Source organism: Salmo trutta, chromosome 18 (assembly GCF_901001165.1).
Source record: "Salmo trutta chromosome 18, fSalTru1.1, whole genome shotgun sequence".
Lineage (NCBI taxonomy): Eukaryota > Metazoa > Chordata > Actinopteri > Salmoniformes > Salmonidae > Salmo > Salmo trutta.
The window spans coordinates 34,497,165-34,615,814 of NC_042974.1; the positions used below are offsets into that span (position 1 = coordinate 34,497,165).

The window sequence follows — 118,650 nt, forward strand, 5'->3', positions numbered from 1 at the left end:
GATACAAACCCCCCAAAAATCTATTTTAATTTCAGATTATAAGGCAACAAAATAGGAAAAATGCCAAGGGGGGTGAATTCTTTCGCAAGCCACTGTATACCTACGTGGGTGATTGAAAGATGTACTGGGGTCCACACTCCAGTCCAGTTGGTAGTGGTAATGCACCTTAAAGTTGGTTGCCAACTGGCATATAAAGTCCAAAGAATAATAAGAAGCCTGCAGGAAGAGACATTACTAGAAAAAACTTTTACCCTTTTAATTGAGTAGATGACATTGTGCATTTCATTTAAAATAACATACCAATGTTTATATCCAAGGACAAATTAGCTAGCAACAGCAAGCTAGCTAGCAAAATTGCCATGAATGTTTAATGCTTTTCGACCTGTCCCCAAATGAATATAGTTGGTTCAGAGTTTGTTTTGATCTTTCAACCTGCATGTCCTGATCGCGTCTGGTGTGTGTGGACAAAATCAACTTGCATGCGATGGCGCATGCGGACGTATGTGTGCGAGCCATCTGGTCAGCATGTAAGAAATTTCCACACTTGGATTGTTCAACATTTGCCCATTATTCTTTCAAAAATTCTTCAAGCTCTGTCAGATTGGCTGTTGATCTCTAGCTAGCTAGCTTTACATACTGTATAGCTAGCTAAGTGATTTCAATATCATCAGCTAGCTAACTTCATATTAGCTAGTTATCTTTATGTATTTATCGTTGTAACTCTAAATGTGTTTGAAGCTAGCTAGCTAACAGCCATGGAAGAGGGTGAAAGGAATAGCTAGCAGTTCCAGCAGAGAAGGGACAGTAGGTTACTCTGAATTGGGCAGGGACTTTTGTGGGTGGACATTATGAAAAGATTCTCCTGTTCCAGTCCCTAGTGAGATACTGAGGACAGTGAGATATAGCTACATAATATTCAGTGCTGTCTAATTTGAGTATAATGCAGCCTATTTCTTTGTGATGCTTTCTGTCCTCAGATACAGAGTTGTGAAACCCTGTCTGCAGATGAAGAGTTCCCAATGAATGTCCTAAGAGAATAAGGGTACATCCTTGTATACCATGGGTTATATGTGTACCTAGGTTAGCAAATTCTGTAAACAAAAATACTGTCACGTCCTGACCAGTAAAATAGGTTGTTTGTTATTGGAGTTTGGTCAGGGCGTGGCAGGGGGTGTTTGTTTAGAGTGTTTCGGGGTATGTTGGGCAATGTTCTTTGTTAGTCTATTTCTATGTTAGTTCTAGTATGTCTATTTCTATGTGGTGTTTATTGGGTTGACCTTCAATTGGAAGCAGCTGCTCCTCGTTGCTTCTAATTGAAGGTCCTATTTAAGAGGGGTGTTTTTTCTATGGGATTGGTGGGTAGTTATTTCCTGTTTTGTGTTCGTGCACCTGACGGGACTGTTTAGTGTCGTTTGTTGTTTTTGTATATGTGTTTCTTTTGTTTTCCTTCTTTAATAAAATAAGAAGATGAGTTCACATGTTCCCGCTGCGTTTTGGTCCAATCCCTACGACACCCGTGACAGAACTACCCACCACCAATGGACCAAGCAGCGGAGGAAGGAGCAGCAGCAGAGCTTTAAGGAGTTTTGGACTTGGGAGCAGATACCAGTGGGAGAAGGACCATGGAGGAAGGCTGGAGAGGACAGAGAATGCTATGCTGGGACACGGCTAGCAAGGAAACCTGAGAGGCACCCCCAATATTTTTTTTGGGGGGGGGGGCACACGGGTAGTTTGGCTGGGCCAAGGTTGAGCCCTAAGCCAACTCCCCGTGCTTATTATGGGGAGCGTGTGGAGTGGAGAGCACCGGTGTATGCGGAAGTGCGCACAATCTCGCCCATGCGCACGCACAGTCCGGTGCGAGCAATCCCAGCCCCTCGCAAGTGCCAAGCTAGAGTGCGCATTCAGCCTGGAAGGAGGATGCCTGCGCAGCACATCTGGCCACCAGTGCGCCTCCTAGGCCCAGGCTACCCTACGCCTGCTCTACGCACGGCAGCCATCAGGCCTATGCACAGCCCAGTTCGCCCTGTGCCAGCACTCCGCTCGTGCAGGGCTACTATTACCATCCAGCCAAGACGGGTTGTGCAGGAGGTGCGCTCCAGACCTCCAGTGCCTACTCATGGCCCGGTGTATCCAGTTCCTGCTCCTCGCACTAGCCCTGAGGTGCGTGTCTCTAGTCTGGCGCCTCCAAAGCCAGCACCAGGCCTCCAGTGTGTCAGTCCAGTCCAGTACGTTCGGTTCCCGCTCCTCGCACTAGCCTTGGGGTGCTTGTCTCCAGTCTGGTACATCCAGTACCAGCCCCATGCACCAGGCCTCCAGTGCGTCAGCCCAGTCCAGAGCTTCCGACGACAGTGCCCCGTCCAGAGTGTCCGGCAACAGTTCCCCGTCCAGAGTGTCCGGCAACAGTGCCCCGTCCAGTGTCCGGAAACAGTGCCCCGTCCAGAGTGTCCGGCAACAGTGCCCCGTCCAGAGTGTCCGGCAACAGTACCTCCAGTATTTACTTCAGTATTCCATAGTAACATCTGACAAAAATATCTAAAGACACTGACGCAGCAAACTTTGCAAGTTAATACTTGTGTCATTCTCAAAACTTTTGGCCACGACTGTATTTGGCTAAGGTGTATGTAAACGTTTGACTTCAACTGTATATACCACTATTTCATAAATAAAAAATTCAAAACAAAACGTGTTTAACTTGGGTCAAATGTTTCGGGTAGTCTTCCACAAGCTTCCCACAATAAATTGGGTGAATTTTGCCCCATTCCTCCTAACAGAGCTTGTGTAACTGAGTCAGGTTTGTAGGCCTCCTTGCTCACACACGCTTTTTCAGTTCTGCCAACAAATTTTCTATGGGATTGAGGTCAAGGCTTTGATGGCCACTCCAATACCTTGACTTTGTTGTCCTTAAGCCATTTTGCCACAACTTTGGAAGTATGCTTGGTATTGATGTCCATTTGGAAGACCCATTTGCGACCAGGCTTTAACTTCCTGACTGATGTCTTGAGATTATGCTTCAATATATCCACATAATTTTCTTACCTCATGATGCCATCTATTTTGTGAAGTGCACCAGTCCCTCCTGCAGCAAAGCACCCCCACAACATGATGCTGCCACCCCCATGCTTCACGGTAGGGATGGTGTTCTTCAGCTTGCAAGCCTTCCCCTTTTTCCTCTAAACATAACGATGGTCATTATGGCCAAACAGTTTTATTTTTGTTTCATCAGACCAGAGGACATTTGTCCAAAAAGCACGATCTTTGTCCCCATGTGCAGTTGTAAACCGTAGTCGGACTTCTTTATGGTGGTTTTGGAGCAGTGGCTTCTCCCTTGCTGAGCGGCCTTTCAGGTTATGTCGATATAGGGCTCATTTTACTGTGGATATAGGTACTTTTGTACCTGTTTCCTCCAGCATTTTCACAAGGTCCTTTGCTGTTGTTCTGGGATTGATTTGCACTTTTCGCACCAAAGTACGTTCATCTCTAGGAGACAGAATGCGTCTCCTTCCTGAGAGGTATGACGGCTGCGTGTACAGATGAACATGGTACCTTCAGGCGTTTGGAAATTGCTCCCAAGGATGAACCAGACTTGTGGAGGTCTACAATTTATTTTCTGAGGACTTGGCGGATTTCTTTTGATTTACCCATGATGTCAAGCAACGAGGCACTTTGTTTTAAGGTTGGCCTTGAAATACATCCACAGGTACACCTCCAATGGACTCAAATGATCTAAAGCCATGACATAATTTTCTGGAATTTTCCAAGCTGTTTAAAGGCACAATCAACTTAGTGTACAGTATGTAAACTTCTGACCAACTGGAATTGTGATACAGTAAATTATAAGTGAAATAACCTGTCTGTAAACAATTGTTGGAAAAATTACTTGTGTCATACACAAAGTAGATGTCCTAACAGACTTGCCAAAACTATAGTTTATTAACAAGACATTTGTTGAGTGGTTGAAAAATTAGTTTTATTCAAATCAAACCAAATCAAATGTATTTATAAAGCCCTTCTTACATCAGCTGATATCTCAAAGTGCTGTACAGAAACCCAGCCTAAAACCCCAAACAGCAAGCAATGCAGGTGTAGAAGCACGGTGGCCAGGAAAAACTCCATATAAAGGCCAGAACCTAGGAAGAAACGTAGAGAGGAACCAGGCTATGAGGGGTGGCCAGTCCTCTTCTGGCTGTGCCGGGTGGAGATTATAACAGAACATGGCCAAGATGTTCAAATGTTCATAGATGACCAGCAGGGTCAAATAATAATAATCACAGAGGTTGTCGAGGGTGCAACAGGTTAGCACCTCAGCAATAAATGTCAGTTGACTTTTCATAGCCGATCATTCAGAGTATCTCTACCGCTCCTGCTGTCTCTAGAGAGTTGAAAACAGCAGGTCTGGGACAGGTAGCACGTCCGGTGAACAGGTCAGGGTTCCACAGCCGTAGGCAGAACAGTTGAAACTGGAGAAGCAGCACGGCCAGGTTGACTGGGGACAGCAATGAGTCATCAGGCCAGGTAGTCCTGAGGCATGGTCCTAGGGCTCAGGTCCTCCTCCGAGAGAAAGAAAGAATTAGGGAGAGCATACTTAAATTCACACAGGACACCGGATAAGACAGGAGAAATACTCCAGATATAACAGACTGACCCTAGCCCCCGACACATAAACTACTGCAGCATAAATACTGAAGGCTGAGACAGGAGGGGTCGGGAGACACTGTGGCCCCGTCCGACGATACCCCCGGACAGGGCCAAACAAGCAGGATATAACCCCACCCACTTTGCCAAAGCACAGCCCCCACACCACTATAAGGATATCTTCAACCACCAATTTACCATCCTGAGACAAGGCCGAGTATAACCCACAAAGATCTCCGCCACGGCACAACCCAAGGGGGGGGGGCACCAACTCAGACAGGACGATCACGTCAGTGACTCAACCCACTCAAGTGACGCACCCCTCCTAGGGACGGCATGGAAGAGCACCAGTAAGCCAGTGACTCAGCCCCTGTAATAGGGTTAGAGGCAGAGAATCCCAGTAGAGAGAGGGGAACCGGCCAGGCAGAGACAGCAAAGGCGGTTCGTTGCTCCAGTGCCTTTCTGTTCACCTTCACACTCCTGGACCAGACTACACTCAATCATAGGACCTACTGAAGAGATGAGTCTTCAGTAAAGACTTAAAGGTTGAGACCGAGTCTGCGTCTCTCACATGGGTAGGCAGACCATTCCATAAAAATGGAGCTCTATAGGAGAAAGCCCTGCCTCAAGCTGTTTGCTTAGAAATTCTAGGGACAGTTAGGAGGCCTGCGTCTTGTGACTATTGCGTACGTGTAGGTATGTATGGCAGGACATACATAATGACTCCAACCTAAGTGTATGTAAACTTCCGACTGGATTACTTGGTGGTGCACTTATTATTATTATTACAATTTTGCATCATCATTTTTTTTTTTTGTATCACAAAATGTAAGGGGACTGAACACATATTACCGCGGCTTGCACGAACAAAATGTGCTAACACCATGATACCGAAGAAGAAGAACAGAAGGTCCAACCTACTTTTCTTCCAAGGAGGGCTGAAGCTGAGCAGTGCTCTGCATTATGCGCTCGCGAATCCGCTATCCTCCATCTGTTCAGTGTGTTGTTTACAGTTTTTCTTGCTCTGCAAAAATAACCGGCGACTGGAAGCTAGCAACTTGCGTTGATTGTATGGATGTAGTGGATCTGAGCGCTCCAATACGCGCATTGATACGTTAAACGTTACTTGACAAACATGGAAGTTTATTTTGGCCTACATTGTCTTTACAGGGAGATTTGCGCTTTGATAGATTGACCTGCTGAAACTTTCTTTTTGACAATAAGAGGAGCCCCCACATTACTCATTTTCTGCCAACTGGATTACAGGATTGTGTGATCATTTTAGAAGTTGAAGATGCAGGTCCGAACGGTCCTTGAAGTGAAAGTTATGGATGTGCAGAAGAGGCGGAATCCCTCTAAACATTACGTGAGTACTCTATTTGTCTCTGCCAGTGCCAGACACTTGGCTTGTGCTTCATGATCATAAACAATGCATTGAAGTTTTGCTGAGCTATTACTGTCAATACACGTTTATTATTTTATTATACTTTTGTGGTCATTCTTATGTCAATAAGTAAGAACCTCAGTTATCCATATTGTAGAATTAATGCACTGGGACAAGTGGGAACAATGCTAGTCTCTATGGAGGAAAATAAATTAGTCCACCAGGTCCAATAGGATTAATTAAGCAGAGTTAATTAATTAAGCAGAGAGAGGATCAATGTAACCAGTACTCCCTGAGGTCCCTAAACCCAGTGCAAATCCTTCCCCCTGGAGTGTCACATTAGGAGATGCTGCTAGCCTGGGAAGTCCAGTGAGGAAAACATACAACAAATCTCATTGTCTATGAGCTAAGCAACTGAAAAATGCTTATCCTGTTTTATAGAGAGGAAAGAAGCAAACCTTTGTCTTTTGTGTCCAAGGTTCCAGTGTGACTTCCTTGCATGGGCAAGAGAGGGACACTGGACACAAGAACTGGGAGAGCCCTTGGAAACTACAGTATTACCGCTGAACTTGGCGATAGGTCCAAAAATAAATGTTTTTAAAATGACAAAATTATCTATACTATATATGAATCATATAGGACATTGACAAGTATTGACAACCCCTTGTTTCACTTGCCTTGGACAAAGTCCTTTGTCCTTTGGCTTTTAGCTACTAAGAAGAAGTAAAACAGTATCCACATACCCTAGCTTTAATGGTGGGTGTTTTTGCTTAATATCCTGCCATCATGGAGATATTTTGTAGAATCTGACCTCTAACAAAGTCTTGAGAATTTGCTAGTTATGCAGATATTATGCGGACTTGCATGCAGAGTGATGTGGATATGGTCAGATACCATGTTGGATTTTATTGCAAGTTTGCAACCCATTATTATTTTAAAGGAATGTGATTTTTTTAAAAATTATTATTATTTTTTACAAATGTAGGATCTTAATTTGAACACCCTGTTCCAGGAAAACTTTCCTGAAATGCAGGGAATGTAAAACATGTAGTGTATTTCAGGTTTAAAAAGGCATCTGCAGTTTGGAATTTCCACTTTGAAATTTCGGACTTCATTTTCCCTTATGAAAAATGTGTCTATTATTCACATTTTCTGTTGCTGCAGTATTATTTTCCTACTGTATCAAACTGGCTCAAATTAAAATCCTACATCTGTATTGTACATTCAGCAGTACTATGTTGGGTCCAAGACACTGCCATAATAAATATACTAAATGGATGTCATTCAAACAAATGAGGTGTCTGAACTGACATTACCATTTACTGCACAGCTCAAAAGGTACTCTCTATGCATTCTCGTAGACATTCTCAAAGGGTACTGTATTTACCACACTTTAAGGCACTGTTTTCTAAACACATTATCCAAGGTCATGCCGTCAGCACTCAATTAATTGCACAGGAACTTGTTCCTCCCTGCAACACATTATTTCTGTAGTGAACTATGATGTAAAATCAAGACCTGATTTCACGTAGGACACTTACATTTTTACAGATTGTAGCCATGTGTAACAACACTCAAAACTCACATGCAAATGCAGAATAGCATATGTTTCTGCAGTAGAAGAAAGGGTGTGCCCAAGTGTTTGTGGCACATAGTGAGTGCCAGGGAAAGCTCCCACTCTAGCCATATAGTTATAGCCCCCTGTGGAATTTATGCCATGGCTGTAGACTAGAGTCTGACAAAACAAGATTGTAAAATACTCGGAAATGTAACCTAACTAGCTAGAGTTACTATCAAAGTAAGAGCCAATGAAGTGTAAATATTGGATTATTTCCTTGAGTTGTTTGAATTTCAAACCCAGAATAAAGTGGCAAATGATTCAAACCTGTTGACACCCTTTATGACCCCGGCCTAATGAGTTAACTTGACCTCTACTGACCTCTTGAAGTTTAGTCTGAAGGGAATGCTCTATGTAAGTTTGGGGACAGTCAAAACTAAATGATATTATGTGTCTTTGATGAATGGGACTTTGTTGTTAATAAGTCTTCCTTGTGTGTTTTCTTCCGTAGGTGTACCTCATCAATGTCACATACTCTGACTCCACCTCTCATGTCATCTACAGGAGATACAGCAAATTCTTTGATCTCCAGGTAAGTTTCACCATAGAACAATGATGTAGAACCATTCCCCAGTATCTGTTTGATCATGCACTCAATCATCTTAAACTTGTAGTAAGGTGAACAGTGAATCTGTATGCTATAACATCTCACACAGCAATTTTTCTTACCATGCATACATTTCCTCACTCACCTTTTCCCAACCCTGTCCATGGAGGTTCAATGGATTTCCTATCAAACTGACCTGCTGCCCTCAAATGTATGATAATACTTATGATATATTGCAATATGTTGCAAAAAACATTGCTATGAGGTTCTCTATGAGATGAGACCAACATAAATGTTTCTGTGATGGCCATCTGGTGCTCAATGGGGAGTCAAACCTCAATGCTCCCAGTGTTATTTCCCACAAAATTATGTTTCAATCAGGGGAAGCCCCAACTGAATGGTCCCATTAAAGACCACTGGTTCCTGACGGAAGTAGGGAAAATCCCATTGCACATCTGTCATACGTCCTGCAAACTAGTGGTGAGAGAGGAAAAAATGACCTCAGGCTGAGAGAATGGCTGTGGGGTGAAGTTGCCTCTTAATTGATTGGAGGGACATCAATGCCCTCGAGGGAAACTTATTGGGCTGTTGATCCCAAACATTCCAACTGAAACCCATAAAGACACATAAGGAGAGCCTACCACAGATCTGAACAGGGTGGGCTCTCCTGTCTCTTTAATGGTAGGAAGAAAATGTGCTGTATGTGCATAAATTGGCATCAAGTCTCTGTGAAACCCTGTCTGATACTCTCTCATTACACTTTACATTTTTATTGCATTGCATTTCACAGTTGGAAGAGGCTTTTATCCTTTTTATTTTACTAGGCAAATTCAAATTTTTATTTTCAATGATGGCCTAGGAACAGTGGGTTAACTGCCTTGTTCAGGGGCAGAACAACAGATTTTTTTACCTTGTCAGCTCGGGGATTTGATCTTTCAACCTTTCAGTTACTAGTCCAACGCGCTAACCACTAGGCTACCTGCCACAGCAGTTAGTGCTACCTGCTGCCTCAAAAGCGAGGTAGATAGGTCAGACAACCACATTATGGCCAGTAAAACCTTATGTCCAGCCAGACTGTATTACAGGTCTCATGACTGTGATGAAGGCAGCAGAGGAAACCCTTTGTTCCAGGGGGCCTTGGTAATTGCCAGGAAAATCCTGCTATCCTGCTCTGTTTGATGGAAACATAGCATCTCCCCTGTCTCTGTCTTTGTAAATATTAGTCTTGTCCAGAGATCGCTGCTGTCTCTGGCTCACTGTCTGTGCTAATCAGTGAGGAGCAACGGTCAACAGCTGTCCACACAAGGAATGGGTGGAGATACTGCCTTTTACAAGTCCCTTATAGGTCTTTGAACATAGTCATACTGTATGGTCCGTTAATCAGTTATGGTGTTGTTTAGCCCTCATATTGAATGCACTGACTGAAAGTATATGATGCAGATGTATATTTTATCATTGTGGGACCAGGTACAGCAAGAAGGGCAGACTCATTGGATGATCCACGAAATGGATTCTCCACTTGTATCTCACAACCACAATTATAACATTACATTTAACAGGGTTAGTTATCTTTACTAACAACTCCAAATCCTCATCTGAACAATGTTTTGTGTTTTTCCGGAACCAGTTAAGTTTAAAGCTTGACTCTATTGTAGCCCAATTTGAGAATGATACATTCACACAGGCTTGGTATTTCATATTTTATTAGGATCCCCATTAGCTGACGCAATAGCAGCTGCTACTCTTGCTGGTGTGCTTTATAGATCTGTAGTGGAAAACACTGAACACTGATGGAGTGATTGAGTCTCCTGGAAGTCATTCTTCCAGGCCAGTGACATTTGCAACCTCCATGGGGGTATAGTATCCAGCTGAGGAGACGGCATGCCCAATCTCAACATGTACTGGGTGGAATGAAGGGGAAGTCATGATCAGGAATGAGGGAAGGCCACTGGGGAGTGAAATGACCACCAAAGATGATGAAAGAGAGAGATAAGGGTGGCCAAACCCTCCCCTAACCCAGGCGACACTGGGCCAATTGTGCTATGGGATTCCTGGTCACGGCCGGTTGTAACATTATGACATTTTATTGTACTTATTTAGGGCTGCTAATGCTGTAGAAATCTAGCAATAGTTAGTGTACATGATCCACTCCTTAATTCCTCTCTATTCTATGAAATCTTCTAATGGCTCATCTGATCACTCTTCAATTCTTGTAGAAAGTAGAAACAAACCCTGTCTGTTTGAGTTAGTGTTTGTGCCATGGTGCCAACAGACACCAACAGTTCATTTGAAGCTCAGCTCTGTTCTCTGTCCTTTAAGCTCAATCACACTGTTCAGTTAGATGCTTGCAGGGAATAGGAACATGCTTTGCACTCTCTGGCTCGCCAAGGGATCATAATATACTTTATTAAGAAATAATTACATCTCAGCTCAATACTTTGTGGATGGTGTGTAGAGAGTTGTAACGTGAAGCCGCACTTTTTCATGAAGCCGCACTTTTTCATTTTTATGAAATTGCCTGTCATAGTTTGTCTGTTTTGAAGATGCAGTAGCTCTTGACAGCTAGCTGTGTAGTATTGTTAGCCAGTGTTTACTAGCTTAGCTAGTAATTTGTCTTTAAGATGAAGTATGGTGATGGTTTACGTACACTTACTCCTAATGTTGCCAAACTCTCTAGCACACTCATCAGAGCTCTTTACTGCTCCTCGGGGATGCAATCATAAATCACTAGAAACCATTTTTCAAATCAGGTTGACTCTTCCCTCATCTTTTGCTGAGGTTAAAACACATAATAAGTCATCACATTTCTCACCAGTTCCTGAAATTTAGCTCAATAAAGGCTTTAGGTGTAAAATGATGCTGAGCATTCCTACAACATCATTTCAGGTGTGTGGCTGAGGGAAATGGTTTGACCCACACATTTTGAGCTACGCAGAAATGATCCTGAGTCAAACAGACATTCTACCCTAAATAATCTTCCCCGCTCCACACCCTTGGATCACAGAAGACATAACACAGAGATCATGACATTCCACTGGGGGATTGTGGCATATGCAAGTTGGCCCGCTTTCCCTTTGCTCTCCACTTGGATGGAAACTCCTCTACAGGTCCCATAGTCACCTTATTTTTGGGTTGTGGCATTGGAGCAGAATCAGATCATCTCCTCTGTCTGCACTGGAATTTGTCTGCTGCCCTAGTTTCCTCCCGGCATACTCTAAGCTAGGCTCTGTCGTGACGTTGTATTAGTTAATGTGACGACTGTTGCTCATCGAATGATTAACGGTTTATAATTACGTGATTAAATGAATTAAGCAATGAATCAAGCAATTATTAACTCATTAACCTGGGGCACCATGGGAACATTGTTTTGATTGAGTTTCTATTTCCCAAATTAACTCAAAGGATATCAGAATATCGATTACAACAGTCGCTAAATTAATCAGTTTCCTCTACAGTCTCATTATCTGAAGGTCGTATAATCCGGGAATCTGCACGGACCCGGGCTTTACCACTGAATTTACCACACCAATCTTAGTTGATTATTTATTTACTAGCAAGCAAAAATGATGATAAAAATGCACATACACAAAACACAGTCTAGCTATTGATTAGGACTTAGTACAACGGGCCAACACACTCTGGCGCTTGTTACCCAAAATGGGGATTTTAAAGAGAGAAAGAAAGGAAGTACACGAGAGAAATATACATTTGGGTTCATTTGTCAGCCATGCTTATTTAAAATTAGCCTTGCCCCGAACTGCCGCTCTTATGGGTCAGAATATAATGATGTAATTACGTGTTGTAGTTCTCAGGTGGGACGCTCCGCGTGGGTCGTTTAGGCTTCTAAATGCCGCAGTTCTCCGGCGCAACTCTCTGGTTGTCCTCACGATGTCAGTGTCCTTCTTGGCTAAGTGGTCTGATCCTCACCCTTGATCTGAAAGGGGTCTTCTGAGGACAGACAGCTCTGTAGCTCAGAGCTCACAGCTTCGGCTCGAATGGTGTCGATACCACGATTCAATCGAGAGTGGAGGCTGGGTGGTTCGGCTTGAATTCACCCGCTTAGACACAGCTACTCGTCCGTAGCTCGTGTAGAAAAATATTTCTTTGTCTTCAACCTTGTGTTTCGTTTTGGGGTTCGTCGACTTTGTTAGACCTTCGCTGCAGCTTGGGGTCAATAGTCTCCAATGTTAATTCTCCACTCTCCTGTCTTATACCCTCGGGTCAGAAGTGGGCGTAACAGCCTTTAGGGCGATTCTCTGGGCGGACCAAGTACAGGGGGCAAGGCTTAGATTTGGCTAAAAATCTGATTTTAGACACTAACTTCACATTTCATCTTTATCAAAACATTCTGTTTGATTTGGATATTTTCCAAACAGCGTACAATGTATAAACATCAGGCATATACTGGGAAAACTCTTAAAGGTACAATGTTTTCATAATAACGTCATCTCTTAACCTTTAAAAACCAATACAAAAGTTACATACATTTTAATATTCCACTTTTCGTCATAACCACCATTGTGGCTGACGGAAACCATTGTTCCAAAGTTCCTTTATTGCATGTTTAAGGTTCTGAGGCCAGTTCTCCATTGTTAGGACAAAGGAATTTCTCTGTATTCTGGGCATGAGGTGTCATAAAACCCCCACATCTTCAGACCCCTAGATCTCTCCTCCTCTGTTGGGGGTTTGGGAGATAATCTGTAGGGTGGTGGTCTCCTGTATCCTGACCTGATCAGGACAGTCATGACAGTCCCCCTCTGGTAGGTTCAACTTGGAATGATTCTGCATGTTGCAACCCACCATAAGAATGACCATCGGATGTCCTGGTCTGTGGATCATCAGAGCAGCCCCCCCCCCTTTAGTGGTTCCCCCTGGTAGGCTTTCCGCAAGCTGTGGATCACCACCAGAATGGGTCAAGGAGGTCTGGCAGTGGCTCTGTGTTCCGGCCCGTCGTCCGGTTATCCCGGTTAGTGGACCTAGGCAGTAACTTGGCAGACGTTAATAACGCACAACACTCAGGCAATACATCATTACATTTCCTCCCCAAAGGAGCGGTGTCTTGGCTCTAAGGCTTCCTAAGTGTCAAAGGTAATGAAACGAAAAATTGGAATAAAACATAACAGTATACAAAATATGTCTACCACACCTTAATCATCTAATATGGACTATGTTCTATATATGTCCAAAGCCTTGGCTAAATAGCTCTATCATGGCATTGTCTCTAATGTCATGTCTAGGTTGATCCTACTTGCAGGTGGGTAGTTAAGGCACTTGGAAAAACTTGGCCCCTGAAGGCCAAGCTTACATTAGGGACATTACTGGGCTGACCTAGCGAGTTCGGGAGAGGAGGCTGGGACTGGGCCCTGTAAGAGGGTTTCCGGATCCATTGCCACCTTTCCAAAAATCGGGATCGCTTCCGTCCCACGGGTGATCCTAGTATAAGACCTCATTAGGTCTTCCATTGCACGTGTGCGCCTGTGTACGTAGTAGGTGCACACGCCAAGGGAAATGAGACCAAGGATCATGGTAACAGTCAGGATACTGTCCGGCACCGTCCAAGAGCGGGCGACAGACCAATCTTTTGGTCTGTAGTCAGTCGGGTCGACTAACAGTGCCTCATCCAGTACGCTAAGATCGACAGTCATGGGTCCCTCGTACTGGATTTGGTATTGAATGGCTTGTGGTAACTCAAGGGAACGTTTAGCAAAAGCGTCCGGCATTTCAATCTCTGTGTCTATCCGGTCGTCGGGAATGTGGTATAGTGCGAGGTCGTCTACGTGAATAATCGCCCCCTCTGGTACCGTAACAAAAACAGTCTGGTTGGGGAGGTTTAACTGGGTGATGGAGTCATGGCGTTCGTAAGTCATAGTGGCGGACGCGAACGGTGTGTTGACCAACCATCGGTTCCCTACCACCTCCACTTGTGTGGTGGTGGCCCCATCCCTGGCTGTTAGTTTGGCTCTACAGCGTTCTTCGCTGGTGATAGCTTTAATACCACAAAGACGCTCAGTGTTATCCCTGACAAATGGTTTGCTAGGACAAAGGTAGTGGACATCTTTGGTTAGAGTACACATTAGCAGGTTAGGGGTGAGATAGAAATCTGGGTTGTTTTCCTGGTAAGCTACAACTGGGGGCGTGGCAATCTTTACGTGGGTACTGTCGCGCCAAAATCCTACATTGAGAACCGTTTTCAATCTATAGATATTCTCCAGTTCAACAACCGGCAGCGTCAGTAGAAAACCCACTTCATTACGATCAACATCAACGTGTATTGGGATGGCCGACCCCAGACTATAGGCCAAATGTGATTGTAACGGCCTTAGTGTGGTTGAAGTAGCTGTGGTCAATATGTCGTGCACCATTGAGAGGGGCACTAGATATGAGGGGATTCTATTCATGGCCAAGTGGTCCATAGAAGAGCTAACTTCACGGAGAAAATCCTCCAGTAACAATCGAACCAATTGGACATGGGCATAGTCATGGTTCATGACCTCTGCTAGCTTTCCTACAGACAGGATAGTTTGGTTCAGGAGAGTAGCGTGTGTGTTGACCACCAGAATAGTGTCCTGGAGAGACTTTCCCACATGTTGCAACCTAAGGGCCTGTGCCTTCATCTGCTGCTGGATAAGTGGCATCTCTTCAGTAATCTCCCTAACATTCCTCTTGACTGTGGCTAGACTGACTGCGTTGACGGCAGTGGTACCTAGGGCAAATAGTGACCCTACGGCTGCCCCTATCGATAGTAGCGCCCCGACGAATCGTTTTTCTCGCCTGGGCTCAGCTAGTTCTGACTGGGTTACTGTGAACTTTTGGAGTTGGGCCAACATATGGGCAGTGTCTAGCTGGGCGTGCTTAATTGCCTGGCTGGTCCAGTCAGCCCCGGCCCAACTCAAATGCGCCGCAGGTGGAATGTGTTGGCGGTACACATTCTCTGCATCTAGGCGGACATATACCCTCTGCGTGTGTACTCTGCAGTTAGTTATGAGGAGTCCTGGATCGTCGCGGAGAACGATTCCCGTAGGGGGTCCGTTCGTGATTACGTCTGCTGGGTTGGTTTTGACCAGGGCGCAGAGTGTCAGGATCATCCAAAGGAACTCCATCCTACAGAAACGCATAATCAGAGATTGTTGGATTATTTCAGTTATTTGTATTCGTAAACAAAAATTGTTTTGACAACTATTTTTCTGTTTTTCTTATTTTTAATCAGTACAGCGCAGGACGATATCACTAGTGACAACAGATGTATATCTGGTAGCTGGGAAGAGAATAAAAGATATTAGGTGCAACGTACTGGTCTCCTGGAAGGGATCAGCTGAGGGTACTTAAGAATTTTCTTAGTACCTCTGGGTTTTTTCTAGGGTTTTTATCTATTCGGTGCTGGCTAGCACCCCTTCTATTCCCATGGGGGGAGTGTACAACTTGATTTGGTTCCGGTGGACCCACTTTAATGTGGCGGTTTGTCGACCTTTGCTGATTTTGATCTGGTAAGCTACAGGTGATAGCTTCACCACAATCTCGTGTGGCCCCGTCCAGTGGGGCAGGAACTTTGTTGCGACGCCCGCGGGTTTGGTGTATATGTAGTACCACACCTTATCTCCGACCTCGAACACCTGGTGTGAGGCTTTTTTGTCGTAATAGGTCTTGTCACCTTCTGCACTTCTTTCCAATTGTCCTTGAGCGTACGCAAAGGTAGTCTGGAGATGGTTCCGCAAGTCGGTCACGTATTGATGAGCCGTGTAGGCGGTGGCTGCGGCGACATCTCCCGGTTGGTACAGGAGATGCAGTGGAAGGGTCATTTGCCGGCCCGTCATCATCTCAAAGGGTGTCATTCCCGTAGACCTGTTGCGTGTGGCTCTGATTGCCATCAGTACCAATGGGAGTTTGAGGTCCCAATCTTTGTGGTTGGCTGCCACATATTTCCTCAAGATTCTGACAATTGATTGGTTGCTCCTTTCTACCCCCCCCGAGCTCCTAGGGTGGTACGCGATGTGGAGTTTAGCTTTGACTCCCAGGAGCTTCCACAGTTCGGTCATTACAGCTGCCGAAAAGTGGGTTCCTCTGTCGCTGTCCACGGTTTCTCCTGGCAGGCCGAAACGACTGAAAACGTGGTTTAGCAAAAGAACGGCAGTGGTTTCCGCTGTGTCATTGGTCGCCGGCAGGCACTCCACCCACTTTGTGAATGCGCAAGTCACTGTGAGGAGGTACTTGTTGCCTCTGGCAGACCTGGCAACTGGGCCGACCCAGTCGATCTGGATCGAGCTCCAGGGGTAAGACACACCCTTGCGTTGCAGGGGTGCTCTGTGAAGTGGCTTGGTGGGTTGAAACTGGCAGCAAACTAGACACCCCCTCACGTATCGTGCCACGTCTTGTTCCATGTGAGGCCAGTGGGCCACCTGTCGCAATGTTTCGCATGTAGCCTTGACCCCCCTATGGCCTCCACATGGCTCGTCGTGGGCATGAGCTATCATTATCCCCCTCTGTGTTTTAGGAACCACCCACCTTCGAGCGGTGTCGGTTTCTGAAACATACACCAATAGGTCATCTACAAGTGTGAGGTGCTGTTTAGTTGCGTACAGCGAACGCAAGTCGTGTGAACCTGCCAAAGCCAGTTCGGACACTGGGTGGTTGACAGGATCCGACAGGAATGCCATCAAAGTGGCGAGGGACTCATCTTGGTGTTGCATTGCTACCAGGTCGCCATTCATGAATGAATGCGTTAGCAACACATTATGTTTGTGCGACGACGTTTTCCGTGGTGCTACATGGCTACGCGTTACCGCAGACACCATAGCTTCCTCAGTGGGTTTTTCGTCTCGAGCAGCAAACACCCAAGGGGTGCCGTGAATTGCACCAGATTTCGCCATGCTGTCAGCATGGTCGTTGCCAAGTTTGTCACGACCAGGTGATTTGGAGTGTCCCTTGACTTTCTTCCAATACACCTGTATGTCGTGTTTGGTGATGAGATCATCACAAGCTAGAATGAGCTCTTTGTTTTTCACCTCTTTACCACTTGAAGTGGTCATGTGCTTTTGTTTCCAAAATGGCAAGTGGCATAAGAAGGTGAGTCTCGCGTAGTTTGAGTCGGTGCAGATCGCCAGTTCTGCCAATTCGTGTTTCACCGCTGTTTGCAGGGTGATCAGCACGCCAGCCACTTCTGCAAACTGGCTGGTCTTGTTGCCAAGCTGAAATTGAAGTGGTTTGCACGGAATGTCGTTGTGCCATACCAATCCCACCCCAGCTTGCAAGTGGTCTAGATGGCGGTAAGAACAGCCATCTACAAATGCCATCGGCATGTCGAGACACACGTTCTCTTCGAAATAGTGATGGTTCGAAGGCAATGGCGGAGCGATGTCACGCGGGGTTGGTCCGGAGTCGGTTTCATCGTCACCACAGTGTTGACACACCGCCAAAGCACTGCCCAAAGGCAGGTTCTTTGCTTTTGCGTAGTTGATTACTACATCATGGCTCTGCAGCGTCATGAGCCAAGCCGCTATCCTGCTGTTGTGTACAGCACCCTCACGGATTCGTTGGCTTTTCAGAAAAGTCACAGGCTGGTGACATGTTTCTATGATCACCTTTTGTCCGCCGACATAACTGGTGAAGTGTTTGATCGCCCAGACTGTCGACAGCAGCGCTTTTTCGCAGTCTGAGTATTTGTGTTCGGCGGGGTTGAGTGTTTTGCTCGCGTAAGCAACCACACGTTTGTCTTGGTCGTATTTTTGGTACAACCCAGCGCTAAGGCAGTGCTCTGAGAAACCGACTTCCAAAAAGAATGTCTTGTCTTTGTTGGGGTATACCAGGCAGGGTGCCTCGCAAAGCAGGTTTTTCAAGGAAGCCACCGCTTCGTTGTGAGTGACATCCCAAACGAATGGGGTGTCTTTCTGAAGAAGGTGAGTCAACGGTTTTGACAAGTCGGCGTAGTTTTCGATGAATTGACGGGAGTAATTACATACTCCCAAGAAGCTGCGCACCTCGTGAAGGTTTGTAGGTGTTTTGATGTTGCGGACTGCTTGGATTCGGTTAGACTGTGGCAGGATGCCCTCGGCACCCACCAGAAGCCCAACGTAGTTTACCTTGGTCCTGCACCATTGCCCTTTCATGATGGCCAACTTAGCCCCTGCAGTCCCAAGTTGGGTGAGAACGTGGTCCATTTCATTGAGGTGATGTGACCAAGTCTCACTTCTCATGAGAACGTCGTCCACGTAAATTATCGTCCCCCTAGAGGCTGCGTCTGGCATCGCCTTGTGCAGGAAGATGTTGAACTCTGAGGGGGAGTTCGCATACCCGAATGGGCAACGATTGAACGTGAAGAGCTTGTTCGAGAAAGAGAAAGCCAACTTGTGTTGGTCACGCGGGTCGACTGTCATGGTCCAGAAACCATTTGCCACGTCGACGGTGGAGAAGTACTTGGCGTTTGCCACCTTTGGCAACTCTTGGTCGAGCTGTGTCATTGGCCAACGAGACAACGGAACCAGTTTGTTGAGTTGTCTATAGTCAATGGTAAGACGCCATTTACCCGTTGGTTTCAGAACGGGCCACACGGGAGCGCTGTACGTACTGTTACATTCCCTGATTATCCGTTTAGCTAATAAGGAATCGATAATCTCTTGTACTGCTGCGTATGCTGCGAGCGGGATTTTGTATTGTCTAACGAACGTAGGAGTTGCTCCGGGTGGCGTAGGAATACGCACCACATGGATACCCGTAACCCCGCAATCCAGCGAGTCTGTCGACCAGATCTCACTGTGTTTGTTAAACAATTCTCTCAACTGATGGCGTTCAGTGTCATTGACAAGAGCATCAGCCTCCGACAGTAGTTGTATTACCTGTGCATGGAAACCAGGATATGGTTCGGCGACATTGTACAGGTCTTCATCGGGTGGTGACGGCATGTCACCTTTGGAAGTGTCATCGGTTGTTTTCTCACAAGAGTGTACTTCGCATGCAGGAGGAGACGCAATATCATCCTCCGTGACGATGGAGTATATTAACAGGTTGCTGTCAGGATCGGCATCCAGCCGGAATGCCGATGTGTCGTCCAGTGGCAATACGGGAGTTAGTGCTATTGCTTTTGACTGACAAGTAAACAGCGTACCTCCCTCGCCATCTAGGTCTAGGGAGGACGGAAGAGGCCCAATCACAGGAACAACTAGTTCAAAATCATGGAAGGCGTAATCGATCAATGTTCCTAGCTGAGTGTGCCGAGGAATGGAAATATCCGCTTGAGTCAGATTTTGTACCAGGAGGTAAGTGGATCTAGCGGTTAGTTCCAACAGTGGGTTGCCATTGATAGTTAGCCCCAAGTCGAATAGTTTTGGAGAGGGTTGGAAGAAAGCAGTGGTGCCTTCCATCCGGTATCCGGGCGCCAGGTTCAGTCTTACAGAAACCTCTGTGGTTCTTGCCGGTATCAACATGGCGGACTCAGTTATCGTCTTGCAAGCTTCAGGAATAGTCTGCCCGGAAGCCATTCGCACCGGGTCGAAAGACAAGGCATGTTGGTTTGGCTGCGCCAAAGACCAAAGAACTTGGTGTATGGTATCAAGTTTAACACCCAATCTTACCAAAATGTCCGCTCCCACATAGACTGTATGTGGGAGGTCCGCGACAACCAGTAGGTAGTGGGATAATTCCTTGGTTCCAATGCGGATCGATAGCGCACACACCCTTATTGCGGTGAGTGTTGTCTGGGGAGTCGTTCCCAGTGGAAATCTAAACGTTTTCTGCACAAGGGGATGGCAGTTAGCCGTTTTCGAAATTTCGTTGAACATTTCCAAACTGATTGCTGATTTTTCTGACCAGGTGGCCAGCCTGGTATCCTCAGCCATAGTGCCGTTTAGGCACACGCCCCCTATCAGAGGAGGGCGGTAAGTGTCGGCTGGTGAATCACCCAAGCCGCACAAGAAAACCACATGTTCGGTTAAGTTCCGAGTCGAACTCACATTGTCCTTTGCCACAAATGGCGGGCTCATGGCCAAGTTCACAGGGTTTGCGTCAGATGCTGACATCGGACCCTCGTCGTTGCACAATGTAAGGCAGGTAGCCTTGGAAGAATGCGGCGAAGTCAACGGAGTAGGCATAGGTATTTGTGACCAGATTTGATTGGTTTTCCAATCCATTAGTGGTACCAAACGGTCAATTAAATCACTCCCAATCAGCATTCGTTCGATTTCGATGCTAGTCACATACACGGGGTGTATCAGTGACACGCTTTCGAAGTTGAGTTTAAGTAGGAGACGTTTGGTTAGGGGCGAGGTAGCTTGAGTGAAACCTCGAAGATTCGTATCGCAATGTTCCGTTTTCAACCAACGTTTTGTTGGGTCCACTGCCCTTTTTAGTTCATCCAGCAAGGTTTCGGATATGAGGGAAATTGTTGAACCCGAATCTATCAGAGCGTGACAGGTCACACAGTCCTCCAGGACTGTTCTAAGGTATGGCCTGTTCGAGTTGGTTTTTCTCGTCATATCTCCAACAAAATGGAGTGGGTTGGGAGAACGGAGCGGTTTGTAATCTGCGTCGATTTCCAAGACAGATAAGTTACCTACGTGACCCAGTGGGTCCTCTATCGGAATGGTAGAGGAATCATCTGTGACAAAGCTGCTTATCTCGTGCATCTCCGCCTCCGTGTCCAAGTCTGTAGACAAAACCTGCGGGCTTGTGTCTAGAACGGGCGGTACCTGGACAGGGATTCGAGTGGGGGCGGGGGTAATGGAAATGTTTGCGTCCTCTTGAATTGCATGAATTTCGGCGGACTCGGTTTCCAACGATTTTACGCCTAGTCATGAGGATTTATCCTTGTCCTCTTTCTCAAATTTCTTACGATGCAGTACATCTTTTAATCAGAGCTTCTATATCATTTCGGTTAGCGTTTAAATCATTGTTGAACACTTTGTTGCCCTTGTTACGCTTATTACCCTTGTGTCCTGACCCTTTGTGAGAGTTAGGCGGAGGGGCATGTCGGTTAGGTTGATCTCTACGGGACCTGTTAGATTGGGGACGTTCATCGTAGCTATTGTTACGGCGGTGGTTGTCGGGGTGGTGGTTACTTGGTAGCCACCCCCTTTGATCGTCCTCTTTTACAGCATATGTCCCTGATGCAGCCCCTTCTAATTCGAGTGATGGTTCCCGCCTAAGCTCGAAAGTCGAGGTGTCCGGGCTCTTAGCCCGGCTTGCTTTTGATGCTTCAAAAGCGGTGCTTGCCAGCTCTCGGAGCGTCGAGATTGGCAACCCGACGTGGGCAGTAGGGCCCAAGTAGTTAATGAAGTTGGGAGACATGTTTGACAGAAAAAGTTGTTTGAACGGCAATAGGTCTTCCATTCCTGTTTCAGTGAGCATGCCAAAGTAAGCTGAACGAAGCCGGTGATAGTAGGCTTGTGGGTGTTCATTTCGAGCTTGTCTGATATTGTTAGCCAACGAACTATCGTGTTTGCGAGTCGCAGAACCACTGAATTCTATTTTCAAAACCGTGGCAAGTTTAGCATAGTCGTTTTGCACGTGTTGCTCTTGTAGACGGATGAACCTTGTCACGTGTCTGTTGGACGTTCGCTTCAAAAGATAGAGCCTGTCTGCATTCGTAGCGTTTGGGTAGCCATCCAAGGCGTCCTCTATGTCGGCTAAGAATGTCTCAGTGTCGTTTGGCTTTCCCGGAACGGGGTCGAAGAGGCGGAAGTTTTTGACGATTTTGTCAAGGCGATCCCCGCCAAGTGCGCGGGGAGCATCTGCACTCTCCCGTGGAGAATTGTCGGCCGAGAGGCCAAGAGGAAAAGTCAAGCTGTGGTTGTGTTGGAGAGGAGGCCCCAATTCACTGTGGGCCGAATGGCCAAGAGAAAGAGGCTGAAATCTCCTGTCATCTACATTCCCTCGTTCTCTTAGCTCCGGATGTGAGCTAGGTTGCTTGGTTTGGTTGTCCCGCGATAGCGCGTGACTGTTCTGGAGTTCCTCCAGATGATACCTAAGGGTGGTGTTATGCTGCATCGCAGAGTCCACCTGGGAGTTGAGGGTGTTTATTTTCGACACGTAGGTGTCGCCCTTTTTTCGCTCGGCCTCATACTTATCTGTCATGGTTTGCAGGGAGAGGTCGCGAGTGTGGAGTGAGAGATCCAGTGATGCGATGTCCTCCTTTTGTTTAGAGGTCACATTTTCCAACTTTCTCACCTGGTCTTTCTCATCCTTCATTAAATCAGCGACTTCAATGAGTTCTGCTGTTTTGTCCTCCAACTTGGTCATTGTGTTCATTAACTGATCGTCTTTGGTCTGCAGCTTTTGGAATAGAGCATTATTGCTTTGAGTGGTTTCATTCACAACCGTTTGTAGGGCATCAATTTGCTCGCCCCGTTTTCTAACTAGCTCTTCCGATTCATCTAGTTTCGCGTGGACTTCATCGTATTTAGTTTTGGCTAAACCGAGTTGTTCTTTTAGAATACGGACTTGGTCAAGAGTTTGTTCGCGTTCTTTGTTATAAGTGTTAGACAGATCTTCCAATTTATCTGTTCTCACACACAGTTCCTCAGCTAGCAGTAGCTTATCTTTTTCGGCTTTCGATGCCAGCTCCCTGGTTCTCTCCACCTGTACCTTGAACTCCCCAGCTTCCTGCTCGTGCCTCTGCTGGGCACTGAGGTACTGGTGCACTGTCCATCTCTGCTGGTGGGCATAGTTGAGGGCTAAACTGGAGAGAACCTTCACAAGGCCTCCGCCTGATGGTCTATTTTGAAGAGCATCTGTCGCAATGTCTGCATTTTTCTCGCTTATGGCATTGAAATCTAACATTTTCAGCCCCTCGGCATAGTTAGGATTTGCATCGTTGCTGAGGTCCGTGATCAATCTTTCCGTGGGTGAAGGTCCACTGATTAGAGGGGAAATGGGTGGAAACCCATCTGATGGATTGCTCATTATTATGATTGTCAGTTATTTCAATTTACGTAATGTTTGGGGTTTTTAGTTGGAGGCTGCAAACACGATTTAACTCAGTTTGTAAACGTCAATGAATCATCAAGACTGGGTCAGTAATGTGAGTTGGTTATTACTGAACTTGCCAAAACAGGTTTAATTGATTAAATCGATTTTAATGATAAATCTAACCTGTATCGGCTATTTGGGAATTTTAATTTTAATTCACCTGAAAGAGTTGCTATCTCTAAGTTAACGTTGAAAAGTTTAACTATGTCTCATTGGTTAGTACACATTAGTTTGCGTATTATTCCAATAACCAACCTGGACGGTAGTGTAGCAATTTAATGTGTATTAAATTGAACGAGACAATGATATCCAATCAGTTGAGACTGGTTAGATATCGTACAGCATAACCTGAATTATTTAAAAATAATTACTGGTGATTCTTCACCACCGGAGGTCACTGTTAACACAAGCTAAAATCGACAGGGTACCAGTGAAAATAGAATTTTACAATACTGTTAAAAAGTCTACCTAAACACCATTAAGCTGGTAAAACAGCTTTAATCTATTAATCAATTTGAATGATTAGTCAACCCCGTATAGCTAAAGGAATTAGCTTTAATTAACCTGAAGTAATTGCTATATCTAAGTTAACATTGAAAAGTTTAACTATGTCTCATTGGTTAGAACACATTAGTTTGCGTATTATTCCAATAACCAACCTGGACGGTAGTGTAGCAATTTAATGTATATTAAATTGAACGAGACAATGATATCCAATCAGTTGAGACCGGTTAGATATCGTACAGCATAACCTGAATTATTTAAAAATAATTACTGGTGATTCTTCACCACCGGAGGTCACTGTTAACACAAGCTAAAATCGACAGGGTATCAGTGAAAATAGAATTTTACAAAACTGTTAAAAAGTCTACCTAAACACCATTAAGCTGGTAAAACAGCTTTAATCTATTAATCAATTTGAATGATTAGTCAACCCCGTATAGGCTAAAGGAATTAGCTTTAATTAACCTGAAATAGTTGCTATATCTAAGTTAACGTGGAACAGTTGAACCATGTCTCATTGGTTATGGCACATTCGTGTGTGTATTATTCCCATAACCAACCTGGAGAGGTAGTGTATCAATTTAATGTATGTATAAAATTGAACAAGACAATGATATCTAATCAGTTAAGACTGGTTTGATATCCTACAGCGTAACCTGACTTATTTCACGAAAAATGACTGGCGATTCTTCGCCAGAGGTTACGGATAGCCCAAGCTGAGGTCACACAGGATTCCCGTCTAACGCGGGAATTCACTATGAACAAAGAAGAAAACAAAAATGGCGGCTCCCCTTTGTTAGCTTAGCATCTGGCGCAATGCTTAGCTTTCCTTGCGCGGGGTTTCCCCCTCGCAGCACAAGGGATGTTCCCTCCAACAAGGGAACGGGTTTACTTGGTGACGTCTCACGTTCAACCCTTAACCTCTCCCCGTTACCCAACGCGAGAGGTAGAGAGATAATAACTTCGCTTCGGTCAAACGAATATATCTACTCTAATTTCCGTAATGGCTGGCTCATATGTCCTCTGCTCTAGGAATTACTTATGACCGAGTCAGATCACTCCTGAAAGCGATCGACAGAAATAACACTACGTTAGGCCCAACTAGTATTATTTCTCAGAATGCCTGCATCGGCTGGTACATATGCCCTAGCTCGTAGCATTCAGTAGACCCCCTTCACACTGGCTTTGGTCAGATATACAACAGGGGTCGTTCTCTACCGACCAGTATCTGGGTCAAATGGAACGACACACACACACTTCTCTCCCGCACTAGTCCTGCCTATAGCTATTAATGGAATGTATATATATTGCTACACAATTGATATGGAATAACACAACAGTGCGGCCTAGTCCTATCTTAGATTCCTCACAGGGGGCGCCATATGTCGTGACGTTGTATTAGTTAATGTGACGACTGTTGCTCATCGAATGATTAACGGTTTATAATTACGTGATTAAATGAATTAAGCAATGAATCAAGCAATTATTAACTCATTAACCTGGGGCACCATGGGAACATTGTTTTGATTGAGTTTCTATTTCCCAAATTAACTCAAAGGATATCAGAATATCGATTACAACAGTCGCTAAATTAATCAGTTTCCTCTACAGTCTCATTATCTGAAGGTCGTATAATCCGGGAATCTGCACGGACCCGGGCTTTACCACTGAATTTACCACACCAATCTTAGTTGATTATTTATTTACTAGCAAGCAAAAATGATGATAAAAATGCACATACACAAAACACAGTCTAGCTATTGATTAGGACTTAGTACAACGGGCCAACACACTCTGGCGCTTGTTACCCAAAATGGGGATTTTAAAGAGAGAGAAAGAAAGGAAGTACACGAGAGAAATATACATTTGGGTTCATTTGTCAGCCATGCTTATTTAAAATTAGCCTTGCCCCGAACTGCCGCTCTTATGGGTCAGAATATAATGATGTAATTACGTGTTGTAGTTCTCAGGTGGGACGCTCCGCGTGGGTCGTTTAGGCTTCTAAATGCCGCAGTTCTCCGGCGCAACTCTCTGGTTGTCCTCACGATGTCAGTGTCCTTCTTGGCTAAGTGGTCTGATCCTCACCCTTGATCTGAAAGGGGTCTTCTGAGGACAGACAGCTCTGTAGCTCAGAGCTCACAGCTTCGGCTCGAATGGTGTCGATACCACGATTCAATCGAGAGTGGAGGCTGGGTGGTTCGGCTTGAATTCACCCGCTTAGACACAGCTACTCGTCCGTAGCTCGTGTAGAAAAATATTTCTTTGTCTTCAACCTTGTGTTTCGTTTTGGGGTTCGTCGACTTTGTTAGACCTTCGCTGCAGCTTGGGGTCAATAGTCTCCAATGTTAATTCTCCACTCTCCTGTCTTATACCCTCGGGTCAGAAGTGGGCGTAACAGCCTTTAGGGCGATTCTCTGGGCGGACCAAGTACAGGGGGCAAGGCTTAGATTTGGCTAAAAATCTGATTTTAGACACTAACTTCACATTTCATCTTTATCAAAACATTCTGTTTGATTTGGATATTTTCCAAACAGCGTACAATGTATAAACATCAGGCATATACTGGGAAAACTCTTAAAGGTACAATGTTTTCATAATAACGTCATCTCTTAACCTTTAAAAACCAATACAAAAGTTACATACATTTTAATATTCCACTTTTCGTCATAACCACCATTGTGGCTGACGGAAACCATTGTTCCAAAGTTCCTTTATTGCATGTTTAAGGTTCTGAGGCCAGTTCTCCATTGTTAGGACAAAGGAATTTCTCTGTATTCTGGGCATGAGGTGTCATAAAACCCCCACATCTTCAGACCCCTAGATCTCTCCTCCTCTGTTGGGGGTTTGGGAGATAATCTGTAGGGTGGTGGTCTCCTGTATCCTGACCTGATCAGGACAGTCATGACAGCTCCATAACAAGTTTCTTCACTTTTTAAAACTTCTATCCAGAATCCCAAGAGCTTTGAGGTCATTTTGAGTGTGAAAGTAGCCTACTAATCATGAAACCTTGATAAAAGTTCAGTACAGGCTCACATCTGAGTTAAGCAACGGAAGGCAGGATTAGGGCTGTTGTGGTGGCTGTTAGGGCTGTTGTGGTTACCACCACACCGGCGGTCACGAGTCATGAACGCAGTCAAATTCCGTTTAGTAACGGTAATTAGGCTTCTCGGTAATTAGGCTTCTCCAATTTCGTTTAGTAACGGTAATTAGGCTTCTCCAAGTTCTGATGTTGCTGATGGTCATTAGTAGCCTACCAAACTTGCTAACTGCTGGTACTCAGTACTCTATTGTCCCTCGAATCACTCTGACATCAATGCAAATGTATTTCGAAAATCTAATCAAACACTTCATGATAGCCCATGAGCTCATTTCTCGCAACATTTCAATAGGCTTTGCAAATGCACAAGAAAACAAAGTGACGGCCTCTACTAAAAAGATGATAATAAGCTTTCCCTCATTGTACAAGAACAATATCAATAACTATATCAGTGATTGACGAGGTAGATATATGCATACAATCAAGGGTAAAGTGGCTGAGCAGCAGGATAAAAAAAAATTATGTTGCAGCAACGTATTAGGAGAGAGTCAACTTGAGTAGAGGCACTGCAGATAGTGCTGATGACTGGTCCGTCCGAACCACGCATTAACAAAGGAACCTATATTCGGAGAGCCTGTTTCTGTCCTGCCCTTGACTTTGGTGCAGGGCATGTGATGTCCATAGCCTCTTCGTCGCAAAACTCCCTGATCTTCTTAAAAATATGCATTTGTCTAGCTGTGTCCAGTCCAGGTGGTGCTTGTACAGGCAGACCATCTATGGGAGGAAGGATGTCAGCGTTGTGCAGCAGCTGAAACCTGGTCTTGACAGTCCGAACACTCCTTGGCAACAACACCAGTCTGCAGAGCATCGAAACTGTAAAACAGGGAATAACAACAAAAAATCAGAAGACATTACAACCCTGCACAACATCAATTCACCTCCCGAGTTTTGATCAGACAAATAACCTCATGTAATGCAATGAAAATAATTCTTCACCTGAAGTGCTGGTACTGCTTGATCTGTGGTAGCGGCCTGAAGTACGGAGTCAGGTGTTGTTGCCAGCCATAGCTTTCCACCAGCACCGTAGCATCCTCCAGTCCAACCAGCTGTGGGATGTTGACCCCCATTCACGGTGCTGCCCTTCACAACACCAGCAATCTCAGACAAAGTATTCACTCTCGTCTTTCTGAAGCGCTGCATGATGAGGCCGAAGCACCAGTCGGGTGCAAACTTGGTGTGGCCTGTGATCAGGGAGTGAAGGTCCAGATTTTGGTGGAGCTTGTGCATAGTCCTCCTGGCACAATACCAGAGCACAAACTTGTCCATGTTTTGGCCACTGCAGTTATCACAATTTAGGTCCACACGTGTTTCCCCAACTCCGTAGTTGGTGAAGAAATGGTGCATGTAGTTGATGACTCTGCTGCTGCCTATGCTTGCTTAGGCCAGCTCTCTTTTTGATGGGAGGTACTAGACCATTCTCCTTGTATGACTGGCAGAGGAGAGTCAGGCGTGTTCTACTGGTGCTGAAAGACAAATTACAGATACAAATATTTTAGCATTATTATACAATAGATGCAAAATGGCATTCTGAGATAACAACACTACACACACTTCACACATGTAATCTTAGATAGCTAGCCAGCCATCTAACGTCAGCTGGCTAGCTAACAGCAAACTTTAACTAGCAATACAAACCGATTGTCATAGCTATCTTATGTTAACCAAATAGGTTCAATATTAGCTAGCTAACATTAGGCTATAACTAGCAATGCGAAAAGGCATTCTGAGAAAACATCACTAACATTGCACAATTCATAAACTTAAATGTAACAGCAATCTTTAACTTGGTATTTTGTTTAGACATGTCACGTTAACGTTATCTAGCTAAAAAAGGAAATATAATCCCAATCCATAGATTAGCATTACTAGCAATACTAACCGATTGTCATAGCTAAAGTTGTCAATGTTAACATTAGCTAGCAAGCCATCAAACTCCCACTGGCTAGCTAACAGCAAGCCTTAACTTGCATGAAAACAACTTTCTGACAAAATTAGAAATGTATAATATCTGAAACTGTAGCTAGATTCTTACCCGCATATTTGGATGAAAGCTTCACGGCAGTCTGCAACCCCTTTCATTAAATAAGACGTTCTTCATCGTTTCCGTTTAGTTTGCACAGCTTGTTTGGCCCGTTGTGTTCTACTGATTTCAAAACTCGGCCAATTTCTTCCGTGACAACAACACTGTTGATTGCCGTTTTTTCCCCATCACCGTCATCAGAAGACTCTACAATGTCTTAAAATGTTTTTACCTAAATCAGGGATTTCCTCATCGTCTGATTCATTTTCAGAGTCAAAGAGAGTCAGCATGGCATGATCGTCCTCCAGAAAGTAGTCCATCACAACTTTTTCCCACTGACCTTTGTAGATATCGCCTGATATATTCAGGACAGCAATGTTATTGTGCGCAGTAGCAACATATTTGCAGTTCTCCATGGCTAACATTATGTCTTTAGAAACAACTGCAGTAGAAAGGATAATCTACGCATAACGAGCAGCTCATCTTATAGACACAAGATGCTACACCGCAGAACAATCTGAAACGCATCTCTCGGCATGTCCAGCCTATTCATTATCTCAGCCAATCATGCTAGGGTTGCAAAGGGTCAGAAGGTTTCCGGTAAATTTTCTGAATTTGTACGGAAATTTTCCATGGTAATTTGGGGAATTTTGCTTAAATTCATTAAAAAAATATATCTTATAACAGTGAACCTTTTTTGTGGGATACACATAAGGCAATTCTAGGTCTTGTGGCATGTTTTGGTTAAACTATCCCCAATTCAGTGGAATTGCAACCCTCTGCATGCACAGTGCATTCTTCCATCACATGTACAGCTGATTCTCAAGATCTTGCACACTAATGAGATGCTATTGAGCCCACACTACTACACTGTCTAAGTTTTGATTACAATACTGGGTGGGGTGAATATATTTTATATGACATACATGCTTTTTTGTTAACTAGTAAATAGTAGCCTACAGCAAATTGTGTTTAAATCATTTCTAACTTGTTAACAATTTCTGCTAGTTAGATTTTGCTACCATGTGGGTTTTAGCTTGCTTGAGCCTGCTAACTGAGGAGTGTTAATTCACCTGTTTCCATACATGTTTCATTTTAAAACGTTTATCTTACAAAGGAGTTGTTTAATCTAACTGCTTAACTAAACTCAGCAAAAAAAGAAACGTCCCTTTTTCAGGATCCCGTCTTTCAAATTCGTAAAAATCCAAATAACTTCACAGATCTTCATTGTAAAGGGTTTAAACATTGAACCATAAACAATTAATGAACATGCACATGTGGAATGGTCGTTAAGACACTAATAGCTTACAGATGGTAAGACACCAAAGAGGCCTTTCTACTGACTCTGAAAAACACCAAAAGAACAATGGCCAGGGTCCCTGCTCATCTGGGTGAATGTGCCTTAGGCATGCTGCCAGGAGGGATGAGAACTGCAGATGTGGCCAGGGCAATAAATTGCAATGTCCGTACTGTGATACGCTTAAGACAGCGCTACAGGGAGACAGGACGGACAGCTGATCAACCTAGCAGTGGAAGACCACATGTAACACCTACACAGGATTGGTACATCCGAACATCACACCTGCGGGACAGGTACAGGATGGCAACAACTGCCTGAGTTACACCAGGAACACACAATCCCTCCATCAGTGCTCAGACTGTCTGCAATAGGCTGGACTCAGGGCTTGTAGGCCTGTTGTAAGTCAGGTCATCACCAGACATCACCGGCAACAACGTCGCCTATTGGCCAAAACCTGCCGTGGATGGACCAGACAGGTCTGGCACAAAGTGCTCTTCACTGACGAGTCGCGGTTTTGTCTCACCAGGGGTGATGGTCGGATTCGCGTTTATCGTCGAAGGAATGAGCGTTACACCGAGGCATGTACTCTGGAGCGGGATCGATTTGGAGGTGGAGGGCCCATCATGGTCTGGGGCGGTGTGTCAAAGCATCGTTGGACTGAGCTTGTTGTCATTGCAGGCAATCTCAACGCTGTGCGTTACAGGGAAGACATCCTCCTCCCTCATGTGGTACCCTTCCTGCAGGCTCATCCTGACATGACCCTCCAGCATGACAATGCCACCAGACATACTGCTCGTTCTGTGCGTGATTTCCTGCAAGACAGGAATGTCAGTGTTCTGCCATGGCCAGCGAAGAGCCCAGATCTCAATCTTGTTGAGCACGTCTGGGACCTGTTGGATTAGAGGGTGAAGGCTAGCCCCCCCCCCCCCCAGAAATGTCTGGGAACCTGCAGGTGCCTTGGTGCAAGAGTGGGGTAACATCTCACAGCAAGACTTGGCAAATCTGGTGCGGTCCATGAGGAGGAGATGCACTGCAGTACTTAATGCAGTTGGTGGCCACACCAGATACTGACTGTTACTTTTGATTTTGACCCCCCCCCCCTTGTTCAGGGACACATTATTCCATTTCTGTTAGTCACATGTCTGTGGAACTTGTTCAGTTTATGTCTCAGTTGTTGAATCTTGTTATGTTCATACAAATATTTACACATGTTAAGTTTGCTGAAAATGAACGCAGCTGACAGTGAGAGGACATTTCTTTCTTTGCTGAGTTTATTTATCTGTACATGGAATTGTATTATTTTTTTTCTACTCATTTTTTTTCTCATCTTTAAAGGAAAATGCCACGGGCACTATCTGACGTGTGGAGACATTTCACTGCAGCTAATTTAGAAAGAAAAGCTGTGTACATTTCCAAATACTTTGCGAAATCAAATGTGAAGAATGCAACAAAGATGTAGAATCATCTGGCCAAGTACATAAAGTTCCCTCAGCGCTCACAACAAGCAACCTCTGACAGAAGTCCCTCTACTTCTACTTGAGGTGAAAATTATGAATCAGACACCTTGTCGATAGCAACAGCTCATGGTCCTCCTGGAATTAGATTTTTTTTTGATTCAATGGAGGAACGTAGTCTGAGAAATGCTCAAGCTGTGTATGCAACTGGTTCACCTCTGATGCTCACAGGCAATGTGTATTGGAAGGGATTTCTGATTTTTCTTTGCCCAGCATACACCCCTACAACCAGACATGCTTTATCTACTCATTTGCTGGATGCAGAGTTCAACAGAGTTCAAGTGAAGGTCAAGCAAATCATAGAGAAAGCAGACTGTATTGCAGTCATCTCTGATGGGTGGTCGAATGTTTGTGGGCAAGGAATAATTAACTACATCATCTCCACCCCTCAACCAGTATTCTACAAGAGTACAGACACAAGGAACAACAGACACATTGGTCTCTACATTGCAGATGAGATGAAGGCAGTCATCAATGACCTTGGAACACAGAAGGTATTTGCGCTGGTGACAGACAATGCTGCGAACATGAAGGCTGCTTGGTCTAAAGTGGAAGAGTCCTTCCCTCACATCACACCCACTGGCTGTTCTGCTCATGCATTGATTTTGCTCCTCAAGGACATCATAGCACTGAAAACAATGGATATACTCTACAAGAGAGCCAAGGAAATGGTTAGGTATGTGAAGGAGCAGCGTAGATGTTAGACTCTAAGTATGCTGGCAAGAGCATCCTGTCTGGTGCAGAGATTAACAAGGCCTATGGTGTCAACACTACCGTGTCTCGCCACCCTGGCCTGGATGAGGGCAAGGTTCTTGGCAGTCTGGCGAAGTACACTTCCAAGCAAGAGCTTTGGGATGGAGATGCAATATGGCAGTCTTGCCAACATAACTTATCAGCCACCTGGTGAAATGGATGTTGTGGATCTGAGGCTCTTTCCCCTATTGCCTCCATCATCCTGCAAATCCCACCAACATCAGCCATCTCAGAGTGCAACTGGTCCTTGTTTGGGAAGACACACCAAAGCACGCAACAGGCTGACTAATACAAGAGTTGAAAAATTGGTGGCCATCTGGGCAAACAACGAGCCATCCTCAACAAGCCTGACAACGAGCCATCCTCAACAAGGTTGGAAAGTGACAGTGAAGATGAGGCCTTAGTCTGATGTTTAAGAGGTGGACATTGAGGAGGTCCAGGGAGAAGACATGGAAGCCTGAGAGGAAGACAACCAAAGCTTTAGTTTATAGATTATCATTTTACTTCGGCAATGTAATTTACAAAATAGCCTCCAACACTCTACTCAGCTAATTGGATGTAGTCTATCACAGTGCCATCTGTTTTGTCACCAAAGCCCCATATACTACCCACCATTGCGACCTGTACGCTCTCATTGGCTGGCCCTCGCTTCATATTCGTAGCCAAACCCACTGGCTCCACGTCATCTATAAGTCTTTGTTAGGTAAAACCCTGCCTTATCTCAGCTCACTGGTCACCATAGCAGCACCCACCCATAGCACGCGCTCCAGCAGCTATATTTCACTGGTCATCCCCAAAGCCAACTCCTCCTTTGGCTGCCTTTCCTTCCAGTTCTCTGCTACCAATGACTGGAACTAATTGCAAAAATCACTGAAGCTGGAGTCTTATATCTCCCTCACAAGTAGCAAAACTTTTGTAGTTCTCGATGGCTAATGTTTTATCTTTCAAAAATGGTGCGGTAGAAAGGAATGTCAACACATACTGAACAGCTCACATTATAGACAGAAGCGTGCTTAATGGTCGGCCAATCCAAACTCATCTCCCGGCATGTCCAGCCCATACATTATCTCAGCCGATCATGGCTAGTGGGAAGGTTCCTGTATTTTTCCATGGCTGAATCAACTAGTAATTTAACAATTGTATTCGTATTTATGGATAACAAGTTTGTTATTAAGGCACATTGAAGTTCACATTTTCCAGATATATTTTCTTCCAAAAAACGTATTTTGATAAAAATGAAGTTTATGTTCAAATGCTTCTCCTGTGAAGTAGTGATGTGCGGCATAAGCCTAGTCACTTACGTTGGACCCTGATATGGCTATGCATAAGGACAACTCAGTGAATGATATTTTTTCTTCTGAAATAGACTACATTTTCTTAATATCATGTTTCTTTAGACCTGTCTAAAATAAATAATGGATTTATTGTGATGGTGTAGACTATATTAAATTGATTTATTAGACTTTATTAAAATGTTGATGTTCCAAAGGTCTGCATCAGTGGCTTGTAAGCTATGAGTGGAAGCCAGGAGATGCTAAATGTATTTATGTTAATTAACAGTCAATTACCATGAGACCGGCAGTTAATTGCTTGACAATCACTGGCTCACAAAATTTCATGACCGCCACAGCCCTAGCACCCGGATCTGCCCGAAATCAGAAATATCTTCCTTCATTAGTAAATCCATTAGATCCTCTCTGTCTGTCACTCGCTCCCTGCGCGCTGCTCGCTCTGCATGCACTCTGCTCATGGCGGCTCTGGGTCTTCAAGTATCCATAGCATCAGCTCCACTTGAGCTGCTCAATGACGAGACATGAGAGAGCAGTTAGCTGTTAGCTCCTTTTCATCACTCTAAACTCAAAGGAACGTTATTATTTTCTGTGAAGTAATCTCTCTCCCCGCCCTAACCCGATGTATAATGTCGGTCTCTGGTCAGGTAGCAGAGCTCTACCTCAAAGGATAAGAATGAGCGCATTCCCCTTTCCAAGGAGGGGGAAATACAAAGGTCCAAAAGAGATTTAAAGTTTCAGCAACAGCAGTAGAGAAAGAGAAACAAAAAAACTTCAGCTGGAAACTCTCTCATGACCTGATGAAGATCCAATTCTGATCTAAATTTTGCATTTTTTGTGCATCTGATTAAATCACTGTGGGAGCATACCAGTTGCGGACATTGTTTTTTTCTTTAACCCTCTCAAACAACCAAACCAGATATAATGGCTCTGCCCATATTAGCCTGGGACTGTTTATGCACCTGGTTCCTTTGGTCCACTTTGGCCTTGGCCCAGTCCTCTGGCCTAGATACGCATGTGATTTTGGGCTTACTGTTCACAGCATCAGTCCCTCTCCAGAGCATATCTTGAACAAGGCAGGGCAGGCCCACATCTGGAGCTGAGCAGGCTTGTTACTGTAGGACTCCAATGTACATTGGTTAACTTTAGCACACTGCAATGATTTATTAGACTAGGAAACTCGAAAGTCGGTGAGCGGGACGCAAGCAGATACACACTTGACACTTAGGGATGTCCATGTTCGCACACTTACCAATTAATGCGCTCATGTATTCATGCACACGACATGCCAGATGCGGTTATGAACACAGACACAAACAGTACCAGTCAAAAGTTAGGACACACCTGCTCATTCAAGGGTTTTGCTTTATTTTTACTATTTTCCACATTGTAGAATAATAGTGAAGACATCTAAACTATGAAATAATACATATGGAATCATGTAGTAACCAAAAAAGTGTTAAACAAATCAAAATATATTTTATATTTGAGATTATTCAAAGTAGCCATCCTTTGCCTTGATGACAGCTTTGCAAACTCTTGGCATTCTCTCAACCAGCTTCACCTGGAATGCTTTTCCAACCATCTTGAAGGAGTTCCCACATATGCTTAGCATTTGTTGGCTGCTTTTCCTTCACTCTGTGGTCCAACTCATCCCAAACCATCTCAATTGGGTTGAGGTTGGGTGATTGTGGAGGCCAGGTCATCTGATGGAGCACTCCATCACTCCCCTTCTTGGTAAAATAGCACTTACACAACCTGGAGGTTTGTTGGGTCATTGTCCTGTTGAAAAATAAATGATAGTCCCACTAAGCGCAGACCAGATGGGATGGCGTATCGCTGCAGAATTCTGTTGTAGCCATGCTGGTTAAGTGTGCCTTGAATTCTAAATAAATCACAGACAGTGTCACAAGCAAAGCACCATCACACCTCCTCCTCCATGCTTCACGGTGGGAACCACACATGCAGAGATCATCCATTCACCTACTCTGCGTCTCAGAAAGACTAGGCGGTTGGAACCAAAAATCTCAAATTTGGACAGATTTCCACCGTTCTAATGTCCATTGCTCGTGTTTCTTGGCCCAAGCCAAGTCTCTTCTTCTTATTGGTGTCCTTTAGTAGTGGTTTCTTTGCAGCAATCCGACCATGAAGGCCTGATTCACTCAGTCTCCTCTGAACAGTTGATGTTGAGATGTGTCTGTTCACTCTGTGACGCATTTATTTGGGCTTCAATTTCTGAGATTTCTGGTAACTAATGAATTTATCCTCTGCAGCAGACTATTCTACTGTGTAGAAAATAGTAAAATTAAGAAAAACCCTTGAATGAGTAGGTATGTCCAAACTTTTGACTCGTACTGTACGTACACACACACCCAAATACATGTAAGCAAACTTGCAGGCAACCACGCATGTACAGCAGAATGATTGTTTTTGTGATCTTGTCATAAAATATCACTTGATACAGAATGCCCACTGGGCACAGTCAATTCAACGTCTATTCAATTTCATTGAAATGACGTGGGAACAACATTGATTCAACCAGTGTGTATCCATTGGGTGGCCTCTCCTAAATGCACACCTGTTGCCCTAACTCAATTATAATATTGGGTTACTCCATTTTACTCAGTTAAACGACTCAATGATCATGGTTCGAGGACTGTCTCTGAGACTAGGTTTAACATGTCTAGAACTCTTTATGCGATTAGGCTACCTATACTAATAGACACAGATTCAGAGGACTGTTGTGAGTGACATAAGAGATCAAAGTGGGCCTGTGTCTGGTGACTGGTACTTAGTAGCTCTTCAGAGTCTATGTATATACAGCCCACATTTGTAGTAATTTAATTGGGAGGTTGTCTGTAAGAGGTCATGACCACCAAGTGCTTCTCTTTCCAATGATCTCATCTACATTCCTCCACTTTGAGCTCCCTTGGCTTTGTCTGTCACATAACTATGTTATATACTTTATTACCACCAGTAATCGATTTAAATTTGAAATAACATTGACCATACCAAAAAATAAATAACATAGCACGTAGGACTGTATTCATTCAAACTGTTATCGAGTGGTTTGCCACAAGTGTCCATCCTTTAGTTTTAGAAGACAATCGTTAAGATATCCATTGCGTTCTCTTTATTTTCAGATGCAGATCCTGGACAAGTTCCCAGTGGAGGGAGGGCAGAAGGACCCCAAAAAGAGAATAATTCCCTTCTTACCAGGTGAGCATGCTGACAAAAACTGGTTTAATCAACGTTGTTTCCACGTCATTTCAACCCAAAAAAAATGTATGTGATGACGTTTAATCAATGTGAAAAACTGATTCGATTTGCAAAAAGTCATCAACGTAGTGGTCTTTTTTTCTTTCAAATTTGAACCTAAATCCAATGACGTGGTGTTTTTGTTGTTGATTTCACATTGAATTCACGTTAGTAGAAAACTCAAACAAATGTAAATCAAAACTAGATGTTGAACAGCAGCATTTTAGAGGTGGGGGTTTGACACCACATTGAAACAAAATGCAATGAAACGCAAGAACACACAGAAAGGACTTGCTTCTCTATCATTTGGAATAGATATTGGTCTGTTCTAACTTAGCACATTTCTAGTTTTTCCACTGTTCCAGCTGGCTGAATAAGGCTGTGGTGTGCTTGTAGTATGGCAGTAGGAGGCTAATCTGATAACTTCAGCATGCCCCAGAGGAGTGAAGAGTGCCATTGTCATAGAGCTGCACAGCACTCAAACGTCTGGATAGTATTGTTTACACCACCCTGTAAAACCTAGCCAGGGAGTGGGCTCTATGCACTTACTCACTCTAAAATAAACAGTCATGAGAGACAGAAAGACAGACACACTCACACATATTTTACATTTGTCTTTTTCATGAAATCTTGTCTTGAGTACTGCATACTATTTAGAATAGGCCTACTACATAATATGTCAGACTGTTTCTTAAAAAGTCCACTGCCGAATGCCTGGGTCTGGGCTAGTGTCATGCCACCTGGTGGTACTTTTAGAAACAGCACATTCAATGACACCTCAAAGTTCTATATCTCTTTTAAAGGTAAACTCTTATTTCGGCGAAGTCAAGTCAGAGACGTGGCTGTGAAAAGGTTGAAGCATCTTAATGACTACTGCAGAGTAAGAACCAAGTATCTTGTTTTTGTCTTTGCAGTAAATGATGTACTGTTTGCTGCTTTAAAGACCAACTGCTCTTTAACTCTTCCCACCTGTGAACACACACATGAGACACCCACGTCAAACCACACCCTGAAACCAACCCAGGTTTGAATTCAGCATTTCCCAATTAACCAAATCTTGAATTGAGGCCAAATCAGGAAGTGCAGTCACCCTTCAATGAACGGCAAGAAGTCTTTCTATTACTTATAGCCTACTAAGTAGCCACATCTCACACGGTCCAGTCATTTCTTTAATAAATTGTTTCGTTTGAATGTCTTTGGAGCATGTTTTCTCCACCAGCAGCATCCACAGGAAAGTCTAGCTCTATCTGCTCTTACAGTATGTAATTTCCTTATATAGTGGGTTTATATAGAAAACCGGAGAAATAGACGTAAGAGATCGTCTATAGGGGCACGCAGTTCAAACACAGGATGCGTAGAACGGAATGATTCAGCATGTGAGAAGGAGAAATGAACACAGCTGGCCACCTGACCTCATTTGTTTCAGGCTTTTTGGGATCTGGGACACTTGGTGGCTAGCCAAGTGTGGCAGTAATCACGCTTTTTTTATTGTGGAAAAACCGAAACCTGCCGTGTGAGCTGTGAATGCAGAGCCTTGTGACAGAAAATGCTGAGTCTGAAAGAGTAAAGTTCTAAAATGTAATTATCAGATTTAAACCAAATATAAAGACTGAATGTCCCTAATTCAGTATCATATGCATCTATTCATTGTGTATGCAAATAGTTTATTTCTAAAGTACTTTTCAAAGCAGACACAGTTGTAGTCCTGTCAGAGAGGGTTCTGGTAGCTATAGTCCTCCATCTGTTTTCCTCTGTCTTATCCCTGCTCCGGGCTCTGATCCCTGTTCCTTTCCCTTCTCGTCTTCCATACCTCCCCTTCATCCTCTGAGCCGCTGAGTAACAGGGCCTTACTGTAAACCAGGGTTCCCCAACTGGTGGTTTGCGGGCCGAATTTGGCCTGTGGGTGATTTTTATTTTCCTCCAGGTTTTCTGAGCAAAATAAATAAATAACTAAATATATATATATTTTATGAAATGTAATTGTTGGACATAAAAGACTAAAAACACCATAAAAAGTTATTTTAATTTTGGAAATCTGTTCCAAAGTATTCCCATGCATAATAGAGAGATATACACATATGTGATCATATTGAAATGTAAGCAAGGTTTGAAATTATTATATTTTAGTCAAATATTATACCTGTTTGGGCTTCTTGCGGTCAATTTGCAGTCTACAAATAATTTGTAATTATGTTTCGGGCCCCCTGACCATACTCTCAAGAAATAATCGTCCCTCGGTTGAATCTAGTTGATGATCTGGTGTAAACTGTGCTATCCTCATCTGTACTATACACGAACACACACACACACACATTCCTTTTGTGATGTAGTGGAAGGCTTCCACATATGGAGTCAGTCAATTGATGAAATTCAGGGTAAATGTGACCAGATTAGCTGATAGTTATCTTGATGATGTGTTATGAAGTCTTGTCATTGTGAATAATCATTATACTATTTCACAATTATAATATTTTCCATCACTCTCCTTCTCGCACTCCTTCCCTCTCTCCTTCTAGGCTGTGATGAGGCTCCCTAACCAGATCTCGCAGAGTGAGGAGGTGCTGAGGTTCTTTGAAACCAAGGCTGAGGACATCAACCCTCCTAAAGAGTGAGTTTAATTTACCTGGCTATCTCTCCCTACAGTAGTCACTGAATAATAACACATATCTCACATATTGTCAGGTTTTAAAGGGCGTCTATTTCTCACTTTCTTGCTTTTTACCAGGTTCTTCATGTTGTACTTTTCAGTTGTACTTTAAGGTATCAAACACTGCCCCCAAGTACAACAATAAACATGTTTATTTTAGGTTAATATGATAATACAAAGCATATGTTTTATTTGCGCATGTATGTGCATGTGTCAGAGCACTGGCAGCTGGTGCAGACGTCTCTCACCCACACTGACATGTATTGATCTCCAAGTGACCTCATGTCACATAGATGATGGATGGTCAACCAGGCTCTGGGCTTTTATTAATGATGATACATGGGAGGTGACACCTGATCCCAGCGCAGTGCTTATTGTTCAATGGTATTATGAGAGGGTGGTTAAGTTCAGGTCAGACAAGGCATTACTATAATTAATTTATCATCCTCAGATTTATACCAGTAGGGTTTGGTATTTGATGTCAATGGACATTTGATAAGTGGAAACTTACATCTGCATTTAGTAATTTTTTTCTCTGTAGATTTGGCCATGTGTTGTAGGTTATTGTCCTGCTGAAAAGTGAATTCCTCTCCCAGTGTCAAGTGTAAAGCATACTGAAGCAGGTTTTTGTCTTGGATTTTGCCTGTGCTTAGCTCCATCCCATTTCTTTTTATCATTAAAACGTCCCACTCTTTGCCTATGTCAAGCATACCATGATGCAGCCACCACCATGCTTGAAAATAAGGAGACCCTCACTGGGCACAGATGTCAATTCAACGTCTATTCCACATTGGTTCAACATAATTTCATTGATTCAACCAGTGTGTGCCCAGTGGGCAGTTAAACATTGATGTGTTGTGTTGGATTTTCCCCGAAAGTCTATTCCTTTGGTGTGTTTTTAAGCAGTATTACATTAGTGCCTTGTTGCACACAGGATTCATGTTTTGGAATATTTGATTCTGTATATTTGTATTCTTCTTTTCACTATGTCATTTAGGTAAGTCATTATTGTGGAGTCATTTCAATGTTGATCCATCCTCAGTTTTATCCCTTTACAGCCATTCAATTCTGAAGCTGTTTTAAAATCCCCTTCCTTCATGTCCTGCAGCTCAGTTCAGAAGGACGATTGTATCTTTGTTGTGTCTGGGTGTTTTACTATAACATCCACAGGATGATTATTAACTTGACCATGCTTAAAGAAATATTAAATGTCTGATTTGCGAGAGGTACGAAGATTCTTGACTAAATGTAGCGGCTAAATTGTCCAATATAATTGTCCCAATACAATTTCCATTTTAATCCTTTAGCCACAATGGAGAGTGGTGAAATGTTAGTCTTGACGCATACAAATCCAATGTCCAGAGTTTTGATTCAATTAGAAAAATAGTAATACATTTATTTGTCGTTCTTCTGGATACAAAAATGAATTCTGATCATTAAACTAAAGAAACAAACAGCATGGTCTGGTACGGTCAAAAGACTTCATTGAAATTGAAAACTGGATTGTTTTGAAAGATGCGTAACCAAGGAACAAAGGACTCACGCGGTCTCAAGACTACAGCGTAGAAAAGACACACTTTGGTATGTAAAGTAGCCTAACAAGTGCACACACTTTTTGATGGATTAATGGTTACATTTAAGTGTATGGCTACATTCATCATGCATACAAAGTAATGGAAAGTTTTCTATTGGAGTGACTTATTTGGACAATGGATTGAATGCATAGAATCCGATTTCCAATCTCCGCTGCCTAATTCTTTGAATTGTGAATATGAATTATATAGTGGCACTGTTAAAAGGAGCGCAGCGCACCGGAGCGCTTATTAATCCATGTTCATAGTTGCATATTGAAATATAGGCATTATTCTGATAGCCTATTGAGGGAAGATGGTGGAAGAGAATTCTACCACTGCAGATGGTGCTAGTGGAGGCGCCTTTATCATAAAAGGACTTGAAAGGAGAAAGTTTCCCAAATGCGCAAATCCAGAAGGGGTAAACTGGGAAAGCTGACTCACAAATTGGACATAGGGTTACTGATCTGATGACTGACCATAAATATTTAAGTTGTAACTAAGAAATGTTGAATGGATTCAAATAATTTATTGATTCCTATCATCATATGATACCTGAGGATGAAATAAAAAATGATATGTTGAATTGGTATGAACCCAAATGGCAGCATATTAAGACAGTTCTTGTTACTGTGTCCCAATGGATCTCAGGTGCAGCCCCAGCACCAGAGAAACCTGATGAATGCATTGATGAGAAAGATGATCTTAAAACCTGTTGAGGCCACGGGTTAGCAATGAACCCTGAGACGGGATTGCTAGCAAGGCTGGAAATTCAAAACATCAAAAATCTAATAATTTCAATTTCTCAAACAATCAACTATTTTACACCATTTAAAAGATAAACATCTCCTTAATCTAACCACATTGTTCGATTTTCAAAGAGGCTTTACGGCAAAAGCATAAAGTTAGATTATGTTAGGACAGTACATAGCCACAAAAGTACAAACATCCATTTTCAATTCAAGGTCAGGCGTCACCAAAAGCAGAAACCAGCTAAAATTATGCACCAACCTTTGACAATCTCCATCAGATGACACTCCTAGGACATTATGTTATACAATACATGCATTTTTTGTTCCATCAAGTTCATATTTATATCCAAAAACCGCATTTTACAGTAGCGGTGAAATTCTGATTTTTTTCTTCTCTGAAATGCTTCCGGTGAACAACGTTACAATTTTCAAAATTACTATTCGAAAACATTGGTAAATTATAATATTGTCATTCAAATAATTATAGTTTAACATTTCGTAAATGATACTGTCTTGCCAGATTTCAAAATAACTTTACTGGGAAATCACAAGTTGCAATAAACCAGGTGCTGTGCTAAGAACAATAAGCTAGCCTAATTAGCTTAGCATCATCTTGTAACCATGTAATATCAATAATACTATTGTCAATAATCCATTACCTTTGATTATCTTCATCCATTGGCAGTTCCAGGAATTCCAGGTCCACAACAAATGTGGTTTCTTTTGACAAAGTTCATAATTGATGTCCAAATAACTCCAAGTTGTTCCATGTTGTTAGCGCTTCGGTGGCTACTAAAAAGTAGCGCGGGGGGGTGTGTGAAGTCACGGCAAAAAGTTAAAAAAGTTACAAAAATAATCTATTTATGTTTGTTCAAACATGTCAAACGTTGTTTAGCATCAATCTTTAGAGCCATTTTTAACGTGAAACATCAGTCATGTTTCAACCCGACTTCACCTGTGTCTAGAAAAACGTTTTTTAAAAATGTCTCGTGTCTCATGATTGCGCAGGTGCAGGCCATAATGGAAGTGACGACATCCCACGGACGTCAACTTCAATGCATTCTAATTTGCTCCCTGTTAATCATGGAAGCTTCAAACAACTTTATAAAGATCGCTGACATCTAGTGGAATCCGTAGGAGTTGCGAACTGAATCCTTTCTCACTATGGTATCTAATAAACAATGACACTAAATAGTACAGCCACAAAATTCTCATTTTTTTAAATCTATTTTTCTCAGGTTTTTGCCTGCAATATGAGTTTTGTTATACTTACAGACACCATTCAAACTGTTTTAGAAAATTCAGAGTGTTTTCTATCCGAATGTGTTAATAATATGCATATCCTAGCTTCTGAGTTGGTGTAGGAGGCAGTTAAAAATGGGCACGTATTTTTTTCAAAATTCTCAATACTGCCACCGTGGCCCGTAGAGGTTAAACCTACTGACAGTGTGTCCCAATCCTCCAGCCGCAGGTCTAACAGGAGTTCACGCTCAGGTATATCCTCCACATCCTCAGCCTGCATCCGACCAGAGACTGAAAGAGCAGCATTAATAATAAAGGCTGCTGCTCTGAAGTTCAAACACCATTTAGAGGATAAGGAGGAAGAATTAAACCAACAAAAGATGGAACTGAGAAAAAAAGAAGGGAGACTAGAGCTGCAAACTGAAATAGCAAGAAAGAAAAGCCAACTCAACAACAATAGATAGCATGAATGACTGCTTTGAGCGAATGGCAGAGAGATACAGGATCTTAGACCTTGCATTTCACACAGGGCAGAGGGGCACATCTGCCAGACATGTACCAAGTGTGCGTCCCAAAGAAGGACCCCAATTCATTGAGCACATTGACATTCAAACAGCCCAGGCTCACAGTGTTTCAGCTCAATCAGAACAGTCAGGACACAGTGTGATTCAGACAGCAGCTCATGGAGAGCACACTTCTGCACAAGACTCTAACCCAAGTCTGCAGGCCTATACAGTACAAGGCCCATCTGTGCTGACCAACTCACAGAGGGCCACGGGGAGAACAGGCAAGACTTTCCAATTCACAGGACGGTGCTCAGGACATTTCACAGGAAAAAATTGAAAAAATAAAGGAAAAAATAGAAAACCCTCTCATCACCATTCTCCAAACCTCCAGACGAGCTTCAATGCCATACAACTCTCCTTTCGTGGCCTCCAACTGCTCTTAAATGAAAGTAAAACTAAATGCATGCTATTCAACCGATCGCTGCCCGCACCTGCCCGCCCGACTAGCATCACTATTCTGGACAGTTCTGACTTAGATATGTGGACAACTACAAATACCTAGGTGTCTGGTTAGACTGTAAACTCAACTTCCAGACTGATATTAAGCATCTCCAATCCAAAATTAAATCTAGAATCGGCTTCCTATTTCGCAACAAAGCATCCTTCACTCATGCTGCCAAACATACACTCGTAAAACGTACTATTCTACCGATCCTTGACTTCGGCGATGTCATTTATAAAATAGCCTCCAACACTCTACTCAGCAAATTGGATGCAGTCTATCACAGTGCCATCCGTTTTGTCACCAAAGCCCCATATAGTACTACCCACCACTGTGACCTGTATGCTCTCTTGTTGGCTGGCCCTCGCTTCATACTCATCGCCAAACCCACTGGCTCCAGGTCATCTATAAGTCTTTGCTAGGTAAAGCCCCGCCTTATCTCAGCTCACTGGTCACCATAGCAGCACGCGCTCCAGCAGGTATATTTCACTGGTCACCCCCAAAGCCTAGTCCTCCTTTGGCTGCCAAGGACCTTTTCTTCCAGTTCTCTGCTGCCAATGACTGGAACGAATTGCAAAAATCACTGAAGCTGGAGAATCATATCTCCCTTACTAACTTCAAGCATCAGCTGTCAGAGCAGCTCACAGATCACTGCACCTGTACATAGCCCATCTGCAAATAGCCCATCCAACTACCTCATCTCCGTATTGTTATTTATTTTTATTATTTTTGCTCATTTGCACCCCCATATCTCTACTTGCACATTCATCTTCTGCACACCCTATCACTCCAGTGTTTAATTGCTAAATTGTAATTACTTCGCCACTACGGCCTATTTATTGCCTTACCTCCCTAATCTTACCTCATTTGCACACACTGTATATACATTTTTTCCCTATTGTGTTATTGACTGTACGTTTGTTTATTCCATGTGTAACTCTGTGTTGTTGTTTGTGTCGCACTGCTTTGCTTTATCTTGGCCAGGTCGCAGTTGTAAATAAGAACTTGTTCTCAACTGGCCTACCTGGTTAAATAAAGGTGAAATAAAAAAAATATAATCATTTAAAAAAAGACAGAATGAAGTTACTGCTATGTTAGTAAAACAGCAACATCATTCCTTTCTGCCACCCAGAGACATAGAATGTATTTCAATCATACTTTGTAACGCAACAAAATGTGAACAAATTCAAAGGGTGCCCACTGTATTTGTTGTAGTCATATGCTAATTTCTAAGACTGAAAGCATCTGGACAATTGCAATTGCCTTCCCTCCACTGACCTCTATTGGTTTAGTAACCTTACTGCACCACCCAAGCAGTATACAGAAACCAGAAATACAGGAGCGTTACTACCACAAGAGGGAGCCACCTAATATGTTTCTGAACAAGGGTTTTACATTAACACAATACATTGAATGACGCACAGAACATACAATATGTCAGAGTTTGAATAAATGTAGGCCAAAAAGCAGATATGCTGACTTCTGACATTGAGCTAACAAACTCATCTAACCATAGTACTATACTGAAGAAAAATATAAATGCAACATGTAAAGTGTTCGTCCCATGTTTCATGAGCTGAAACAAAAGATCTTCCATACACATAAAAAGCTTATTTCTCTCAAATTTTGCGCACAAATTTGTTTACATCCTTGTTAGTGAGCATTTCTCTTTTGCCAAGATAATCCATCCATCTGACAGGTGTGGCCTATCAAGAAGCCGATGAAACAGCATGATCATTACACAGGTGCGCCTTGTACTGGGGACAATAAAAGGACACTAAAATGTGCGGTTTTGTCACACAACACAATGCCACAGATGTCTCAAGTTGAGGGAGTGTGCAATTGGCATGCTGACTATAGGAATATCCACCAGAGCTATTGCCAGAGAATTGAGTCTTAATTTCTCTACCATAAGCCTCCTCCAATGTTGTTTTAGAGAATTTGGCAGTACATCCAACCAGCCTGACAATCGCAGACCACGTGCAACCACGCCAGCCCAGGACCTTCACATCTGGCTTCTTCACCTGTGGGATCATCTGAGACCAGCCACCCGGACAGCTGATGAAACTGAGGAGTATTTCTGTCTGTAAAAAAGGCCATTTGTGGGGACAAACTCATTCTGATTGGCTGGGCCTGGCTCCCCAGTGAGTAGGCCTGGCTCCCAAGTGGGTGGTTCTATGCCCTCCCAGGCCCACCATGGCTGCTCCCCTGCCCAGTCTTTGGAAATCGATAGACTAGGGCCTAATGAATTTATTCCAATTGACTGATTTCAGTAAAATAGTTGAAATTCTTGCATGTTGAGTGTTTATTTTTGTTCAGTGTATTTACCTTCACTGACATGGATTCAGTAACTCCATTGTCAAGGGCAGAGTTCCCCAATAGGTGGCCCGCGGGTGATTTATTTGCCCCCCACAAGTTTTCTGAGCAAAAATAAATAAATACAATTTATTGTTAGAAATCAGCTCAAATTGATTTCATGTAGGAAATCCGTTCCCAAATATTTCCATGGATAATTAAAGATGCTTTTGTGATCGTACCCCAATTTAAACAAAGTTTGAAATTATTCTATTTGTGTCAAATACTATATCTTTTTGTGATTCTTGCGGTCAATTTGAGGAGTACAAATGATTTATAACTATCTTCCGACCATTCGCTCAAGGAAAAATAGGCCCACGGCTGAATGTAACTGGGGACCCCTTGTCTAGGGGCTTTTGCTTAATTGGAAATGAAGGTGTCATTGACTCTATACCTCACTGACTCTGTAATGCATACGTGTCTTCACTTATCATCCCCCTCCTCCCTCAACCGCACACACTGCATGATTCTGTGGGTAGGTCAACTCTCCATTGATTATAATGACTCCAATTACTTTTGACCTCGAACCAGGGGTTACGCATGCAGGGGGCAGACTACGGTTACGGACAGCAGTATTTGTTTAGCATATACCTCGAGTGGACTCAGTCTCTTGGCTGAAACCCAACTGGCTGAAAACTGTGTGCAAAAGACTAATATCTCACACATTCCATGTCTAATGGGCCCACCAACAAAGAATGAGCTACAGTCAGATACAAACAGCTGGTTATTCTCAGCTCAGGATGGACCCATACAGATTCAGATTTAATGATATATTTAAAACCCCCACCCATACATTGAATGTTTGTGTGTGTGAGAGTGTGCATGAGGGAGAGAGTGGGTGTGAGAACAATTGTTTTGAGCTAGTGTATGTGTGCGTGTGCGTGTGTGTGTGTGTGTGTGTGTGTATGTACTGTATGTCCATGCCCTTTCCAGTCAGCAAAAGGTTCACTTCACTGCAGAAAGCACTATCACATTGTCTTAACATGTTAATAGTGTTTGGACATATTTCTCCCCTCACCTTCCCCACATCTATTCGATTTTACTGTTGGTGGGAGTGTGTTGAGCCAGAGAGTATGCACACATTCCTCTCCTGGGAAGTGTATTATTCCAGCTCTGAGGCACGGGTTACTCACAAGCCTGGCCGATCCAGCATCCCCCGGTCCCCCCACCCCAACTTTCTACCCCCAAAGCTCCCCAGCCCTTCTACCCCACCCTCAGACCTCCATGGTAATGCGTTTCATATGCCACTACGGCCCAGAACCATAAACAGCTAGCTCCTGAGGCCAGCAGCCCAACCATCCAACAAAACAGCTCTATTCTCCTGAGTGGCCCTCAGGAAAGAATTGGCTGAAGTGGTGTAGTGATTCTTGATGTGTACAGTATGTTAGGGAGAGGGGTTGCGTTTAAGATAGGTGTACAACTGGAACTTATACTGTAGCTGCATACTGTAACCTTAACTACATCAACTACCTCAACATACATATTATGAATCAACTATAAATTAGCTACTTATTAGTACTTGGCTAGTTCCATTTCAGTAAAATGTGTCCTCTTTAGGTCACTAAGTCAGGATAAACTTTAATAAAGTGTTCCAAAAAGCTATTGTTCATTTGTGATACAGTACAAGTTGTCTTGCTTAGAATGTTTGTGTGTTGTTTTTTTGCAACACAAACCTACTATGTCGGCTGGGAATCAAAACGAGCAGCATATACGATTATTTCATCTCTCACCCTTGAAAATCTAAAGTTATAACATGTTTACAGTAGGAGTGTTATAGTTGTTATTCAGTAATGTACAGGCATCTCATCTGGATCTAATGTTTAGAATATGCATGCATGTATGTAGATTCCATGTAACAGTTAGTGGCAATTTGTAACTTTTTGGGCAACCTGACCAAATTCACATAGAAATGTGAGCTATAGATTTAGGTAGATCTGTTGTTCTATGTATGCTATTTCTATGATTCCCGTTCTTAAGTTTTGTTTTTGTGTCTTTTACTTTCAGTTTTGTACACCAGCTTCAAAACAGCTGAAACAACAATATTTTGGGTTATGGAAAATACACTATATTTCACAGAGGTTTAGATGGTACAATGATTATCTACACTATAATAGCTTATTTTGTAATAGACTGAAATTAGGCAAACTATTCAAGTTTTAGCAACCAGGAAATGGCGGAGCAATTTCTGCATTGTGCAACTTTAAATGAAAGTGTCTTTTCAACTGATTGTGTTGTTATTTCAAAATTACGTAAGATTTAATGAGTGCCAAGGTAACTATTTACATGTCTCTTAAGGCACCATATAAAATATGACTCTGCCTAGTTGTGTGTTTCAGAAAATTCCTCTGAATATTCAGGACTCCCGAGTGGTGCAGTGGTCTAATGCACTGCATCGCAGTGCTAGAGGAGTCACTACAGACCCTGGTTCAATTCCAGGCTGTATCACAACCGACTGTGTTTGGGAGTCTCAGGGAGGTGCACAATTGGTCAAGCGTTGTTAGGGTTTGGACGGGGTAGGCCGTCATTGTAAAGAAGATTTTTTTCTTAACTGACTTGCCTAGTTAAATGATAAATACAAAATATTGAGAGATACCCCAGCAGGTACATTTGGTTCCTTGGAAGTTGTGGTAATGTACGTTTTCGGTTTCACATTGGTTCTTAGAACGAGGCCATACGTTTCCTTACTGGTAAAACTGAAGGTTTTTTAAACGTTCTGAGAACAGAAGTGAACATTTTGCCTGTTCTGGGAACGTACATTTTTAGATTGCAGGCAGGTCTGAGAATGTTTTACTATGGACCTTGAATGTTTTCCTGGGAGGCTAAATGAACATTCTGAGATCGGACAGCGTAGGTTATTTGAGAACATGTTTCAATAACTCATCATTTTGTTTAACTGTTTTGAAATCCAAGCACAGATATGACACATGGAAATTCATTTGCTTAGGCATTAATCATGCAAACATATTTATTTTTTCTTGTGGCACAGCATCAGTGAGGTTTGAACCTATGATTTTCTGTTCTTTATCTATGAAATTAGTCCACTGCGCCACCAGGATGGAGCTAGCATACCATGTTTTTTTTAACTGTCCATTTTAGTCTATTCAAACACCCTGTTTCAAAGGAAACGAGCACCCATTAAGATCAGGCGTGTCCATTTCATTGCAGTGTTCTCTGTCACTGACACACGCACATTGCACACACAAACACATGCCCAACATTCACCAATAAACATACGCAAATCAAAAACCACTCATTTTCTCTCACTCTTTCTTACACATACTGTACACACAGCAATCTCCCTCTATCTTTTCCCCTCATTCTCCCTCTCTCTCTGGCATGCTCTGTGTGGGGTGCCTGTCTGTGTGTGCATTCTTAATGAGGGTTAGGCTGGTAGCTGGTAGGGTACAGAGTCCTGTGTGGGACAACATGCTCCTGCTTTGACCTCGCTCCCTGTCACACACTTACCATGACTCTGGTGTTGCTTCTTTTTCAGGGACTATGGGGGATCCACCAAACACAACTCAGGTAAGACAAGTCACCTCCCAGCTAGCACATAATGTTCTGAGAACCATCCCATCTAGCACATACTGTTCTGAGAACCATATGTTTCTTAGAGCTTGGTGAGAGCATGTTTGTGCTATGGTTATTTTGCATGCAACCTTCCCACAAGGTTCTGTGAATGGTTCAGGACACCCAGCACATAACGTTCTGAGAACCGTATGTTTCTTAGGTGGGAATTTCAGTACTTCAGCATAACGTTTCCTCATGGTTCTATTTAAAGTCATTTTCTCAACATTTTCTGAGAAATTTAAGAAACCACATTTTTATGTGCGAATTTCAGTACTTCAGTATAACATTTTCTGGAGGTTTCCTCATGGATTTAAAGTCATGTTCTCAGAACATAAAGAAAACTTTCCATAAAACCACAAGAAACCATTAGTAACGTTCAAAGAATGTTCTAAGAATGTTACTTAAAAACAGCATCAATAAAACTCTCTCTATCCTCTATCTCAGGGGTTCCTAAACATTTTTTGGCCCACAACCCCATTTTGATATTAAAGACAAATTAAGACTCCAACATGTAAAAACAATTATGTAATCAACGGCCGATGTTTATGAGGCTATGAACGTCTATTACAAATCATTCTCACAGGACTTTGAAAGTATTTAAATCTGAAGGAAGTATGGTTTGAAATGAAATGCATCTGAAACTTATTGGTAAATTCAGAAAATCATCAGGCAATAATATTGTATGATCTTCTGTGTAGAAAATAACTATTTCTTGTCCACTCTGTTCTAATGAGTCCTGCGTGGCTTGTGGGCATTTTAGAGGAACACGTATTGTACGTGTTCCTGAGAGTCTTATCTATCATTGATGGAGTCGTAATATTTTGTAGCACAAATGGTTCCAAGGATAGAGCCACATTTGTAGTAAGAAAACAGAAACCACTGTTTATTGTAACCAAATCTAGCTGCTACCGAAGGTTATTGACGTAACCCCGGTTCTATGAACCAAGCACATTTTTTTCAGAGATTCTCTAACACCATTTTCAAATAATTTGTTTGGGAAACCCTGCTCCATCTTGTTAAGTGTGTTCTGGTATGTTGGCCACACCCACTAATTGGCCTCACCTGATCTTAATGAGTGCTTGTTCCTTTGAAAGGGGGTGTGTTTGAATAGACAAAAATTAAAGCTTTGTACAGAGCCTTGAAAAAGTGTTCATCTCCATTGGACATACACAAAATAGTTTAAATTGGTGAAGTGAAATGGAAAAAATAAGTTGTTTCAAAACATCCTTTAAAATAAAATACGGAAAAGTGGTGCATGAATATGTATTCACCCCCTTTGCTATGAAGCCCCTAAACAAGATCTGGTGCAACCAATTACCTTCAGAAGTCACATAATTAGTTAATTAAAGTCCACTTGTGTGCAATCTAAGTGTCACATGATCTGACACATGATCTCAGTATATATACACCTGTTCTGAAAGACCCCAGAGTCTGCAAAACCACTAAGCAAGGGGCACCACCAAGCAAGCGGCACCATGAAGACCAAGGAGCTCTCCAAACAGGTCAGGGACAAAGTTGTGGAGAAGTACAGATTAGGGTTGGGTTATAAAAAAATATTAGAAACTTTGAACATCCCACGGAGCACCATTAAATCCATTATTAAAAATGGAAAGAATATGGCATCACAACAAACCTGCCAAGAGAGGGCCGCCCACCAAAACTCACGGACCAGGCAAGGAGGGCATTAATCAGAGAGGCAACAAAGAAACCAAAGATAACCCTGAAGGAGCTGCAAAGCTCCACAGTGAAGATTAGACTATCTGTCCATAGGTCCACTTTAAACCGTACACTCCACAGAGTTGGGCTTTATGGAAGAGTGGCCAGAAAAAAGCCATTGCTTAAATAGAACAATAAGCACACACGTTTCATGTTCACCAAAAGGCATGTGGGAGACTCCCCAAACATATGGAAGAAGGTACTCTGGTCAGATGAGACTAAAATTGAGCTTTTTGGCCATCAAGGAAAATTACATTTTTGGCATAAACCCAACACCTCACTTCACCCCAAGAACACCATCCCCACAGTGAAGCATGGTGGTGGCAGCATCATGCTGTGGGGATGTTTTTCATTGGCAGGGACTGGGAAACTGGTCAGGATTAAAGGAATGATGGATGGCACTAAATACAGGGAAATTATTGATGGGAAACCTGTTTCAGTCTTCAAGAGATTTGAGACTGGGATGGAGATTCACCTTCCAGCCGGTCAATGACCCTAAGCATACTGCTAAAGCAACACTCAAATGGTTTAAGAGGAAAGATTTAAATGTATTGAAATGGCCTAATCAAAGCCCAGACCTCAATGCAATTGAGAATCTTGGTATGACTTAAAGATTGCTGTTCACCAGCAGAACCCATCCAACGTGGAGCTGGAGCAGTTTTGCCTTGAAGAATGCGCAAAAATCCCAGTGGCTAGATGTGCAAAGCTTATAGAGACATACCCTAAGAAACTTGCAGCTGTAATTGCTGCAAAAGGTGGCTCTACAAAGTATTGACTTTGGGGGGGGGGGGGGGGGGGGGGGGGGTGAATAGTTATGCACCATCAAGTTCATTTTTTTGTCTTGTTTCTTGTTTGTTTCACAATAAAACCTATTTTGCATCTTTAAAGTGGTAGGCATGTTGTGTAAATCAAATGATACAAACCTCCCCAAAAAATATATTTCAATTCCAGGTTGTAAGGCAACAAAATAGGAAAAATGCCAAGGGGGGTGAATACTTTCACAAGCCACTATTTGAGTTTAAAAAAAAGACATGACATGCTAGCTCCACCCGGTGGCACGGTGGACTACTTCCATGGATTGAGAACATAAGATCATATGTTTGAATGTCACTGATGCTGTGCCACAATTAAAAAGAAATGTGTTTGCATGACTAATGCTTGTCTGTGCTTGGAGTTAAAAACAGTTAACCTAAATTAGCAGTGTTATTAAAAGTGTTATTGAAACATGTTCTCAGTACGTTATTTAATTACCTTCAAATAACCTAGCATTTCCATTTTCAGAACATTAAACCTCCCAGGCAGGGCCAGACTAGTGCATTTGGGGCGCCGTGGCACCAACTTAATTGTGGGGGGGAGAATTCAGATGACTTACTGCATTTTAACACGTTTTGCCATGGTGCAGAGAGAAAAAGTTGCAGTTTTATAATGCTATTCTACAAATTTTGTCATGAAGAAAGTTTTTGTTGTTGTTGCAGTTAAAAGATGATTTCCTGGAATTCTACACATTTTGCTGTCATCTGCTATCTGAGGGCCCCCTGACCAAATCAGGAAACTTGTAGCTTCGTTTACCAGAACCAATGGGACACCAAAAATGTACGTTCCCACAATTTCCAAGGAACCAAATGTGCTAGCTGGGCTAATTTCACTCTATATATCTCTCTATATTGAACAGCATTAAATATAGAGGTGCATATATTCTGCTCTGTTGCATTGCAAGGTGTCCTGTTTGTAATATTTGTTGTCAGTGGTAGTATGTTCTATTTCGATTAAGTTATTACAGTATTGTATTACTTTGGTTGGTTATCGAGTTAGCTGCAACAGGTCATGTAGCCTATGTGATGATGTATGTAAGTCCATTATTGAAATTAGTCTGGTAGGTGCGTGTGTCTGTGTCTTGTATCTCTGTTGGCAGCATGGCAGCATGTGTGTAGGCATATACTGTATGTCTTTGTACCAAATAGGCAGACAGTAGTAAAGCATTTCTTGGGAGTCCATAGCCTTTCCACCGACAGTTAAACAAAGCTCTATAATGTCATAAGTGTATAACAAGACCAACTCAGCTCACGATAACATATCAAGTCTCTGCTTAAGACACACAGCCAAATCATACATGGCTCATTGTGATGAAAGGGTTAAGCAAACAGCATTGGGTGGGATGGAGCACCTGTTTGTACAGCTATGCTGTGTATTGGCTGTGCCTGGGTTGGGTGCTGGCTGTTGAGGCAGTGAGTGGGCTCAGTGCATGGGGATATGGGCGTGGGTGGGGTTATACAGAGGATTCAGAGGGTCTGGGGAAGCAGCTGTGCATCTGCGGTATGACCGTGTGTCTGTTAGCAGCTGTGCATCTGCAGTATGACCGTGTGTGTGTGTGTGTGTGTGTGTGTGTGTGTGTGTGTGTGTGTGTGTGTGTGTGTGTGTGTGTGTGTGTGTGTGTGTGTGTGTGTGTGTGTACTTGAGTCTTCAGAATTCTAGACTCTTGATACCAGGTGACAAAATGGGAGGTTAAATTATTCAGTGATTCATGAAGCTGCCATGGATTTGACACAAACATTCTGTGAAAAAGTACTTTACACATACAGTAGACCTAGAGTATTATGCAGTAAATAGTACAGCTGAATTTCTCATTCTTCTCTCTGATAGGAAAACACACTTGAAGTTGCCACGAAATGAAACGAGACTCCAACCTAATTTCATTCTATACTCTATGGTATTGTGCCTTTACGTATCAGTGAATTCCATTGACATGATGAAATGGAAAGCTTGCCTTATTTCAGGTGTGTGTCTCTGTCGTAGCCAACATTCAGACCGTGCTACATATTGCATTTCTTCCAGGCTGGAATAATAAGTTATTCACAGTTGTAAACGTTGCCGTTCCGATACATTTTAAATGGTTACAGTAGACGAACAATGATGAATTAATGAATGGGTCCCATTTTATTGTCCCTTGTAAACAACTTTAGATTAAGATTGATAGCCTTGGAGGAAAAGTGTCATCTCTCAAGATGCTAATATTTTGCCAACCAAGTCTAGTCAAAGCTTCTACATCTTAGTCTTAATAGACAGCTCAGTGACCATATCTCCTTTTGAAATCTTCCTCCGGCACACCAGGTCACGGGGTTAACTGTGCTGAGATATTGGTATTACTTTATTAAACCAGGACAGCGGAGCGAGTGTGCGAGTCTGTGGTGAACTTGTGCTGTAGCTGCAGTTTATGGTCCACATAATTACATGATGTTGGTCTCCCCTAAGAGTTTACTGAAACTGTACCCTAACAGGAAAATGTTGCCCCAGGCCTCCAAACTGCTGGCAGTTAGTGCGTGGTTTAGCCAGACTGGTTACCACTGTTTACCTGGCATGGACATGCTGCAGAAATCACAGGCTATCTTATACTCTGACGTAGACAATCAGTCATTCATAGCATCGTCATTATTCTCTCGCTCTCTCTCTCCCTCTCTCTCTCTTTCTCTCTCTTTTTTTCTCTCTCTCAGTGGCTTGTCATCCCCTCACCCACCCGCCAGCTATCTTGAATGTCTTTCTTCAATGTCAGTTTATCCAGGGTTCGAAAGTTTCAAGTTCTGTTATTTATTATGAACTGGTGAATTTTCTCAGAGGTAAACCACTGGGTCCCTGATTAGGACCAAAAAAGAATTTACTCCATTGATTATGATGTTAAGATAAAGAATAGATGTCCCTGAAAACCACTGTTCAGTTACGAATATATTACTTGCCCAATGATTTGCTCCTTCATGTGGTTTCAGTAAGGTTTTGGCTTGTATCTCAGTAATTGTTCTCCAACTGTGACCTCCCCTACAATCAAATAAAATGCAAATGTTTTTGTCACATGCGCTGAATACAACAGGTGTAGTAGACCTTACTGTGAAATGGTTACTTACAAACCCTTAACCAACAATGCAGAGGTTTTTTTTTAAGTACAAAAAATTTGCTCAACTAAAGAAAAAATAGTAACACAATAAAATACCAATAATGAGACTATATACAAGGAGTGCTGGTGCCGAGTCAGTATGCAAGGGTACAAGTAAGTCAAGAGCCCTATTTTGAGTCCACTTCATTCTTTAGATCTGTGGCTCTATATGGGTCAAAACAGGACATACCTTACTAGTTGTTCATGTATATCTTAACTCTTTACAGTGTCTAGCCTTGCCTATTATTGCTCTCTACACTAACTTGATATAGAGCAGCATACAGCTGTTTGTCTGTGAGCAGCTTTACTGTGTTACTTAGGATAACAGGACTGAGTGGAGAGAGAGATAGAGTATGAGAGGCAGAGCGAGAGTCAGAGAGAGTGAGTAAGGGAGAGAGAGTCGAAGTCAGAGAGAGAGAGACGGGAGAGAGAAGGAGAGTAAGGGAGCGAGACACAGAAAGAGAGAGAGTGGGAAAGAGTGTCGGAGTGCTTGGAGGCACTGTGCATGTGAAAAGCAGATGGAGAGGAGGTTTACGTGGCAAGTGGAAACCATTTCAGTGTTTCGCATGGACCGGGGGAGTGTGTGCACAGCCGAGCTGACTTTATTGAAGCTGTGGGGCTCAGGGGCATATAGAGAGAAATTGTGTGTGTGTGTGTGTGTGTGTGTGGGGGGGGGGGGGTATCGGGTCTGTGTGTGGAGGGTCAAGGGGCGCACAGAGGTAATGGGCTAGCTATTCGTGAGATTTTAGTCTGAATGTAGTTGAATGTGTGCTTCTTTACCACTTAAACAACTGTGGACTGTTTCAGCAGTCACACTACCCTTGCTTGATAAACAGCCATTGAATACTGAGCTCTTTGACTGATCCTGCTTCCCAGATACTGGGCTTTTATTCACATGCTGCAAGGGCAACAGCACCTGAAAGATTTCATTAACTCAGTCTCACTTGAGTGTAACTGCCATTTTATAATAGCATTTTCTAGGGTTAGACAATGCGAGGCATACATTTGCACCATTCTTACATTTTTTTTATAAAGATATTGTATGGATATTTGGCTAAACTAACTCTATAATACATACAGCAGTAGCAGAATTGCATTATAAACTGACTAGTCTCTTAAACCACAAAGTCAGTGTGTGCACTGACAGCTTCAGTTACTTTTTGCAGAAGTTGATAACTCCATCAGGAGTTCTACTCAGGGGTCAGCGTAAAGCCAAGCCTCCCAGTTTCTGACAGTGACAATTTGTCACCTTGGCCTCCGACATGGAACCAACCCCTCCTAACCCCGCAGCAGACAGCTAGCTGGAACACAAAAGCAATCGAGTCTTCGTCTCATAATAACCAGTGTATGCCAGAAAATATGATAGGAAACCAACAGACACTAAATAAGGAAAAGGGACTGGCTGATGAGTTTCAATGCTGAACAGCTGTTGAGTGTCAACTCAGCTAACAATTCTAGGGAGAATTTTTGCACCGTTACATGTAATGTTCCCCTAATGTTTGAGTGTCCAGTTTTTCGTTAGAATGTTCTCTTAACTATGTAAGTTAGCAAAAACCTTCTGGGAACCTTTTTAGCATGTTTTGGTGTTTAAAGTTAATGTCAAGCAGAACATTCACTATATATATATGTATGTGGACACATCTTCAAATTAGTGGATTCGGCCACACCGTTGCTGACAGGTGTATAAAATCGAGCTCACAGCCATGCGATCTCCATAGACAAACATTGGCAGTAGAATGGCCTCACAGAAGAGCTAAGTGACATTCAACATGGCACTATCATAGGATGCCACCTTTCCAACAGAATATCTGCCCTGCTACAGCTGCCCCGGTTAACTGTAAGTGCTGTTATTGTGAAGTGGAAACGTCTAGGAGCAGCCACGAAGTGGTATGCCACACAAGCTCACAGAACAGGACCGCCGAGTGCTGAAGCGCGTAGTGCATAGAAATCGTCTGTCCTCGGTTGCAAAACTCACTACAGAGTTGCAAACTGCCTCTGGAAGCAACCTCAGCACAAGAACTGTTCGTCGGGAGCTTCATGATATGGGTTTCCATGGCCGAGCAGCCACACACAAGCCTAAGATCACCATGCGCAATGCCAAGTGTCGGCTGGAGTGAGGTGAAGCTCACCGCTATTGGACTCTGGAGCAGCGGAAACGCAATGGAAAAATCTGGGTTTGGCGGATGCCAGGAGAACACTACCTGCCCCAATGCATAGTGCCAACTGTAAAGTTTGGTGGAGGAGGATTAATGGTCTGGGGTTGTTTTTCATGATTCTGGCTAGGCCCCTTTGTTCCAGTGAAGGGAAATCTTAACGCTACAGCATACAATGACATTCTATACGATTCTGTCATTCCAACTTTGTGTCAACAGTTTGGGGATTTAAAAAAATTTTCTTATTTAACCTTTATTTAACTAAGCAAGTCAGTTAAGAACAAATTCTTATTTACAATGACGGCCTCCCAAAAGGCAAAAGGCCTCCTGCGGGGATGGGGTAGGGGATTAGAAATTGAATTTAGAAAAATAAATATTGGACAAAACACACATCAAGACAAGAGAGACAGGGAAGGCCCTTTCTTGTTTCAGCATGACAATGCCCAAGGCACAAAGTGAGGTCCATACAGAAACAATAATGCCTATGATTTTGGAATGAGATGTTCGACGAGCAGTGTATCTAGAGCTTATCTAGAATGTGGTTACAATATTATTAAGGGGTCCTGGGTGCCGCAGTGGTCAAGACGCCACTACAGCCTGGCTCCTGGTCACAACCGTCCGTGACCGGGAGCCCTCCGACTAACCATCAAACAGGCAAAGCATCAATACAGGACTAAGATTGTGTAATGGTCTGGGTGTAGCTGGTGCAGAGGAGTCAGGCGCAGGACAGCAGAGATGAGTAATAAAAGTAACTTTACTCAAAAATCACCAAATACATGTAGATATACCAAGCCCACACAAACGGACCAAAATACATAAAACAAACACGCACAAAAACCATGGGGAAAACAGAGGGTTAAATAAAAAACATGTAATTGGGGAATTGAAACCAGGTGTGTTAAACAAAAACAAAACAAATGGAAAATGAAAAGTGGATTGGCGATGGCTAGAAGGCCGGTGACGTCGACCACCGAACGCCGCCCGAACAAGGAGAGGGACCGACTTCGGCGGAAGTCGTGACAGTAACCCCCCCCCCCCCCGACGCGTGGCTCCAGCAGTGCGTCGACACCGACCTCGGGGACGACCCGGAGGACGAGGTGCAGGGCGATCCGGATAGAGACGGTAGAAATCCCGCAACAATGAAGGGTCCAAAACGTCCTCCACCGGCACCCAGCATCTCTCCTCCGGACCGTACCCCTCCCACTCCATGAGGTACTGAAGGCCCCTCGCCCGACGCCTCGAGTCCAGTATGGCTCGAACATCATACGCCGGGGCCCCCTCGAAATCCAGAGGGGGCGGAGGAACCTGTCCAGCTCCCACACCACCGGTGCCACCAGGCAAGAGGCCGGAAGTATGGGAGTGTGATCCATGGACCACTCCTCTGTGTCATACATCCGGGACAGTGCGTCAGCCTTAGCGTTCTGGGAACCTGGTCTGTAGGACAAGGTGAAAACGAAATGGGGAAAAGAGCATGGCCCACCTTGCCTGGCGAGGGATCAGTCTCCTCGCCGCCCGGATGCACTCCAGATTGTGGTGGTCAGTCCAGATGAGAAAAGGGTGTTTAGCCCCCTCAAGCCAATGTCTCCACGCCTTCAGAGCCTTGACAACAGCCAACAGTTCCCGGTCCCCCACATCATAGTTTCGCTCCGCCGGGCTGAGCCTCTTCGAAAAGAAAGCACAGGGGTGGAGCTTTGGTGGCGTACCCGAGCGCTGAGAGAGCACGGCTCCTATCCCAGCCTCAGACGTGTCCACCTCCACTATGAACGCCAAAGAGGGATCCGGATGAGTCAGCACGGGAGCCGAAGTAAACAGAGCCTTCAGGTGACCAAAAGCCCAGTCGCACCGGTCCCCCCTTCAGCAGTGAGGTAATGGGAGCCGCTACCTGACCAAAGCCCCGGATAAACCTCCGGTAGTAGTTGGCAAACCCTAGAAACCGCTGCACTTCCTTTACCGTGGTGGGAGTCGGCCAATTACGCACGGCTGAAATGCGGTCACTCTCCATCTCCACCCCTGAAGTGGAAATGCGGTACCCTAGGAAGGAGACGGACTGTTGGAAGAACAGACATTTCTCAGCCTTGACGTACAGGTCATGCTCCAACAGTTGACCAAGCACCCTGCGCACCAGGGACACATGCTCTGCGCATGTAGCCGAGTATATCAGAATGTCGTCGATATACACCACTACACCCTGCCCGTGCAGGGCTTTCTCATCTACAAATGCCTGGAAGACTGACGGAGCATTCATCAACCCGTACGGCATGACGAGGTACTTATAGAGCCCAGAGGTGGTACTAAATGCCGTCTTCCACTCGTCCCCCTCCCGGATACGCACCAGGTTGTAAGCTCTCCTGAGATCCAGTTTTGTGAAGAAGCGCGCCCTGTGCATTGACTCTATCGCACTGGCTATGAGAGGCAGCGGGTAGCTGTACCTCACAGTGATTTGGTTGATACCCCGATAGTCAAAAAACTGCCCAAAAGCGACGGGTGAACTCCGCGTACTGGTCCAACACTGCTTCTCCTTCCCCCCATACGGCATTGGCCCACTCCAGGGCTTTCCCTGAGAGACAGGAGACGAGGGCGGACATGCTCTCACGTCCTGAAGGAACCAGGTGGACGGTCGTCAGGTAGAGTTCCAGCTGGAGTAGGAACCCCTGGCATCCGGCAGCTGTCCCATCATACTCCCTTGGGAGCACGAGCCGAATCCCACTGTGACTTGCTGAAGGAGGGGTGAACGGTGGTGGTTGTTGTAGTGGTGCCGGTGGAGGCGCTGGCAGAACTCCTCCTCTCTCCCATCGGTCCATTGTCTGCAGCATGCGAACGTGGCGGTGCCGAGATGTTGCAACATGGTCGCATGCTGCTGGACGCACTCCTTGACATCGAAAGGGGGGTTGTCTGCTCCCGCTGACTCCATTTTCTGGTGCATGTTTCTGTAATGGTCTGGGTGTAGCTGGTGCAGAGGAGTCTGGCAGCAGAGATGAGTAATAAATGTAACTTTACTCAAAAATCACCAAATACATGTATATATACCAAGCCCACACAAACGGACCGAAATACATAAAACAAACACGCACAAAAAACATGGGGAAAACAGAGGGTTAAATAAAGAATATGTAATATTCTTGTTCGGGCGGCTTGTTCGGGCGGCTTTCGGCGGTCGACGTCACCGGCTTTCTAGCCTCCACCGATCTACATTTCTTTTTCCATTTGTTTTGTCTGTATTGTACACACCTGGTTCCCATTTCGTTTTAGTTATTTCCCTATATAACCCTCTGGAGCCATCATGGTTTTGTGCGTGTTTATTGTTGTCAGTTGTCTCGTTTATGTGATTCTGTATTTTCGTTCTCCTTGTTGGAGGATTATTTTTGAGTAAAGTTACTATTATTACTCATCTCTGTGTCCTGCGCCTGACTCCGTCTTACCCACATCACCTAGACTCTGACAATTGAAACCAGGTGTGTAAAACAAAGACAAAACAAATGGAAAATGAAAAGTGGATCGGCGATGGCTAGAAGGCCGGTGACGTCGACCGCCAAACTCCGCCCGAACAAGGAGAGGGACCGACTTCGGCGGAAATCGTGACAGATCGATACAGGACTGCCCTCTCCCACCTGGACAAAAGGAACACCTATGTGAGAATGCTATTCATTGACTACAGCTCACTACGAGGCAACCTCTCCCTCAACGTGATCAAGACAATGGAGATGATACAGGAAAAGGAGGACTGAGCCTGCCCCCATTCTCATCGACAGGGCTGTGGTGGAGCAGGTTGGAGCTTCAAGTTCCTTGGGCGTCCACATCACCAACAAACTAACATGGTCCAAGCACACCAAGACAGTCGTGAAGAGGGCACAACAAAACCTATTCCCCCTCAGCAGCCTGAAAAGATTTGGCATGGGTCCTCAGATCCCTCAAAAGGTTCTACAGCTGCACCATTGAGAGCATCCTGACTGGTTACATCACTGCTTGGTATGGCAACTGCTTGGCCTCCGACAGCAAGGCACTACAGAGGGTAGTGCATACGGCCCAGTACATCACTGGGGCCAAGCTTCCAGCCATCCAGGACCTCTATACCAGGCAGTGTCAGAGGAAGGCCCTAAAAATTGTCAAAGACTCCAGCCAGCCTAGTCATAGACTGTTCTCTCTGTTACCGCAAGGCAAGCGGTACCGGAGCGCCAAGTCTAGGTACAAGAGGCTTCTAAACCGCTTCTACCCCCCGGCCATAAGACTCCTGAACATCTAATCAAATGGCTACCCAGACTATTTGCATTGCTCCCGCCCCCCACCTCTTTTACGCTGATGCTACTCTCTGTTATTATCTATGCATAGTCACTTTAATAACTACCTACATGTACATATTACCTTGACTAACCGGTGCCCCCGCATATTGACTCTGTACCGGTACCCCCTGTATATAGCCTCTCTATTGTTATTTTACTCCTGGTCTTTAATTATTTGTTACTTTTATTTCATTTTTTAAAACTGCATTGTTGGTTAAGGGCTTGTACGTAACCATTTCACTGTCAGGTCTACACCTGTTGTATTTGGCGCATGTGACAAATACAATTTCTATCAACATGTTAAATGTGCAACCAGAGGGAAAAGAATTCTAGATCACCTGTACTCCCCACACAGAGACGCATACAAAGCTCTCCCTCGCCCTCCATTTGGTAAATCCGACCACAACTCTATCCTCCTGATTCCTGCTTACAAGCAAAAATTTAAGCAGGAAGCACCAGTGGCTCGGTCTGAAAGAAGTGGTCAGATGAAGCAGATGCTAAACTACAGGACTGTTTTGCTATCACAGACTGGAACATGTTCCGGGATTCTTCCGATGGCATTGAGGAGTACACCACATCAGTCACTGGCTTTATCAATACGTGCATCGAGGACGTCGTTCCCACAGTGACTGTACGTACATACCTGTTACGTGAATTAAGTTATCAATGTTCTTAAACCGAACTTCAATTAAACTACTCAGTCTGCCCCCCAGAGGGTGTAAGATTCTGGTTGAATGAAGCAGACGGAGAGCCAGCTTACAATTGGTCAGAATGTTTATTTACGAGAGCTCTAAAATCCATACAATGTACAAAGCCTTTTATATTAACACACACACACCCAAATGAACTCGCATCAGTAGAGAACTCCACCCCGCTTTAGGCGGCTGTATTTTTCCACAGTACACATACATTCATTATCAAACCTTGCCACCTGTCTTCTAATCTCCTGCCAACTAAGCCGTTCCCAGGCCATTGTTTCTCTCCCTAACTTAGGGAGGCCTCTTCTCCTGTTCCTTTCCCAAGGTCGTCTTATCAACTCTGTCCTGCTCATTTTGAAGTGGTAACAGTGTCTTAGTCTTAAACAGTCTACTCACACACAGTATTGGATTATAGTTCTGAACATATTATTATAGCCTTATAATTGCTAATACATTTCAACAGGTTATATGGTTTCTGAGTGAAATCATTTAGTCAAACCTTTAATCATATAATTTCCATTACAATACCCCATCCAGAAGCCATGGATTACAGGCAACATTCGCACTGAGCTAAAGGGTAGAGCTGCCGCTTTCAAGGTGCGGGACTCTAACCCAGAAGCTTACAAGAAATCCCGCTATGACCTGCGACGAACAATCAAACAAGCAAAGCATCAATAAAGGGCTACGATTGAATCATACTACACCGGCTCCGACGCTTGTCTTATGTGGCAGGGCTTGCAAACTATTACAGACTACAAAGGGAAGCACAGCCACGAGTTGCCCAGTGACACGAGCCTACCAGACGAGCTAAATCACTTCAATGCTCGCTTCGAGGCAAGCAACACTGAGGCATGCATGCGAGCATCAGCTGTTCCAGACGACTGGGTGATCATGCTCTCTGTAGCCGACGTGAGTAAGACCTTTAAACAGGTCAACATACACAAGGCTGCGGGGCCAGACGGATTACCAGGACGTGTGCTCTGGGCATGTGCTGACCAACTGACAGGTGTCTTCACTGACATTTTCAACTTGTCCCTGATTGAGTCTGTAATACCAACATGTTTCAAGCAGACCACCATAGTCCCTGTGCCCAAGAACACAAAGGCAACCTGCCTAAATGACTGCAGACTCGTAGCACTCACATCCGTAGCCATGAAGTGCTTTGAAAGGTTGGTAATGGCGCACATCATCACCATTATCCCAGAAACCCTAGACCAACTCCAATTTGCATACCGCCCCAACAGATCCACAGATGATGCAATCTCTATTGCATTCCACACTGCCCTTTCCCACCTGGACAAAATGAACACTTATGTGAGAATGCTATTCATTGACTACAGCTCAACGTTCAACACCATAGTACCCTCAAAGCTCATCACGAAGCTAAGGAACCTGGGACTAAACACCTCCCTCTGCAACTGGATCCTGGACTTCCTGACAGGCCGCCCCAGGTGGTGAGGGTAGGTAGCAACACATCTGCCACGCTGATCCTCAACACTGGAGCTCCCCAGGGGTGCGTGCTTAGTCTCCTTCTGTACTCCCTGTTCACCCACGACTGCATGACCGGGCATGACTCCAACGCCATCATTAAGTTTGCAGACGACACAACAGTGGTAGGCCTGATCACCGACAACGACGAGACAGCCTATAGGGAGGAGGTCAGAGACCTGGCCGGGTGGTGCCAGAATTACAACCTATCCCTCAACGTAACCAAGACTAAGGAGATGATTGTGGACTACAGGAAAAGGAGGACCGAGCATGCCCCCATTCTCATCAACGGGGCTGTAGTGGAGCAGGTTGAGAGCTTCAAGTTCCTTGGTGTCCACATCAACAACAAACTAGAATGGTCCAAACACACCAAGACAGTTGTGAAGAGGGTACGACAAAGCCTATTCCCCCTCAGGAAACAATTTCTTTTGGCATGGGTCCTGAGATCCTCAAAAGGTTCTACAGCTGCAACATTGAGAGCATTCTGACTGGTTGCATCACTGCCTGATATGGCAATTGCTCGGCCTCCGACCGCAAGGCACTACAGAGGGTAGTGCGTACGGCCCAGTACATCACTGGGGCTAAGCTGCCTGCCATCCAGGACCTCTACACCAGGCGGTGTCAGAGGAAGGCCCTAAAAATTGTCAAAGACCCCAGCCAACCCAGTTATAGACTGTTCTCTCTACTACCGCGTGGCAAACGGTACCGGAGTGCCAAGTCTAGGACAAAAAGGCTTCTCAACAGTTTTTACCCCCAAGCCATAAGACTCCTGAACAGGTAATGAAATGGCTACCCCGACTATTTGCATTTTGTCCCGCCACCCGCCACCCACCACCCGCCAACCCCTCTTTTATGCTGCTGCTACTCTCTGTTTATCATATATGTATAGTTACTTTAACTATACGTTAATGTACATACTACCTCAATTGGGCCGACCAACCAGTGCTCCCGCACATTGGCTAACCAGGCTATCTGCATTGTGTCCCGCCACCCGCCACCCACCACCCGCCAACCCCTCTTTTATGCTACTGATACTCTCTGTTCATCATATTTGCATAGTCACTTTAACCATATCTACATGTACATACTACCTCAATCAGCCTGACTAACCAGTGTCTGTATGTAGCCTCACTAATTTTATAGCCTCACTACTGTATATAGCCGCGCTACTGTTATTTTTCACTGTCTTTTTACTGTTGTTTTATTTCTTTACTTACCTATTGTTCACCTAATACCTTTTTTGCACTATTGGTTAGAGCCTGTAAGTAAGCATTTCACTGTAAGGTTGTATTCGGCGCACGTGACAAATAAACTTTGATTTGAAATTGTATTTTATTTGCTGGCAGATTAGCAGTCAAAATGCTTTATATGCTGAAGCATACAATCCAGAGTGGGTTCCTGGCAGGCTGATCAGATTCAATAGCAGCCTCAGAGGCTGATAAATCAGGATGCTGCCTTGAAGGCTGTCTGCAATGAGTAAGCTGGTTCATATGTAAGGCTCCTTAAAGACAGCTTTCAATGCAGGATGGTGGAATCCCTCAATGGTGCTGCCCATGCTAAAACAACCTTTGGGCCACTAGAGGCCTCTATTGTTCTCTATGGTTGTTACCCCACTTAACCTCTTCCTTGTGGAAATGCTCCCATTTATGTTTTGTTAATCGAGGAGAAAGATAACATTTTAGTAAAATGCAAAGGCGGCATTGATCTCTTTGTCCAGAAACACTACATCAAACATGAACCAGGCCAACAGCACCAGTAATGAATGCCCTAACTACTGTCCCAATAAGGTACATCTCTAGGGCAGTGGTCACCAACTTTTTCTGAGTCAAGATCCCTTTCGCAGTCAAAAAGCAAGCCAAGATCTACCACTCATATTTTTTTGGATCATGACTTACAAAATGTAAATTAACCTAATCATTTTTTTTGTTTGTGCAGTAGGCCTAGTACATTATCACATCATATTGGCTATAATGCCTGGCCTGCCAATTATGTTCTTCTCAGACCATATTATATTTCAAAACTTGAGCTTTGATTACAAATGACATCAGTTGGTGTAGCACTTGCAAGGCACAGGTGAGCATTCATTTTCAAATAATTTGCTTTTTTATTTTACTGGACTGATGGTAACTGCATCAGATGATCATGGTGCTTTCAAGACAACTGGGAATGCTGAAAAAAGCTATGTCAAATCATGATGTCAGTGATCTTCAGTTCGGAAAGTCAAAGGTCTAGAAAGATGCCAGAGTTTCTGATTTGGAATTCTGAGTTGGATGACCGTTCAGGTTGTTCCTATGACCTGAGATAGCTAAATATTCCTCGATATTAAAAGAGACAAGACAAGCTGCTAATAATAATACAAATGCTGGGCTATCTATACACTTGGCTACTCATTCATTGCAGCTGCAGCGCGAATAGAAGTAGGGAGAAGTGTGTTTTATGTTTTGTAATAGTGTTGAATAAGAACAGGGTTGATAGTGCTGAATAAACAATTAAACATGAACTTACAGCTCTTTGCTGTATTCTTTGACAGTCTCTCTGTGGTCATGGTTTTAAAAGTTATTCAATCTTACGTAGGCTAGTATCAAACTTTGCTGTGGCCGGTGTCATGGAAGCTTTGTATGCATGGTGATTTGAGCTTTCCGATTGGCCAGCGCAGTATGCGCACTCGATTTAGCCACAGATCTACTGGTCAGCCGGGTAAGCAGAGTTTGTCTTTTCAGACAATGGTTCAAAATGGGAATACTTTGCTTACCCGGTGCTCTGGGCTTCTGAATAAAGTGCACCTACCGCAACAGCACAACAGGAATTTTAAAAAAGGAGCGCAAGCCTTTTATCACATCCGTTATCATTGGCTTTTCTACATAAATGTTTGGTGATTGACTAGGAATGCCATGAAGATTGACCACGGTCGACCAGTTGGTGACCACTGCTCTAGGGCATGTGCTTATTGGGCCATTATAATTAGACCCTGTCCAGAAGAAACCATAAAACCTCCTCCCTAGGCACTTGTGAAGATCTGAAACAACTTGATAGGTTTAAGCAATAGGGTGAATGCACTTTGAAGTAAATCTCAGCTCTGTTAAAAATGCACTCAAGAAAATATTTTATTGATCCAAGAAAATATTTTATTGATCAAAGTGGTTCGGGACTAAAATAGGTTAATATGCCCCATCCAACATTAGACAACTACACAGAAAGCCCTTCAATTAATGAAATAAGTAAATAAAATCATTAAATAAGAATAGTCAGATTAATTGATACCTGTCATGGACATGGTGGCATAGCAGGAAGAATGGCGTTGCATGAACCTAGAGGTCGTCGTGAGTTCAAATCCCAGGTGAGGAAATGTTACATAATAAATATTGAACATGCACAATGTAATCATGTTAACAGAGTGTACAAAACATTATGAACATCTGCTCTTTCCATGACATAGACTGACCAGGTAAAAGCTATGATACCTTATTTATGTCACCTGTTAAATCCACTTCAGTCAGTGTAGATCAGGGATTTCCAAACCTGTCCCTGGAGAGCTACCGTCCTGTAGGTTTTTCTCTCCTACCCTAATCTAGCACTCCTGATTCTAATAATTAGCTGGTTGATAAACTGAATCAGGTTAGTTAGAACCGGTTAGTTAGAGCTCTCCAGGAACAGGGTTGGAGACGACAGGTTAAAGAAGGATTTTTTAGCCTTGAGACAATTGAGACATGGATTGTGTATGTGTGCCATTCAGAGGATCAATGGGCAAGACAAAATATTTAAATGTTTTTGAACGAGGTATGTTAGTAGGTGCCAGGTCCACCGGTTTGAGTGTGTCAAGAACTGCAACGCTGCTGGGTTTTTCACACTCAACAGTTTCCTGTGTGTATCAAGAATGGTCCACCACCCAAAGAAGATCTAGCCAACTTGACGTTGGCGTCAACATGGGCCAGCATCCCTGTGGAAGGCTTTTGAAACCTTGTAGAGTCCATGCCCCGACCAATTTCTTTCTTTATTTAACCGTTATTTAACTAGGCAAGTCAGTTAAGAAAAAAATATTATTTACAATGACGGCCTACACCGGCCAAAACTGGACGACGCTGGGCCAATTGTGTGCCGCTCTATGGGACTCTCAATCCGGGACCGTTGTGATACAGCCTGAATTCAAACCAGGGTGTCTGTAGTGACACCTCTAGCACTGAGATGCAGTACCTTAGACCGCTGTGCCACTCAGGAGCCCAAATTGAGGCTGTTCTGAGGGCAAAAGGGGTGCAACTCAATATTAGGAAGGTGTTCCTAATGTTTTGTACACTCAGTGTAAATCTGTGAGGAGAGATGTAAACAGAAAGAGTGGCTAATAGGGATATTTAATTGAGGTATGCACGCAGGAAGGCACGCAGGTACCTTAGCAGGCAGGCACACACACACACATACTGTACCACATGTAAACACAGTAGTCTAGAGTCTAGACACTAAAGTTGTTGAGATTCTGAGATTCAAGGAAGGGTAGGGAAACTAATATCAATCATACACTACATGACCAAAAGCATGTGGACACCTGCTCATCAAACATCTCATTCCAAAATCATGGGCATTAATATGGTCCCCCCTTTGCTGCTACAACAGCCTCCACTCTTCTGGTAAGGCTTTCCACTAGATGTTGGAGCCTTGCTGCAGGGACTTGTTTTTATTTAGCCACAAGACCTTTAGTGAGGTTGGGCACTAATTTGGGTGATTAGGCCTGGCTCGCAGTCTGCGTTCCAATTCAACCCAAATGTGTTCGATGGGGTTGAGGTCAGGTATCTGTGCAGGCCAGTAAAGTTCTTCCACACCGACCTTGACAAAGCATTTTTGTATGGACCTTGCTTAGTGCACATTGTCATGTTGAAACAGGAAAGGATCTTCCCCAAACTGTTGCCACAAAGTTGGGGGCACTGAATTGTCTAGAATGTCATTGTATGCTGTTGCATTTACAGTGTGCACTATGCATTCGGGCAGGTAGCGTTCTCCTGGCACTGGCCTAACCCAGATTAGTCCGTCGGACTACCAGATGGTGAAGCATGATTCATCACTCCAGAAAACTTGGCACTTGACATTGCGTATGGTGAATTTTGGCTTGTGTGCAGCTGCTCGGGCGTGCAAACCCATTTTTTGAACCTCCCGATAAACAGTTATTGTGCTGACATTGCTTCCAGAGGCAGTTTGGTACTCGGTCGTGAGTGTTGCAACCAAGGAAAGATGATTTTTACGCGCTACACGCTTCAGCACTCGGTGGTCCCGTTCTGTAAGCTTGTGTGGCCTAACACTTCGCGGCTGAACCGTTGTTGCTCCAATCACTTCAATTTGATTGGAGCAGCTCTAGCAGGGCAGAAATTTGATGAACTGACATGTTGGAAAGATAGCCTCCTATGACGGTGCCACGTTGAAAGTCACTGAGCTCTCCACTAAGGCCATTCTACTGCCAATGTTTGTCTATGGAGATTGCATGGCTATGTGCTTGATTTTATACACTTGTCAGCAACGGGTTTGGTTGAAATAGCCGAATCCACTAATTTGAAGGACTGTCCACATACTTTTGTGTATATAGTGTATGTAATAAAAGCAACATTTATCTCAGTTTGTTGACCCTAGTGTGGCTACTACTTCTAGCACACTAAAACATACTCCTTCAATCTATCAAATACATTTTAGCTACTGCATCTAATTTGAATTGCTTCAGATGATGGAGTTGGAGAATACACACCCACTGTAAGTCACATGTGCGTACTAAAGCTACAGAGCTAGGAGAGACAATACACACACACACACACACACACACACAGTTTAAGTGGGAAGTTTACATACACCTTAGCCAAATACATTTAAACTCAGTTTTTCACAATTCCTGAAAATGTAATCCAAGTAAAACTTCCCTGTCATAGGTCAGTTAGGATCACCACTTTATTTTAAGAATGTGAAATCTCAGAATAATAGTAGAGGGAATTATTTCAGCTTTTATTTCTTTCATCACATTCCTAGTTTGTCAGAAGTTTACGTACACTCAATTAGTATTTAGTAGCATTGCCTTTAAATTGTTTAACTTGGGTCAAACAATAAGTTGGGTGAATTTTGGCCCATTCCTCCTGACAGAGCTGGTGTAACTGAGTCAGGTTTGTAGGCCTCCTTGTTTCCACATGCATTTTTAGTTCTGCCCACAAATTTTCTATAGGATTGAGGTCAGGGCTTTGTGATGGCCACTCCAATACCTTGACTTTGTTGTCCTTAAGCCATTTTGCCACAACTTTGAAAGTATGCTTAGGGTCATTGTCCATTTGGAAGACCCATTTGCGACCAAGCTTTAACTTCCTGACTGATGTCTTGAGATGTTGCTTCAATATATCCATATAATTTTCCTCCCTCATGAAGCCATCTATTTAGTGAAGTGCACCAGTCCCTCCTGCAGCAAAGCACCCCCACAACATGATGCTGCCACCCCCGTGCTTCACGGTTGGGATGGTGTTCTTCGGCTTGCAAGCCTCCCCCTTTTTCCTCCAAAAAATAATGATAGTCATTATAGCCAAAGAGTTCTATTTTTGTTTCATGAGACCAGAGGACATTTCTCCACAAAGTACGATCTTTGTCCCCATGTGCAGATGCAAAACGTAGTCTGGCTTTTTTTTATGGTGGTTTTGAAGCAGTGGCTTCCTTGCTGAGCAGCCTTTCAGGTTATGTCAGTATAGGACTCGTTTAACTGTGGATATAGATACTTTTGTACCTGTTTCCTCCAGCATCTTCAAAAGGTCCTTTGCTGTTGTTCTGGGATTGATTTGCACTTTTCGCACCAAAGTACGTTCATCTCCAGGAGACAGAATGCGTCTCCTTCCTGAGCGGCATGATGGCTGCGTGGTCCTATGGTGTTTATACTTGCGTACTATTGTTTGTGCAGATGAGCGTGGTACCTTAACGCTCCCAAGGATGAACCAGACTTGTGGAGGTCTGCAATTTTCTTTCTGAGATCTTGGCTAATTTCTTTTGATTTTCCCATGATGTCAAGCAAAGAGGCGCTAAGTTTGGTAGGCCTTGAAATACATCCACAGGTACACCTCTATTTAACTCAAATGATGTCAATTAGCCTATCAGAAGCTTTAAAGCCATGACATCATTTTCTGGAATTTTCCAAGATGTTTAAAGGCACAGTCAACTTAGTGAATGTAATCTTCTGACCCACTGGAATTGTGATACAGTGAATTATATGTGAAATAATCAGTCTGTAAACAATTGTTGTAAAAATTACTTGTGTCTTTGTCACGTCCTGACCAGTAAAAGGGGTTATTTGTCATTGTAGTTTGGTCAGGGTGTGGCAGGGGGTGTTTGTTTTGTGTGGTTTGTTGTTTTTGGTTCATGTTCTATATTTTCTATTTCTATGTGTATGTCTAGTTTTCAATTTCTATGTTGGGGTTTTGGCAATGACCTCCAATTAGAGGCAGCTGGTTGTCATTGTCTCTAATTGGAGGCCATATTTAGTTGTGTTTGTTTTCACTTGTGTTTTGTGGGTGGTTGTTTCCAGTATAGTCTGTGCACCTTATTGGACTGTTTTCGTCGTCAGTTTATTTTGTTTAAGTGTTTTCTTTCCCTCTCTGGGCCAGTGGGACGTTTGCGTCCCACCTAGTCAAGAGCCAGTGGAATCGCGTCGCGCGAAATACAAATACCTCATAAATGCTATAACTTCAATTTCTAAAACATATGACTATTTTACACCATTTTATACATACACCTCTCCTGAATCGAACCACGTTGTCCGATTTCAAAAAGGCTTTACAGCAAAAGTAAAACATTAGATTATGTTAGGAGAGTACCCAGCCCAAAATAATCACACTGCCATTTTCAAAGCAACTAGCATGCATCACAAATACCCAAAACACAGCTAAATGCAGCACTAACCTTTGACAATCTTCATCAGATGACACTCCTAGAACATCATGTTACACAATACATGCATTTTTTGTTCGACAAAGTTCATATTTATATATAAAAACAGCATTTTACATCGGCGCATGACATTCAGAAAATACTTTCCCTGAAATGCTTCCGGTGAATCAGCGCTACAATTTACAAAATTACTATTCGAAAACATTGGTAAATTATAATATTGTCATTCAAAGAATTATAGATTAACATCTCGTGAATGCAACCGCATTGCCAGATTTAAAAATAACTTTACTGGGAAATCACACTTTGCAATAAATGAGGTGCTATGCTCAGAAAAATAGGCTAGGCGATACAGGTTAGCGCCATCTTGGAACCATCTAAAATCAAATATACTATTGTAAATATTCCCTTACCTTTGATTATCTTCATCAGAAGGCACTTCCAGGAATCACAGGTCCACAACAAATGTAGTTTAGTTCGAAAAAGTTAATAGTTTATGTCCCAATAGCTCCTTCTTGTTAGCGCGTTCTGAAGGCTACTCATAATGTACGAGGCGCGCGGGACTTGTCGTCACGAATGTGCAATTTTTTTTTATTTACGTTCGTTCAAACATGTCAAACGTTGTATAACATAAATCTTTAGGGTCTTTTTCAATTAGAGCTTCAATAATATTCAAGGCGGACGATTGAATTGTCTTACTAAACGTTTCGGAATGAGAGGGTACCCATGGGCGCCCACGTCATAGTAGTAATGGCCCTCCCTCTATGACCAACTTTCCAGGCCTCTTGTTAGGTCAGTTTCTTCTGGAGAAGACTCAAACCACTTTGTAAAGACTGTTGACATCTAGTGGAAGCCTTAGGAAGTGCTAAATGAATCTTAACTCACGGTGTGTTTCATAGGCAAAGTGTTGAAGGTGATTCCACAAATCAGATTTCCACTTCCTGCATGGAATCTTCTCAGGTTTTGGCCTGCCATATGAGTTCTGTTATACTCACAGACACCATTCAAACAGTTTTAGAAACTTTAGAGTGTTTTCTATCCAACTAATTATATGCATATTCTAGTTAATGGGCAGGAGTAGTAACCAGATTAAATCGGGTACGTTTTTTATCCGGCCGTGCAAATACTGCCCCCTAGCCCCAACAAGAAGATGAGCACTTCACTGAGTTTTGGTCCAATCCTTACGACACCTATGACAGAACCACCCACCAAACAAGGACCAAGCAGCGGAAGAAGGAGCAGCAGGAGAGATATTTGGAGTCATGGATGTGGGAGGAGATCCTTGATGGCAAGGGTCCATGGAGCCAGGCTGGGAAGTACCGGCGACTGAAGGAGGAACTGGAGGCAGCAAAGGCAGAACGACGTTTCTGGGAGAGGAGAGTAAGGGAGCAACATGAGGCTGAGAGGCATCCCCCCCAAAAAATTGTGGGGGGCACACGGGGAGTTGGGCAGAGTCAAAGTGGAGACCTGAGCCAACTCCCCGTGCTTATTATGGAGAGCGACAGATCAAGCAAGCACCTTGTTACGCAGAAATGCGCACGGTGTCGCCCATACGCACGCACAGTCCGGTACGGCCAATAAGGGCTCCGCAGCGTTGCCGGGCTAGAGATGGCCGGCAGCCAGGAAGAAGTGTGCCGGCACAACGGACCTGGTCTCCAGTGCATCTCCTCGGCCCAGTTTACCTTGCGCCTGCTCTACGCACGGCAGCTCTCATTCCCCAGCACAGCCCAGTTCGCCCTGTGCCAGCGCTCCGCCCGTGCTGGGCTACAGTGACTATCCAGCCAGGACGGGTTGTGCAGGCCATGCGCTCCAGACCTCCAGTGCGTCTCCAAGACCCAGTGTACCCTGTGCCTGTTCCTGCTCCTCGCACTAGCCCTGAGGTGCGTGTTACTAGGCTGGCGCCTCCAAAGCCATCAGACCTCTAGTGCGCCTGCCCAGTCCAGTACGTCCTGTTCCTGCTCTCCGTACTAGCCCTGCGGTGCGTGTCACTAGCCTGGCGCCTCCAAAGCCAACCCAACGCATCAGACCTCCAGTGCGCCTGCCCAGTCCAGTACGTCCTGTTCCTCCTCCCCGCACAAGCCCTGAGGTGTGTGTTACTAGTCTGGCGCCTCCTATGCCAGTCCCACACATCAGGCCTCCAGCGACGCTCCTCAGCCCTGAGCCTCCAGCGACGCTCCTCAGCCCTGAGCCTCCAGCGACGCTCCTCAGCCCTGAGTCTCCAGCGACGCTCCTCAGCCCTGAGTCTCCAGCGACGCTCCTCAACCCTGAGTCTCCAGCGACGCTCCTCAGCCCTGAGCCCTGACAGGCAGAATGTACCGAGCAGTATGTTTAAAATACTAGCACGCAGTTCAGACACACATGGAAACCCCACAAGACATACAACCAGAGGTCTCTTCACAGTCCCCAAGTCCAGAACAGACCATGGGAGGCACACAGTACTACATAGAGCCATGACTACAACTTTACTAGTTGGCAGGTTATTATTTTGGATGCTATTGAAGCTGAGCTCATCCGGATGAGTTATTAGTGCTTTGACATTTGTGATACCTGCCCCTCAGCATAGAATGGGAACATAATCCTAATTTACGTAAATGTTCATCTTTAGTCTGAAAGCTGTCGTCAGGTCCTCTCTTTTTACTCAATCAATTCTTATCTAATAGTATTTATTGGACTGGAATCATGCTATTTTCCATCGTGTGAGATAGAGCTCTCTGTACAATGTTCCAGACACTGAGTTTACCACAGGTTGAATAATGTTTTCATTTGGACGTGGTTGGCTTCATCTAGTTTATAACATTTGTTTTGTAGACATTTCTCTTGATTATGTGATACGGTAACTCAGCTAATTCATTTATTTTTCACTAAATACTGTAATTTATCTCAGCTAAGAGAGAAACATTACATTGACAATGAGTACCACAGAGCATTTGTGCTGTATCCTCCATCTTAGTATCCATATACTTGAACTGTCTGTTGGCAGTTAAACTATAAATTATTACTCAGGCAAGCCTTGAAGCAGCTTGGAATTTAGACCAAAGGATATCCTGGTTTTGAATCCGGATACATAGTATGTGTTGTATACTGTGTTCTTATGTGATCTGTGAATCATTTCTCTCCTCTCCGTTTTATGAAACTCTGTGGCCAGTCTCAGCAGTGTCTGATTCTAGGGTACAGCTGACATATGTTAGTTCTGCTGCTAAACTGGGTTGTCTCAGTTCATTCTAGGCTGCAGCTGGAGATGTTTTGGAGTGACTTTTTAAGGTTTAGTGTGCAGTGGTAGGTGGTTGAATTTGTTTTGAAGATGTAGTTTATTTACTGTTTTAAATTCATGCAACAGGTGCTTTGTTTTTGAAAATGAGAAACATCCCCAATGATCTTTGTGTTTTCTCCTTTTGATGTTAAGGTTATGGCTTGGCTTTTTGTACAATACCAGTCCATGTATATTTAAGTGTGCTTTACTCTTTGCAAACTGGTTTATGTTCTGAAATTCATATCATAACATCACTACCATGTAATGCAACATGGACTGCACAGTTTGTATAAAAGACAGATACAGTAGATATATGAAGAAAAATAAATGTTTGTGATCACAGCATAATAAGAGCCACCTCATCTATAATACTGACACATTCTTGGATGTTTGATCAATGTACTCCACTGGACAAAAACTGATTAAATCAACGTTGTTTCCACATAAAAAAAAGCCATCAACGTAAGTGAACTTCATAACCCCAACTTTTAACCTAATCCAATTACATTATTATTATTTATATTTGACGTTGAATTCACATTAGTTGACAACTAAACAAAATGTAAGTCAAGACTCGATGATGAACTGACGTCTGTGCCCAGTGGAATGGTCCTGCTGAATAACATTGTCAAAACTAAGTCATTGCTGGTGCTAATATGGTTAACCTAGCGAGGCCAGGAAAGAAGCTTTCCATTGGCAATACTAAATGAAAGTCCTGTGCTCTAGTGTTTCACAGCAGCCGAGGCCCGGCCTCCTGAGCTCAACTCCAGCCCACTCATCTGGTTCTATTTAAGGCCTTCAGTGTCGACTCTTATGATTGGTGTACACAACCCCCCCTACTCTTCCTCCAGCTCCTGCCCCAACAAGGAGAAGGAGGCTTTTTAACAGACTGTTTATTTTCCAGGGGAAATTGTTCCTTTCTCCCGCTCCACTGTTCTATCGACAACCGGCTGCTGCTCCTGCTCTTTCTTTCTCTTTCTCTCTATTGCTTTCCTCTCCATCCATTCCTATTTTTCTATCTCAAGTATAGACTATGGATGAGGCCCCCCAACAGCTTAGAATGGATTCTCTTCAGCAAGCAGCTTGATGTATTTTGGGAGACTTTCAGTTTAATAGGCGTTCCTTTTTGACACTCCAGCTATATGGCCAGACTCTTGGGAAAATGCACAGAGCCCAGCGTGTGTTCCCATTGGCTGAGGTCTACTGACAAATTGGCCTATGGCGCAGAGGGTGCCCGGCGGTCGCTCTCGCGGACCCATGACCGGGAGCTGGCTGACAGCATGTTTTTTCCCATCAACCCCAGGTTTGGATGGTGCCAATCCTATGCTACTGGAGCAGTACATGGTGGTGGCCAACTATGAGAAGCAGGAGCCGGCGGAAATCAGCCTGCAGGCCGGCAAACTGGTAGACGTCATCGATAAGAGCGAGAGTGGTGAGTGACCAACCTACACACACACGCATGCATGCAGGCACACATGCGCGCACACATACAGTGATGCAAACCTATTCATGCACACTTTCCGGCCAGCATCCACATGAGAATTCCCATTTTCACCTCTCAGTCTGGGGTCCGGTCTTTTCTTCATCCCCAATAGTTCCCCTTCTTCCTCCCTTCTTCCCCCCCCCCTTTATGTCCACAGCCTTCAAACTGTGCCTTAGCCCTGGAGGCTCACTTTGGCCTGCAGAGAGGCCTGTTTTTTCCCCTTGTTGGTTTAGGCCGGGGCCAGAATGTTGCCTTTTGTAGGAGGAATGTCTCCCAGACTCCTATATTAATTATCCAGCTCACTTTAATAGAAAGACGGAGAGACATGCTGGATTTACATATGCCAGCTGCACGGGGTCCTGAGTCAGCTGTTTAACCTCTGAAAATGGAGTGCTAGGAGCTGATCCTCAAAAGGAACTGAAAATAATCTTCATCTGGCCCTTGTTGAGATTCATTAAATTTGGCTTTTTCACAGTGAAGGGTGATAATTGTTACACAGAGCTTAGTCTATTGACTGTTATGCATATCATGCCCTCCAGTAGAAACAATGAAATTATCTACTCTTTATAAAGTCCTGTATACATATGTTGATGGTCTTACTTGATATGTCAGGTTTACTTTTGCCTATACACTTTGACCCAGTTAAGACTCACTAACTCTTGCACTACAACATACAAACACACCTCACCATTAACTGAACCACAGTTTTAGCTGACGCAGCATAAGGAAATCTGTCTAGTTTTCCTTTCCCTTCAGTAGAATGAAATAAGAAGTTTTGTCATATCCATCTCCAAAGCCTCTAGAGCGAGAGACAGGCTTAGTAACAGAGGTTGACGTCCTGGCTTAAATGGTGTTCCCAGACAGTAAAGCAGTAATGGGACTCATATGTTCTTCAAAGAGGAGGGGAAACAGTGATCAGCAAAGCAAATTGACTTAGGTTTCACATTGGGTATGAGTAAAACCCCATGCCATAGAGGCCTAAAGGAAGAGAGTCAATTGACTCAGACTGCTTTGAAGTGTCTGTACCCACCCTTTGAGTTCTTCCGTTTATTTTTCCTTCTTGGTCCAGTTGGATTTGGTCCCACTAGGGAGTCACGTTGAGGCAGATTTCCAAACACCTTGAAGTCCTTCTGCCCGAGGCCTTGACTTGAGTCCTTTCCACCATAATAAGCATGGAGCTTGATGGATGATGCTGGTGACTGGGCTATTGAAGGCTGCAGTACATTTAGATGACTACAGAGTAAATATGTCACTGGTCAGAGAGTTCACCCACCTGCAAGTCTAACTGAATCATTGTCTGATTCATAGGTATACAACCAGTAGTGTATAGATGGCATTTGGCATCAACAACTCAAGCACTGTAGGCAGGGGACTCCCAAGTATTGCAGAGGTAGCTAACTCAAAACCCATCAGAGCACTGTCTGAAGCCTGTAGTGTTCAACATAACAGTTAGCATTAGCTGAAGCCTGTAGTGTTCAACAGAATGGTTAGCATTAGCTGAAGCCTGTAGTGTTCAACAGAATGGCTAGCATTAGCTGAAGCCTGTAATGTTCAGCAGAATGGTTAGCATTAGCTGAAGCCTGTTGTGTTCAACAGTATGGTTAGTATTAGCTGAAGCATGTATTGTTCATCAGAATGGTTAACATTAGCTAAAGCCTGTGGTGTTCATCAAATCAAATCAAACCAAATGTATTTATATAGCCCTTCTTACATCAGTTGATATATCAAAGTGCTGTACAGAAACCCAGCCTAAAACCCCAAACAGCAAGCAATGCAGGTGTAGAAGCATGGTGGCGAGGAAAAACTCCCTAGAAAGGCCAAAACCTAGGAAGAAACCTAGAGAGGAACCAGGCTATGAGGGGTGGCCAGTCCTCTGCTGGCTGTGCCAGGTGGAGATTATAACAGAACATGGCCAAGATGTTAAAATGTTCATAAATGACCAGCATGGTCAAATAATAGTAATCACAGTGAACAGGTCAGGGTTCCATAGCCGCCGGCAGAACAGTTGAAACTGGAGCAGCAGCACGGCCAGGTGGACTGGGGACAACAAGGAGTCATCATGCCAGGTAGTCGTGAGGCATGGTCCTAGGGCTCAAGTCCTCCATGAGAGAGCATACTTAAATTCACACAGGACACCGGATAAGACAGGAGAAATACATATAACAGATATAACCATTAATCAGAATGGTTAGCATTAGCTGAAGCCTGCAGTGCTCATCAGAATGGCTAGCACTAGCTGAATACTGCAGTGTTCATCAGAATGGTTAGCATTAGCTAAGGCAAATTTCCTTACCTTGGATTAGATAATATACTTCTGACAGGGGCTTTGAATCTAAGTCAGTTCATGTAGGCACGTTCAGCTATCTTAGCTTTCCATGTCCCTTTCCAGGCTAAGCCATTATTTTCATTTGCACTGGTTTGTTGATACCCCTTTTGCATATTGGCCTTCAGTCAGTGTCATAGTTGATGATAATTCATGTTTTGGTGAGAGGGTGCTCCTGGTTATTAGATCAGGTACTGTACCTTGTAAATAAACATAACTCAGAATGGCAACGTGTGTTGTGGATTCGCTCTGCACAGATGTATTTTTATTTTGATATTTATATTATACAATTCTTGTAAAAGGGCAGGAATGCTGCACTGCCAGGACTCATCAAAGACAGAGAAATTGGGCAAGATCTATATTTTTGGTTATGTCATTTTCACAGAGTTGCATAAAAATCAGCTGCCACTTTTAAGGATACTCAAAAGCAGTGTTCCATAAATGTTTTATCCCTGATGCCCTTGCAGTTTCTTGTATTTGTTTGATTGCAATCCCTCTGTATATTTTCACTACTGAGTTAGGTCAGAGCTTGCCAGAGAGAGACACTGACTTTGGAGAGGAGAGGAGTGTGGGCCAGGGAGAGAGTCAGGGGGAATATGGAAAAAGCCCTTTCCTGCCAAAGTTAGCGGTTCAGAGAAGTTGGTTCATTATAATGGCTTAATGGATCCTCCAGGATGCCTCCTCAACTTACAGTGTGTTAAAGATATGCTAACCAGGGCTAAGCTAAGATAGCACACCACTTTTTAACCTTTACTTAACCAGGTGGGTCAATTAAGAACAATCTTTTTATTTGTGTACAGTTGAACTTTTCTTGTTATCGAAATGCATAGGAAAAGTAAAACATTTGCCATCACATTTCCTTCTAGAGGTATGCTACCTACTCTACACCTCAAGGGCAATGTTAGGCTAGCCTTGCCCAGTCCAACCCAGATAATATCCCTCTAAATCTCTTCTGACCAGTGTACGTTTACACTGCTCAAATCCTAGATCGGCTTTTTAAATTGTAATTTGCCAAATTAACTCCAGGAATGTCTGTGTCGGAGAGGGAAGCAGCTTGGGTCTGTCTGCCCCCCAGGCTCCCCATAGCTCCCCTGTACCACCCTGCATGTGTGTCCGTCTATAAACCAATAGCCTGCGTCAGTCAGTGGTGAATTCTGGGAACACTTTGTATGGTATTTTAGGCTTAAATGTTAAGGCTGTGTCCCAATTATTTTCCTTGTCTCTCTTCTCTTGTCTCCCTTCATTCTTGATGGAAAATGGATACGTTGAGGAGGTACTCGATGGGTTTCCAACATGTATTTCTCTCTGCGCTTAAATCCTCTCAGATACTGTAGATCAGTGTTCATGAGGAAGGGGAGATGTGAATAAGGAGCTGTTTAACACCATTGGGAAACAAGCTTATGCTATGGCCGGACGATGGACATGAACCAATGGATTCGTGAGTTGCCTCTCATTTAGGAATAACAATTAAAGTTAAATAGCATTTTAGAGGGTTGTGCTATCAGATACTCCAGGATTTTGCGCCCCACACACGCCATCTGTGCTGCCTAGAGCATAGGGCTGCAGAAGTACGTAGCTTTAGAAAGGTCAGCACACATTCTAGAGGGGATCCTTTCACATTCTAGGGGGCTGCATTGGCTGTTCCTTAGGTCAACATTAGTACTTTTTCGCCTCCCAATCTTAACAGAACCATCGCTGGAAATTGTACCCAGTATTTTATGAAAACTGGAAGTGAATGTATTGAACTTTATATATTTCCCCTCTTTTATACTGTATACAGTGTTTATAAATACAAAAACTTGAAATTAATGGGGTTTTCTCCTGCAGTGCTTTCCAGTGGGATCAGATATCTCCAGTAGTGCTGAGGCTCAGCATTCCACATCATCTTAAGCCCAGAGAAATGCCTGTCACGCTAAAGGTTATAATCTTCATATCACATCTGTAGCATAAGCTAATATTTCAAAGACTGACCCCAAAACACAAAAATTGTTTTAGTAAGTAACACTTGTGTTTTAGTAGCAGTTAAAGACAGGCTATTTGATTCAATGTGAGACTTTGGATATCTATAAATAAAATACATGCAGCACAGTAGAGCCTGAGGCACCTCAATCCTGTGTTAAAACATTGCATATTGTAGTTTAGATGAGTACATATGGTATACATTCACAGTAAGAAAATCTAAAGTTGCTGGCCTGTTCGCATTTTTGTCTTGAGCAATAAATGTGTTGTTGATTACAGTAAAATGGAGGCTGGAGTGTTGAACCTGATATAGTATTTCCAGACATCAGGTACTGTAGGGGAGACAAATAGGGCTCAGGCCCTCCTCAACAGATAGGTTCCTCTATTTTACCCTCACTCTTAGAAAGAGACAGGGGCAGAGGGGATATGAGTAAAGCTTTATCACTTTGAAGTCTGAGCCAAACATCTGTTCACTTGCTCCACTTTTTCCTTTCAAGGAATATCCATCCTTACTGTAGCAGTACCACTTTACTTTTCACCCTAGAGCCACATTATGACACACATGGCTTACATAATAATCATTGTTTTTTATGATTCGTTTTCTCTGTAAACAAAACAAATACACTTTTTTTTCCAGAAGTGTTTTAAGTCTTTTTGGCTGTGTAAATGAGACTGACGTCAACATTTCATCCAGGCATTGAAAGCCTAATTAGATAGTTGGCAACCACATCCTTTAATTTAGTACATCCAGTGTAAACTCTGTTGGCTATGTCAAAAATGAACTTACAACATTTATTTGTCTTGTCCTGAGTTGTATCATGGTTTCTTTGCAGTACAATCACAGATGTTGTTTTGTATTGTTTGCAGTGAATTTGGGACATTTAAGTATGGTTTTTGTGGTAATGCAAGACCACCACCAGATAGCTGTGGGTTTGACACTGTTGTCTCACTATTGTTTCACTATTGTCTCATTATTGTCTCACTGAACCACTGACCTAAAGGAGAGGGCACAGAACTTACTGTAGCACAACTCAGCGAGGAGATGAGGAGAAAAGCACTGCATGGACCTGAACATAAACATTATGAAATGACTCCTAATAGTGAGTGTTGTTTGTTATGTTTATCTGTCACTGAACCATTTGCAATGGATCCTTGCAATTTCCCCTAAAAGCTAGTTCTTGAGAACTACAGTATAGAAGGGAAATAATATTTACTTCATCCATTACTTCCTCAGCACAGCTAAAGACGCAGGCTTGAGACACAGTTGATAAAGATTCGTACAGCTGCAGGAGACACAGACACAGATGAGGATGTTGATGGAGATGACAGACAAATGGTAGATAGACAGACACAGATAAAGACACAGATGTAGGTGTAGTCGTATAATGTCTCTCCACTTCCTCCGCGTTGGGTCCAGTCCCAGCCCTGCTGGTCAATGTATCAAATTGTACATAATACACAAAAAAATGCACATGCATATATACACACACACACACACATCCTGGGATACGGAAAACATGCATATCTCACCTTTCAACAGCTGTATGTCTACTCAGTTCCAAATTTTCATACATGTCACCAAATCATTTTCAGGGGGTTCATCTTTAAATTTATGTTTCTGTGTGATGGTATTTTGCCAAAACACCTTTCATTTGGTCTAGAAAATGCAACAAGAACAGTTGTAGCACTGGTATATTAACATTTATTCATTAATGAAAGACCAGAGACAAATTCTCAGATTTTCTTTTTTTTTTTCAGGTTCTCTGTAATTCACGCCTGTGTGTTATAAACCTGCATTGGCAAGGAAACATACTTGTATTGCCTCTTTTGAGGTGCAGTGAACTCAGCCTAAGCCCCAACCATATGAGAACAAGGTTGAAAAATAAAGTAGAGGCAGTCATAGCCATCAATAACAGAGTGTATTTACTCAAACGTCTTAAGGGACAGACACGCAGGCATGTACATTTTAGTCATTTAGCAACTGCTAATATCCAAAGCGACTTACAGGAGCAATTAGGGTTAAGAGCCTTGCTCAAGGGCATATTGACAGATTTTTTCGACTTGTCGGCTCGGGGATTCAAACCAGCAACCTTTTGGTTCCTGGCCCAACGCTCTTAACTGCTCTTAACTGCTAGACTACATGCCTGTTTGCCGGCCAAGAGTACTTAGCACCTCTGAACAGATTGCCAGCTATAATTTGCAAACCAATTCTACGTATAGAATTGCATGTAAATGTCGGACACCCACTGGTGAGTGGTCCCTAAAACACACCGCAGCGAATGAACGGTAGATGAACAGCAGATCGACATTCGGTGGGGTGTGTGGCTGCCTTATTAAAGTGGCCATTATGTATATTCAAATGTCTAACTTTCAAATGTGCTTTCAGGTAAGGTATCACATTCCTATACCTTATTCCCATATTTCCCATTTTAGCTAGCATCGACTTGGTACTGATACCCTATGTATATAGCCAAGTTATTGTTATTTATTGTGTATTTATTACTTGTATTATTACATGTTATTACTTTTCTATTATTTATCTATTTTCTCTCTCTCTGCATTGTTGGGAAGGGCCCGTAAGTAAGCATTTCACTGTTAGTCTACACCTGTTGTTTACGAAGCATGTGACTAATAAAATTTGATTTGTGAAGTGACAATAACTTTAGCCAGCCAACAGAGAGGAAGAGGCGAAGCCATGGATTTTTTCCTAATATAGCTGTCTAGCCGGGTGGGTAGCAGACTGAGGCTAATATTACAGTTCTGTCATCATCGGCATTCTGGGAATACTTGTTCTATGTGGCATAGTGACACGGCAACAGTCAGAGGACTGGTGGGGGTTACGTTAATGTCAAAAGTTAACCGCACTCTCGTGACCAAAGAATGCTAGCTAGCTTTTTTAGAAAGAAATCGTACATTTGAGAGGGAATTCTCACAAATAAAATGTTGCAATCCATTTTATAAGCGCATTAACACACTCCAGACTCTGCGTTGCCAGGGAAGTGCTGCACACCTCAGCAGTTGAAAGGCTCCAGTCCAAAGTACTGTAGACATTTATTTTAGCTCTCCATTTAATTTATTGGCACCGGGCTTGTATGAAGCCACAGCCTTGGTGTAAAAATTTAACACATTACATGGCTTGTTAGGGCCTTGAGCCTTTGCCAATGAGGGGGCACAGGGCCAGATCCAGCAAGACCTTCTAGTATGTAGACCCACACAAAGTCAATCTAAAGTAACATTTAAAACTGCTGATGAATCATGTGTGATTGCATTTCCAATGAACCCTCCAGTCTTCTTAATGGGGGATGTGAAGAGCTGTCGGCCATCTTGGATTTTGCTTTCCACAACAAATAGAGCATTCGTGGAGCGCCACATCACAGAGAAGGTTTGCAAGGGTTTATTTGTAATACATTTTTTGTGATATCCAATTGTTAGTTACAGTCTTGTCCCATCCCTGCAACTCCAGTACGGACTCGGAGAAGCGAAGGTCGAGAGCCATGCATCCTCCGAAAGACAACACTGCCAAGCTGCACTGCTTCTTGACAAACCGCTTGCTTAACCCAGAAGCCAGCCGCACCAATGTGTCGGAGGAAACGCCATACAACTGGTGACCGTGTCAGTATGCATGCGCCCGGCCAGCCACAGGAGTCGCTAGAGCGCGATGGGACAAGGACATCCCGGCCAGCCAAACCCTACCCTAACTCAGACATCGCTGGGCCAATTGTGCTTCCGCCTCATGGGTCTGCGACCCAGGCCGGGATCAAACCCGGGTCTGTAGTGAAGCCTCAAGCACTGCGATGCAGTGCCTAAGACTGCTGCTCCACTCAGAAGGCCGTTTTCGAGGGGTTTTGTCATTTCACTCTCCTGCAGAGAAACAGCCATGACTTCTCCAGAGCTAGGCGACAGAGAAATGGTGTTGAAAAGCCTGTGGCAGCAGCCAAGGGGCTGGTTTTTCAAAAAGTTATCTGATTGGATTACCCCTATTGGATAGGATTTAATGTTAGAATTGAGTTTTTTAAAACTGAAAAATGGAATTCTATTCCTCCGGATATGGACCTTACCCTATCCAGATTCTGATCCTGATAGGGATAAGGATTTGGTAATCAATCTGATCTTTATTCAGGAATTGTAGGTGATTAGGATTGTTTTGATCCCAAAAATCATGAATATTTTGATCCCACTAGAAGGGTGGATTCAAGGTGGATTTGGAAAGGTGAAAGGCACTACAACCAATAAATGTCAATGTAACTAAGATGAGGAGGATTAAAAAAATGTTATTACATCTAAAATCCAAAGGTTAATTATGTTAAATTGACTGCAGTATAGGTATGTGGTAAATTGTTATGTTAAGTGTCAAATGCATTTACTTAATTATTAGTGATATGCAGGCTCTATTATTTTTTTTCAAGGTACCTTTATTCATGTATAGTGAACAAAAATCTTAATGCAATATGCAACAATTTCAAAGATTACAGTTCATATAAGGAAATCAGTCAATTGAAAGAAATTCATTAGGCCTTAATCTATGGATTTCACATGACTGGGCAGGGGCACAGCCAAGCCCACCCACTCGGGGAGCAAGGCCCAGCCAATCAGAATGAATTTTCCCCCAGAAAAAGGACTTATTACAGATAAATATTCCTCAGCAACCCCCCCCCCCCCCCCAACTCTCTTCAGACGATCCCGCAAGTTAAAAAGCCAGATGTGGAGGTCCTGGGCTCGCGTGGTTACACATGTTCTGCAGTTATGAGGCCGATGGACGTTCTGCCAAATTCGCTAAAACAACATTGGAGTCAGGTTATGGTTCTCAGGCAACAGCTCTGGTGGACATTCCTGCAGTCAGCATGCCGATTGCACACTCCCTCAAAACTTGTGACACCTGTGGCATTGTGTGACATAACTGCAGATTTTAAAGTGGCCTTTTATTGTCCCCAGAACAAGGTGCACCTGTGTAATGACCATGCTGTTTAATCAGCTTCTTGATATGCCACACCTGTCTGGTGGATGGCTTATCTGGTCAAGGAGAAATTCTCACTAACAAGGATGTAAACAAAGTTGTGCACAAAATCTGAAATACGATTTTTGTGCATATGGAAAATTGCTGGGATTTTTTTCTTTATCTCATGAAACATGTGACCAACACTTTACATGTTGCGTTTATATTTTTGTTTCCCAGGGTTGAAGTAGTATCACAACCTGTCCAGTAGATGACCTGTTTAAATCACTGAAAAACTGGATTCTGTGATCTTGATATTGTGGTATCTGGATCAGAATGATCCCATCCGATTATTTTCTGGGAAAAAAACGGCTTTTAAACAGCCAGATTTATCTGATCCTGTTAGAAAAAAAGAGGATTACTAAATCCAACTAATTCTGACCCCCCCCAAAAAAGTTTTGAAAAACCTGACTGTCTTATTGGCTAAACAAAATGTAATATAAGTCGCCCAGTAGATGGCAATACAGAGACCTATCCAAAGCACAACGTCTGAATTCTGTGATCTTGATTTTGCGATATCTGATCCTATCTGATTATTTTCTGGAAAAAAAACGGCTCAAAAACAGCCAGATCGATCTGATCCTGGATCCTGGATATCATGAAATAGGATTACAGAATCCGGATCATCCTGATCCCCCCCCCCCCCCAAAAAAAAATATGTTTTGAAAAACCAGTGCAACATTTTTAATAGCGATCAAGGTGTTAGATTACTGTCTGTAGCCATTCAGGCACTGAAAACACTGGTCTGTGTATTATTTCACATCCACTCCGTGAGTGACCGCATGACTCAGAAATTGACTCAAACGTGCCAAGTGAAGCATGAAATGACTCACAAGGCCTTGCAACGTACATCTCACTGTTAATCTAATAATCATTTATACCCATGCACTTCAAACTTCAATATTTTCTTACTTTATTTTTCAGATGAAGCTGTCCTGTGTATGCTCAATACTGTATCTTTCACCCAGACCTTTGTCTAGAATCCAATTGATTGAATAATGCAGTCATATCCCAAGGAATTCAATCATATCAAGCAAGACGATGATAATGGAGATTTGAGTTACTGTACCAGTTACGTCCCACCGATTTCAGGGGTAACGAGGCTAAATTGAGATTTAAATCATCACAAGGACATCCAAAACCACACTGTCCTCCCTTTGATGCTGTTGGCTTTAAGGCTAGAATGGCGCTGCAGAGATGTATAGCTGCCGTCTAACGAGTTCCTGACCAATTCTGCTGTTTTGTGTGATTTCCTATGACCGAAAACAGCTTCTGGACATCAGAACAGTGATCACTAACCTTGATTTGGATAAAGATTTGTACTTCAACGAGTCAACAGCTGTGGATGTACTGCTCATTCCGGACCAGGCCCTAATCCCCGGGATTCGAAAGAGGAAGAGGAGACGCAAGAGAGGCAAACGAGCGAGCTCCCTGATGAGACTAAGACGGCGAGTAAGTAAACACTCCCCCCACCCTCCATTCTTTTGGCGAACATACAATCACTAGAGAACAAGCTGGACAAGCACCGTTCGAGACTATCCTATCAACGGGACCTGAATAATTTTAATATTCTATGTTTCTCGGAGTCATGGCTGAACATGGTTAATATACATTTAGCAGTTTTTTATGTATTGTCAAGACCAAACGGCAGTTTCAGTTAAGGTTAAGGGGGAGGTGTGTGTCTCTTTGTTAACAACATCTAGTGTGCCATCTTTATTGTTAAGAAAGTCTCAAGGTTTTGCCCACCTGAGTTAGAATACCTCATGATAAGCTGCAGACCATACTATTTACATTTACCAAGAGAGTTTTGATCTATATTTTGTAGCTGTCTATTTACCACCACAAACAGATGTTGGCACTAAGGCTGCACTCAACGAGCTATACAGGGCCAAAAGCATACAAGAAAATGCACATCCAGAAGCAGTGCTTCTAGTTGCGAGTGTTTTCAATGCAGGGAAACTGAAATCTGTCTTACCTAATGTTTTATCAGTATGTCACCTGTGGAAATAGAGGTGAAAAAACTCTAGGTCACCTTAACTCCACACACAGAAATGCATACAAAGCTATCCCTTGCCCTCCATTTGACAAATCTGACCATAACTCAATCCTTCTCATTCCTGCTTACAAGCAAAAACTCAAACAGAAAGTACCAGTGACGCATTCAATACGGAAGGGGTCTGATGAAGCTACAGGACTATTTCGCTAGCACAGACTGGAATATGTTCTGGGATTTATCCGATGACATTTAGAAGTTTAGAACATCAGTAATCTTCTTCATTAATAAGTGCATTGATGATGTCATCCCCACAGTGGCCATACGTACATATCCCAACCAGAAGCCATGGATTATAAGCAACATTCGCACTGAGTTAAAGGCTAGAGCTGCAGCTTTCAAGGAGCGGGACTCTAATCCGGACGCTTATAAGAAATCCCGCTACGATCGCTGACGAGTCATCAAACAGTCAAAACCTCAATACAGGTTTGAATCCTACCACACCGGCTCTGATGATTGTCGGATGTGGCAGGGCTTCCAAACTATCACAGATTACAAAGGGAAACCCATCTGCAAGCTGCCCAGTGACGCGAGCCTACCAGATGAGCTAAATTCATTCTATGCTTGCGAGGCAAGCAACACTGAACCAAGACCTTTAAACAGGTTAACATTCACAAGGCTGCAGGGCCAGATGGTTTACCAGGATGCGTACTCAAGTTGGCAAGTGTCTTCACTGACATTTTCAACCTGTCCCTGACCAAATCTGTAATACCAAAATGTTTGAAGCAGACCACTATAGTCCCTGTGCCCAAGAATGCCAAGTTAACCTGTCTAAATGACTATCGCCCGTAGCACTCACATCTGGAGCCATGAAATGCTTTGAAAAGCTGGTCATGGCTCACATCAACAAAATCATTCCAGACACCCTGGACCCAATCCAATTCACATTCTGCCCCAACAGATCCACAGGTGACACAATCTCTATTACATTTCACACTGCCCTCTTTCACCTGTACAAGAGGAACACCGACGTGAGAATGCTGTTCAACACCAGCGGGGACAGACAGCTCAGAATTCAACACCATTGGCCTCCAAGCTCACTAAGCTCAGGACCCTGGGACTGAACACCTCCCTCTGCAACTGGATCCTGGACTTTCTGACTGACCGCCCCCAGGTGGTGAGGGTATGCAACAACACATCCACCACTCTGACCCTCAACCCGGGGGCCCCTCAGGGGCACGCTTAGTCTCCTTCTGCACTCCCTGTTCACCTACGTCTGTGTGGCCTCGATTGACTCAAACACCATCATTAAGTTTGCTGATGACACGACAGTGGTTAGCCTGATCACAGACGATGAGACAGTCTATAGTGAGGAGGTCAGTGACCTGGCAGTGTGGTGCCAGGACAACAACATTTCCCTGAACGTCAGCAAGACAAAGGAGCTAATCGTGGACTTCAAGAGACGGAGGGACGAATATTCCCCCATCCACATTAACGGGCTGTAGTGGAGCGGGTTGAGAGCTTCAAGTTCCTCTGTGTCCACATCACTAAGAAATGTTCATGGTCCACACACACCAACACAGTTGTAAAGAATGCACCACAACGCCTCTTCCCTCTCACGAGGCTGAAAAGGTTTGGCATGGGTCCTCAGATCCTCAAAAAGTTATACAGCACCATTGAGAGCATGTTGACTGGATGCATCACCTCCTGGCGCAATAGAGGGTAGTGTATACTAGAGATTGACACAAGAGGGAAAATTCATTCCTGTCCCCTCTTGTCCTGTCAATTTGTTTCCTGTACTGTCCCGATCCCGCAACATTTATATAACCCTGTAACTTTCCTGTCCCATCCCGATAAAAATCACCCCCTTCCCGTTCTAATTTTTAACGCTCGGAAATCAGAAATTTTTCCTCTGTTAGCTGCTCGTCTGTCTGTCCCCGCTCTGTGGCATCATCGCATTATTGGAAACCAAGACTGTTCTCAGGGCAAGCCTGGTTGTAGCTAGATGTTCGAGTCGCATTTTAGCGAACCCCTAACCCTTTTCCTAACCTTAATTAACGTAGCCGGTTAGGATAATTAGGTTATCTTAACCTGCTGTGAAAAGTCACTTATGCTAGTCAAAACCGTCAGTTATGCCTTGAGAACAGTCTTGGTTTCCACTAATGCGATACAGCCGCTCTGTGTGTGAATATCCTAGCAACTGCTCCCTTTGGCTGGTGCTCAGCGCTCACGAGACAGTTGCTTGTACAAAGCTGATAACAACCACCTTACAAGATTTTGGCAGCCCTTGTACTTTCCTAGACTCTGATGAATTCATGGATATGGACATGTGTAATTGTGTACATCTACGCTTGCATCTGATTTAAGTAGTAACTGGAGAGAGGAGCGAGAGTGAGCCGACGGAAGGGCGAGGGGGGAAAATACCTTTTTATCTTGTATTAATTTTTAATAAGTTAACTACTATATATTAGGCCGACACTGTTTTTTTTATGAAATGCTCCACACATTACAAATTTAAAACCCTTGCGTTATTATTATTATATCCACATGTTATAATTGTTCTATTATTTATATTTTCTCTTTGCATTGTTGGGAAGGGCCCATAAGTAAGCATTTCACTATGAGTCTCCACCTTTTGTTTACAAAGCATGTGACTAATAACATTTGATTTGATTTGATTTTGATTAGAGGACCTGTCGGTGATAGAGAATTGTTCATGTTTTCTTTATATCCATGTGTCTTTCAACCACCCCAGTCATCCAAGAAACAGTTTTGAATCAGGGTCTATTAACTAGAACAAACATTATTCTTGAAATGGAGGAGGAACACTTCTCTAAAGTCATTTATAAGATTATAAATCATACTGAAAGATGCTGTGCTAGTCGACAAACACCCCACAAAATCTCAATTGACATCCCTCTCTCTGTGCCCCCAGGCTGGTGGTTTGTCAGTACAGCGGAGGAGCAGGGATGGGTCCCTGCGACATACCTGAATACCCACAGTAACACACGAGATGACCTGGAGCTGGGCGCCTCCAAGTCCAGGGAAGGTAAGAGCTCCACACTGCTATGAATACAGGAAGAAAACCTCGACATCCAGAATACAGTATACATTTACATTTACGTCATTTAGCAGACGCTCTTATCCAGAGCGACTTACAAATTGGATACAAGCTGCACCACAATACAGACCACGTTAGCCTTCGTCACTTCCAGCAACTGGGTGAAATTTGTGGATGTGTAATATCCCACAACCTACAAGACCACTGTACCTCCACTACCCCCATCTCTTAAAGGGTACAGTAGTCTGACTCCCACCCCCGACCCACCACCGACTGACGTTAACGTCCCACTTTTCCCCGGTGTGAACAACCTTCTTTCTACTGCTGCCACTATAAACACCCCTGAACAAGCTCCAGAGTCAGCCCTGAATAAATATCCTGGAGAAGGAGTGTCAGGGCCTGAGTGACGTACTGTACTTTACAGTAGCAGTGTAGAAATTCAATGCAATACTAAACGAGGTTACCTCCATGGAGTTTAGGATGGTAAACGGATGAAAGAGGTGCATGTTTGGTTCACTGTAGGGGTTGAGCTGTGAGGAGTTTGTTTGTGAGTCAGTCACTAGTCAAGTCATGTCTGAAGTTAATTATTCCGGGCCCTGAGATAAATCATGTCAGTTTATGCAGACTGATTATGACAGAAAACTAGAAGATATTGATGAATGTTGCTCTGTCTGTTCAATGGTTGAATGCTGCTATATTCTGCATTAAAACCTACAAATCTGGCAAGAAACACACCTAAGCAAGAGGGTTGTTCACCAAATGATCAGGCTGACATAAAATTGGGATCCACTCATACAGTCATTAGAACTCCCTTTCCCAAAACACACAGCATGGGTTAGACTATAATGTTGTTGTGTGGCATTCCAAGCTATGTCATAATCTAGCCATTCCCAATATCGAGAGTTGCTTTACCGTTAGTGCCTTAACATTATTAGAGTGCTAATATTAGAGTGCTAATATTGTGGAAAAGGCCACGACTGTATTGGTCATTATTTTACAGTAGGCATAATTACATACCTGCAGTACCTCCCTAATGCATTTCATGTAGTTTGGAAAGAATACACTTTAAGGATTGAAATCATTTATTTCCAACAAACATTAACATTTTCTAGCACTCTGGTTAAAACAGCATTTACTGTACTGAGTGTCGACTCCAAAACACTGTGACCCACATTGCCCACGGCACTGTAGATCTTCTGACTGAAGGAGAGAGGAGAGGGCATATGCTGCATTGAATTAACCTCTATAGTCCAATAGTTACACAGTAATCTCAACAGGCTTCTTCCTCCCTAGGCCTGCATACAGAATGCATATCCATTCTGTATAAAACCTTTTTGGAGAGGAATTATTAATATTTCTGTTAGTGTGACAGCTTTCTGGATTTTCACATTTACACAAACCCCACAAGTGACCCCCCCCACACACACACACACACACACACAGAGCGAGAGAGACACACACTACAGTACTCTAGCTATCTACTCAATGCAGATAGCAGACGCTGCCAGAGCGGTCAGAGGACAATCTGTCAGTGTAATTAGCATGTATGTGTCTAGTCAGTCATGGGAATGTCTCAGGATCCATAATGAATCTCTCTGTCAGCCCTGTGGCTTGTGCTCCACAGCACTCTGTAAGACACTGTCATTGAGATGGGGCTCTTGTTGCAAACAGGAACTGGAACACATAAATTCAGCAACAACAAAAAAACATCCTCTCACTGTCAACTGTGTTTATTTTCAGCTAACTTGTGTAAATATTTGTATGAACATAGCAAGATTCAACAACTGAGACATGAATTGAAAAAGTTCCACAGACATGTGACTAACAGAAATGGAATAATGTGTCCCTGATCCAAATAAAAAGTAACAGTCAGTATCTGGTGTGGCCACCAGCTGCATTAAGTACTGCAGTGCATCTCCTCCTCATGGACTGCACCAGATTTGTCAGTTCTTGCTGGGAGATGGTACCCCACTATTCCACCAAGGCACCTGCAAGTTCCCGGACATTTCTGGGGGGAATGGCCCTAGCCCTCACCCTCCGATCCAACAAGTCCCAGACGTGCTCAATGGGATTGAGATCCGGGCTCTTTTCTGGCCATGGCAGAACACTGACATTCCTGTCTTGCAGGAAATCACGCACAGAACGAGCAGTATGGCTGGTGGCATTGTCATGCTGGAGGGTCATGTCAGGATGAGCCTGCAGGAAGGGTACCACATGAGGGAGGAAGATGTCTTCCCTGTAACGCACAGCGTTAAGATTGCCTGCAATGACAACAAGCTCAGTCCGATGATGCTGTAACAGACCGTCCCAGAACATGACGGACCCTCCACCTCCAAATCGATCCTGCTCCAGAATACAGACCTCGGTGTAACGCTCATTCCTTCGACGATAAACATGAATCCGACCATCACCCCTGGTGAGGCAAAACCGCGACTCGTCAGTGAAGAGCACTTTTTGCCAGTCCTGTCTGGTCCAGCGACGATGGGTTTGTGCCCATAGGCGACGTTGTTGCCACTGATGTCTGGTGAGGACCTGCCTTACAAGCCCTACAAGCCCTCAGTCCAGCCTCTCTCAGCCTATTGCGGACAGTCTGAGCACTGATGGGGGGAGTGTGTGCGTTCCTGGTGTAACTCGGACAGTTGTTGTTGCCATCCTGTACCCGTCCCGCAGGTGTTGTTACACGTGGTCTGCCACTGCGAGGACGATCAGCTGTCCGTCCTGTCTCCCTGTAGCGCTGTCTTAGGCGTCTCACAGTACGGGCATTGCAATTTATTGCCCTGGCCACATCTGCAGTCCTCATGCCTCCTTGCAGCATGCCTGAGGCACGTTCACGCAGATGAGCAGGGAACCTGGGCATCTTTCATTTGGTGTTTTTCAGAGTCAGTAGAAAGGCCTCTTTGGTGTCCTAAGTTTTCATAACTGTGACCTTAATTGCCTACTGTCTGTAAGCTGTTAGTGTCTTAACGACTGTTCCACAGGTGCATGTTCATTCATTGTTTATGATTCATTGAACAAGCATGGGAAACAGTGTTTAAACCCTTTACAATGAAGATCTGTGAAGTTATTTGGATTTTTACGAATTATCTTTGAAAGACAGGGTCCTGAAAAAGGGACGTTTCTTTTTTTGCTGTGTTGAATATGGCTTTAGCTGAAGATGTTGATGTTTGGAGGCTATGACAGCCTAATGGTGAATCTGTCCCTAATTGGAAAGACTGTCACATTAATGAAAAACACTTGGACATGTTCCTACTTAGAGTGGTCATATTTCATAATTAGTTTTTATTTTCATGAGTTCTGTAATACCTATAATAGGCCTTATATTGACTCATCCAATATAATGGTCATCATTTTCAATATAATGGTTATTGGTCGTGTTCTGGAGGAGTATGTGGGTCAGTTGTTTGTGTATTTTTGAACAGGGACTTATTTTATTTCCGTTTTTCAGTAAATGTACATTTGCCCTGAAATCTGAACTGCCTGTTAAACTTTGAGATTAGTGCTCTGGTTTAGTGATGGGAAGCTTTTTTTGAATTAGATATTTTTATAAGCCCTGCCGTTTATAGTGTTGGCATGTGACAAAAGATCCCTCCTCCCTCCTAATCATTCCCATCTCCTGCATTTAACTAACAAAAACAATCAACAATTATAGACCTGGCATAGAGCTGCTGCCAAAGGAATTCAGCTGGTCAATTAATTGGATGGCATTCCCAAGCAGCAATGTGTGCCCCAGATGCTCGTGCAGGACAGGATGGGAAAACCATGCTAATAACCACACTAATTACAAGCCACAGAGAATATGTCCATAGTTTACATTTCCTGTATAACGTGCGTTCACCCCCTTCATCCACCAGTCCTTCTAATGTAATGTGATGTTGTTGTTTCCATGTTCGCCATATAAGTAACTAAAGTTGGTCCTTTAGTTGATTCCATGTTGTTTGTACAGTGTGTGCCTGTCTTTTATGTTTATCTGCCAATTTGTGTGTTTGTGTCTCGTCACCATGTGCGTGGGTCAGTCACTAAGCACCGTAAGGCCCATCTGAAGAGGCTGGACCGGAGATGGACCCTGGGGGGAATGGTCAGCAGGCAGCAGAGCCGAGGTGATCAGAGACAGGGTGCCGAACTCCTCCTCCTTCACTGCTAATCCTTCTATTCTCTGACCCCTCACCTGTCCCATTTTCCTGAACCCATTGTACCTTGTCCTGTCTTATCTTTCATACCTGATGCCTAATGTCTTGATTTGTGTCATATGCCGTCTTCTACACCATCATGATCCACACCCAATAACCACTAACATCGTTATAAACCAGCTAGTAAACAGTCCAGACATGTCATTACAATGCTAAATTGGTTTTTACATCCACAATGGTGGCTTCCAGCAGTTACAGGTTTGACCTTATGCTAGAAGATAAACATAGAGAAAAATGGACCATCTTGTTGTTACTCAGTGAATGCGGTAGTGTTGGAAGAGATTGTGTCATGTAAGCGGTTTATTTTAATTAACCACTATGTGCAACTCCAAACTTTTCTGAATTACAGCTATAGCTATACAACCATGTAAAAGTTGGTAGGCCGCATGAAATATTTTGCCAGTTTAGTTGTCTTTGTTACGAGCCAAATTAAACATGTACACGTACTGTATGTACTTTTCAAAAGAGTTAAAAAGCCAGAGGTTTATCAGAAAGAGGTGTTTAGAGCAAGCAGGTCTACCGATGGATCAGGCTAATAAAGAATTGTATTCATCTGTTGGAGTAAGAATGAAAGTGTTTGTGCTTGCAGTGAAAAGTGTTTGTGCTTGCACACATTACCCTTGCCTCGAGACAGGTTTTTTTGACAAGGGATGCGGGTTGGATTGCTGACAGCGGAGTGAGGATAGGCTATTTGAGTCCAGCCCAAGGTTTGTGCTTGGCAACAGTGTCCACAGCGCGCAAAAAAACTACCAGCCTCTGGAGTAAAAATAACTTTTCAACTGCAGGAACTAAATCTTGCCTGTGGGGAAAAAAGCAGAAATAGCGCTGACTGCAGGAAAATAGTTTATAAAAGTTATGCAGGCGATGTATGTTGTGGTTAACATAATATCTTATTCAGAGGTTCCCCCCACTGGTGAGTGTGGGCTCAGGAAGGTTGAATAGGGTTGCCCCTGTAGGGAGGGCCCTACCAAGCCTTAAACAGAGAGACTGGAAGTCCCATAAGTCAGTGCAGGGGAAAACCAAGCATTCAGGAAGTGGCCTTTTCGGTTATATTTACAAGACCGTACATCGTCCTATTTCTTTGCAAGTAAAATACATTTTTACTGTATCCTTATTCAGTCCTTCTAAATCCCTGATTGAGACTCAACAGGAGTAGAGGAAAGGAGAGAGTTATTAGATATCAGATAGGAATCCAGTCATTCCAGAGATATTCAAACAGTCTTAGCATGCAGATAGGACATCTCCTCTCCTCTCTTTACACTATTAGGCTGTGTTCCCTCCGCCTGTCTGTGTTTTACTGTGTGATGAGATGAGACCTCTGGTCTTTAATGACAGGAAGTACTCTGGCCTTTTGGGAAATTATAAATCAAGATGGCATCTCTGTTCTCTATCATCTGCTAAGTTTACAGAGGCTGACCGCTACCACACCATTAGTCCACTCTGTCATTAGAACTGTTTTCCCCATTTCAAGAGATCAGTGTTTGAGATTATTTTGTCACATATTTACACTTAGTAATCAGCAATCATGACATAAAGGCAATGTAATTGTCAGTTACTGCAGGAAGACATTTACAGTATGAAGTGAGAGACATCATATTGTTAATTAGAGTTTCCCTGATTATTTAAAGCCTTTGATAGTAAAATGCTGGATATCTTTGTGGATCTGACAGAATCAATCACATCAGAACTACACACAGAGAAATGTCATCAAGTCCACAGAGTTCTATACTTCAAGCCTATATACAGTATGTCTTTATTTACTTTCACTCACTCAGAGGTGTTTCTACAATCGTTACAGTTCTATAAAACGTTGACATATTTTTCATTTGTTTGAGTAATGTTTTGTTTTTGAAGACATTTGAAACTGACGTGAGTCTCTGTGTTCCCACGTCCTCTCTGTGGCCCGACAGAGGAGAAGTATATGACGGTGCAGCCATACACCAGCGAGGGAAAGGATGAGATCGCCTTTGAGAAAGGAGTCATCGTGGAGGTCATCCAGAAGAACCTGGAGGGCTGGTGGTTCATCAGGTAAGGCCATGATTTGTGCTCCAACCACAATATAAACTGTTGCCTGTTTATACTGTCTCTCAATTATGGTTATTCTCACTCATGATCACCCCCTCTCTCCCCTTTCCTTCCATTCTCTCTTCCTCTCTCCCTCCCTCTCCACAGGTACCAGGATAAGGAGGGCTGGGCCCCGGCCTCCTACCTGAAGAAGGTGATGGAGGACTTCTCTCCCCGTAGTAGTAATAAGAAGACCCCCTTGACTGGCCCGGTGGAGATAATCAGCAACATCATGGAGATCAGCAACTTGCTGAACAAGAAGGCCCTGAGTGAGATGGACGTGCAGACAGACGGCCAGCCAGAGGACAACCCCCTGACCACCCCCTCCCTGGTCAAGAGGCAAATCAGCCTGCCCATACCCTGCTCTAGCTCAGACTTCAGCCCTGGTGCCGCACTGGTGGATGTTAAGGGCAGAGTAGAACCAGCCGCTCCAGTCATAGCCCGCATCGCTCCTCACAGTATAGAGATCAGTGAGTTGTCATTCAGAGACTGAATTGGAAGTAATAACTGTTTGTTAAACTAATACACTCACATTATTTTATATCTACCAAATTGTGTTCTCTCTAGGCTCCCCAATCCTCAGACAAAAGCCACCTCCTCGCAGAGATGCAACTCTGGTCAGTATGAAACAAATCATAAATCCTCTTTAGATGTAAAGTCCCCTAATTATGGGGTGACCGTGATTTTCCTGTACAGAAAATGATGCCATTTTTGTACTGTCACTAAATATGATCATATCTATTTTACAGTTATGAGGAAGGTGAAATCTTGTAGTTAGTAATTTATAATTTGAATGTTACTATATGAAAAACAGCGCCACCAACTGGTGATGGACTCCAAAAATGAAGGTACCGGTTAAGATAAGGAATGATCTCTCTGGGTACCCGGTTAGAGGCACAATGACGATCAGGGCATGGACTCAAGTTCAACCCTTTTATTGCCTCAGACACACACAGCTTTATGGTGTAGTTGAATGAATGGTATACTGAGAAATAAAAAAGAAATGGGAAATATGTGTTAAAAGGTTTATGGCTAGGCGTAAATACTATGTAGTAGCAGATGATGAGTAATAATGACATAAGCAGCAATATGGAATATTATACAGTAGCATAATGACAATAACAAGCAGCAAGGGTTTAGCAGTAGTACAAACTAGGATGTAGCAGCATAGCCTAACGTGAAATAGCATAGCATAAATCAATTAGCATGAGGGAGCAGTAATAGCAGCAGTAATAGTAACAGAGTAGCATAGCTTAGCAGTAATGGCAAATGACTAGCAGTACTAATCAAGCAATTAGCATTAAGTAATGATAGCGCATCATTAGCATTCACAATTAGCTAACAGTGGTAAACAGTGTATGTCTTATGAAGTGCAAAGGTAATAACTATAAACCAGCAATAATAACTTATAAATAGCAGTAAACATGATATAAATTGTTCATAGAGTGCAATGATAATGGCTATAAACCCCAGCAACAATAGCAACATTAACAGTAAAATAACAGCCAGGCTGTTAGACAACTGCCATTTTAGGCCATAGGGGCCCATTCTAAAGGAATTTGCACATGACCTCAACTAAACAAACAAGTGCAGGAGTTATTAGCGTGTTTTAACCACTACTATGTAAATGGTAGATTATTGGACACTCAACAAGGTCTGATGTCAATATTACTGAAACAAGATACAAGTGGTAAATATAAAGATCCAGTCCACTTAAAGAATGGGAGGCCTCTTACACTTCAGTGTTGTGATGCCAAAATTCTAGCAAAATGTATAGCGCATAGAATTAAAAAGGTATTGTCGCATATTCATTCTAATCAGACAGGTTTTTTTACATGGACGATAAATTTCAGATAATATAAGACAAGTACTGGAAACAATAGAACACTATGAAAAATCTGGGAAACCAGGCCTGCTATTCATAGCTGACTTTGAAAAGGCTTTAGAGAAAGTATGACTGAAGTTTATATATAAATGCCTGGAACATTTCAATTTTGGAGAATCTCTTATATAATGGGTTAAAATCATATATAGTAATCCACGGTGTAAAAGAGTAAATAATTGCTACTTCTGAAAGTTTTAAACTGTTGAGGAGTAAAACAAGGTTGTCTACTATCGGCATATGTATTTATTATGGCCCTCGAAATGTTAGCTATTAAAATCAGATCCAACAATAATATCAAGGGGTTAGAAATCCAGGGCTTAAAAACAAAAGTGTCATTGTACGCTGATGATTCATGTTTTCTTTTAAATCCACAATTTGGATCCCTCCACAGCCTCATAGAGGATTTAGATACTTTTTCTAACCTCTCTGGATTACAACCAAATTATGATAAGTGTACTAAATTATGTATTGGATAACTAAAAATACAACTTTTACATTACCGTGTAGTTTACCAATAAAATGGTCAGATGGTGAAGTAGACATGCTCGGTATACATATCCCGAAATAAATAAATGATCTCACTCCAATACATTTTAATAGAAAGTTAGCAAAAATAGATCATATCTTGCTACCATGGAAAGGAAAATGCCTGTCTATTTGTGGAAAAATCACCCTGATTAACTCTTTAGTCAAATCCCAGTTTACCTATTTGCTTATGGTCTTGCCTACACCTAGCGAACAGTGAAAATGAAATGGGCCTATTTATATAATGAATATGAATTCGGAGGGCAGAAATAATTAAATATTGAAGCATTAGACTTTAAAGGCTTCAGTAAAACAAAAGTTATACTTAAATCCGAACAGGTTCTCTAGCAAATTAATAAAAATGTCTCACCCCATGTTCAAGAATGGCCTTTTCCCCTTTATTCAGATTACAACCTCGCACTTTCAGTTATTTGAAAAGGAAATAATCTCCCAAATATTGACTATTTTTTAAACAAGCCATAGAAAGTTGTTTGCAATTTCGATTTAATCTACCAGAAAAAAACTGAACAAATAATACAACAAATATTGTGGTTAAACTCAAATATAGTAATAGATAAAAGAAATTATAAAAATAAAAATAATTGTGTAATCTTTGTAAATTATATCATAAATAGGACTGGTGGAGTTATGTCACACAGCTAACATAAATGTATGGAAATGTCTGCTCTACCCAAAATTAGTAAAGTGGAAGGGGGAAAAAGTAAGGAACTTGTCTGTCGGCCCTGCATTAAAGACCATAATTGGTTAAAGAAAATTGTGATAAATAAAAAAGTATACAAGTTTAATTTAACGACCAAAAAATGTACTGCTGTGCCATATAGATTGCGAAATAATTGGGAAGAGATTTTCGACGTACGGATTCCATGAAACATGTTTATGAACTGGTACACAAAACGACGTCAGAATCAAAACTTAGAATTGTTCATTTTAAATTATTTTACAAAATTATTGCAACCAGTAGAATGTTATATATATGGGGGATACAATCTTCCCAGCTCTGCAGATTTTGCTGTGAAGAGACAGAATCAACCATTTTTTACTTTCCATATGTAGCTTGTTTTTGGTCATAGCTGTAGGAATGGCTAAAGAATTGCAACATTTACCTGGAGCTAACTCTGCAGATAGCACTACTGGGTGATCTGAAAAGTCATAGTCAATCGATCAATAATATAATACTTTTAGCAAAAATGTGTATTTTTTATTTACAATCTGTAAAAAATTATGAGAATAGAAAGGTTCAGAACTTTTGTGAAACATCACAGCACAGTTGAAAAATAAATGGCAAATATTAATCCAATATGGATGGTGTTAAAAGATAGATGGGAGGGGTTGAATGAAGCTGAAGGTTGGGAATAATAACAACTAATAACAACAAGACAACTAATGTAAAAAATACTGTGTCCGTAAAACGAGTATAGGTTTAGAAATTTTGTGAAAGAAATAGATGGGAAAGGTTGTGGTTAGAGGAAGGACAGGAGTATAAACAAACAAAATATATGTGTAAGCTGGAAGTAGAAGACTAAGTGTTGTTGTACATTAGTTTATTCTAATTAGGGGAGGGGTGGAGGGTTAGAAAGTAATAAAGGAAAGTATATTTAAAAAATTGTGGGATCACTTATAAATGTCCTTGTCCTTGTTTTCCATGAAAACATACATGAAATGAGTTGCAAAATGAATAGGAAATATAGTCAAGACGTTGATAAGGTCATAAATAAAGATCATTTTTAATTGAAGTAATAATTGTGTTCTTCAAACTTTGCTTTCGTCAAAGAATCCTCAATTTGCAGCAATTACAGTCTTGCAGACCTTTGGCATTCTAATTGTCAATTTGTTCAGGTAATCTGAAGAGATTTCACCCCATGCTTCCTGAAGCACCTCCCACAAGTTGGATTGGTTTGATGGGCATTTCTTACGTACCATACGGTCAAGCTGCTCCCACAACAGCTCAATAGGTTGAGATCTGGTGACTGTGCTGGCCACTCCATCAGAATACCAGCTGACTGCTTCTTCCGTAAATAGTTATTGCATAGTTTGGAGCTGTGCTTTGGGTCATTGTCCTGTTGTAGGAGGAAATTGGCTCCAATTAAGCGCCGTCCACAGGGTATGGCATGGTATTGCAAAATGGAGTAATAGCTTTCCTTCTTCAAGATCCCTTTTACCCTGCACAAATCTCCCACTTTACCACCAACAAAGCACCCCCAGACCATCACATTGCCTCCATCATGCTCGACAGATGGCGTCAAGCACTCCTCCAGCATCTTACATTTTTTTCTGCATCTCACGAAAGGTTCTTCTTTGAGATCCGAACACCTCAAACTTAGATTTGTCTATCCATAACACTTTTTCCAATCTTCCTCTGAAGCGCCCGTCCCGCATGCGGGATCAACATCCAGCGTAAAATAATTTCGCCATATTCATAACCGAACAATAGAAAAATGTAATATATATATTTTTTCAAATATAGGACTATTTTATATCGTTTTATAGATACACCTCTCCTGAATCGAACCACGTTGTCCGATTTCAAAAAGGCTTTACAGCAAAAGCAAAACATTAGATAATGTTAGAGGAGTATATCGTCAAAGTATTCACATAGCCATTTTCCGACCAACCACATGCATCACAAATAACCAAAAAACAGCTAAATGCAGCACTAACCTTTGACAATCTTCATCAGATGACACTCCTAGGACATCATGTTACACAATACATGCATTCTTTTGTTCGATAAAAACAGCATTTTACATCGGCGCGTGACGTTGAGAAACTATTTTCCCTCAAATGCATCCGGTGGATCAGCGCTACAATTTACTAAATTACTATTCGAAAACATTTTTAAATGTAATATTGTCATTCAAAGAATTATAAATTAACATCTCGTGAAAGCACTGCCAGATTTAAAAATAACTTTACTGGGAAATCACACTGCAATAAAAGGGGATGCTATACTATAATAGGCTAGCGTTACAGGTCAGCGCCATCTTGGAACAATCAAATATCAAATCTACTCTTGTATACTATTGTAAATATTCCCTTACCTTTGATTATCTTCAACAGAAGGCACTTCCAGGACTCCCAGGTCCACAACAAATGTAGTTTCGTTCGAAAAAGTTAATAATTTATGTCCCAATAGCTTCTTCTTGTTAGCGTGTTCCGAGGGCTACTAAAAATGCACCGTCGTGCGCGGGACTTCTCTTCGCGAAAGTGCAATTTTTAAAACAATTTACGTTCGTTCAAACATGTCAAACGTTGTATAACATAAATCTTTAGGGCCTTTTTCAACCAGAGCTTCAATAATATTTCATGGGGACGGTTGCATTGTCTTTCAAAACGTTTCGAAAGGGGAGGGTAGCCAGAGGCACCCGCGTCATAATGGTAATGGCCCTCCCCCTATGACCACATTCCACAGACTCTCATTCGGTCAGTTCGTACTGTAGAAGACTCAAACCACTTTGTAAAAACTGGGGACATCTAGTGGAAGCAATAGGAAGTGCTCAATGAACCCTAACTCACGGTGTGATATATAGGCAAAGTGCTGAAGTTGAGTCCGCAATTCAGAATTCCACATCCTGTTACGATCTGTCTCGGGGTTTTGACTGCCATATGAGTTCTGTTATACTCACAGACACCATTCAAACAGTTTTAGAAACTTTAGGGTGTTTTCAATCCACATCCACTAATTATATGCATATTCTAGTTACTGGGCAGGAGTAGTAACCAGATTAAATCGGGTACGTTTTTTATCCGGCCGTGTCAATACTGCCCCCTAGCCCTAACAAGTTAATGAAGCTGCCAGTTGAGGACTTGTGAGGCTTCCGTTTCTGAAACTAGACACTCTAATGCACTTGTCCTCTTGCTCAGTTGTGCACCGGGGCCACCCATTCCTCTTTCTATTCTGGTTAGAACCAGTTTGCGCTGTTCTGTGATGGGAGTAGTACACAGCGTTGTACGAGATCTTCAGTTTCTTGGCAATTACTTGCATGGAATAGCCTTCATTTCTTAGAACAAGAACAGACTGATGAGTTTCAGAAAGCTCTTTGTTTCTGGCCATTTTGAGCCTGTAATAGAACCCACAAATGCTGATGTTCCAGATACTCAACTAGTCTAAAGATGGCCAGTTTTATTGCTTCTTTAATCAGAACAACAGTTTTCAGCTGTGCTAACATAACTGCAAAAGGGTTTTCTAATGATCAATTAGCCTTTTAAAATAATAAACTTGGATGAGCTAACACAACTTGCCATTGGAACACAGGAGTGATGGTTGCTGATAATGGGCCTCTGTACGCCTATGTAGATATTCCATAAAAAATCTGCCGTTTCCAGCTACAATAGTCATTTACAACATTAACAATGTCTACACTGTATTTCTGATCAATTTGATGTTACTTTAATGGACAAAAAAAATTGATTTTCTTTAAAAAACAAGGACATTTCGAAGTGACCCCAAACTTGTGAATGGAAGTGTGTATATATATATATATATATATATATATATATATATATATATATATATATATATATATATATATATATATATATATATAAACTCAGCAACAAAAGAAACATCCTCTCACTGTCAACTACCTTTATTTTTAGCAAACTTAACATGTGTAAATATTTGTATGAACATAAGATTCAACAACTGAGACATAAACTGAAAAAGTTCCACAGACATGTGACTAATAGAAATGGAATAATGTGTCCCTGAACAAAGGGGGGTTCAAAATCAAAAGTAACAGTCAGTATCTGGTGTGGCCACCAGCTGCATTAAGTACTGCAGTGCATCTTCTACTCATGGACTGCACCAGATTTGCCAGTTCTTGCTGTGAAACGTTACCCCACTCTTCCACCAAGTCACCTGCAAGTTCCCAGACATTTCTGTGGGGAATGGCCCTAGCCTTCACCCTCAGATCCAACAGATCCCAGACGTGCTCAATGGAATTGAGATCCGGGCTCTTCGCTGGCCATGGCAGAACACTGACATTCCTGTCTTGCAGGAAATCACACACAGAACGAGCAGTATGGCTGGTGGCATTGTCATGCTGGAGGGTCATGTCAGGATGAGCCTGCAGGAAGGGTACCACATGAGGGAGGAAGATGTCTTCCCTGTAACGCACAGCGTTGAGATTGCCTGCAATGACAACAAGCTCAGTCCGAGGATGCTGTGACACACCGCCCCAAACCATGACGGACCCTCCACCTCAAAATCGATCCCGCTCCAGAGTACAGGCCTCGGTGTAACACTCATTCCTTCGGCAATAAACGTGAATCCTACCGTCACCCCTGGTGAGACAAAACCGCGACTCGTCAGTGAAGAGCACTTTTTGCCAGTCCTGTCTGGTCCATCGACGATGGGTTTGTGCCCATAGGCGACGTTGTTGCCGGTGATGTCTGGTGAGGACCTGCCTTACAACAGACCTACAAGCCCTCAGTCCTCTTTAGTGTCCTAAATGTTCATAACTCTGACCTTAATTGCCTACCGTCTGTAAGCTGTTCGTGTCTTAACGACCATTCCACAGGTGCATGTTCATGAATTGTTTATGGTTCATTGAACAAGCATGGCAAGCAGTGTTTAAACCCTTTACAATGAAGATCTGTGAAGTAATTTGGATTTTTACGAATTATCTTTAAAAGACAGAGTTCTGAAAAAGGGACTTTTCTTTTTTGCTGAGTTATGTATGTATATGTATTTATATGTATGTATGTACGGTACCAGTCAACGGTTTGGACACCTACTCATTCAAGGACTTTTCTTTGTTTTTACTATAGCTATGAAAATACACATATGGGATCATGTAGTAAGCAAAAAAGTGTTAAACAAATGCCAAGAGTGTGCCAAGAGTGTGCAAAGCTGACATATAAAATATATATTTGGATTTGTTTAACACTTTTTTGGTTACTACATGATACCATACAATGTAGAAAATGGTCAAAATAAATAAAAACCCTTGAATGAGTAGGTGTCCAAACTTTTGACTGGTTCTGTATGTATCAAACATCTCCAATCCAAAGTTAAATCTAGAATTGGCTTCCTATTTCGCAACAAAGCATCTTTCACTCATGCTGCCAAACATACCCTCGTAAAACTGACCATCCTACCGATCCTCGTCTTCAGCGATGTCATTTACAAAATAGCCTCCAATACCCTACTCAATAAATTGGATGCAGTCTATCACAGTGCCATCCGTTTTGTCACCAAAGCCCCATATACTACCCACCACTGCGACCTGTACGCTCTCGTTGGCTGGCCCTCGCTTCATACTCGTTGCCAATCCCACTGGCTCCAGGTCATCTACAAGACCCTGCTAGGTAAAGTTCCCCCTTATCTCAGCTCACTGGTCACCATAGCAGCACCCACCTGTAGCACGCACTCCAGCAGGTATATCTCTCTGGTCACCCCCAAAGCCAATTCCTCCTTCGGCCGTCTCTCCTTCCAGTTCTCTGCTGCCAATGACTGGAACGAACTACAAAAATCTCTAAAACTGGAAACACTTATCTCCCTCACTAGCTTTAAGCACCAGCTGTCAGAGCAGCTCACAGATTACTGCACCTGTACATAGCCCATCTATAATTTAGCCCAAACAACTACCACTTCCCCTATTGCATTTATTTATCTATTTATTTTGCTCCTTTGCACCCCATTATTTCTATTTCTACTTTGCACTTTCTTCCACTGCAAATCTACCATTCCAGTGTTTTACTTGCTATATTGTATTTACTTCGCCACCATGGCCTTTTTTGCCTTTACCTCCCTTATCTCACCTCATTTGCTCACTTTGTATATAGACTTATTTTTATACTATATTATTGACTGTATGTTTGTTTTACTCCATGTGTAACTCTGTGTTGTTGTATGTGTCAAACTGCTTGCTTTATCTTAGCCAGGTCGCAATTGTAAATGAGAACGTGTTCTCAACTTGCCTCCCTGGTTAAATAAAGGTGAAATAAAAAATACAATACATGTGTATATGGATGTGGTTATGTATGTATATGTGTATATGTTTATATTTGCAGAAAAATATATGGGGGATTGGAAGTGATGCTGACATTGATGGAGCTACAGTCTTCCAATTCATGGGGTTGATGTTCGGGCTCTGTGCAGGCCAATCAAGTTCTTCCACCCCGATCTCGACAAACCATTTCTGTATTAACCTCGCTTTGTGCACGGGGCATTGTCATGCTGAAACAGGAAAGGGCAGTGTTCTCCTGGCATCCGCCAAACCCAGATTCGTCTGTCGGACTGCCAGATGGTGAAGCTTGATTCATCATTCCAGAGAACGTGTTTCCACTGCTCCAGAGTCCAATGGTGGCGAGCTTTACACCACTCTAGCCACATCGCTTGGCATTGCGCATGTTAATCTTAGGCTTGTGTGCGGCTGCTCTGCCATGGAAACCCATTTCATGAAGCTCTCAACGAACAGTTATTGTGCTGACATTGCTTCCAGAGGCAGTTTGGAACTCGGTAGTGAGTGTTGCAACTGAGGACAGATTATTTTTATGCCCAACAAGCTTTAGCACTCGGCGGCCCCGTTTTGTGAGCTTGTGTGGCCTACCACTTCGCGGCTGAGCTGTTGTTGCTCTTAGACGTTTCCACTTCACAATAACAGCACTTACAGTTAACCGGGGCAGCTCTAGCAGGGCAGAAATCTGTCGAACTGACTTGTTGGAAAGATGGCATCCTACAGTATGATGGTGCCACGTTGAAAGTCACTGAGCTCTTCAGTAAGGCCATTCTACTGCCAATGTTTGTCTATAGAGATTGTATGGCTGTGTGCTCGGTTTTATACACGTGTCAGCTACTGGTGTGGCTGAAATAGGTGAATCCACTCATTTGAAAAGGGGTGTCCACATACTTTTGCATAGCTATTGCCAAAATTCTCTAATAACCTACAAACCACACAGAAGAACAATGTAAACGCTGTCGTGTCTTTGGCTATGCCGGATTAAGTGATATGAAATGCTATTCCATAAAATCATTTCTCTGTAATTAATATTACCTAATTAAGCTAATCAGGTGAATGTAATTAACTAGAAAGTTGGGGCACTACGAAAGAATGTTTATAGAGCTGTTATCTTCCGAATAAACTCTTAAAGACCTAGTAATCTTTTACATCAGTAGCAGTCAATATTTAATCGGCACCTTATTTAGTCTCATCTGAAAGTTGTAAATTCTTGGTTATCTTCACGAACCTTGGCTAACAAGTTGAATCAGCAATACAAAATTTGGTTTAATTATTTATTTACTAAATACCTAAATAATCACACATAATTACATATACATAGAATGTATCATACATTGATTACAAATTATGTCATAAAGGAAAACATCCCTAGCGAACAGAACAGATATGACAGCTGGTTACACAAAGAAAGGGGGTTGGGTTTGAGTGAAAGAGCGGGAAGACTGAGGAGCAAAAAGGTTTTGTGTCTCTATCAGGCCGTAGGCAGCTATGCTATCGTAAATACAGTATCTTATGCATTCTAAATAACCGGCCATTTGGAAAAGGAAAATGCAATAAATATTTACTCTGAGCCGCGCATCGATCGGTTGGTCATAGATGATTGGTCGGGTTGTCCTTTGAAGAATGTCTGGTGGTAGAATGCATACTTGGTAGTACCGTCGTCGTGTGGTAGAATAAATACTCTGTCCGCCCTCTCCTAGCCCACGTCTACAGTTGCTGCGCTAACGCAACGGCTAGGAGGTATCACTTCTTTAGTGAATAAGGGTACAAAGTTCATACCAAGTTGCCATACTTTAAGCTCATGCTATATTCTGTCGAATATAGTCGAAATTCATCCTTCGGGCGTGTAGGTTGTCACCTTCACATTGAAATTCGATGCTAATTTCGTTAGGTTCTTGCTGAGGTTTGCTTAGTTCTGTAGGTGGTCTTTGTCCTTTCAACGTGGGGGGATGGTAAGTCCTCGCATCCTTGGAACAGGAAGTTACATTTTCGTAAAGGGGCTTATATAGGGTTGGGAGTGAGGGCCGTGATTCATAGTTTACAACCAGTGTCGGTTCACTTGGGCGGGGCCACTGAGTTGAGCATAGTTCACTCATGAAAACCAATTCTCTCATTTAGGAGCTAAAATTACATTCAATCTTTTCACAAATAGTTTAAACATTTTAATTGCACAACAATTCCATGTGAATCTGAATGTGTAGACTTTCCAAGATACAGTTTATGTCATCCTATCATCAGTAATAATGTCTCAGACGCCAACTGATCTGACATCATATTTATTAAGTACCAACGCATATTTTCAACTGGTTGGATTATCGAAATGTGGTTCAGTTTCCCACCTTGTGATGTTACCAGACTCTCCAGGTTAACAAAGGGATTTTCAATAGTCACATCGGTAGAGTAGAGAGAGGAAAAAGGGGAAAGGTATTTATGGGGGTCATAAACCTCCCCCATCAGGCCAATGTCATGACAACACTTTACCATTTAATTAACAATAATAAAATGTAAAGTATAAGTACAAAGTAATAGCCATGTAATAACCATTGTAAAAAGCTAATTACCCTCAACAACATTATGTGCATGACCTAGTGGGTGAAAAGAATCACTTACTCATCATCGACGCATTCACATCACACCAGGGAGGTTCAGAATTTAGAATCCTTTGCAGAAAAGAGCCGATAGAAATGTCCAGTTGTGGTAGAGTAGCCTACTCCTTTCACTGGAGAAATGAAACTGACTTCTGACCCCGGGATGGGCCACCTGATTCCTATCATTTAAAAAAAAAAAAATGTTTGTTTAGCAGATGCTCTTATCCAGAGCGATTTACAGGAGCAATTAGGGTTAAGTGCCTTGCTCAAAGGCACAGTGACATATTTTTCACCTTGTCGGCTCGGAGATTCGAACCAGCGACCTTTCGGTTACTGGCCCAACGCTTTTAGCCGCTAGGCAACCTACCGCACTTACATCAGTTCCGGCCTAAAGTTCCTATTGGCTCAAGGTCAAGGGGGATGATTGGCGGGTAAAGGGTCCCATGAGAGGTCAGAGGTGTGACCTGTAAACAGGCACTTCATACCTCCAAGGCAGAGGGGGAGAGCATCCTTCCCACTGCAGCAGACTTTCAATAAATGTAAGCAACTCTATGCCCAGGGGAGAGGATTTTTAACACTACGTATATTTAGAAAGCATTTGAGTCATTTCAAGGCCTCTTTCTCAACTTTTGTTGAATAGGATCTACATCATATGATATTTCATATTTTAATATTTTGATCATATTTTTACTATGTACTTGTGCTTTTGTCCTAAAAAGTGAGTACACTAGGCAAATTATAAAAACATTTACAAGAAAGGTGAGATTGTAATCTTTCTTGCTGCATTACTAGTTATTGTTTATGGCCCTCTCATGATAAATAATTACTTTTGGGTATGTCTATTTAGGCGGAAATCGACATCTAACAGGATCGTTATTTTAAATTGGAAGTTGAACTCTATGGCCAATTATTATTGTTTCCTTTTAACAGTATCAGCTGCGCAATACACATAATGCTGTAACATTTTTTCCACTCAGGGATTCAATTTACCCTCGCCACCAGAGCCCCCTACTGTTGAAGCAGAGTACTACACCATTGCAGAGTTCCAGTCCGTAATTTCAGATGGCATCAGTTTTAATGGAGGGCAGAAAGCAGATGTAAGCTTTTTTATGTATATTTTGGAGTGCATGCATGTCCAATGTGTTATTGTTTTTGACATAGTTCAGGTAAATTCTTGAAATTAACAGATACTGCATGTAGTTGATGAGGCCTATTCTTACCCATGCATTCTTTTTGTTCTGTCTTGTAGGTGATCGAGAAGAACTCTGGTGGCTGGTGGTATATCCAGATTGGTGAGAAAGAGGGCTGGGCTCCCTGCTCCTACATCGACAAACGAAAGAAGCCCAACCTAAACCGCAGAACAAGCACTCTGAGCCGGCCCAAAGTCCCGCCCCCAGCCCCGCCCGTCAAGAAGCAGGACTCTGAGGAGACTGTCCCTACCAGCAGTCCGAGTTCCGAGGCTCCAGAGTCCCCTACATCTCCTGGAAGGCCTGTGTACGAGGAGCCAGAATATGACATTCCTGCCATTGGGTTTGATCTGGAGTCAGAGTTTGAGTTCCTCAGGACAGATGGGTCCTCAGTGGATGGGAAGAACGAGGATAGCTCCTCAGAGAAGGGCTCTCACCTGTCCTCCAAGCCATCTCCGGCCTCTTCTCTCCATAGCGCCTCCTTCAAGATGGGCGAGTCGTCCGAGGACGTGGGGCAGGAAGAGGAGGAGCCTGAGGGAGAGGAGTGTATCTATGAGAATGACTGCTTCATGCCTTTCAGAGAAATGCCTTATACACAATCCAGTGGCGACTCCGACTCCCTGAAGATTAGAGCCCCGTTGGAGACTAGCAAGGCTGAAAATTCTCACTCCATGTTTGGGGCAAGGAGAAAAGGGAAGATGATCCAGCTGAACGGCAGCCAGTCCTGGTCTCAAACCAAAGCAGAGGCCGGGGCATCCAGCTCCAAACCTGCCTCTACAGAGTCCAACTCAGATCTCTCCCAGCAGTCCAGGCCCAAGATGGACAAAGAGGAGCACAAGATGGGCTCCACTAAGTCCTCCATCAAACCTAAGCCATTGGTCAGGCCTAAGCCCCAGCTGGCCAAGGCCTCCAGTGCAGAGAAAATGGACATCGGCAGCCTCCGGAGACAACTTAGGCCTACAGGCCAGCTGAAGAAGGACTCCAGAGGAGAAGACTTTGAAACAGCCTCTGTCATCTCCTCTGAGGACTCTGTGTCCTCCCACAGCACCTCCGACATCTCCTCCATCTACTCTAAAGGCAGCCGGGGAGACTCAGACGAGGGCTGCAGTCTCTACCGCACCACAGATGCCTATGAGAAGGTCCAGGACTCAGAGATGAGCTTCCCTCCTGGGGTGGAAGTGGAGGTGCTGGAGAAGCAGGAGAGTGGCTGGTGGTACATCCGCTTGGGTGACACTGAGGGCTGGGCTCCAACCTACTACCTGGAGCCTATCAGGCAGCTGGACGACAAAGCTGGGTCAGAGTCCGATGGCACCCCTACCAAACTGGGCAGCCTGAGCAAGTCCAACAGCCTGGAGAAGAATGAGCAGAGGGTCCAGGCCCTGAACAACATCAACCAGAGCCTAAAGAGGAGCATACCGCCCATCCCCTCCAAGCCCTTTGGCCTATTCAATGGCTCGCAGAAGAATGTTAAGAAACAGCAGCAGGTGGTCAGGCCTCAGTCTGTCTTCATCTCCAAGCCGATCATCGACGGGCCAAACCCAGTAGGCTCCCTTAGGAGGGGTGAGTCACTCAACTCCACTGACCACCCACGCTCTAGTCCCACCGTGCGCCGCAACGCTTCCTTTGGTACTACCCCGTGGTGCCCAGCGCCGAATGGTAACAGACCCGGGACGGGAAGCTCCGAATCACTGGGCCGGGGGTCTCAGAGGAACGGTAAAACCACAGTGAAACCCAAAACCCACCTCATCCACAACAACCTCCGTGAGGTGTATGTCTCCATAGCGGATTACCATGGTGATGAGGAGACCATGGGGTTCCCCGAAGGAACGACTCTGGAGGTTCTGGAGAGGAACCCTAATGGGTGGTGGTACTGCCAGATCCTGGATGGAGGTCGACCTCGAAAAGGCTGGGTCCCCTCAAATTACCTGGAAAGGAAGAGCTAGTGACACACTAATATTCAGTGCATGTGCAATCAGGTCAGAGACCGTGGAAGACAGTGTAAATCGAAATGGAAAGACATTGTTTTTTACAATGTAAAGATGGAAATCAGAAGAGACAATTTACAGTATCATTGAAGTGGTATACTTGGGGTTTTCTAAACTGAGGGTGGCCAACCAATCCTGCATATAATTACTTGACATTTTATTATTGTAATCTGAAGTGACAAAGAAAGTACTTCAAAGTATAATTTTTTGACAGGATTTTATCTATTCACAGACAGCCGGGGGTTGGAACAAATACCTTTGGCATTAAAGTCAGCAAAAGGTCAATCACATATATAACAAAATCATTAAACAAAAGTGGTTGATTTGATGAAATGTGCTTTTTAATCCAAAATGGAAGAATAATGGGATTTGGACACCAGTGGAGGAGCTTTGGACAGCTTTGGCTGATCATGGTGAGTTTTTATGATAAGATAACATTACTTAATGATCTCCAATGGGCTAAACATTATTCACTTCAAATGATATTTGATCATACCATTTTTTTAAATGTTTTTTTTAATGATTTCTTCTTTAAAGGTCCAATGCAGCCATTTTTTCTTAAAATCAAATCATTTCTGGGTAAAAATTAAGTAGCTTACTGTGATTGTTTTCAATTAAAATAGTAAAAAATAAACAAAAATAGCTTCTTAGCAAATAGCAATTTCTTATTGCAAAGAGCAATTGGTTTATTAACTAATTTACTCAAATAGCTTTTACTCTAAAAGGGAATTATCATACTTTTTTACAATTTCACAGTATTATTCCAACCTCATAGTGTGTAAATATATATACAGTGCATTTGCAAAGTATTCAGACCCCTTCCCTTTTTCCACATTTTGTTACGTTACAGCCTTATTCTAAAATGGAGGAAATCCTCAGTAATCTACACACAATACCCCATTACGTCAAAGCAAAAACAGGTTTCTAGAACCTTATTTACATAAGTATTCAGACACTTTGCTATGAGACTCGAAATTGAGCTCACGTGCATCCTGTTTCCATTGATCATCCTTGAGATGTTTCTACAACTTGATTGGAGTCCCTTGATTGGAGAAACTTCCAGAAAGACAACCATCTCTGCAGCACTCTACCTATCAGGCCTTTATGGTAGAGTGGCCAGACGGAAGCCACTCCTCAGTAAAAGGCACATGACAGCCTGCTAGTAATTTGACAAAATGCACCCAAAGGTCTCTCAGACCATGAGAAACAAGACTCTCTGGTCTGATGAAACCAAGATTTAACTCTTTGGCCTGAATGCCAAGTGTCACGTCTGGAGGAAACCTGGCATCATCCCTACGGTGAAGCATGGGGGTGGAAGCATCATGCTGTGAGGTTGATTTTCAGTGGTAGGTACTGGGGGACTAGTCAGGATCGAGGGAAAGATGAACGGATGAAAACCTGCTCCAGAGCGCTCAGGAACTCAGACTGGGATTAAGGTTCACCTTCCAACAGGACAACAACCCTAAGTACACAGCCAAGGCAATGCAGGAGTGGCTCCGGGACAAGTCTCTGAATGTCCTTGAGTGGCCCAGCCAGAGCCCGGACTCAAACATCTCTGGAGAGACCTGAAAATAGCTGTGTAGCAACGCTCCCCTTCCAACCTGACAGAGCTTAAGAGGATCTGCAGAGAAGAATGGAAGAAACTCCCCAAATACAGGTGTGCCAAGCTTGTAGCTTCATACTGTAATCCCTGCCAAAAGTTTTTCAACAAAGTACTGACTAAAGGGTCTGAATACTTATGGAAATGTAATATTTCAGTTTTTTATTTTTAATACATTTGCAAAAATATCTTAAAACCTTTTTTTGCTTTGTCATTATGGGGTATTATTTGTAGATTGACGAAGAAAAAACAATTTAATACATTTTAGAATAAGGCTATAATGCAACGAAATGTGGAAAAAGTCAAGGGGTCTGAATACTTTCCGAATGCACTGTATATATAACACAGAAAAATCTAGTTTTTGGCTGTGCTGGGCCTTTAAAGCTTTTTGCATGTTTAAAATGTTTTGTTTAAGTAAACATTTATCTTCAAATGTTTTTATGTTGTATTTAAAAGGTCTGTTGCTACACCTTCTCATATGTTAAATGTCATCTGCAGAATGTCTTGTGCATGTTTTTAAGTCACTTTGTTATGAAGCTTAATGTATATTTCATGTAATATTGTTTTATATAGCTATGTGTGTATGGCATCTTGTTGTAGAGCTTTGTGAATGTGTTCTATCAGTTCATTACAGCATGTAAGTCATTAGAAACCTCTTAAAGCTACAGTCTGAGATTTGAAAAACAAAAATTAACAAAACTGTGTCCCTGCCACTTGTTTTGGGTGCAGCTGAGAGATAGGGCTAGGACAATTTTGGTTTATGACAAAGACAGTTGTGCTGAAGGCATTTATAAGAATTTTCTTCCAGAATCAATGGGTAAATATGATGAATTGAAATAACCATTAAACTGCATTCCACTGTAGCTTTAATGTAAATCTTTATCAATGTTTCATGATTTTCTTGATGACACTCTACATAATGTCTTATACGTACAGTATGTATCATTCACCACCTTAGAAGTGTATTTCTGCTCTGGTCTTGTGACAAAATAAGTCGGCCTACTGTATATTTGAAGGAGTGGTAAATCAGCATTTTTTTTCGCTCTTTAGAATCATGTTCTTGTAGTACCGGTAAGTCAATTTTAACTAACTACCTTTTAAGGTGTTTGCTAGGTTGTAAAAAAATACAAATAAATGATGAGCTGCTTATGCACTTCCATTATTCCATTTAATTTACCAGAGGAAGGAATATTTGACTTGAATATTGGAATTGAGGCTTTGCATTTGCTTTCAAAACCAAACCCCAGCATTGTGTTGAATAGCAATTCCAATTCCAATAACATAACTTGTGATCTTGTCTGAGAGAGAACAAATCAATTAAATTTAAAATCCTTTATTTATACCACAAGGGGCTTGCAGGCAGCAGTGCAAATACATAAAACAATGACCCACCTGGTGCTACTCATAACTCATATCGGGAAAGACTTGATACTCTTGCCCCTTTGAAAAGGAGGCACATACAGTATATAAAAATGTGTTCTCTTAATAATGCTGTGTAGTATACATTTTTATGTTTGAACATATATTCTAGCTACATAACTTTAAATAAAGTATTTCAAGTATTTCATTCCCTATGTTGAACTAACGTCTAGTTACATTGAGTTAATCTTACCCTGTTGTACAGAAAATGGAATGGAACTGATTTATCAATGGATAAGTCACATTACATACTTTCTTGCCCAAGCACAAAATTCTCAATTTATTTTAATGAAGCTGGCCCTCTTATGGCTGATGTTCAAGACTGCTGAAATATGGTTCCAATGAATGATCTTCTTTTGCCAGCTTGATTTTGCATACAAGTGTCCTTTGTCATTGTCTGCTGGACAGTATGGAATCTAACTAGTTTTAGAGCTTGCTACATTGCAGAAATGTTATTTATATTATTCAGCAGAGAGAACGTTCATTTTATGATTACATGTTAACAATAATAATGAATTAATTGTGAATAAATGCACTTTCTGCATTACCTCAGTGTGCATTTTGTTTAAAGATGTCATTCTTTTACAGAATGTTTTATGATTATTTTAATTTCTTCATCTTGTATGTTTCAAGGTATGGGACACCTTGGGGGTAATGCAAACTAAAGTGCCTTAAACCTTAACGCATCATACTATTCAAAGCAGTGAAGCAAAGAGATGCAACAGATTGAGTGTCTGTCTTCATTTTAGGTAATGAGGCTGCTATGATTCCCAGCAGTTAAGTGGATTTTTCTGCAAGAATCTGATCAATAGCACCCTCTTGTGCATTACTCTCTGAGCTGAACTTTTGTTGCGTACTCCATAATATTGTATTGCTGTTGACCAGCCGAAGCTCACTATAGTTTCCTATTGACCCTACTGGATTGGCTCTTGATACTACTTGTTGCAACCTAACCTGCCTGCTAGCACCAACATGACAGCATTTTGGTATTTATTTCATTAGTCCATTGTTGATATAGTCCCAAAATGTCAGCAATCAAGTTTCCAAGATATACAGTGCAATCGAAAAGTTCAGACCCCTTCCCTTTTACACATTTTGTTACCTTACAGCCTTATTCTAAAATGGATTAAATCATTAAAAAAAACTACATTTACATAAGTATTCAGAATTTTTACTCAGTACTTTGTTGAAGCACCTTTGGCAACGATTACAGCCTCGAGTCTCCTTGGGTATGACGCTACACGCTTGGTACATCTATATTTGGGGAGTTTCTACCATTCTTATCTGAAGATCCTCTCAAGCTCTTTCAGGTTGGAGGGGGAAGGTTGCTGTACAGCTATCTTCAAGTCTCTCAAGAGATGTTCGATCCGGTTCAAGTCCTGGCTCTGGCTGGGCCACTCAAGGACATTCAGAGATGTGTCCTGGCTGTGTGAAATTTTTGCAAATGTATTTTTTTTAAACAGAAATACCTTTATTTAAATAAGAATTCAGACTCTTTGCTATGAGACTTGAAATTGAGCTCAGGTGCATCCTGTTTTTATTGATCATCCTTGAGATGTTTCTTCAACTTGATTGGAGTCCACCTGTGGTAAATTCAATTGATTGGACATGATTTGGAAAAGCACACACCTGTCCAGTTAGGGGGAGTGATGAGCTCTACAGCAGTCTCACAACTCAATCGCTGGTTGAAAACTGTTTTCTGCCCCTCCCAAAAGATAGAATTTGTAGATAATTGGCCCTCTTTCTGGGACTCACCCACAAACAGGACCAAGCCTGGCCTGTTGAGGAGTGACGGACTCCATCCTAGCTGGAGGGGTGCTCTCATCTTATCTACGAACATAGACAGGGCTGTAACTCCTTTAGCTCCACAATGAAATAGGGTGCAAGCTGGGCAGCAGGCTATTAGCCAGCCTGCCAGTTTAGTGGAGTTTGCCACTAGCACAGTCAGTGTAGTCAGCTCAGCTATCCCCATTGAGACCGTGTCTGTGCCTCGACCTAGGTTGGGCAAAACTTAACATGGCGGTGTTCGCCTTAGCAATCTCACTAGAATAAAGACCTCCTCCATTCCTGCCATTATTGAAAGAGATCGTGATACCTCACATCTCAAAATAGGGCTACTTAATGTTAGATCCCTCACTTCCAAGGCAGTTATAGTCAATGAACTAATCACTGATCATAATATTGATGTGATTGGCCTGACTGAAACATGGCTTAAGCCTGATGAATTTACTGTGTTAAATGTGGCCTCACCTCCTGGTTACACTAGTGACCATATCCCCGGCGCATCCTGCAAAGGCGGAGGTGTTGCTAACATTTACAATAGCAAATTTCAATTTACAAAAACAAAAACGACGTTTTCGTCTTTTGAGCTTCTAGTCATGAGATCTATGCAGCCTACTCAATCACTTTTTATAGCTACTGTTTACAGGCCTCCTGGGCCATATACAGCATTCCTCATTGAGTTCCCTGAATTCCAATCGGACCTTGTAGTCATAGCAGATAATATTCAAATTTTTGGTGACTTTAATATTTATATGGAAAAGTCCACAGACCCACTCCAAAAGGCTTTCGGAGCCATCCTCGACTCAGTGGGTTTTGTCCAACATGTCTCCGGACCTACTCACTGCCACAGTCGTACTCTGGACCTAGTTTTGTCCCATGGAAAAAATGTTGTGGATCTTAATGTTTTTCCTCATAATCCTGGACTATCGGACCACCATTTTATTACGTTTGCAATCCCAACAAATAATCTGCTCAGACCCCAACCAAGGAGCATCAAAAGTTGTGCTATAAATTCTCAGACAACCCAAAGATTCCTTGATGCCCTTCCAGACTCCCTCTGCCTACCCAAGGACGTCAGAGGACAAAAATCAGTTAACCAGCTAACTGAGGAACTCAATTTAACCTTGTGCAATACCCTAGATGCAGTTGCACCCCTAAAAGCTAAAAACATTTGTCCTAAGAAACTAGCTCCCTGTTATACAGAAAATACCCGAGCTCTGCAGCAAGCT

At 43.0% G+C, this 118,650-nt stretch overlaps 1 protein-coding gene across 2 annotated transcripts; it reads left to right on the forward strand.

The window, feature by feature from the left end:
* The first annotated feature begins 5,563 nt into the window (after positions 1 to 5,563).
* On the forward strand, positions 5,564 to 112,972 carry LOC115153222 (SH3 and PX domain-containing protein 2A). Of its 2 annotated transcripts, XM_029698433.1 has the most exons (14): positions 5,564 to 5,998; positions 8,086 to 8,166; positions 36,754 to 36,829; positions 37,672 to 37,748; positions 39,385 to 39,476; positions 49,937 to 49,968; positions 76,708 to 76,836; positions 91,091 to 91,204; positions 95,230 to 95,313; positions 97,314 to 97,431; positions 97,576 to 97,937; positions 98,035 to 98,084; positions 110,426 to 110,545; positions 110,698 to 112,972. In XM_029698433.1, exons 1-14 carry the CDS (start codon positions 5,927 to 5,929, stop codon positions 112,576 to 112,578), a joined length of 3,288 nt encoding a protein of 1,095 aa, XP_029554293.1. In that variant the 5' UTR covers positions 5,564 to 5,926; the 3' UTR covers positions 112,579 to 112,972. The 2 variants fall into 2 exon arrangements, with proteins under 2 accessions (XP_029554293.1, XP_029554295.1); XM_029698435.1 differs by lacking the exons at positions 5,564 to 5,998; positions 8,086 to 8,166; positions 36,754 to 36,829; positions 37,672 to 37,748 and adding an exon at positions 37,769 to 37,892.
* The last annotated feature ends 5,678 nt before the right edge of the window (positions 112,973 to 118,650 follow it).

Bases quoted from the DNA above. Each gene is read 5' to 3' on its own strand.
- LOC115153222 (XM_029698433.1), top strand. From the start codon at position 5,927: ATGCAGGTCCGAACGGTCCTTGAAGTGAAAGTTATGGATGTGCAGAAG. The intron at 5,999-8,085 runs GTGAGTACTCTA...TTTCTTCCGTAG, and splicing joins GGAATCCCTCTAAACATTAC to GTGTACCTCATCAATGTCAC. The intron at 97,432-97,575 runs GTAAGGCCATGA...CCCTCTCCACAG, and splicing joins GAGGGCTGGTGGTTCATCAG to GTACCAGGATAAGGAGGGCT.